The sequence below is a fragment of the Notothenia rossii genome (assembly GCF_949606895.1).
Source record: "Notothenia rossii genome assembly, chromosome: 1".
Classification (NCBI taxonomy): Eukaryota; Metazoa; Chordata; class Actinopteri; order Perciformes; family Nototheniidae; genus Notothenia; species Notothenia rossii.
This window is the reverse complement of record NC_136912.1, coordinates 18,983,287-19,103,137: the sequence shown is the minus strand read 5'-3', so window position 1 is coordinate 19,103,137 and position 119,851 is coordinate 18,983,287. Positions and strand designations below refer to the sequence as shown.

Genomic DNA, 119,851 nt, shown 5'->3' with positions numbered 1-119,851 from the left:
ACACACCAGCTTAGGCCTGCACCACTGCTCCTAGTACTAGGATGGGTTAATGCAGAGGTCAAATGTCACTGTCTGTGTGCATGTACAGTGGGGCAAACAAGTTTTTAGTCAGCCACCAATTGTGCAAGTTCTCCCACTTAAAAAGATGAGAGAGGCCTGTAATTTTCATCCTAGGTATACCTCAACTATGAGAGACAAAATGAGAAGAAAAAAGAAAAATCCAGAAAATCACATTGTCTGATCTTTAAAGAATTTATTTGCAAATTATGGTGGAAAATAAGTATTTGGTCAATAACAAAAGTTCATCTCAATACTTTGTTATATACCCTTTGTTGGCAATGACAGAGGTCAAACGTTTTCTGTAAGTCTTCACAAGGTTTTCACACACTGTTGTTGGTATTTTGGCCCATTCCTCCATGCAGATCTCCTCTAGAGCAGTGATGTTTTGGGGCTGTCGCTGGGCAACACGGACTTTCAACTCCCTCCAAAGATTTTCTATGGGGTTGAGATCTGGAGACTGGCTAGGCCACTCCAGGACCTTGAAATGCTTCTTACGAAGCCACTCCTTCGTTGCCCAGGCGGTGTGTTTGGGTTCATTGTCATGCTGAAATACCCAGCCACGTTTCATCTTCAATGCCCTTGCTGATGGAAGGAGGTTGTCACTCAAAATATCACGATACATGGCCGCATTCATTCTTTCCTTTACACGGATCAGTCGTCCTGGTCCCTTTGCAGAAAAACAGCCCCAAAGCATGATGTTTCCACCCCCATGTTTCACAGTAGGTATGGTGTTCTTTGGATGCAACTCAGCATTCTTTCTCCTCCAAACACGTCTAGTTGAGTTTTTATCAAAAAGTTCTATTTTGGTTTCATCTGACCATATGACATTCTCCCAATCCTCTTCTGGATCATCTAAATGCTCTCTATCAAATTTCAGACGGGCCTGGACATGTACTGGCTTAAGCAGGGGGACACGTCTGGCACTGCAGGATTTGAGTCCCTGGCAGCGTAGTGTGTTACTGATGGTAGCCTTTGTTACTTTGGTCCCAGCTCTCTGCAGGTCATTGACTAGGTCCCCCCGTGTGGTTCTGGGATTTTTGCTCACCGTTCTTGTGATCATTTTGACCCCACGGGGTGAGATCTTGCGTGGAGCCCCAGGTCGAGAGAGATTATCAGTTGTCTTGTATGTCTTCCATTTTATAATAATTGCTCCCACAGTTGATTTCTTCACACCAAGCTGCTTACCTATTGCAGATTCAGTCTTCCCAGCCTGGTGCAGGTCTACAATTTTGTTTCTGGTGTCCTTTGACAGCCCTTTGGTCTTGGCCATAGTGGAGTTTGGAGTGTGACGGTTTGAGGTTGTGGACAGGTATCTTTTATACTGATAACGAGTTCAAACAGGTGCCATTAATACAGTTAACGAGTGGAGGACAGAGGAGGCTCTTAAAGAAGAAGTTACAGGTCTGTGAGAGCCAGAAATCTTGTTTGTTTGTAGCTGACCAAATACTTATTTTACCGGGGAATTTACCAATTAATTCTTTAAAAATCAGACAATGTGATTTTCTGGATTTTTTTTCTCATTTTGTCTCTCATAGTTGAGGTATACCTAGGATGAAAATTACAGGCCTCTCTCATCTTTTTAAGTGGGAGAACTTGCACAATTGGTGTCTGACTAAATACTTTTTTGCCCCACTGTATGTGTGACAATAAAAGAGGGTTTCATCCTTCGATTCTAAGCCAATTCTAATCCAACCAATCAGACGGACTGGGCTCTGGTTTCAGACAGAGGGTGAAAAGAGGCAGTAATAAAGGCATTTTTGAACATTATAGCATGTAAACATGTCACAGAGGCACACAATAATATTATTGTCCTAAAGATAAGCACAATATGTCCTTTGACAGTGGTGGAAAGTAGGTAACCAAGGGCTCCACCTAGTGATAATTGTTCAACTATTAATTAAAGCTGCTTAAAAATATATTTTAATGGATTGAAAGTGAAAATGCAAAAGAGATCACTTATTGTGAACATACATAGAATAATCCCCTGAATCTGCTCCTGCCCCTGGCTTAACTGAGCTGTACAGAGAGTTTCAGCTCATTACTAAGCTGTCCCACCTGTTTGTTCATTCATATCACTCTAATTTTTGGCCACAGCGGGCAGCTATTCAGCAAAAGCATCTCTAAAACCCAACTAGCTGATCTGCACCAAACAGCAGAGAGAGAGAGAGAGAGAAAGAGAGAGAGAGAGAGAGATTAAATGGTGCATCATTCAGCAGCTAAAGAGAAAATAAATGTCACTTGTGTATCGCTGCTATAAAAAGGATTATAACAGGTTTATCATAGCAATAATACTCTAATTCATTTGTTAATCATGTCTATTGAATGTCAGAAAATAGTAAACGTCTTTGCTTCATTAAAAAACTAAACTACAGTCTTAAGGTGAAAAATATTCAGTTAATTAAATATAAAAGCAGCAAATTATAACATTAATGATGTTATGTTTATGCATGGGGTTTTTGTTATTGTGTTTTTTCTCGTTGTTTGCTCCTTTTACCCCTCACTACTCTGTCTCTCCATCTCTGCAGGGCTGGTGTGTGACAGGGGGCGTGGCTGCTATTCTCCTGCAGATGATGAGGCACACCTGTTCCTATTCACATAATCAACCTGCTCTTTAAGAGCCTGGCCCTCACCTCACTTCTCTGCCAGAGAATTAACTGCTGTTCATAAATGCTGTTTGACGATCCTGGGTGCCTTTCTGCAGCCTGGAGTCTAGTTTTCTTTCTTTGCAGTTTTTGAGGAACTCTTGAGTTTCTGTCGGGGACATTTTTCCCTCTGCTTTGTTTTGGACCTTACTGCAGCCAGCCAGCTCCCTGTCTTTGGTACCTGCCGTGGACTTGTTTTCTTTATTAAACACATTGAACTTTATTTTGTGTCCATCTCTGCTTTGGGGTCCTAAGTCAAATCCAAACGCCACAAATGAAGCTCTAATTCACCTTTTGAGCAGTTGTTCGATTAAGCTTTTACATTTTTGAACTGTAGATAAGCACAATTTACTGGTATTTCTTCTTCACTTCTGTTTTATGCTCATTCAAAATGACGCTCCTCTTCTTTAAATAGTTATATATTCTAATCTCTTAACTCCCCTACATTTATCTGATAAAGTCTGGTTTGTGATTTGATGAAGAAACAACTTATTAATTTCAGTAAATATACTGAATATAAATATATATAACATACAAAACTATTTTAGAGACTTTCCTAGAGTAAGATGTATAATCTTTCTTTTAATCAAGCATTTTAAAATGTGTTTACTGAAGTCAATACTCATAAATAATACATTTTTTTTATTTGTTGTGTTGGAAAATGAAACACATGTACAGAAGGCAGAAAGTAACCCTTGTGCAAAAAAATTAAATACAAAGAATGTCAGTTCAGTTGTATACCTTGGCATCATATTCCCAAATCACTAAACCCCTCAAGTTGTATGTCAATGATAACAATTGTATTTAATCACTCTTTCCACACACACACACACACATACACACACACACACACACACACACACACACACACACACACACACATACACACACACACACACACACACACACACACACACACACACACACACACACACACACACACACACACACACACACACACACACACACACACACACACACACACACACACATTTCTTCCCATCAAATGTAGTAAAATTGCATATAAAAACATCTTCAAGCAACATTTTCAAAAAGATGCATGTTAAAACAGTAGTGCTCAGTTTGGCAGAGTAAACCGAGTGTGTATGTGGGCCCATGCAGATTGAGCCAGTCAGAAAAAAAGATATAAACATTTATTCTGCAATACAGACATGGTGTCCCTATTTATCCTATTTTTCATTTCAGCATTGACCCCTCATATAACTGTTTATCTTCTGCTTTGTGATTGTTTTTCAATGATAACCTGCTACTTCTGAATGGAAGACATGTTGATCTTTAGATGTATACTACATGTATTTTGTAGCTTTCAAAACATTTACTAAAATGATGGGAATGGTGTATAAGGTTGTGTAATGCTCTAATCCAGGGGTTCCCAAACCTTTTCTGTCAGGGCCCCCCCTTTGGAGAAAAAAATAAGTCGGGCCCCCCCAACACAAATAGTCAGGCTCAGTGGCGGCGCCAGATATTTATTTTGGGGTGGTGCGGGGTAGCTTGACGTTTCATAGAGGGTGCTCAAACATTTAGGGTTTCCCATTAATGAACCAGGCACTACAGTGGAAATTTCTACTGCAACAATCCCCACGCAAATACACATTGTGACGGTTACAATGAAGGCTCGAGGCCTATAGGTGTAAGCAGGGGTAAAGTGCTATTTTTATAGGTGGTGTGTGGACCTCACATAGGGGGGTCTGGGGGCAAGCTCCTCCGGGAAGATTTATTTTTAAATATTGAAGTTAAAAGCATCAATCTGGTGCACTTTGAGAGCAAAAAAAAGAGATCTATGGATACATCTCTCAACACCCATATGAAACAAACTGTAAACATATTTACTTTTTTCTATGGATATTTTACAAATCACCCTTTTAATAGTATTTCATACCCGTTTTTAATTTATTCTCTTATTTTTTTATAACTATAATGATCATATAAACGTGTGCCTCGGAAGTAATTGTTTACATTAATGGTGACCAAAACGTTTGATATCCACTGAGATAACTTAGACTAAAGTTAACTACCTAAACACTCAGAGAGTCCTTTAGTTCACTGAGCCTCTCAGTCTGACAGGTGAGGACTCTCCTCCACTTTGTTGTTGAAAAAACTCTTTATATCCGTTAGCGTAGCTCGCTAGCACCAGAAGCTAACAACTACGATCTCCGGTACCGGTGCGCTCTCTCTCTCTCTCTCTCTCTCTCGCTCGTGCACGCACACAAAATGGCTCATTCCACACACACACAGAGCAGAGCTTTAATGAAACACAGAGACCCAGACGCAATAGTACTGTATCATATTATTTTCGAATCAATAATTTTACCAATTATGATTTATTTATATCTTTTTTTTTTTTAATAACCATTTTTCCTCCTGGTCTCTCGCAACCCCCCTGACATGCCTCTGCCCCCCCCAGGGGGGGCGCGCCCCACGCTTTGGGAACCACTGCTCTAATCAATATATATTTTCTATTCTAACATTAGCAGTGACTCTTTAGCTGAAAAGACTATTCCCCAGGTTTGAAACTGAACTTTTTCATTTATTTTCTGTCAAATGTCTTTTTTTTGTGTCTTTCTTTCTACCTTTCTTGAAAATTTGAATGAGAAGGAGTATGGGCAACCCCGCACGGCAGATTTTAAACAGACATATAATTGTGTTCAATATGAAGCCACAGCTGTCATTTCGTCCCTGTAAGTTGAGGAGAGTCGGCTAGTAAGAGCGAACTACAGCGTGAATATTTAGCAACTGCCTTTTCTTTCGAAATGTTTTTGATTGACAGTGGCCGCTTTTTTATTCTTTTTACAAGGTTTGGTAATTCCATGCAAATAGCAGCTGTATTTAAAAGAAAGCCACCGTCAACCCAACATGATGTTTCAAAGTTCAAACTAAACACCTGACTTTGATTTATTAGTGTTTTCGAAAACATTTGCTGCGGTGCTCGACTTCTTTAACCTTTCGTGCCTGTGAGAAACAACTTAAGGATCAACATAAATTAATAAGACATTCCACAATTATTGCTTCCTCACTTGAGGCTGCATCAAAGCATTTGTATTTACCGCTTACTGAAGGTGTTTGTGAAAGTCATTTAGTAAATGTTGTGAGTGAGTCAACTGATCCAGAGGCTTAACACTTCATGCATTTTTCTGAAGCTGAAGTGCCACTTTTCCAATTTATTTGTTGCGGAAAGAGAATTTTCTGAACACTCAACCTGTGTGGGACTAACGCCTCCACAAAGAGGAATTACTTGTCAACATGACCTTTCAGGCTTTGGATTAATTGGTGGTATTTCAAGTCTTTGCTCACCGTGTATTTCAAAGATACACTATGACAGCAGCAATTAATCATGTTCAATCAATTCATAACATTTCCAAGGCTAAAAATAAGCAGGAGGAAATCAGAGAATGCAGACCATTGCCAAAAGCCCCATTTTTCAGTGGTAATGAAAGTGAAACATATATGTGTATCTCCCAATGAATTACTGCTGGAGTTCACATCTGAACAACATCTGGAATAAGGAATTGAATGTGTCACATGTATATGTATATGAAGGTATACTGCTTATTAGTCTTATTTTTAGCAGCTTGTGTCACAACAAGTGTTGAGTCACATGTTTGACATGTTCAACAAGCTACATTAATGATCTGCATTATAGAAAACGTCTGCTTCTCCTTTTTAAATTTGAATAAAACATTAAATGCTTCCCAATAAAAAGGAAAGGCTTCTTTATTTTCATGTAGGATAATGATGGGTTCTCCAACATGTTGGCATATGATCAATGTGACAAGCTTAAATACAGCTTTTGTTTTTTAGTCTTTGGTGATTTCTAAGGGTGATGTGATGCATTTGAAATTAGAATAAAGAAGCCTGAGCCTTTCATTAGCAAATGTTACTAATACTTGTATAAATCAGATGTTAAATAAATCAGATGTTCAATTACACAGCCTTCATCCACTACTCTCTCCTTTCAAACAAAAGAGTGTGTTGCAGTTTCTAATGTGGGTTGACACATAATTACAAATGTTTCAGTTAGAGTATAAAAAGATTTTGACAATTGCACAGAATATGATCTCCTGTAGTTCTAATAGTCACTGTAATTTGGTCATTTAGAAATACGTTAGATATGGTCGATACTGGGCAAATAGTGTTGGTTGAGAGATTGGAACCGAAATTACGGTTACAACACTAAACAATAAAATACTGTTGATTATGTGCTTCTCTCAGTCTTTTCAGTATTGTGCAATTATCAAAGAATTGCCTCATGGGATAATTCATGTGCACATACGCGTCAGAAAATCAATGCAGCAGAAAAGAAGGATCGATCCTCACTTGATACAACATACGACCAGAATTTGAAGCAGACATGAGACTAGAAAGTCACCCTTTTTTTAAATGGAGGGGCTGGGGATACCAGGTCAAGGATAAAGAGATCAATGCGCTGCTTTTCTCTACAGGTTTTTCAATGGATGTGAGAGAGGAGTTTCTGAAACGGTACAGTGGCCAAAGGGAAGTTGTTCTACATAAAAATATACAAATTAAATGCGAAGCACATAGTGGGTAAAATATGTAGCAAGGTAAAAGTATACAAAAATTAAACAGTTTACACTAAATAAATTAAATATGCTTTCATGTGTCCCAATAATGTGCAACATAAACCCAAATCACGCTCACATTACATGCTTACGTCATCCTTTTTTGATCACAAAGGCGGTGAAAGGCGAAAGGCACCAGATATCCTTCATCATGCCGAACATTACATTTGAGTTCCAGCTGATTCATGTGGGAGATTTAAGATGTCTATATTAAAATAAAGAAAACTGAAAATATACATTGTCATTCACATATTTGTGTTTGCAATGTTTGAAATAAAAGGGTGTGTAAAAAACAAAAATCGAATTTTTGTTTTTGATAACTGCATGAATTATTTCTTTATCACGAGATGAATGAATGTCATGATATGTTTTTCTTCCAATTTTCGTGATAAGGTGAAGGGGAAGTTTGATTGTATGCATGGTTCATATCAGAAAGGAAAACATTAAATTGTTCAATTTAGTCTGCAGTTTTCTAATAATGCATTTCATTTAACTTTTTTCATTTTGTTTTAATTGGGTCATTTTAAACCTTCTATAAGATTGTTAATACTATAATGATTAAAATATATGAAACAAATTAAAGGTATAATTAGAGGAAAAAACATCATCCTAAAACGCTGACCCTCTTTACTCTATACTTTGTGGAGTATTTGACTTTCTGATAACTGGCCAGTCTGGTTAAGGTTTGGGCGTAATATTTCTACGGTGAAGATGACAGTGAATATCAGATTAGGGTGAACATTCTTCGTAATCAAAAGGAGCAGGTTTTTCAGGCAGCTCCAACTAAAGCTTCAATAAAACAGCATGTGTTACTGTTGCATTAATTTTGAGTAGGGGGAGGATATTGATAAAAACATTCACCCACTATGGTCACCTTCACAAACACAAATCATAAAACAACAAATTAAAGTGGTTACACAAAAAACTACAATATTAAAAGAACAAACCCAATGGAATACATTTTATATAAAAGGATTGACACATATCCAAAGGGTCGATATTGCATGAATATAAATAAATCGTTATTGGCTCTGTTAGGGATTTAATTTCTTAGCCGAATAATGATTGTGTGACCCAAGTCAGAGATTCTACAGAATACCAATCCTACCCAGTGGGATATCACTGATAAAGGTCTTTGTTGTGCAGGGTCAACACTGCAGTCTGGGTCACACAGGGACAAGCTTATGCTTATGCTTCGTGTTTAAAGCCATCGTGTATTTTGAAAACTTTAAACAAGGGATTACAGATGGATAATAAATGTTAAGCAGAATCTGAAGCCTCAAAACACCACCGTTAATGAAGTTACATTCTTATGAAGGAACACATTCAGTGCGTCCAGATTGTAATCAAACAACCATGAGAATTCAGAATGGAGTGAGGAATTCCAGCACTCCAACTACAGCGATAAGACACGAATGTGGATTATACTAATTATGTCTGTCTGTCTGTGTGTGTGTGTGTGTGTGTGTGTGTGTGTGTGTGTGTGTGTGTGTGTGTGTGTGTGTGTGTGTCAATTAGTGCTTCCAGTGCTAAACAGACTAACTCATCGGTTCTTAACTGCATAATATACATTTATCAGGCACTTGTTTTAAGTCATAACAAAACACCAAATATAATGGACTCTCTTAAATTTGATGGACAGGTCCAATGATTTTATTCTGCTCTCATTCTCCCAGCATTTAGCTACCCTATATATGCTCTGAGCCTCTCAACTCCGTTGTGCATTCCACATCATGCTGTTCATTTTCTAAGGACAAAGAGGGGCACCACTTGGAATTGCTCTCTATTGCTTTGATCTTAGAGATTGGAAGTCACTCTCCTTATGACAAATACAAGGCTTTGTGTGTGTGTGGCTGAGTTGATGATCTGTGTGTCAGAAGCTGGACTCGGGGACTGTCCTTTTGCGTCCAAGCGAGGTTGTGCTGTATCGAGTCCTCTGCAGGGTGCCGTACGACGGTTTGTCTGTTGCCAGGCTGCGTGATGGGGCTGTAGACATCCCGTTGCGATGCAGGGAAGCTGTCCTTCGTATGCTCTGCTCCGCTTTGATGGGGATGTTGGAGGAGCTCTGGGAGCGCTTGATATCCGCCGTTGTCCGTCCCACCTTCCCGTTTGCCAGCTCGTCGCCCCGGTGGCCCGAGCCATTAGACTTGCCTACTTCCGGTTCAGTTGCTCCTCCTGCTGCTGCTGCTCCATTTGACAGCGACGACTTAGAGAGTGTCCTTCTGCCTCCTTCCTCACCTGCTCCTCTTCCTGATTCACCCTCCTTTGACTTCCTTGAGTCCCTATCCTTCTTCAGGAAACTGCCTTTAAAGAAGGAGAGCAGTCCTTCATGGTTCCTAGGCACTTCTTCTTTCTTAGTCTTAGAGTTTCCTTCGTATGCACCTTGTTGTTCCCTATCAGCCCTGTCCCCTTTTTGTCTTCTTAGGGTCCCGTCCTGAAGGCTAGGAGTGCTGTAGCTGGACTGAACACCAGCACTGGAACTCCTTTTTGTCTCAGTATCCTGGCAAGCTTTGGAGGAGCTTTCCTTCTTGTCATCTTTCCTCCTGGTGAGAGTGTTACTGCTAGAGCTACTGCTGATATTTGTCATCCTGTCGTCTCTTGGCTGGCTCCCCTTACTGCGTCTCAAGCTTGCTGTCTTATCTGACGGCCTCCTCTGGCCCTCAGGTACCTTTGTAGACTCAAGCGGCAGCCCATCTCCTGCCTTATTTAAACAACTTAAACTTCCAACACTGGAAGATCGAACATTAGCGGAAGCCCGGCCCTCAGAAGCTTCCTTTGCGTTGCGTGACTCGCTCATCAACGTTGCTATTGGATCTTTTGTGCACCGGGGCCGCCGGCCAGACTCCAAGTACTGTACCAGCTCCACAGGGGCAGGGTCTTGGACAGCCGGGGGCACTGGGTCAGGTTTCCGTCTGTCCTTTGAACCGAAGGACCAGCGCAGGGGGAACACTTTGCTCAGTGTTTCCCTGGTCTTGCTGGGTGCTCTCATGCTCACACTCCTTCCCTGAAGACCTCTGATAAAAGGCCTGCTCTCGAAACCCCCTAACAATTATGAAGAGAGGGGAAATGTTTTAGTTTTTCACTTTAAATGTGACATCTTTAACTAAACCATACAAACTATTTGCAATATGTGCAATATATATATATATATATGCCATTAAAAACTGTGCAATATATACCTGGCTGCTAAATATCAGAACTGTTACAGGATGTGTATTTTGTAAAATGTGTAACTTTTTTAATTATATTTTCTTTTTTTTTATCCTTAGTAATTTTTAATGCATGCTTAGGTAACATTAAGCTGTCTTTGGCTCTTTTCTCTTTTTCTGCTGTAACAATGTAAATGTCCCCTCTGTGGGACTAATACAGTTATTCTGATTCTAAACAACCAATAAGGTAGTGAACTAATTAGGGCAAATACTGACAAATACCTCTTTCTTCTTTTGAACCGTTTTCAAAGAAGACCGGAGACTCGGGTGAGTCAGGTAAGGAGGATGGGCAGGTGGTGGAGGATCGAGAGACCATACTGCCTCTCTGACTGTCCCCTGTCAGCCGTATCAGCCAGTGGTCTGACATTGATGAACTTGTGGATCCTGTAAGACACACAGAATGAAAAAAAGGGAGAACATAAAACATAAACGGTGACCATTTCGGGATTGTATCACACACAGTCCCAATATAGGGCTTATGACTAAAAGCAGGCAAGCAAATGACCTTTTGATCATCCTTTCACCACTTTCCTATCCCTACACGTCCCCATCCTTCCTCCACACCTACATTTAAACTGCGCTCATTTGGACTACACATCTGTACAGTTTTGCGATTGTATCAGGCCCAGTAGCTATTGTAACAGACAGACAGTACTTGAGTTCCTCAGTGGTAGCTGCAGGGGGTTTCTCCAGGACCACATGTTGCCATGATGACACAGGCTGAAACTAACAAGATATAAACAATACCTGCATTGCTGTGGGTTAAGAGTATTCCACCAAGTGAGCATTGCACTATATTGTTGGACTCATTTATAAAACATATACCACCAACAGTTTGTTTGGAGATTTTAATGTGGTCAAATTGCAGCTTTTCATGTAGCCTCAAGCTGCTAACCTTAACCAGAAATGAGGAATAGAGCGATGTGGTAAGCTTATTGTTTTTGAGTCCTGCACACCTACAGGATTTTGTCATTTGCAAAGCTTTGTTTGGAGCCACAACCGGCTTATACAACTTTATTTATTAACACATGCAGCAGCCGAACTCCCTAATAGTGGACACTACGTTTAATGTGTTATTTAATGTTATGTGTGTAGTTTACATCCAAGCAGTTCATTCCAAAGGGAAAGTTTTGGTTTAAAGTCAAAGAAAGTTTGTATCAAACAAAAATCAACTCTAGATCCATTATTCCGGCAGCGGTGGTGGAGTAATTGTTAAAATCCTTTACTTAACTTAATGAAGTAACACCACAATGTCAACACACTCTTTCCTTGTATTACAAGTCTAGGATTCAAAGTAGTTGATGGAACATACTGGGGAACAGGTTGGTTTCTACCACATATCCACCAACACATATTAAAGCCTTTTAGTCAAAGTTTTGTATTGCTAGAGAATTTGTGCTGAAAGTAGAGAGGGAAACAACTCTTTGTGTGGGCTGTTTTGGGTCAGCCTAATTGAGCAGAATGTGCCGTGTTGTTAGCAAACCATGAATCATTGAAATGTAAAAGAAACAATGTTTTTTTTGTTTCTTTTATTTCTGCCTCCTGCCTTATTACCATATGTTCTCCAGCTTGTAAAAAGAAAATAGATGGACGGCTGCCATCATTGAGATGTTCCAATCCCTTAATGAAGCATATCTGTCTCTCCTCCAGATGCAGAGGAAGTCAGGACTAAGCCACAAACCACTATGGGCAACAAATATAGTGCAAGATCTAGATGCCAGGGGATGTACAAACATAACATTTGGTGAAGAAACAACTGTCAACGACTGTTACCTGCGACTCAATTACTCAGTAAAAGAAAAAGTATTACACACTGCAACTGTGTTTTTCTATAATCTGATTATATATATTATATTATATCAATATTTTGATTGGTGGACAGTGCCTCATGCTCAGAGTGGCTCAGTGGCTCAGTCTGTAGGGACATGGTATTGGAATTGAAGGGTCGCCGGTTCACGTCCCGATCGGACCAAAAATAAATATGGAGTGAGCTGGTAGCTGGAGAGGTGCCAGTTCACCTCCAAGACCACTGCAGAGGCACCCAACCTCAAAACTGCTCTGTTGGCACCAGGTTCCTGGCATGCCTCTCTGCTATCTGCATGTGGTTGTGTGTGTGCATGTATATCCTCCCCTGTGTGTGTGAAACACAACAGAGTGGGGAAAGACATAATAAAGTATGTCTTCCTCTTCTCCAAACGTACACAAATAATGCTGTTTTTTCATCAACACAATGCTTATCACAATATTCCCCACACAGAGACTTTGACAACAACCATATATAACATTCTTCAGAGACTAACTTAATTGCTAATATAATATAATTGTTGAGTATTGATTGATTAAGGTGTAATAAATAATTTTGTTATGCGAGTGTCATTTAGCCTAGCTTCAAATCAAAAAAGGACTGATTAGGTTTTTATAAGCTGTTTATTGTGCATGCATGGGCACACTGCAGGACTCAAATAGCCCGATTTAAAAAGACAAAATGTATATTATTGTCAACCTTTTAATGTTTTGTTGTTTGTAGTATATTATAAAACTAACTATTATGAAGAAATGCAGTTTTCCAGAGTGTCCAGAGAGGAGGAGACTAAACAAACTGTTGTCCATCATGGATACCCCCCCCCCCCCCCCCTTGTTGACTAAATAATCAACAATCAAAGTAGGAAAAGTATCCTTTTATATTATTATACAGCGAATGTTTAACACAGAAGAACTCAGCAGTCACCACATTTAGATGCAACTAAACTGTGAGAACAGCAATGAAAAATGAATATCTTGTGCTCATGTTGGAACCTATTGCTCACAATGCAAGAGTCTGTGATGTTGTGCTTGGATGTAACTCATCTTTAATGTTAATACGAGGGTTGAGGTTGAGAAATACAAGATGGCACAAAGAATTGTTCAGTTTCAAGAGGAAATGTTCCGAGCCTTTACCTGAGGAAACACGTGTTCAACTCAAAGCTGTTTAGTGTTTCTTTGTTCAGGAAGGACAAACTTATCTAGGGAGAGTACATTATATGAAGAAAATATGTGCCCTTTAAATGCAGGGGCTAAAAATAGGGCTCTCTCGGACATGCGCTATATAGTGGAACACAGACAGTTCATAATGATAAAGGTAAAACCTAACAAATAAGAGGCCTTCTGACATTTGTGGTCTCTATATGGGCTTGCCCTCCGCTGAGCAGCCATGGCCGGTTAATAATGTTACAAATCTGCTGACATTTATTATCATGTACTGTCTTACCAGAGAACGAAAAAAAAATTCTCCAGATTACCCTGACCTTAAAGATCACCTGAATGTGTCCTCTATATGCCGGCCTGCATTTTGTCTGATATTTAAGTCATTTCTGAGTGCAATTTTTTTGAAGCACAGCACACCGCTTTGGCCAGATGCACCGTGAACAAAATGGATTTAAAAACAATTGTAAGTATGCGCTGTAAGGGTCTTATATGTTTGATATTTGCCGTGGTTAAAGTGATTATTTTTTAATTATCACTGGAATAATTGTTTCGCTATTGGAGCCAAATTTCAATTACTGAAATGTCAGGGCGAAGGGCACCATCTGCCCTGTGGAACAGAAACCTATACCAGCTACTGAGCTACAAGTATTGTTAAATTGTACAATTGTGTAAGTAGGACTATATTTTCTTTATGAGGCTAGGTTATATATTTCTTTCAGTCTAAATAATTGCTTTAAACTATGGAGAACACCTTTTACTGTTCCTACTGTGTTCCTTTTAAATGTTCTGTTTTTGAATAATTAATCCACAACAATTTAGTGACTCTTTTTGTTTCCTAAAGTGTTTCACAGAAATAGACAAATGTCAAACCACTAGTCAACGCTTTGCATTATGTGCACTAATCAGTGGGTTTAGCACTGCAGTAAGAAAGCATTGCTAATGAAGATGACATTCTCAAAACCGTTTTTGAATAGCTTCTTTTGAGCAATCAGTTTCTTTGTTGTGCCATGTTAAATGAATATAATTGAAGGTATATAGAAATGGACAGACTCATGAAATACCTGCAAGAAAGCAGTCGTATTGTTAATCGAGCTCAGAATATTGAGATAATATTAAGATTTAAGATGTCTATATTAAAACAATTTTACAACCATCCAGGATTATTTCTATTTCACTAAGTGGTTTTAGTTTAAGATCAAAGCTTGTTTAAACATTTTCTCAAAGCCAATCGAAGACTCCGCTATTTTCCCGCCTAAATTAGTTAAATCTTTACTTGTAGTATTGAGATCTTTTGATAAGAATTGATCAATGTTATTGGGTTAAACAATTATAATTGATAGTTGATTAATCAATTATTAGACTACTTTTTCAAATACAGCATTCATGAAAGCCCTACTATACGGTATGTGTTGATGGATCACATCTGTGAAGATGTATATTCTTCCTGCCTTCCAGTTCTGAACAGCTTGTTCCTCCTTATGCATAGGAAAAATGCATTTACTTTGCAAACAAAATTGGTGAATGTTTCTTCTGCTTATTTGTTCGGCATTTTCCATCAGAATCTGTCAGACAGATCTCTTATCTGCAACTCTCGGAAAGCTCAGGGATAATATGAGAAGTGTGTGAAGTGAAGACATTAAAGCTCCCCTATTATACTGTTTTTCATCGATATATTATAGGTCTCAGATATATACAAAACATGTCTCTGAAGTGTTTGGCTCGAAATACCAAACAGATCATTGTGGCATCCCATAATCCCCTCTGTTTCAGCCCTGTTTCAAAAGTGCTGATTCTCTGTCTGTTACTTCAGATGAAAATAAGGAGCCTCTCCCCACGCCCCTCTGAGAGAGATTTGGTTAAAAAGAACACAATGGTGCTCTAGGAGGAGATTCAGGTGATAAGGTGGGGGGTGTTACCTTGGTTGGTGATTGGCTAATGGTTACACAAGCCAACCAATTTTGATGACATCATAAAGTGGCCAAAATCTGATCAGCTCATTTTCAGACAGGTTTTTATATAAATGGATCAGGACAAAAAGTGAGTGAATCTTTTTTCCTGAAACTTTCAGAATCTCTTTACACAGAGGTGACACATGTTTATGTATAAAATACATGAACAAGTGGATTTTGCATAATAGGTCCCCTTTAATTTAAATATTTTTCCTTAAACTAACGACACCATTTTTTACCCAGTATCTCCTGTTTGCTAGTAGTTTGATGACGTACCTCTGACAGAGCAACTGGCCGACCACGGAGGAATGAGGTTGCGTCTCTGGTAGAAAAGAATGTACGCTCCTCTGGTGCAAACCTCTTCCTCAGGCACCAAGTCTACGCTGCTGTCATCGTAGCTGTACCACTGTCCGTCCACTGAGTTCCTACAGTAGGCTGGAAGAGGAAATGACAACAAATATGAACAAAGGGTACCGGAACATACTGTATGTAGCCATTATGACAAAGTGATCGCATCTGGTATCATGTATAATACTTTAAAGAAATTCAAAGATGGTTTCATCATCAGATTTGTTCAACTCTGCTATTTTGTGAGAAAGAGTCTTTGATCTTTGATATCACAATATTCTATATACATAAGAGACAGGAAATGTTCCAATAACCACACACACAACTCATACAGCAGGTGAGACTTCAGAGTGGAACATTGCTGCTGTCTGTTTGTTATCCGTCAACCTGTCAGCCAATAGCAGATGGACACACTATCATTTCTATACTTAACTTTTATTTCAGTGAGATCATGCATCCCCCCCACTGTGTCCGCGATGTTATCGTTCCTCCAACCTCTCTTTCGAGATGCATGCAACTGTCAGGCAAGCTGTCATGGAGACGGTTGCTCCACTGGCTCATCTCTTGCTGTTTCCAATACTTCGAAATCTCTAGCCTCATCACTGTGTGTCTCTCTTCACTATCTACCCCCTTCAGTTACAGAGCATCTCGCCTTTAGTTTGTGTCAAGTTCCCATCTTAACAGTCACCTACAGTGGCCATTGCCAAACACTGAAGAAATGTAGAACTAGACTAGAGACGGAAATGACTTTGCCTAAGAATGTGGCCGTGTTTTATTTTGTAGTCATTGTAATAAATTGTTCTATTATTATTGTAAGTATAGATGTACATTGAATTGAATGGTATGAAGTAACAAAGTGTAATATGAGATAATAAAATATATCACCTAAGGAAAGCAAAGGGTTTGTTTAATACATTTTATTTTGTCTGAGCACCTTCCACATATTGTACTGTACATTTCACTAATCTAAAAATGTACTCAAGCTTAATATACTATGTGTTTGCTCCGCACTTTATTTCAAGGAGGTCTGCTAACATTTTTCACAGGATCCATGTTAAAGTCATGAAACAGAACATATAACGTGATCCCACTTGGTGAGCAAAAAGAACAATTGGGAGGGACTGCTTTTCAAGAGCATTTTTTTCAGGCATTTCGCTTTTATCTTTGACAGGTGACAGTGTACACATAAAGAAGAGTGAAGGGTAGGGACATGCAATAAAGGTCTCAAAACTGGAATCAAACAGGGGTGTTTCAGCTCAAAGAGTTACAGCAACAGCAGATGTGGCGGCCCATTCATTATCTCTCCTTTTAGGCAGAGATCAAATCAATTATTTAGGCATTAGTTTCCCCCGCAGGCTGTCAGAGCTATTTGGACTCACCTTCACTCCTATTTAAAAAAGAAAAATGGCAACCTCCTCCACTGAATACTACCAACGCTTATGGGCAGAAAAAGCCACCTTTAAATGTCCTATAATAACCTATACTTTGTATAACTCTATATCCACATTCAACGGAAAAAACAAGACCCTTTGAATCAAACCAGCCAGCTCTACATAAAAACAAAACAAACAAAAACACTTTAAGCTCGACATTTTTCACACCAGTCCCCGGCAAATCAGCTCCAGTAGGAATCTAAAAAAGATCCCTCCCAATCAAGCAGATATTACATGATTAGAAATAAAACTAAAGTTTGTAAACACATTCAGATTTTCAGTTTCTCAGCCCTATCAAAAGCCACAGTTTAATCAAAAACATTTACATAGCAGAAACTGAGGATAAGCCTAATAGATAATCCACAACACAAACTCCACTTTGGTACCATGGAATTATACACCCATCTGCCACAATCTTGATGTTATAAGTAACAACAACCCCATTTATATCTGAAGGACAAAAAGAAAAGAAAACATCCTGTCTTCATCCCCCCATCTGGTCAAGAAGTAAAGAATTTTTTTTTAATCCTCCATTCAAACAAAATATAACATGATGCACCAAGACCAACAATCTTTCACTCTCAACTTCAGGGTTCATTAACATATTTTAAAACTCCTCTGCAACATGGAGTCAACATGAGTTCTTTTTAATTTAGGCTTAAAACCTTTAATTTATCAATGCTTTTCCAGAGGTCATTAAACAACATTTGTTAGTATACCTTTGCCCCTCTTGAAGAGTCAGATGTATTTAAAATGCTGATTTCTAACTACCTTCATTGTCTTTCATAATTAAAGCACTTTGAATGGCCTTTATGTATAAAATATGCTATGTAAATAAACTAACCTTAACAGAGAATATTATTACAGTCTGAACAAACTGTACCGGTTCTATAAATGAAATTGGAATCAGACCTACTGTATCTATCACTCATGATACTGACATCTGGAAAATGTTCAACACTTTCTTTAATATGACTAAAAATGCCAACATATTGTGCAACTCATACAGTAGATACTCAACGTTATGTACCTGACAAAAAAGTGTATACATGGGATTCTTATCAAAACCAACGGTTCACAAACCAATTATTGGATATGCAACATTTGTATTCAATTAGACAAAGACAAAATGGAGGTAAATGTTTTCAGAGCCAGGGGGAGTGTATAAAAGTCAGCACTCATCTTCAATCGGCAATGTTTAAAAGCACGGGCCAGGCAACAAATGTATGTGCAGTCATGTACTCAGACCTGATTTATGGCAAGTCAACGTTTATCTTTAGTATACTCAATTACTTATTTCATTTGTAAAGGTCTTTTCACCAGATGTTTTTTTTGCAGATATTAATAGAATATAAATGCATTTTCTGTTAACAATACAACTCATAGATGAATTAGATGGCAAATAAAATCCTTAACAGACTGAGTTACTGCATGGTCAATGATGTATTATAGCACTAAAATCCCTACCAGTGTAGTGTCCCCCATGCATTCCTCCATGATGGTTACACACAGCGTAGAGGTCGTACAGAGCGTCCTGGGGGAGGGTCAGGTCAGGTTGGTGTTGGCCTGAGGACTGCTTCCAAGGAGGAGGCCAGGCCCCCAAGTTCAGGTTCTTCATACTCTGACTCCTCTTCACCACATGGGGGGCCATGTCCAAACCAGTGAGGGGGAAACGGATCAGGGTGGACAGCTTGTTCCTCCGCTCGCCTACCTGTTCCAACAATACATATAAAGTATGTGTATGTGCAGGCATGAGACATAAAACACTGTTTATTGTGATAATCCAAGAACAGCGGGTTTAACAATTATCCCGGTATTAATTAAAAAGCTGTCAAATTAATTAAGCAGGATATTATTTAAGACTCTAATTAAAATGACGCAGTGATGAATCACATTTGCATGGGGAAGAAAAACTAGAGGAGTGTATAGTAACCTTCCAGCACGTATATGTCCTTTGGATTACTACCCAATCAGTGATGTTGCAGCAATTGCATTAAACAAAGATTTAAAAAAAATCAGCTTGAGACTTTTTGCACTTCTGGGTGTGATTACTACAAATTAGAGAGAGATTGGAAGCCACTGAAGCCCTCAAAACCATGAAATGACCTACTGTAGTCGTTGCCCTTGAGGTGCTGTATGTGAAAAGTTTAGACTTTACCTTGGCACAAAGATATCCACATAACCTACTAAACTGGATCCATTCCAACAAATCCCATAAGATAGGTGACTTTGGGCCACGTTTATCATAACCTTTTTACTGCTTGGCAGTAATTGTCAACATTGCTCATGAAATACTTTATCAATCTTTCATTTTTTGCCATGAAGTGAGCCTTCCTGTTAGAGTGCTTCCCCTCCTTTGTACAAACGATCATATATTATTTATCGCCAAGAAATGTAAATTTCTCCCATTGAAATGACTATTCACTGTAAAAGCCTCGGTCCCCCTCCTGGGATTGGCACATTTTCTCCTGATTGAAGGCTGTGATTGAAGGTTATGCATACAACCTCAGTTTGTTAAGTCTCCAGGGCAGAACTGGGCCTTGGCACAGAGTCAAAAGCTGGGAAAAAATAACAATGGTCAAAGTAGCAATGGCCATGACTGAGTAATGGCTGAACATAGGGCCACCTGCTTATTTGCTGAGGGCGAGGGATGCCAATCAAGCACTGGACAACGCTGGAGGCAAAGCTAGGACTTAACCTTGGCAGCAAAACTGGAGTTTGGTAGATGTAATGTCAAAGTGTCTCAACTTCTGTGGGATTGGAGCGGCTAGTGCCAGCTGTGAAATGAAACACCATGTGGGTGTTCCTCATGTCAGGTGTGTGCAGCTATTGGAAAACTAGAATCTCATGTGCCAGATGCTTTGGTACACAAAACGATCGGGGAAGCTGGGAAGTAAATAATAATTCCCATAAACAGAAACATAAAAAACATGAGACGATATGCTTCAATGTTTGGAAATGTACATATTGTGTTTCTATGGGAGGCTGGAGAGAGGATTTGCAGTCAAATATGTAGACAAAATGTAATACTAACTGAGCGAAAGTTTGCCTTGCAATATCAATACTACTTAACTGTCTTTCATGCATCTTACTTTTATAACTCTAACACTTATCTAACCCCTGCCTGATATCCTCTCAGTCAGTCACAGCCTGTATCTGTACTACTTTCAGAATATTGGATGTAACAATTACCAGGAGAACATTTTGTTTACTTACGTTAAAGAAACACAATATTGATTTATTATTATCATATTAAGGTGTTCAGGGAAATGTGTTTACAAACAATTACGTTCACATATATCCATCGATCCCAGAAAACATTAGCATTCAGTGTTTGTTTTTTCTCTTAGCCAAGTGATACATGTTTGCTATTCTATTAGCTATTTTGTGTTCTACACCACAAGGGAAATATCTGGCTATCAAGCTGATAAAAGTAACAATAACTGGTAGCTAAGGTTTTTAGATGTTTGATGCTGGTGAGAGCACAAAGTGGAATTTCTTGTTTCCTTTGTGCTGAAAATAAGTTGAACCGAAACGGTGAGGGGGAACTGCAGTTCATGGTTCTCTCTGGGTTTGTCCATTAGAGTGTCCCTTTTCACAGTGAACAGTAATTTAGTCAATTGTTAATTGATATATGTCAATAGGATCAACTTCAAGGCTTAAATGATTCAATTCAAGCTGAACTCCTTCTTTCCCGTGAACTGTTTTCCCCACTTTAAGGCTCACATACCTGTCGAAAGCGCTTGAGGTGGAGGATCAGTATGTCAGGAAGAGTCCAGAGGCTCATCTTCACCATGCCCTGCTGAAGCTGCTTACAGTGGGGACACTTCCAGGCGTCATCCGGGGCAAGCTGTCAACACATCAACAACATGGTTATACATAATACATCATTTGCTAGTTAAAGTGTTGTAGTTAATATGTTCTTTATCTGTGGTCATTTCCTTTAATCATTTTCCCTTACATGGAAGTAGGGGTTATATATTGATTAAACTCTGCAATGTTCAAACCCATGTATTTTTTCAAGTAATCAGTGCCTGAAAATGTTCACTTTCCGATCGTTGTGTGAATGAAGTGTGTTCTATTATAAACTTCAAGTGGACGTAGTCACCGTGACGTGACCCTTGAGTATGTTGACTACTGTTTTGAAGCCTTGAGTTGGGCAATTTATCTGTCACAATCTTTTTTTGTTTTCCTCTTTGCAGGGATATTTTCTCTTCGACTTCTATACAAAATGACTTATTTTTGTAACCTGTGAAGTTGCATTGTGGCTTTCAGAGAGAGTGTGAGGTTATGCGTAGGGCTCACAGACCCAGATGTTCTGCTGGGTTTTGCTTCACCATATATGAAGGCATCACAAATAATCTTTTATATATGCGCTACACAGTTGGATACTCCAGTCCCCTTGATTGTGAACCTTTTTTCTGATGAGATCCACAGGGATTGAGCTGGCCGCTATAGGCGTCATCAGCATTGTGGGAACTTGTTTGGAAAGGGCTTATTATGTAAAGGAAGCTCATTTATATGTAGAAACTGCAGCTTGGACCTAAGATACTGTTGAACAGCTGTCAAGAATTGAAGGATGCTTCCAAGTACTTTGAGCACTATGCGCAATAAAAATATAAATGACTGGCTTTTGTTCGCAGCAGTTCAAGACCATAGACTGTATAAAGTTCAAGACTATGACCTTCATTGTTGATTCTAGTAACTGCAGAGCTTTTTCCTCTTGCGAATAGCAAGGATTTGATTGACGTAAATGAAACTGGATGCAAGAGGAAAAGCAATTTTCTGCAATTTTGAAAAGCGGCTGGGTTCAAGCAAACACACAATGCATAATTCTGCAGGTTTGGATGCTTGCTGACTTTAACACAGTTCCCCTGAAGCTAAGTCATCAGTACAAAAAATAGAAAAAGAATGATCCTGCTGAGATTCCATTTCAGAAGTATAATAAAAAAAAACATCCCAATATGTTTTAAATATATGACATCCTACTTTCAAACTGACACAGACATCATTTCACTAAATCAACCTGGAGGAGGGATGTCATTTATCAAATCCGTCAGCAATGCCTCATTCTTTTCTAAGGCTAATTTTTCTTCCAAATCATATAATAAAAATGATAGATTCTTTCCAGAGTGCTACGTTTTTTACAGTGCCGCTCCCATTACTGTTAAAACTGCTAAACCGGCTCATTTCAGTTAGTCATTTGTGACGTTTTTCAGTCCTAAAACTCACTGTGAGCAGCTGTGATTAAACACTGTAGCCGACACAAAGCTAATGTGATGTTGCTCCATGTCCTGTTCTTCTTCTTCAAGGTGGGAGGCTGCTAATGTCTTATCCTCAAAGGCACTTGATCTTTTGTTTGTATTGGGTGCTATAATAAATCTTGTCTGGTATATCCTGACATGTTGTTTTTTCCTATTACCAAAACTATGTTATCTTGTGAACCTCAAACACTACTTTAATTAGTCTACTCTAGGCATGATTAATGAATGTCATCTGAACTGTGATTGTGATAAATGTAGGGTTTATTGGTAAAAATAACGCGCTTTTTTTTCATTTTACAATGTAAAAATTACATGTCTCACTTAAATGACTCCCTACTCATCAAATTGGGTACAGTATAAAATGCAAGAATATTGGGAAAATATAATAAAATTCATTAATTCTGTTTTTTAAAGCAAACTCAATTGCAAATGTGTTATTTCCTTGATCTTTCGGTCAAAAATAATAATATAAGACGTTCTTCAAGGCGACTTTGGTGAATAAACGTGAACTTACAGTATGTATTTTCCATTGCCGTCAGTTTCTCAAGTAAATTCCTTTAGTGTTCATCTACTGCACACAAATTTGGGAGGCATGAAGGACTTGCATAAACTTCCAAAGGGTTTACTTCATTGCTAAAGGACTGCTGTAGGTTGTTATCCCATACCTCTTCCCTAAAAAGGAAATACAAGTCTGAAATCTATATATTTTTTCAGCTTTTGGCAACTGAATTTATTTGTATTGTATTTTTCCATTTTATGTAAGGATTTCTTGACTTTGTGTTTTACGTATTTTCTCGTATTATGTAAAACATAATTGTTTTACTGCAATGCACCACAACAACGAATAATACTTGACAATTCACCTGAACCTCAGTCAGAATGGGCTCCAGAAACACTAACACCCCCACACTGCACCATAATACGTAGCTTTTAGAGCAATTTCTGTCCATTTGTGGCCATCTCAATTCCCCCCCCCCCATTCACTCTGGCTGAGAATAGGAATTATCTACTTGGGTAAGTGTGTGGGGAAAGCACAGCGACTGGGACGCTTCATATGGACACTGAAAAGGTCACTGTCAATCACAGGAGGGCAGAATACTGTTACCTATAACTGGGACATTTTAATCTGGCTTGCCTTGTATAGTCATAGTATGTTCACAGTGCGCAGGTGAGGTTAACTCCAGGGTGTAAAATATGCTCTCAGTTTGTTTTATTATAATGGTGATGGGTAATAGAGTTGCAATGGAAAGACATTTAGGACAGTAATCTTAAAAAAATGGTGTAATCATATTTTAACAAGGGTGTCATTTCTCACCTATTACACCAATTTAGCACTGCAACCTTTCATTATTGTTAGACTCACGGCCCGTCCACACAGCGGCGTGCGTTGAAGCTTCAACGCTTCTGCCCATTCACTTTGAATGGGGTGACGTCACGCTTCGCCGAACTGCATTGTTCGGCGGAAGCGTCAGCCAATTGAATCATATGCCAGTACAAGCTCTAGCCAATCAAACCGCGTGCTTGTGTATCCGGGGCGGGAGATTCATCTGATTGTTTGTTGGTCGAGTATTGGCCCCCCCCCCGCCGGCAAGCTTCAACGCACGCCGCTGTGTGGACGGGCCGTAACAGAACAATTTATATCATTTTTCATAATATTTCTTCAGCTAAAACCTGTCGCTTGCACACAATGCAATTTAACTAATGATGGTTAAGTTGGAAAATTGGGTGGGCTAATAGAGACTAAAGTAGCGAGGGACAGAGGCCTGATAAGTTCCCTTTGAAATCCAGCAGGTTTATCAGGATTATTTTAGTTTTAAAGTTATAGAAAAAAAATCTCCATAGCAACATGCAAAAAGATGATGAAAAACAGATGATGAACAGTCGTAGCTTCACCTGCTCTTCTTTGGTGTACAGCTGGAAGCACTCGTCTAAAGTGCAGCTGTGCTGCTGCAGATGCTGCTGCTTCTGGTTCCTCACACTCTCTGCATCCTTCACCACCTCCTCCTGGATGCTGCCAAAGAGACTGAAACCCACACACACACACACACACACACACACACACACACACACACACACACACACACACACACACACACACACACACACACACACACACACACACACACACACACACACACACACACACACACACACACACACACACACACACACACACACACACACACACACACACACACACACGTAAATCTATTTCCCTAAAAGCCTAATGTTTTCTAAGAGTGATCAAAAATATTATATAATGTTTTTTTATATAGAATTTTATTTTTGTGATCTGTAACATGATTACTATAATTTATTTCTTCAGGTTCATGGTATCTTGCAGAACAATTCCACACATTTACAGATATATCTGGGAATAAGAGAATCCCACAAGCTGAACAAGACAACAGTTAAATAAAACTGGTCAAAATGAATTTTTCGGATAAATATAAAGTTATCTGTTTTTACTTATCGATCTAACCAGGTGAGTAAGCCTATTCATGTGTAAGCCTACCTTTACAGACCTTTACTTAGCAAATGCATAAATACACTGAACTATGAGTCATACACACCTTTAGTTACTATCGGTGGCACACTCCCTCAGCCCTAGGGTCAATCTCATCATGTTCACATAGTGGCGAGGGATGTTTAATGACTTCAGAGATCATTTAAAAATGTTTAAATATCCGTAAAAGCCTTTATGTTCAGCGTTGTGAATTGAATGCCTCGAATACTTTTTAAGGATCTGCAGAAACTCTGGTATACTCTACTGGACGGTGAAATGTTTGTGCAGAACGCTCACCATTCTTTGATCTTGTTCTCCCACTCAATGACAACCTTAACATGGGGTGGTCCTCCGGGACCGCAGAACTTCAGAGCTCTACAAGACAGCAAAAAAAGGAAGTTTTCAAAACACACCATATGATCCTAGTATTGTAAGTGTTAGTAGAAACATTCTGCTTCGTCTTTAAAACCCTGAACCACAAACCTGTGGGAGGCGGAAACCTTATGTCCATCAGTGAGACTTTCTATGAATGTTTGTTTGTGCTTTTTTATTTAATTTCACCGTGACAAGCCGACAGACATGCACAAGTTTACAGATTGTCAACGGAGCGATTACACGGGGTGGTCGCCTGCAGGTGAGACATGGCTTGATATAATTTATTTCTATGCAAAGCTGTTGTGAGCCATTACATAACCAAAAAAGTTTCATGTTGGTTTTGCAGAGCTTTCCTTCACTGCTTTGATCTCAGCTGGACAGACTCAATCTGACTCAGCTGCCACACAGCGCCGAGGTAGATTTAACAATAGCTCAGGCACACAATATTTGTTTTTTCCTAGGAACAAGACGGATTGCTGATGGCATATGATATGAAGTTGAGACAAAATGTGTTTCATTTTGATTTTGTAAAGAACCTGCATTCAGAAAAGAGACAGTCTGCAGATTTCCAGCAGGGCCTGAATAATGAATCATTCTCAGTGAGAGTAGTTTTTCTCTAATTGAGTTAGAGTTCATGTTGTTCTCTTATTATTGTTTACTGTGTATGTTGATTGAATAAACATAGAGATTGTAACCACTAGATGTCAGGCTTATGTAACATGGCCAAGCATTCCAGAAATGTAAAATAACTCAAAAACAAATAACAACCTATTGACCGATAACATGTTTATCTCTCTAGGCTTGTGATTGTACATGTACTTGAGCTTGGCATGAGTGGTATAATAAAAACTGCCATTTAGTACAAAATGCAGGACAAAACCTCATTGTTCCCTATTCAAGAACTCATGCAGTTGTCATGGTGCTATGTGGCTTTGGGATTTTCAAGAAAAACTAAAAAAGTAATTAGTGAAATTGAATGCGCTTTGAAATGTGTGTATTGTTCTGTGACAACTGTGGAGTTGAACATACAGTCAATAAAAAGGCAAGTAACACAAACTATGAAGGCAGAAATGTGCTAATTGAACAAGTGTGGACTTTAACAATGTTTATCATAACTTATACCAATTTATATCAGAATAATTGAATTGCCAATAAATAACATGACCATTAAATTATGGGTCAGTCATTTAATTAAAACACTTTTTTCTAAGAACTTCTAAGTTATTTCATATAATAAGTTGTCTGCCTATCAGGCTTCATCTAAACATTAATTTTTCCTGATTGAACCTTTCCACTTCATCCCTTTAATTGGAACACAGCTCTGTTTGAGCAGGGTGCCACATAGAAATGAAATGAAACTCATGTCACAGAGCAGCAGCAGCTTTGATTAGCAGAGAGCTGCCAACACACAGCAGCACACTAATTAAATACTAAATTATACACATATTTTAGTGACACATTACTATTCCAGAACAACAACATGCACACAAACAACAATTACCTGGTAGCAAGGTGATTACACAGTAATATTACCAGGGCCGAAAAAAAAGAAAATATATATATAACTTATAATGAGACAGATTCTCGATATTCAGCCACAATCTTCAGGCTTGTGCAAGAGTGACAAGCACATCTTATCATATTTATGCCTGGTTTTTGTGCTTTGGGCAGCTGTATTTCCATAGAAACATGTTCTGAATGAAATCACATCACAGCCAGGTGTTCTAAATTCTGAAAAGCATTTAGAGCTGAAAACCAAATAACATTCACAACCATTTCATTGGGAGAAGCTGGCAGAAGAAGCGGTGGGGATCCGAAAACATTGGCAAATTGTTTCTAAACCATGCAGCATTTGAAACGACTGATATATGGGATATGGGATTTGTAAGAACTGACCCCTTAACTCATTAAATATTTAAAAAGTTGATAAAGAAATAAATAATTTCTCTAAATGAGGGATCATGTGGAAAAATGTGGATCATGCCTAGGATAGTTTTTAATTCAAGTTGAACGGCGTTTATATACAGATCTGTTGTGTTTTAGGGACCGACACTGCAAGTTCTCTTCAACTATAAATGATTGGGTTCATGTTACATACTTGTGCCAATACTAAACACACATACACATTCAACAAATAAATTAAAATCAGCTAAAGCCTTGAGCATCACAGTAATCCCCCTCCATTGCGTTTTGATTTGTTATTGGTCAGTTATTTTGATATTGATTCTATCCACAGGTGCTGTGTGATAAAGAGAGCAAAATGCCATTTGAAAGTTGTGCAAAGCAGAGCGAGCAGATAAAAAACGCACACAAATGAAAACACGCCACACACAGAGATAAATGCATGAATCGTAATACACACCTCTTGAATGACTTGTCTAATCTGGATGATAATCTCATTTCCTAACTCCTTTTTGAAAGGCCTGACCTTCACTGATGTTCAATACAACAGCAGAGACCCTCCAAGACCCTCTGCTGCATGCTCTTAATCACAGAAGAAATAAAGACCCCACACTGGGTAATGATGCGGTCCTTGTAATCCTCTTAAAGGTGTAATTTGTGGGTGCCTGGCAACAAGCTCCTAACATACTTTAATACTTAGCAGATGTGGAAGAAGTACTTAGATATTGTACTTAAGTACAAGTAGATGTACCAGAGTGAAGCAGTACTCTGTAACAAGTAAAAGTCCTGCAATTAAAAATGTTACTTAAGTAAAAGTAGAAAATTATTAGCATCAAAATATACTAAAAGTACTAATTTTGCAGAATGGCCAAATTCAGTATTATATAAATTACATTTTTTGAGTTTGATGCATTAAAGTTTTATCAAAGCTGGTTAAGGTTAATAACTTTGTATGCTGCAGGGTAGCTTGTGAATGTTACTCCAGATTTGACTTAAGTCTTATTTAAGTGTTTATGTATATCACCAAACAAAATCTGCAAAGTAACTAGGTATTAAATCAGTGTAACGGATTAACAGTACACAATTTAACTCTGAGTTGTAGTGGAATAGAAGTACAAAGTAACAAAAACATTGAAATACTCAAGTATAGTACAATTAAATACAGTACTTGAGTAAATGTACTTAGTTACTTTACCCCACTGATGTTTAGTTTATTAGATTAAATTCAAAGTGGCACTGCCCCTCCCAACATTACTTCCCTATTTCCAAACTCTCAAACCACTGAACATTTTTTATTTAATTTCACCAACTGGTTTAGCTAAAAGTTCTGCACCAGGGTTTAAATATGCCACAAAAAGTGAGATGGAAAACTAAGTTGACTGCTGTCACTACACTCAGTCTCATAATGTTCCGGCTGCTGAGTCAAATGTGGTATAACAATCTGGTGTCTGGTTTTATATCAAATCAGTTTGATTGACCCAAATCTCCTGGCAGCTGTCACGAAAAAACTGAAATATATCCTGTTTTATTTTTTCTTCTGATTTGGATGTATTCCATTAAACAACCTTGCGAATCATGGGACAGCGACTCCGTCCATGATTGAAAGTCCTCGGGGCAGCTCTACCTCTCTATGCTAGACCCTACAGTGACTCACCATATTCTCTGAAGGAAAAAGTGGTATCACGACACAGGACAGGCAGGAAATATCTCTGCAGAACATCTTTGACTAAACAAGGACACCCCTCCACATTCAGTTGATTATTTTTCTGACTGATACTGACCAAGTTCCACATTGCACCTTAAAGGGGTATTTGTTTCTGAAATAATGTGTGGCTTTTTGCCCAATGCAATAGAAAACATGTCTGTTATGTGTTCAAATATCAGCTAATGCAGTCATTTCCATCAAGCCTATAGTCTTGATAGGCTGATATGATTATATTTATGATTAAGAGTCATTCAATCGATCGACTTGACATGGTCGTTGAAAAAGCCTTTTTTTGTGGGACCATTGCATCTTTTTACCATAGTTGTACCACAAGATGTGTGTGTGTCTGTGCTTGTGTGTGTGTGTGTGTGTGCACTGTATAATGTGCTGTGCATCTGGTATAATGTGTGCATGCAGGGACTGTATATTTATGTCAGCATAAATGTGCTATCGGGCATACAAAGAAACGGTGTATAGTACTTAGGTACAGCAGGTTTTTCTTTGTGCGAGTCTACAATTTGGTGTGTTTGTGTGTTTGTTTTTTTGTGTGTGTGTGTCCTACCTGTCAACAGCAGTGTGGTAAAGTGGCCTGCTGTCCTGCGGGGACAGGTAGCTGTAGTTTGACGATCCTCCAACTACTCTAATCTTGAACAGCATGCCAGCATTCTGCAAAGGATGAAAACACTCATTAGTACAGCTAGGTCTTGAACTTGCACAATCTTTTTTCCAAATAAAACTTTAAACGCTGAGTTGAAATTCAGTGGTGATGAGATTATATGATTTAAAGGGAGGAAATGCAACCGTATATAATGTATATCCAGAAAATCTTGTTATGCTTTAATTACCTGACAAAAAAGGTATGACGTCTTCTTAATCAATACAGATGTAGCTTTTAAATGCTGTATGTCTAAAACTCTTCAAACAAGAATACAGTACAGAATCCCTCATTATTTCCCTAATGGTCGATATATTATGTGTGAGAGAACTTGGTTAAAGAAATGTTTTTCAGGGTCTTTAAATAAAGCATGGGCTGTGTTGTGTGGTTTTAATATCTTATTAATACTTAAATAAGTAAATCAAAAAGTTGGAGATGTCAATATGTACTGTATCATTCAAATTGGAGAAAAACAAGTATTACCTTGGCGTATTGTACATATTTTAATGGACTGTGTGGATGTTAATTGATCATTTAAAATGAAAGAAATCCATTTCTGCAATTGGACTGCATATTCAAGTGCTGTCTAGACAAAACCCTTCTCTGATTTGGGGCTGAAACCTAGGATATCAACATAACTTAAGCACAACAGTTAAAGCATGCAACCTCCCACATTTATATCTGAAGGCTAGTCATGCCGGGACCTCGCTGGCATAGAGAAAATGCATTTGCAGATGAACTTTGAATCCACTGATGCCTGAGCAGCAGAGACAAGAAGGCAGAGCTATTAGGGAGAAGGGAGCCCAACTGAGTTGCTAATGTTTTCATTCTAAGCCTGCCAACGTTGGATAACAGGAAGTGCAGCCTAGCATAAAATAAACAAATTGGTTGGTTAATAGGAGACTAACTCAGCATATTAAAAAAGCCATATTCTCTATTTTCAGTTTTAGAGGGCAGAGCAATCATAGATTGTCTATCTATTGGACTTTAATGAAGAAGAGCAGACACTTCATGCTAATGCGCAATCATACTTATACAACGTGGAGAGTTAAGGATTCGTGATCTGTCTTAAAGGAGAGCTGATAACTGAAGAGATTAATTGATTCGGGGACTTGACATTAAAACAAGGGGCTCTTTTGTGTGAGCACCTGATTATCTCAGCTGCCCAACACATAGCAAGTTGATTATAAGATTGAGTGTTAACTTAAAGGAAGGCAGGGGTCATTTACTGTAAGGAATCAGTTCTAGTTAGACCATGTGACCATAGGAAAAGAGTGATGATAATCTAAGCTTTTCAATAAAAGTGTAAACTGTTATGGGATATTTTAACATCAGTTCATACAAAATAGTAATTTAAAATACCTTCTAAAAATCTGATAAGCAAATTGGACTTTTCAACAACTATCAATAACTACTCAATTGTTTAAAAAAATCCTTCAGAAATTAGATTGATTCAGTATTCAGAAAAATAACTGTCTGGCCACGGTCTAGCACTTGATGCCAACACAACAACAAATAACCCTTATTTATCAGGGTTTGTACTTTATATGTTTTGCTTATAAGAGTACAAAACAAACTTTGTTGCATATATAATATATTTGAGTGGCCTTTAATACAAACATCTGCCGTGACAGATAAAGGTTTATTATGTCAAGGATCAAGATGGAAAACGAAATTGAGAGCCAAAGCAGCTAAAGCATTTAGTTCTCATTCTTTCAATCGGTTTATAGTAAAAGCATGAAGCATTAGCACTTGTGGTTGATTGTGATATTCTTTGTAGAGAACATCGGGGTGTGGAAAGATGAGCCGGTTTCTGACATGCAAGTCGGTAACAACTCAAGTTATGTTTTCCTTTTTTCATTCCATAAAGAGAAAGTTGTACCTTGCTGAAAAAACCCCTGGGTGGCGCACTAACCTCTCATAAAGAAGAAAGAGGGGAAATCAACTATTTTCAGCAAAGATCTCACACACTTTCTGCATGTCATTTTCTGCATTTAACTAAATATATAAAGTTTCTTCAATTTGTCCCCATTAACTGTGGGGTTTCTTTGGAAGTGTTTCCTTGTCCGATGTGAGGGTCGAGGACAAATGGTGTAAAGTCCACTGAGACAAATGTAACATTTTTTATATTGGGATATATAAATAAACATTGATAGCTTGATTGATTTATTGACTTTGTACCGCAGCTACTGTAACATGCTTTTTACATTTTACTTGTTATGAGAACAACAAATCAAAGCATACATTGAACATTTTACCCTTGGGATATTGGTGGCTTTTCCAGCAAAATACACATGTTCAATCTAAATCCAAAACACCCTGGTAGTTTTGTTAACTGAGAAAGATTTGGGTACTGAGGAAAAGTGAAGGTTTAACAAGCTTGTACTGTATCTGGCCAGACAGGCTTTTAATAGGTTACTGAGAAACTAAGATAATGATCAATAAATAACAGGCTGGTATTTTCCATCTTTCCTTGGAAAAGCTTAAAAGCTGCTTGCTCTGAATAAGGCCACCTCAAATATTGCTGATTACCATGGCGTTTCCCATGGTAACGCGATGGCCCACAGTGTGTGTGTGTGTGTGTGTGTGTGTGTGTGTGTGTGTGTGTGTGTGTGTGTGTGTGTGTGAGTGTCTGTATGTGTGTGTATATTTGAGAGCGGAGCAGTGGCTCCTGTTGAGCAGATCACTTGAGCTGTCCATTGAGCAACAGATGAAGTGGAGATGAGCTCGTCAGGGATCACTGTAAAAGCTCTCAGTACGTAACGAGTGGAGTAGACTGTGGATTTTAATATGCAAGACTGGCTGTCCAGAAAAAAAACGCACTTCAGATTCACCGGCTGTATTGTGTACATTTTAATTCAGGAATGTAGCAGTAATGTGTCCACTGTGGCGAAATCCAGTCCTTATCTTGAAGACGAGAATTTCTTGTATTTGCCTTTAAGTGGGCTGTGACATAATTGAATGTGTACTCAGCACATAAAACCATTATCACTCTCCCATAAATGGTGTGTTGTGTGTGTGTGTGTGTGTGTGTGTGTGTGTGTGTGTGTGTGTGTGTGTGTGTGTGTGTGTGTGTGTGTGTGTGTGTGTGTGTGTGTGTGTGTGTGTGTGTGTGTGTGTGTGTGTGTGTGTGTGCGTGTGTCCTGAGGTGTACTTTGCTTTTAATAAAAGATTTCATTTAATACGGGCATTTCCCATATTAGAATTTATATATTTGCCCTTACTCTGAATGAATAAAAAGAACACGAAGGATGACTTTCTATGAATAAAAAAAGAGAACCACAATAGATATTTAATAATGGGGAGACAATACAATACAGAAGTCTCTGAAAGCTATTCACTCAGCATGCTAAGCAGAAAATAAATGTTGTAGTATCAGCAGAGTTCCTATTAAATCATTTATAATCAGAAAAATGAAAAACAAACATCTGAAGGAGAACTTTTCTCAACTCGTTATTGTGGGGTTTAACGTTGGTCTTTATGTAGAGCTGAAAATGTGACTCAGGTAATTGTAAACAAACAATGCGTTAAATTGAATTCACTCACAGAACCCTACCAGGCAGGAACATTGATTAAACTTCAAACTAATCTCTGCTCTGCTATTTTTAATTTACTCCACTGGAGTGGAGAGGGTCCAGGAACCCCTGGGCTGAAGGGTAAGGGGTACAACAATTGATTGGATGAAGTTATTGCTTATTGGGGGTGTAGGCATTACCTGAGCCTGGGATCCGTTCAGCATCAGATAATACAGCTTGCTGAGGATGCTCTGCTGCAGCTGGTCCCAGGAGATGCTCCTGTCCTCACGCATGAGAAATGGAGGTCCAAACCTGACAGAAGAGAGGAGAGGGGAGGAGAGGAGAGGAGAGGAGAAAAGGGAAAGATTGACAGTCAATTTAAAAACATTGGTTCACTTTTGAAGTCACCAAAACTACAAAACAATATAAATTACATTTCTGAGAGAGTGCCTCCATTGAAGGTCATTTCAACTCGCTGTCATGTGTCAAGAGCATCAAGGCTTTACTGTCTGCTCCTTGTGCCCTGTACTGACAACGTGAAGGGACATTACGTGGGGTCAGCGGCCAAATAAAGTAAAGAACCCAGTCTCTATGTCATCAATGCCTTGTAATGGGTTCTCTGTCCCGAGGTTAACTCAAGGCTATATCAGAGACTTTTATATGCAAGGCTAATGAGAGAGTCAGTTGTATTTGTCAAGTATTTCAGGATCTCTCACGGATAAATTAGAGATAAAGAGCTGAATATTGAAGTTTCAAGGTTCAAAGCACATACAATCAATCGCCAGTGTATTACTGCAGGTACACCTAGTTCAAACTAAGGAGTTTAAAACAACACCTTTGCAATAAATCCTGCCTTCAAGAAAGGTAAGGAGCTTTTTGAGAGTTGTTGATTTAATGTTATGGTCATTTTGGAGGTTTTAGTTTGTTGGCTGTTGTTTGACTTCCGTATATTTTTTGCAAGAGTTTGTGTGCCCACACTATTCTTGCAAAAGTTGGTAGAAGTTGCTATACTGTTTCAAATAGCTACAGAAGCAAAATCTGTAATGCCAAAAGTGGTTCAACAGTGTAGGAACTGACCTTTAATTTTGGTGATGGATGTGTAAAAGTACAAAGACGGACTCACACATGTGTCTTGGGCCAAAAAAGTGCTCCTATGTCCAATTCTAACATAGTGAGTGAGTTTAAGGGAATCTGTTATCAGACATGATGACTGACACTTAACGACTGAAGGGAAATATGAAAACATCTTTAATGACTCAAGGAAATGTTAGATTTAATTGATCCCTGTAAAGAAATGTGAGCCATCCTCTTAAAAGAGCTTTGTTGGTGATGGAAAACATTTTATTTACACACAATAAGCCCCCTAGTGTCAGAATATTACTGAATGCTAATACAATCCTAACCAGGAAGTTATATGGATGGATGCTACCCTGACTTAAATGCATGTATTTATTTGAATGATGCTCTGTGTTACAAAAAGCACACAGTTTCTCATAGTAGGTTCTGAGGCATTACAATGAATTACATTAACTGCAGTCTGTCAAGGGGAGAACACTGAGGCATGAACTCAATTGCACGACTCAAAACTCAGACTCAGATAGCGTTTCAAAATAAAGACTTTACTGGAATTTGCACAGTAATAAAAACAAGGAAAACAAAACCACTCTTTCGAGGAAAACTATAATGCGATCTATAGCATAGGTCCGTGAAAGGTCCGTGAAAAGGTCCGTGAGGTAAGCCGATACGTGGTCTTCGTGAGACAACGAACTGACAATTAACAGGAGGGAGCTAACACAATATATACACAGGTAAAGGGGACACAGTTGGAAACAATCAGGGCGGGGAAAATAATCAAGGACGCAGGAGACAGAAAAGGGGCGGGGAGCGTGGAGGCCTGAAATGAGAGGAAGAAATAATTAAGGGTATAGACATAAAGCACAAGACAAAGGGACATGACAACTCTAACATAAAGAATAAACTTTCACAATAAGTTTCTTGGACATGACAGTACCCCCCCTTCTAGGGACGGCTCCTGACGGCCCAGGCTCCTCTGAGTTGAGGCGGTCAAAATCCTCAATGAGGCTTTTGTCCACGATGAAGCGGGAAGGAATCCATTGCCGCTCCTCAGGACCATAACCCTTCCAGTCAACCAGTAACTGTCGCCCTCTACCCCTTTTCCGACTAGCCAATAGTGACTTGACCGTGTAAACCGGACCTCCATCGATCATCCGGGGGGGCGGGGGGGGGGTTTGACGGTGGGAACCATAGCGCTCTCCTTCAATGGTTTTAATTTCCCTACATGGAAGGTGGGATGTACCTTCATGGCCCTGGGAAGCCGTAGTCTCACTGAGACTGGGTTTATGACCTTGGTGATGGGAAAAGGACCCACAAACCGGGGAGCCAGTTTTCGGGAGAGTACGTGGAGGGGAAGGTCTCGTGTAGAGAGCCAGACTTTTTGGCCTGGCTGGTATACAGGGGCTGGTCGGCGTTTTCGGTCTGCTGCTCTCTTAACCAGTTGTGAATTCCTGCAGAGTATCTTCCTAGCCGCAGCCCACACGCGCCGACAACGCCTGACCAGAGCGTGGGCAGACGGGACCGTGACCTCCCTCTCCGTGGCTGGGAACAGTGGCGGCTGGTAGCCATAAACAGTGAAACGGGGACAGGCCCGTGGCAGAAGTAGGGAGGATGTTGTGTGCATACTCAACCCAGGTGAGGTGCTCGCTCCAGGAGGATGGATTCTGGGACACCAGGCAGCGCAGGCAGGTCTCCAGTTCTTGATTTAGGCGCTCTGTCTGGCCGTTAGACTCCGGATGATATCCAGACGAGAGACTGACCGTGGCACCGATGAGGCTGCAGAACTCCTTCCAGAAGCGTGACACAAACTGGGGGCCCCGGTCGGAGACAATATCCTTAGGGAAACCATGAAGCCGAAACACATTCTGCATCATGACCTCCGCCGTTTCCTTAGCTGAGGGCATCTTTGGCAGAGCAATGAAATGTGTCATTTTGGAAAATCTGTCCACTACCGTGAGAACTGTGGTTTTACCTCTAGAGAGGGGCAGGCCAGTGACGAAGTCCATGGAGATCTCTGACCAGGGCCTGTTGGGAATAGGGAGTGGTTGTAATAACCCTATTCGCGACCTGGAAGAGGTCTTGTTTCGAGCGCAGATAGGGCACGCCTCCACATACTCCTTCACCTCCTTCTCCATGGATGTCCACCAGAAACGTTGTTTAACGATGAACATAGTTCTCTTGACTCCGGGGTGGCAGGTGAGCAGCGAAGTGTGAGCCCAGTGGATCACCTGTGGTCGCTCGGCCTCCTGAACAAAAATCCGGTTAGGCGGGCAACCCCTTGGTGCAGGAGCTCCAGCATTGGCACGTATTACCTCCTTTTCTACTGGCCAAGTCAGCGCTCCTACCACCCGGTTCAATGGGATGATGGGTTCCGGCTCCTTGGCTGCAGGCACAGAGTCAAACAGACGGGACAGAGCGTCAGGCTTGACATTCTGAGACCCCGGCCTGTAGGAAAGAACAAAGTCAAAACGGTTGAAAAACAAGGTCCACCTAGCCTGGCGGGAGTTCAGTCTTTTGGCCTTTCTGATGTACTCCAGGTTCTTGTGATCGGTCCAGACCACAAAAGGATGCTCGGCTCCCTCCAACCAATGCCTCCACTCTTCCAACGCTAACTTCACGGCCAGCAACTCACGGTTTCCCACGTCATAATTTCTCTCTGCCGGGGAGAGCTTCCTGGACAGGAAGGCGCAGGGGTGAAGTTTGTTGTCCTTCTGTTGTTGCTGGGAGAGGACCGCTCCCACCCCCTCGTTGGAGGCATCCACTTCCACCACGAACTGGCGAGTGGGATCCGGCATGGTAAGTATGGGGGCAGTGGTGAACATCTTTTTCAGCCGAGAAAAAGCCTCCTCAGCCTGAGGAGACCACACAAAAGGCACCTGAGGGGACGTGAGGACATGAAGAGGAGCTGCAATAGCGCTGAAGCTCCGCACAAAACGTCTGTAAAAATTAGCAAAGCCTAAAAACTGCTGCACTTTTTTGCGAGAGTCAGGGGTAGGCCAACAGGCTACTGCGCTAACCTTCTCTGGGTCCATCATAACCTGACCTGGGGAAATGATGAAGCCCAAAAAAGTGACTGTTTCCACATGAAATTCACACTTTTCAGCTTTGACAAACAACTTATTTTGGAGCAGTTTCTGTAGAACCAGGCGGACATGTTGTTTGTGGGTGTGAAGGTCAGGGGAGTAGATCAGAATGTCGTCCAGATAAACAAAAACGAAACGGTTCAGAAACTCCCTCAACACGTCGTTGATCATAGCCTGGAAGACTGCAGGAGCGTTTGACAATCCAAACGGCATGACCAGGTATTCATAATGTCCTGAAGGGGTGTTAAAACCCGTCTTCCATTCATCGCCCTCCCTGATCCTGACCAAATGATAGGCGTTCCGCAGGTCTAATTTGGTGAAAACCTTGGCTTCCTGAAGCTGCTCGAAAGCGGACGAGATGAGAGGGAGGGGGTACCGGTTTTTAACCGTAATGTCATTGAGAGGTGAGTAGTCGATACAGGGCCTAAGAGACCCATCCTTTTTGCCCACGAAAAAAAACCCCGCCCCTGCTGGGGATGAGGAATGACGAATAAGCCCTGTCTTGAGGGAGGCATCAATATAGTCCTTCATGGCCTCTTTCTCAGGTCCTGAAATTGCATAAAGTCGACCCTTAGGAATGGGAGACCCGGCAATCAAGTCAATAGCACAGTCATAGGAGCGGTGAGGAGGAAGAGCCAGAGCTTTGGACTTACTAAAAACTTCACTAAGGTCGTGGTAGCAGGAAGGAACTGAAAGTACATCCGGAAGATATATTTTTGGGACTGTATCCTGCCTAACACTCCCAGTGTTACATCCCCTGTCAATCTCTGCTACCTGCTTAAAACAGAGATCAATGCAATTCTTTCCCCACCCCTCCACCCTCCCAGATTGCCAATCTATGTGAGGGTTATGAAGTTTCAACCAGGGAAACCCCAAAATGAGTGGATGTTGGGCTGAGTTAAATAAGTGAAAAGACATTGTCTCATGGTGGTTATCATTACATCTTACTTCTAAAGGCTCCGTTTGGTGAGTCACTTTAAACAACAGCCGCCCATCGAGAGCACTCGCTTCAAGAGGCTGGGGTAGAGGTTTAGTTTTTATGTCCCATTTTTTAACTAAACCCCAATCCATAAGACTTTCGTCCGCCCCTGAGTCAATGATAACACCATGAGTAACTACATTGTCTCTGATTTTTACCTGGATCCGGGTCAGGGTGCGAGGAGGAAAGTCAGAGGAAGAGATCCGGCTCACCAACGTACTCCTCTTCATTGGTGAGCCTCCTCTTTTACCGGACAAGCCGCTTGTGGGTGTCCGCGCTGCCCGCAGTAGAAACACAGACCTTCCTTGAATCGACGCTGACGTTCTGCCAGCGACAGCTTGGCGCGGCCCAACTGCATTGGCTCCTCCACGGAGCCAGGGGGCGCTGTTGTCCGGAACGCAGGTGGTGAGGGGTGACGGGGCCTCCAAGAAGAAGTAATATCCAGCGGCGAGCGTCTCCTCTGGAGAGGTGGATCAACCGCATCCTTGGATTTATTCCTTCTCCTCTCCGTCAAACGATTGTCTATACGTAAAGCCATGGATATGACAGAGTCCAAATCAGCGGGCAGATCGAGAGGCGCCAGCTGGTCTTGTAAAGAATCCGAGAGACCGCTGACGAAAGCGTCAAACAATGCAGCGGAGTTCCAGCCGCTGTCGGCTGCCTTAGTCCGGAACTCGATGGCGTAGTCAGCCACACTCCGCTGATGTTGTCGCAGCTTGATCAGAGCCCGAGCTGCTTCCCTGCCCGGCGTGGTTTGATCGAAGGTCTTCCTCATAGTGTCTATGAAGTTTTCCAGAGACCCGCAGATAGGCGAGCCTCGGGACCATTCTGCCGTGGCCCACGCTGCTGCTCGGCCGGAGAGATGAGAGATCATAAAAGCCACTTTGGAAATGTCCGTGGGAAAAGCAGCCGGTTGGTGGTGATAGTGTAACTCACACTGCACGATGAACGGCCGGCAGCCTTCTGAGTCCCCGGAGTACCTTTCGGGTGGAGCCAGACGCATGGAAGCCCTGTGCGGCTCAGTAACCCGGTTGGGATCGAATCCGGTCACCGCTGGAACCGGAGGAGTCGTAGGAGGAGAAACAGCCTGCAGGTGAGTGAGCACACGCTGAACCTCTGCTGCCAGTAGATTAACTTGGGTCGTCAACGATGTTTGTAGTTCCCCCTGGCTGCTGGTTAGATCCTGCACTCCCTGCTGCATGGTGGCCATACGCTCCTCTTGTTGCCCAAGACGTTGGCCCTGAGAACGGATAGCGTTCTTAATCTGATCTGAGTCGGCTGAGTTCATTTTGATGGTCAGTTCGTACTGTCAAGGGGAGAACACTGAGGCATGAACTCAATTGCACGACTCAAAACTCAGACTCAGATAGCGTTTCAAAATAAAGACTTTACTGGAATTTGCACAGTAATAAAAACAAGGAAAACAAAACCACTCTTTCGAGGAAAACTATAATGCGATCTATAGCATAGGTCCGTGAAAGGTCCGTGAAAAGGTCCGTGAGGTAAGCCGATACGTGGTCTTCGTGAGACAACGAACTGACAATTAACAGGAGGGAGCTAACACAATATATACACAGGTAAAGGGGACACAGTTGGAAACAATCAGGGCGGGGAAAATAATCAAGGACGCAGGAGACAGAAAAGGGGCGGGGAGCGTGGAGGCCTGAAATGAGAGGAAGAAATAATTAAGGGTATAGACATAAAGCACAAGACAAAGGGACATGACAACTCTAACATAAAGAATAAACTTTCACAATAAGTTTCTTGGACATGACACAGTCCTTCAAACACACCTTGTGTTTTCAACATGAAAGTGCCTCCTCAAACCAAGCAGCAACAGAACCAGTCAGTGTGCACCTAAGATAGATGTTTTTAGCAGCTGACAAAATGTACGTTATTGAGGATGTTTCCTTAAGAGACAATGCCATAACTGTGAAGATGGATGTGATCATGACATGTCCTCTCTTATTTGCAATGCAATAAAGCCCCTCAGGGGCCTTTAACCTCAAACAAAACAACGCAGCTAATCTGTGGGTGGCATGCATAGAGCATTCATCCAGCTGTCTTGTTGGTGAACATCAGATCCATTCTAGTCAAAACTATTTACTGATGCTGCCTACACTTGTTAGAGTAACATATGGCAACCGTTCAATGGTAACTTTTACAGGTTAAGTGTTTCAGTTTGAGCTGCATTGTTGGACTCAGTCTCAGGTTTCAGCTTCTAGCCACAGCTGAATGGGGCTCAAGCTGCACAAGGTAAATAAAAGGAGCCCTGTCTATAGGCATTCATGCAATAGATATACAGGTCAAAGTCAAACAGAAGCTACATGTTTATATTGAGGCAGCTCTGGATGATGAAAGTCAAATGAATTAATCAGTCATTCTTTATACGACTGAATAGACACAGTGTCTTATTAAATAAATCTAAGTTTACTGACTTTTCTACTGTTTGATTAACACGATAACGGAACTTTTTTACAGTCAGCTTTCTTGCAACCAGAGGGGCTGACCATTAGATAAAATACACTCTCCTCTTTGGCTTCACTTTTCAGAACAAGTGGTTTCCCCTCCATGTAAGACCATAACAATAATTGATCCTGCAGCTCACCTGACCGCCTGCTGGCCAGATCCTGCTGTGTTACAGATGACAAGGAGAACCTTTGTGGAGCCGCCCTCGTTCAGGTATTCAGAGGAGAGGGTGCCAGAAGAAGGTAACCTCTGCCCGTCGGGTCCTGCATTGGAAGTGTAGGGGGAGGAGGGGAGGCTGTGGTGATACCCTGAGTGGAGCAGAGGGGGACACACACACACACACACACACTGTTTAACAAAGGATGACAAACAACCTGGCATTAGCTGGAACAAGTAGAACAGGTGTTTTGAACACTTTTAGTGAAGAACAACATTCCATCAGTACCAATTTGGACCACAGTTTACACCTACGTTGTGTATACAAACAGGAAGCGGTACAATGGACCAAATCTCATCTTTTAAAAACAAGTTGACTTTTATAATGTATACATATTTATGCAAATGAACAGTTTCCTATGAATGTGATGCCCAGACTAATCAGATCCATTATGTATATTTATACAAGGAAGAGTCTATATCACTAAGTTGAAGTGTAAGGGTTAATAAAAGGGTTTTAGTTGGCATAATTCATTGTTACACAGGTAGTGTTTTTCTTAAGATCTGGTAAGGTTAAAAATATAAATTCAGTCAAAAGAAATTGCTTGCAGAGAGCTGTAAATGTCACACGGTAAAAGCACTTGTTCTGTTCAAATGTGACTCATATCAAAAGCTTATTATATTCAGCTTGGAGGCAGGACTGAAATGGACCAAAGCTAGAAAACAGCTCTGTGTGTCAAAATGAGAAACTGCTATGCAAGGAGCAACATCTAATGTGACATGTTTACACTGTGATTCATAAAACATTTTCAGAAAATGTCCATTAATATCAAACCGCCCTTTGATTCTTATTCACCCCGAGGAGCTGTACGAAGAATTACACTTGATCCCTCTCACACACTTACACACACACATGCTGTGATTAGTGCATAATAGCTGTGGGGATACAGGAGGCCCCACCTCTTGTGTCCCAGTCAACATAAACGTTGACATTATCCGATTACATAATTAACCAATGCTTGTTCCACCCCTACTGTGCAATTAATCACTGTCACCTTCCAACCATACACACACACAGACATACACACACTGAAATAAAGATGCAATAAATCAAGTGTGAATAGATGTAAAGCTTAGATGTAACAGCGTCAGGAAAGCAGACAACACAAAACTTAGTTCTAGATGCTAGAAAAAAAAAGTTTGAGCTTAAACACTCGGACTTATTGTAATAAATAACATTTATGGTAAAAAAAATAATAATATATAAATAGAAAAATACAACTGGCTTTCAAACCATCACATGAAATTAAAAAGGAAGCTTTTTTGTTTTAGCTTTTTTTTTTTTTCATACATAACATCAATAGAACATACATGGAGATGCTTACATAACTGCAGCTGTTGTACACCAGGATTAATCATACATACCCTCCTTGGGCACCAAAAGGACATACAGTTTCTTAATGTTTTCAATTTCTATATTGTGTAAACATTATCAACATATTACAGATATTATCACTTCCCCTCATCGGAAACATAATCGCACAATACCTGAACCATTATGATAGTAAGAGCCAGTGCTTTACCATCCAGATGAAACAAGTACAAGTGCAGTGAATAAAATAAATGAAAAATAAATAAATAAAAAAGTAAAGAGGTGCAGCTAGAGATCTGGTGTTGCTTGTCTGGTGTCCATTTTTCTTCGAATTTGTCAGTTTTCAGCTGCAGTCTTGCTGCGATTTTCTCCATTAAATAAAAAATGTTTACCCTGTTTCTCCAGTGGACTATATTGGGGGACTGCGGGTTCAGCCACGAGACCGTTGTCATTTTTTTCGCAATTAGAAGAAGAATTCTTAGTAAGAAAGCTACATTTCTGTCCATATCACTGGGGGCAGTATACCCAATATATAAAGTGCTGGGTCCAAAGTAAAGGTAATGCCCAGCACCCGTTTAATCTCCTTTTGAACATCTTTCCAGAAACCCTGAATGGTTGGACAGTCCCAAAAAATATATGTGTGAAGTCTCCAACCTGTCCACAGCCCCTCCAGCACAAATTAGAGGTATTGCTAAATTTTGAAGTGATAGAAGGTGTTAAAATATCTCATTTTCACCTTCCAATCAAAAGGAAGCTTTGAGTAACGTTTTGTTCCAAACAGCTACACAGTGATGTTTTTCCTTCTCTGCAGACAGGAGCGACATGATGTGACATTTCATGCATATTGCCTTGCCCTTTAGATGGCCAATTCATCTCCTCACTCTTTCTCTCAGTCAACCCTCCCTCTACCCTCTCTGTCACCTTTACCTCTCAGTTTTTCAATTGGGAGGCTGAACAGTGAAAGACCATAAATGTTTAGTTTCAGCATTACTGTCTAACCATTAACACTCTAGTCTAACTAAACAATTATACAACTATAATTGAAATTTTTAATTTTAGACATTTATCTAATTATTGGTGTAAATAATCTGTCACTTTGTAATTATTTTTGTTTTTTTCTTAGTCTCTTAGTCTTTGTTTACTGACTTTGTGTCGGTTTGTGGTTATTTTGCCCCTTTTTATAGTCTTTGCAGCTGTTTGACATCTTTTATAGTTTTTGTCTATTTCTAAACTTTTTATTTATATCTATTTCTGTCTTTGAGTGACATTTTGCAGATGAAACATTATCATAAAACAACCCTGATTCCTTGATATCACGTTTATAATCAATGGATACTTTTTTAAATTGTTACTTTTTAAAGGAAAGTTAATTCCGACATAATTATGCCAGAACATAACCTTAAAAACACACATGGCATTAGCTCTTTAGTTGCTTTAAACCAATAACCTATATTGTCAGGCAATGCTTTGCAGTTAAGTTTACAACACATGTGAATCACCATTGAATCTTCCTATAGTTATATACAGCCAGGATAAAGGGTTGAACAGCAGTAAAAGGATCCAGCCCTATTATAACATCAGGAGGATACGTCCCCAGCTGAGCCAGGAAGCGACGCAGGTTCTGGTCCAGACTCTCGTCATCTCACCCCTAGACTACTGCAACTCCCTCCAGGCTGGTCTACCTGCATGTGCCATCCGACCTCTGCAGCTCATCCAGAATGCAGCAGCTCGTCTGGTCTTCAACCTTCCTAAATTCTCCCACACCACGCCGCTCCTCCGCTCCCTTCACTGGCTTCCGGTAACTGCTAGAATCCACTTCAAGACACTGGTACTTGCGTACCATGCTGCGAATGGATTTGGGGCCCTTCCTACATCCAGGACATGGTTAAACTGTACACCCCAGCATGTGCACTCCGCCGCTCTGCATCAGCCAAACGGCTTGCTGCACCCGCACTGCGAGGGGGACCCAAGTTCCCATCAGCAAAAACACGTGGGTTTGCTATCCTGGCTCCAAAATGGTGGAATGAGCTCCCCATTGAAATCAGGACAGCAGAAAGCTTACACATCTTCCGGCGCGGACTGAAAACACATCTCTTTTAACTCCACTTCGAGCGATAGACTTACTAACAAAGCACTTATATACTAATAAAGGACTGGCTTATCTAAAGATAGTTGAGTAGCACTTTAAATGTTTTAGCTCTATGAAACCTGATGTACTTATATGATTCTGTTTTCTTCAAGTTTGTATTTTGCTGGTCGAACGCACTTATTGTAAGTCGCTTTGGATAAAAGCGTCAACTAAATGCAATGTAATGTAAAAGCACCAGTATTTAGTGGCTGGAAGTGACAGAAAATAATAAGTCAGGATTGGCAAGGAGTGTGGTTCCTCCCACATGTCCCAGCGTCTGCTGGGAAATCCTCCTGCCAGGCTTTCATTCTCACCTCTCCTAACTCCCTCCCTGAGCCGGACAGAGGAGAGCCGCAGACAGAGGGAGGTGTTAGTGGGGTGGAACAAGGGAGAGTAGATTAAAAAGGAGAGACTGTGTGGAGGATTTCTCCCAGGACCAAAAGAAAGTTGCTCATTTAAAAAAGTAATTCCCAACAGTGAAGAACAAAATGTACAGAGACAAAGAAGAAGAGAAGCTGCATGTCCTTTCATAAACGTATTGATTTAAGGATCAATTAGCATGCAATTAAACCATTTGTTGTTGACGTGTTGGGACTGTCATGGTCGCAGTGGGGATCGCTTTATGATCTGCCATTTTTAATTAAAAGATAAACATGAAGACTGAAGTGAATGCAAGTGAACTGAGAGGGAGAGAGATACAGAAAAGGCTCTTGAGATTGGAGGTGGTTAGTAAGGCAGCATTAATTAAACAGCTTAGCCCTGAAAAAGACACTACACCTCCTCTGGCAATCACTCTCCTCTCTTGTCTTCCCTTGCCTTCCTTTTGCTTTATCTTACTCCCCTGTCTCCCTGGTACTCCATTCATCATTTCCACTATCTTCTTCCTCCCCACCGCCCCACTCTCCACGCTAACTGGCTGTTTGGGATGAATCAGCCCTGAGCCTCAAAGCAGTGGTCAGCTCTAAAAGACGATTTTTGAGTGCGTTTCAAATTCATGGGATGGGTGCTGGAAGGATGTGTGTGCCTGGGAGGACATAGTATGCTGTTGTAGACAGTATATTCTTATATCTAAACATAGTTAGGACTACAGTAAGTATTCACACAGACACATGCACAGCTTGCGTCTTTTCTATCTTCAGGACTTTTACAAATCAAAGACCCCTTAACTCCACACAGAATAACTGAATTATTGTGTGAAGTGTGGGCAAAGCATCTGCTGACTGAGGCTGAGGCACCAGTGGTTCAGTAGGACTTGAAGCTAATGATACAAAACTTTTTTAAAGATAGTGTTCACAATTAAGTTTCACGGTTAAAAACGCTAGACGTTGAGTTTCTGCCTCAGTTAGAACCTTCGTTCGTCCGGCATCAATCTTATTGTAAGTATAATAGTATTGTAGGAAAGGTAATTCAACACTGGTGTTATTTTACCAAACTGTTGTGTAATACATCGTTACATAGTTGTGTAACAAATAAAAAGTTAAAATCTCAAGAGAGGATTTTGGCTTTCTGAGAATCACAATCCTTTCAAGTGGCCCAAGACCAAATGGGTGACCCCTGTCTGTGCAAGCCACACACCAGGCTAAAAATACCCAGGGGGCTGTTGGGCTTTGCCCCGGATGAATCAGAGTTCCCGACAGCAAACAGCCATCCAACCACAAAGCTCTCTGTCGGCAGCAAAACACCTGAGCTTTCTGCCAACAGCCAAAATGACAGATTAGGGAGGTTGGGGAGGAACTCAAAACACCTGATGCCCTCTCTCCTTCTTCTTCTCTTTCTTTTTACCTCTCATATGTCTCTGGAATACACTGCATATCCCCTCTGCTCTTCTCTTTTTGTCATGAGAAGGCACAATATGCCAGCTGCTGAAGTTGCACCATTGACATTGTCCTTTGTATTTTGCACTTAGTTGAATCATGTCTTAAATATTAGTCCAGCAACACTACTGCAATGTTTTGTTGTTTATATCTGTGAAGAAACAAGATGAAACATGGCAGATATGCTTTGAGAGAATATATGTTGCAGCACGAAGATAAGTATGAACAGAAGAAAATGTCTATGTGTCCCAGCCTTGCTGCCTGTTGCTCTTAAACACAATTAAAGTTGTATCCCACTCATACTGCAGGTTTAAGTTTAACAGTGTTGTGGGCAGAGGAAGCGATTTAGTTGTCATTCACATAAGCGTTTATGCTTCGTTTGTGATGTTCTCCATGAGGCAGCTGAGCCTAGGGTTGCTGTTATTTCCCCGATGACTTGTAAACACGTTCCAGAGGCAGTGGTGGTGATCAGAGCCCCAAGTGTAGACTTTCTCTTCAGGTTATTTTCACTGATGAACCCTGCTGGAAGGCCTGTGAATGTTCCTGACATATTTCTGCTTTCCGCACTGGGTTTGCTTTAGGCAACCTGTAATGGCCTTAATGGAACTGCACAGGAGGTTTCCTTTGCGGGGTTTCATGTGCGTGTGTGATGTCTTTGTCTCAGTTGAAGACGATATATATAGGAAAGCATCAAGAGCTCACACATGATAAGTCCTTGAGCTTCCAATGTTATGTTTCCTGCTGCAAGACGGCACATGATCACTTAAGAGACCGGTTTTAATGTTTAAATTGGATTTTTTTTTTATATAATCCATAATGTATAGAATAAGAATGTGAAAAATATGCAACAGTGTGAAAGAGTCACTTAAAGAAATGATTCTAAAGAGAATTAGCACCTCAATCTACATCTCTGCTCAGCTTTATGGAACTTAGTGAGTTTTAGCTTAATGTTCAGCTTTGCTTTAGTTACATTTCAAAAAAGAAATCAAGCTACACTGTTGAGAACACTTTGCTATATTAACTTAAGAAAAATAAAAGCCTTGTTTTCTAAAGGTTTGACATGTAGACAGTGTGATTGTACGTATCACTTTCCTTCATTCCGCCAGAACATGTACAAATGTAATGTACAAAAGCCACAGAAAAGGAAACAAATTATATATATGAAATACATTCTATGTCCAATACTTTAACACGCTGGCATTATGAGGCTGTGGGAATTGATTTGTCTATCATAAATCACAATAGTGTGTGTATTTTTTCCCACAAAACTATTACCCGACTTTGAGTGGCTGATTGAATGATGTGACCACCCAGATAAACACCTCAGAGTAATCCCTGACTCTCCACCGGCACACAGCTCTCAGCAGATTGATGGGAATGACACAGTGGCTTACCCTCAACTCGAAGGTTTGTCTGAACAGTCAAGATCACTGATTGTGGAGCCGCACTGTAGTGTAAGTGTGTGTAAGTGAGAAGAAGGGGGGGGGGGGGGGAGACTTTGATAACTGCATCTATGTCACAATCCATGTAGATTATGTTTGTAATTTCCTAACAAATCCCTTTTTCTACCATCTTTCCCAGGAAATCTCTCTTTTCTAACATACTAACAGCACACACACAAATGTGCTCTTTTTGAAAGCCCAGTTGGCCTCTATCTGTTCGAGACTACCTCAATACACTCTTCTCAAATCATGTTGGACTTCTCTATTAATTCAATGTTTTACTTTTTAATTTCAAGGGCACTGAGTGAAAATTACACACAATTAAACAAGTTGGCACACTTAGCTTCCAAGAGCTACTATTTAGCAGGAAGTCCTTTTCTTTGTGCATAACTTTACAACTCTATTGCCAGGATTGTAGGGGGTGAAATGGGATGCTACTGTGGTGCTTGGGACCTAATTTATTTTTCAGTGCTTTCCATCATGAGACCTCCTGCTGCCATTTCCTCTAAAAGCAAAACCTCATTATTTTACCAAGTAGTGGAGCTTATTCAATATACCCAAAAACACTAGCTGATTGAAAACTGAAAGTAGGAGAAAAACAGCTCCCACACACGGAAATACACAGCAGGTTATGAGGAAAAGGAATTCTCTGCATTCATTAAACCATCCGTAGGATCACTGCCTACAAAGCATGACAGTGATTTTACACAAGCTAGACGTTTGCATAAATCGTGTTGCTCTACGAATGGCGTCTCATTATTCATTGATGCAAATCAACCCCTACCCGACCAAGAAAATTACATAAAAATCAGACTCCTACAACACTGTTTGGATAATTAATTACAGTAATAGAGGACAATAACTATAAATAATACATGGCTTAGTTGAATACTCAATTATGATTGATACATTATTTTCCATAGCATACCATTTCTAAGGATGCTCTGATCAAGGGACCATATGCATTCATATCAATCCAAAGAAGGAAGACCAGTCAATTTAAGGTTGTCCCTTTGGAACCTACATTTCTATATTTGTAAGGAGCACTAAACTTGTGATTCATAATTGCTAAATTGTCACTGGAAAAGAAAATATAAAGAGATCAAGAACAAGAAAACAGGGCAAAAGAAGGGAAGAGGTTTAAGACACAGAGAGCTGGATGAAAAAGACAAGGGAAGACAGACAGGAAGTGAACACTGAAGGGAACAAGGTACCGGCCCTGGCAGTGTTTAAAGAGTTATACAGTAAGAGTATACAGTTCAATTGTTGATAAAATGCAAACTATATGTGGCTACTTTTAAGCAAGCATAGAAAACAAAACATAGTTTTATTTCTTTTAAATAATACTTCAAATAATTGTACTTTAATGTAAATATTCATTTTTCATTCATGCCCTCTTTTATCATGGCAAAAATAACTACAGTAGTCTCTGTGGACTCTGTATACTATGATTTATTTAATATAGCTGTATAAGCTCTGTGATTCCGCGGAAGAAAACAAATATATAAAGAATTTCAGCAGCTCAACAGAATAATAAAAAGGCAGGAAATGAAGTAAGGTGCGTAGTGGGCTGTTGCGCTGTTGGTTTCATGATTAGTTTTTTTGGTAAAAGGTTTGTTCTCTCTGACAAAATATAACTTTCACCCAAATCACATTTTTCATGACATGATTTCTGTATAATTTGGGAAAACAAATCATTACCTGAGAATAATCTCAAGGTAATTTCAGATCTGAATATCACAAATTAAACCTCCATCAATATGTACATGGTGTATGTTTCATGTTATGCAATATGATCAAAGGGTTACCATTTAGATGTAATTAAAGCAATAGGAGAAGCAAACACAATTGAAGTCCTATCTCAACATCTATCACTGTAAACAGATTAAAAAAGAAAATAATACTAATCATTTTTCTACAACATTTATAAAACTAGAGTTTTGTGGATTTCAGGCTTGACCTCAATTTCTATTGATCTGTTTTTTATAGCTGCGAGAGAATAGATCACAGATTAATGATAGTCGCATCCATATATACATCTAAGTGCTTCAGTCCCTCCATGTTAGTCTTTGTTTTGAAATGCTGCACAATTAAAAGTGAGGATGAGACTGTACATCACGTTCCAGATACATACACTGACAATTCATCACTGAAGCTGAGTTTGATAAAGATAGAAATCTACATATGCCTTTGCCAGTGTAATAAAGCCAGTTCAGGTTAAATGATCCCTGTCATTAAAGGTTTTTGGAAGCACAAAAATCAAATGTATGAATATATGTTCATACATAGATCACCTACACATGAGTATGCAAAGACACTCACATTTAGTAACACTATAAATTAGACCTCTTCTGAAAAGTGGTGTTTTTCATTTTATTGTTGGTTCTACAGGCTTTCCATACAGTCATCCATCATGGCAGCAGGAGACTTTACTTTTTTCAAAGAGGCTGCAAAAAAAAACTTGAGTGATGGACAGCAGCAGTACTGTAGCTGAAGGGTTGTTTAGTCTGAGGAAGTGACCTCTGCACTACCTGACATACGTGACGAGGACCAGTCAAACAACCAGTCACCAAAATCTACAAACCATTGATCTGGCTTGTCTATCATTACGTACTCTACTGTATAAAATACTTACAGCAGGGTGAATGCACTGAACTGACAAAGTGAGGTCTCCTTAATCCCAGAGTAATCATGGTTTTACATAATCTCAGTCACCATAGTAATACTGCTACTGCTTCTAATTTATATGGGTGCTTCTTTTTGTCCATACTTTTTTGACTTCATGCCAGCCGTGGTCGCGGCCATTTTGTTTTTGGGTTGTGTATGCGTCTCTCCCATTCTCCTGAATGCAATATCTCAGGGATACCGATAGGAAATTACTTCAAAATTGGCAAAAGTGTTTACTGGGACAAAAAGCATGAAGTGATTATGATTTGGGGGTCACTGTGACTTTCAAAAACATGCACACTTTAAGAATGAATGCGCTTATTGTGACTTTTTGGATCCACATGGATATAAACTGTTGGCAGAGACAAACGATAAAAAGGTTTTAATTCTTCTTTAAATTTAGTTGAAAATATATTTATCTGGATTTAAATTTGATAATTTTAGAAAACAACTTTTATTAAGTGTATACCATTAAAACATAACAGTAAAATTAAAATAAATCAAAACAAGATCATTTTAAGATAAGAGAAAAGTACTTTCCCATTGTGATTTAGAACATAACATTGCATTGTGAAATCTAGAAACTTTCCGTGTGAATCTGTGTCTGCTGTCCATCATCTTTTACCTCGACGATGCAATGCTGCGCTCTGAGCCATAATGATTGTGGAAATTGACCATGTTACATTTTATAATACATGACATAAATCTCATTGAATAAACTTTTTATATCCTGCAATCTGGTCCGCTGTGATTGAAGTAAGGGCCATTCATCATTTTCGCCAGATTGCTCACAAGAAGGGAACTCATATTTCCCAGTGAGCACTTAAGTGTGATTCATTAAAACAAGTGCACATGTGTGTGTGTGACTGTGTGTGTGTGTGTGTGTGTGTGTGTGTGTGTGTGTGTGTGTGTGTGTGTGTGTGTGTGTGTGTGTGTGTGTGTGTGTGTGTGTGTGTGTGTGGCTATGTGTAGCTGTGTGTGTACTCTTTGTGAGGATTTCTCTTGATGGCCATGTATTTATAGGACTCTGAACGGTATTTCTAATGATTCATTACCCACTTGACTTGCAGATGGGTGTGTGTGTGTGTGTGTGTGTGTGTGTGTGTGTGTGTGTGTGTGTGTGTGTGTGTGTGTGTGTGTGTGTGTGTGTGTGTGTGTGTGTGTGTGTGTGTGTGTGTGTGTGTGTGTGTGTGTGTGTGTGTGTGTGTGTGTGTGTGTGTGTGTGTGTGTGTGTGTGTGTGTGTGTGTGTGTGTGTGTGTGTATATGTGATGAGCCTGCTGCCTGCCGCCTGTCTCAGTACTCTGGTTTACTTTGGGAAGTGACGATAGAGATGCCTCTTGTGGAGAAAGTGAAGAGCCTTTATTTTTCATGAGCACTTTCAGTAAGTCAATTATTCATGTCATTCATCTTTGGGGGGGGGAACAAAAAACATTAAGACTTCATTCAGCAGTACGTTGATGGACAAAGGCGAGACACAACTCCTCTAACTGGCAACCCACAGAAATGGCAATTACTGACATTACGATCAGATATATGACTTAATGAAGTCCCTTTCAGACAGGATTAAAGTACTTAATGTGTGAAAAAGAGATCTAAAAGCCCTGTTTCGGACACAATGCCAAAGAACAGGAGCGAGGGTAAAGGATTGCTATCAAGATAAAAGAGTGTTCACACTGGCGGCCTTAGAGATATATTTAGAAATAACACATTGCTGTTACGATGAAGGACATCTCTGCTTCATTAACTTCATTAGAAGTTTCCTTCCAGATCACTTTTCTCATAAATCTCATAACTTAATCAACGCGCATGTTTAACATCATACATAGTAACCAAGACGCTAACGTGAGGCCAACACTATAGAATGTTATTGGATGCTGCACAGTAAATGGATGCCAAAAAAGAAAGTTGAAAATGAATGCTTACTTGTCTGATTCACACTAAGAATATTACTCTACGGTAGTTAAAATGGTGTTGTTCACAGTGTTTTAAAGTTAAACACACATTTTCAAGACTTACGTATACTATTTAGAAATACAAAGCGCTACTTTAGGCAATAATACCTTCCAAAGCATAAAAGAATAAGGAAAAGCCAGTCGGGTTGATATGGCCCATGATCACATTTACTAACCTTTACCAACCTGGACAAAGATAAGGAATATTCTAAGAAATATATGTGAAACGTATTCAAAAGACACGCATTAAAAGGGCGACTACATATATTTAGTGTTACACTTTCCTAAAGTTAGGGAACCCACGAGAAACACATTTAAAAAGTCTGGTCAAACTCCAAGCAGCAGATTCTGCGTGATCCTTCCCATAATTCATCCAAAAATATATTAACGCCTGCCTGGTCAACACACATTCTTGTATGCTTTATATTCTAATTGTATTGTTGCATAACCCTGATGCCACATGTTACCTAGTTGTTATCTAGTTTTTCTTTATCCTACATACAGTATATAACATAAATTAAAGGTTTTCTGACTGATTTTCAAACATTTCTGTTCACATTCCTGAGAGAAATGCAGATCTCAAAGGGGATGCGTTAGCCAGCTTGCTTTATAAAGTAGCAAGAGGTGTATGTTTGTAATTTCTCTGTCAATATTGCATACGGCATGCCTTGCATTGATGAAAATGGTTTTTAAAGGCCATTGATGCTGCAAGGCTGTCTCAACCTCATATCGCTCTCAATTATTAGTTTAAGGACACACAACTCTGTTGCTGTTTCCCCCCATGAATGCAATTAAAGCCGGGGAGCAAGCAACTGAGAATATTCAAAAGAAAAAGAAAATGTTACCTTTGACAATTGGCGTTATCTTCTAAATAGTTTTTACTTGTCAAATCGGAAAACTTCATAATGTTTTAGAAAGATGAATTACTTGCTTACTTAAGTGTATTCAGGTCAGGATGTTGTGATGCACCAGGCTGGCATTCTGTTACCCTTAATTTAATTTGTTTGGATGCTCTCATGCATAAAAAACCTAATGGAAGGAGGAATACAAAACACATTGCAGGCCACTCCCCAGCAAAGTAAAAAGAATATCTGTAAAGAATACTTACGTATAGTGAAAAACTGTGAATTAGTGTGAATAAAAGTAAATCATGAGGGCAGCTGAAGGCTCAGGACATTGGGAATGATAAATAAGAACATATTTAACATCAGAAGTGAGTGTCGTCAGTGGAGATCTTATGACATGGTTACCTGAGTGTGGTGTGGAGCCTCCTCGACTATGGAGGGGCGGAGCCTGAAAGGCGTAGATAACGTCGCTATCAGCAATTACTGTCATGTCATCATCATCTGAAAAGGATCGTTGGAAACCTGTAGAGTACAACTCTGATAGGATGACCTGGAGAGAGACAGAAAGGTTCAAGGTTTTTATCGAGGTCATACGAACATAGCTACAGTGTAGTTATGACGACAGACAGTGTTAACATTTGTTCCTTAATTGATCCTCAAAGAGCTGAACCAGATATTGGGTTCTGTTTGTTGAAAACTACAAGGGAATACAAATTATAACTAAACATAAGTTTAAAATGTAACATATTTAAAATAAATGTCAATGACTAAATGTTGCTACTCAGAAATATATTACAAAAAGCAGCTTGTAAAAGACGAAAATAAATGTCTCAAACAAGCACACAACTTGAGATCAAAATGTGGCCATTGAAATACAAGATACAATTTAAAACATCTACAATGGGAATTATGTTAAGGACACGTTTCCTTTTAGTCTTTGAAAATATCTATTTCCTAGTTTTATGTTTAGGAGAAAAATCTAAAACATTGTATTCATTGCTCGTACGTTTTTGTGCAGAATGACACAATTTTTTAATTTATTTAAAAATTTGAGTTTCAAAACACTCATTTGTGATTAACTTAACTAACTTCCAGGTTTATATCTGTTATTAAAGACGCCTTCCCCTAAGGTACCCACGCAGAGGAACATTGATGCATCAACACTGACAAAGTGACAAAAAGAAGAATTGAACTTCCAAGCAAATTCGTAGCAGACACTGAGAGCCAGAGGGCGACCCACAGAGCAGCACTCATCTCATACCTTTCTCAGCAAAAAATATAATTACACCATGACAGTTACTTTACAGTGTATTTCAAAATAGATTCAACATAAATGTTTGTGTGGTTATTAACAATGAATAGAGGAACAATGCACTTATAAACCATGAACATGGTTATGATGGGGCATTGGATTCTTTGCATCCATTTCACTCTCCTGCTACTGTAGAAACTATAGATTACTTACGTAACCCCAGTTCTCAGAGTAACATGAAGTGAGATGTCTCACTATGGGATGCACCTCAACGCGTATGCAAACAGAAGCATCAATCTCATTACACCAATCCTGATTGGCTGGTGATCTTGACGTCTACGTCAGGGAATCCACCCACCCTATATGTAGCTTGCGCTACGACGCAGCGTCATTCCAAATAAGCACCTCTTCTCGCTTCGCCTTAGCAAGAAGGGCCGTCTGGTGAGACATCTCACTTCATGTTACTCTGAGAACTGGGGTTACGTAAGTAACCTATAGTTCTCATTCATAACACTCCGTTAGATGTCTCACTATGGGATATTGAAACTCCCGTATTGCGAGACATGCTTATCTCGAAAATCACCAAAACAACCAGAACTTAACAGGTAGAACCCTGTCTCAACACGGAGCCCAGCACTGCGCGGGCCAGACTTGGAGCAGAGACATCTAGCCTGTAAAAGCGGACAAAAGTGAGCGGTGAGGAACAGCTCGCTGCTGCACAAATGTCTTGGATGGAAACACCCTTGAACAAAGCCCAGGATGTAGCCAGTCCACGAGTAGAATGAGCGCGCAGGCCCGTTGGTGCCTGCAAACCCTGACTCGTATAAGCCAGAGCAATCGCTTCCACAATCCAGTGGGAGAGCCGTTGCCTTGTAACGGGCTTGCCCTTCTGAGGGTTAGCCCAGGATATAAAGAGTTGGTCATTGCAACAAAACTCTTTTGACCTGTCCATATAGGTGCGTAAAGCACGAACTGGACACAGCAAATTCGGACACTGTTCCTCAGAGGAACACAGCGGCGGAGGAAATGCCACAATGTCAATGGGGGCACATGAGCCAACCACCTGAGGTATAAAGGCAGGGTTGGGCTTCAGCAACAATCTCGTTTGCCCCGGGGCAAACTGAGTGCATGAAGGATGTACAGAGAGCGCATGAATGTCACTGACTCGCTTGGCAGATGCCAGAGCCAGTAACAGCACTGTCTTCAGTGACAGGTGTTTCATGTCAGCTTCTTCCAGGGGTTCAAATGGAGGTCGAGTGAGCCCATCTAAAACCACTGCCAAGTCCCATAAGGGCACCAGTGACCTGGAAACAGGGAGGAGCCTGCGAGCCCCTTTCATAAAACGGCAGACCAAAGGATGTTGGCTAGCCGTCTTTCCCTCAAAGCCCACATCACCCCGACAGGACATTGAGATGTTTCCTTTTTGAAGGCACCACTCCTCAAACACTCTCCACTTACAGTCATAGAGAGACCTGGTGGAGGAAGCTCTTGCACTCTGAATAATGTTTATCACCTTCTGAGGGAGCCCCACTGTATTCAGATTGTACCACTCACGGGCCAGGCCCATAGTGCCAAGCGCTCTGGGTGTGGGTGAAAGATCGTCCCCCCCGCCTGAGACAGTATGTCCCTGCGTAGTGGGAGCTGCCACGGCTGCCCGCACAGCAGCTGATATATCTCCGCCAGCCAGTACATTGCAGGCCAGTGCGGAGCTATCAGGATCAGTGTGTGGCATTGTTCTCTCACTCTGGCCAGAGTTGGGGTATCACAGCCAGGGGTAGGAACGCGTACAGAAGGACCGGAGGCCAAACGTGCGCGAGCGCGTCCACGCCTAACGGTGCGTTTAAATCGCGCATTGAAAAGAACAGCTGACATTGAGCATTTTCTTTTCATGCGAACAGATCCACCGCGGCTCGGCCGTAACGCACCCACAGCTGACTCACAATCATTGGATGTAGAGTCCAGTCTGCATATAGTGGTGCACCTCTGGACAGCAAGTCTGCACCGAGGTTCATCACTCCTGGTACGTGCGTCGCTCTCAGAGAGAGGAGACGTCCGCAGCTCCATAAGATCAGTTTGCGTGCCAGCATGTGTAACTGGAGAGAACGCAAACCCCCTTGGCGGTTTATATACGATATTGTGGTCGTGACTTCTGTCCTCACGACGACATGATGCTCCAGAGACCCCTCACAGGTCGACCTTCGTATATACCCCCCCAGCCCGTCAGACATGCGTCTGTGGTGACCACCTTCCGTGATAGGACAGCACCCATAGGCACGCCCCGTACTAGAAAAGTCGGTTGTAGCCAGTGGCGCAGTGCCATTACGCATTTCATAGTGACCATCACTCTCCGCGCGCCATGACGCGCGGGGTCCAGTCTGAGGGCGGCTACCCAGCGCTGAAACTCCCTCTTGTGTAAGCGTCCCAGTCGTACGACCAGGATGGCTCACGCCATGAGCCCCAGTAACCGCAGACATGATCTGAAGAGAACATATTTGCGTAGCCGGAATTGAGCGAGGCAAGCTCTGAAGGCTTTCACTTTCCCTGCTGAAAGGCGGGCTGTAAAGGGCACCGAATTCAGGTGTAGGCCCAGGAAGAGTACAGTCTGGGCTGGGGACAACATGCTCTTTTCTGTGTTTATTACGAAACCCAGATCGAGCAGGTGTTTTACGAGGACATTCGTCTGCGTAATAGCCTGTTGCTCCGACTGTGCAAGAAGCAGTCAGTCGTCGAGATAAGTTGCCAAGCGAATACCCTGTTTTCTTAACGGGGCTATCGCGGCTTCCGTACACCATACAAACAATCGCGGGCTGAGAGACAGACCGAAGGGAAGGACTCTGTACTCGTAACAGACACCCTGAAAGGCGAACCTCAGATATTTCCTGTGTGGGTAATATACTGGGATGTGGAAATACGCATCTTTCAGGTCGACTGATGTGAACCAGTCGTTCTGGCGCACGAGACGCAACAGAGATGTGTGAGTGAGCATTCTGAATTTGTATCTTTTGAGATATTTGTTCAGAGCTCTCAAATCTAGTATAGGCCGAATTCCGTTCCCTCCCCGTTTGGGAACGAGGAAATACTTGGAATAAAAGCCGCTCTGACTCTGTTCGGAGGGTATTATAGATATAGCCTTCTTTTCTAGTAGCGAGAAAATCTCTTGCTCCAGAATATGGGCCGACTCTCCCCGGGCTTGTGAATACAGAATGCCCGAGAAGCGAGGGGGGGTGACAGCGAATTGGAGCCTGTAGCCCCGTGTTACTGTCTTGAAAACGCAAGCAGAATCTGTGAGCATCTTCCACTTTTCGCTTCTTAAAGCGAGCGGAGATGTCACATCTCTGTCGTCTGCCCTCAGTGTCTTTATTGGTTGTGTTATGGGGCCCTCTAGTGTCTGAACACAATGGTACCCCAGGTTGAAAACCCCGGCCAACACTGCGCATGCGCGTGGCGGTGGTGCCTTCACAATCCCGTCTAATGTCCGCCTTTTGAGAGAGGCCGTAGCTGCTTTCAAAAGAAGGGTAGACGACAGACTGTTTATTGTTTTTATTGTTTTTCTTTTCATTTTTATTGACTGCGCCCTTGACTTCAAGCCTGGAAACGACAGTGGAAAATGATTTATTAGGAAACAATAATGATGACATGTATTTGTGTGACTTAAACAGGCAGCGGAACTTGCTGTCCTTGATGTTAAGTCCATTTCCCTTATGGCGAGAACTTGAGGATGACGTTCTGGCATCACTCGAGGCGGCGGGAAGATGGGGGCATGATGGCACCCCGAAAACACATGAGCATCTAACACTGGAACGTGTTCTGGAGCTGGGGAACAGGGAACTTCCAGCTCCCTCGTCTCGTCGAGTCGAGGAGAGGAGGCTGTCAGGCCGCCCGCTTCTTCTTCCTCACCTGGTGGCTGAAAACCTGGGTCGGCTGTGCCTGAGCGGCAGCTGCCGGAACCGGAGATCTTCTTGGCCAGCTCAGCCTCGCCTCGGGCCTGGGCTGGGGACCAGGGACGGGCTGTGGTCTCTGCTGCTTCGGTATCTTGGACCGGGCAGGACGTGAGGCAGCTTGAGTGAAGGCCTGCCGCGGGACCGTTGAAGGTGGCGGATGGACCCTTCGGGGGAGACAAAGCTGGAGAGCCTCGTCTTCCTTCTTTTTTGATTTGCATCTCAGCTGCATCGAAGCTAGAGCGGAGCCAAATATGCCCTCGGGAACAATAGGCATGTCAAGAACATCCTCTTTTTCCTGGTCTGGAAGGTTCGTCAGGTTGAGCCACCTGGCTCTCTCCTTTACCACCATAATTCCCAGTGCTTTGCCCGTGGCTTGGACTGCACAGCGCTGCACACGGAGGCAAATGTCCATGATCGCTGCGATCTCGTCCCACACGGCAGGCTCAGGTTTGCTCGACAAGTCTTCGCAGAGCTCCTGGTAGGCGGTCAGCAGCGAGGAGACGTTGAGTGCCCTGGTGGACAAAGCTGCGGCTTTATAGGCCCGTTCGGTCATCGCCGACTGAAAACGATCTGCCTTTGCCGGTAGCGTGGGGTTCCTGCTCGGTGTCGAAGCCAGCCTCGGTTGGAGGTGGGCTGCCACCAGCGGTTCCATGGGCGGCATGCGGAGCAGGCCGAGCCTCTCCATACCGTCACAGTCCAAAGAGGAGGCACCCTGGATTGGGGCTTTGTTGCTTAAAGGGCGGTCTCTCCACGAGACCGACACCTCGTCCAGCATCTCCGGAAAGACTGGAAGGAGCTGCCTCTTCGTCCTCGCTGCTTGGGGCAATTGCTTCCCCTCGTAGCGAGATCTGGAGGTCTCCTTGGCCACTTTAGGCCATGGGATGTCCAGCCTGGACGCAGCGTGTTGACACACGGCCTGCAAGTCCATACTTAGGCAGGGCGAAGCTGGTGTGCTTTCGCCCGGGGGAGCGGACATCACTCCCGGCTTTGCAGCCTGAACCGATGAAACGAAGATGTCATCCTCGTGCTCATCCGAGTCGGACAGGAGGAACTCAGAGGCATCCTCTTCTTCCTCCATATAGTCCAACTCCAGGACATCCTCCGCGGGTGGAACCACGGTGAGGTCCAGTTGGGAGCCCCAGCCTGACACAGCGCGGGGCTCAATCTCTGCGGCGGACGCCACCATGTCTTGATTGCCGGCCCGCGAATCAGCGGACATGAGGGGGTCCTGTCCCGACAAGCTAGCTTGGCGTACTAGCCGTCGGCGGAGGCTCTTAATGGTGAAGCGGGCACAAATGCCCGCACGAGCCGGGGTTATCGATAGCCTCCTGGGCGTGTTCCAGCCCGAGGCAGGACGAGCAGACCTGGTGTGAGTCTGTGCCTGAGATCTTAAACCCGCAGCCGCATAGCCGAGCCTCCGAGTCCCTGACTCCTCTGGTTTGAGGGAGAGAAGGGTCCATCTTTGTTCGCCGGGGTGTCGACGTGGAGTGGACACGCTAGTAACAGGTATGTTACTGAGAAAAAAAATCCAACCTGGTCGTTAATCCGAAAGGAAAAAGCGACGGTGTAGATTTTATTCTTTAAAGAATATTAACTGGTGTGTTAAGACCTTTATCTCTGTCTCCTCTGATGTGAGAGAGAAAAGAGAACGTCCTCGCTACCGTGGTGTCGGTGTGGAGGGAAGAAAAGCTAGCAACAGGTATGTTACTAGCTTGAAGAAAAAATCAAACCTTACCGTAATTTCGAAAGAAAGAAACGGCGAGGCAGTTTACAATATTAACTGGTGTGTTAATATTGTTCAGTCTTCTTGCAAAGCAAAAAAGTAACCGGCAAGCGCCCGTCGACCGAATGTTAGCTTGGGTTCAGTCTGTGGACCGTTAAGCTAGCCCGGCCACTGATAATTCGAGATGTGCTCTGAAGCGAGAAGAGGTGTTTGAATGACGCTACGTTGTAGCGCAAGCTACTTATAGGGTGGGTGGATTCCCTGACGTAGACGTCAAGATCACCAGCCAATCAGGATTGGCGTAATGAGATTGAGGCTTCTGTTTGCATACGCGTTGAGGCGCATCCCATAGTGAGACATCGAACGGAGTGTTATGAATGACAACAGGTTTATAAACCCCCCAAAAAATCCATCATTTGTTGCCGGGTAGGTGAAAGATTTATGAACACACGCCTCTGAAACCTTTTCCTCTACCCTTTATCTTCTTGGTGACATTTAGGCTCACTGTGTGCATGCACTCAAGTGTTACCCTTCTAGGAAATAGAATGTGAGTTCTAGGGAAAAAGTTAACAATATTTCTTGTCAAGAAAAACTGCATTCGATGACTTCCCGCCTAGCAATGGAGACATAAAGCCATCTACTGTCATCACATGTTGTTGTGCGTGTGCGTGTGCGTGTGTGTGTGTGTGTGTGTGTGTGTGTGTGTGTGTGTGTGTGTGTGTGTGTGTGTGTGTGTGTGTGTGTGTGTGTGTGTGTGTGTGTGTGTGTGTGTGTGTGTGTGTGTGTGTGTGTGTGTGTGTGTGTGGTGTGTGCTATACCTGGTCTGGGGAGATGTTGCCCTCCTGGGCCACCATTGATCTGAGGCAGGACAGGGAACCAAAGAGAGGTACAGCCAGTCCCACCCGCAGGTATCTCTGACCCTTCGTACTGAACACCAGTGTCACACACATCGACCTGTGGGGGCGAAGGGAGAGGGATTAAGGTATTGTGTGGGCATTGTGTGTGTGTGTGTGTGTGTGTGTGTGTGTGTGTGTGTGTGTGTGTGTGTGTGTGTGTCACTTCAGGGGACATTACATTGACTTACATGCATTTCCTGGAGACTTATCCTAACCTTAACCATAACCAACACATGCCTAACCCTAACCCTTACCCTAAACCTAACCAAGTCTTCACCCTAAAATTAATGATTCCCCTCATGGGGACCTCCATTATGTCCCCATAAGGGAGGTGAGTCGCCACACGTGACTGTGTAAACAGATGTAGGTCCCCACAAGTATAGTAATGCTAGGACACACACACACACACACACACACACACACACACACGCACACACACACACACACACACACACACACACACACACACACACACACACACAGGGGAAGAAAACTGTGCTGTCAGTTTGTTCAAAAGGTTATTAGCATTGAGTGTTGATGTATTTCAGCTATTAAACAGCAAAACAAAACATTTAATAAATGAGACTTTGAAATGCCTTGAGCTGTAAAATATTTCCTCTGACAATACTGTTGTACAAAGTCTCATTTCATGAGCATAAACAATTCAATTTGTCCGTGTCTGACTTAATATCTGGAGTGAATTAAATATTTTCAGATGTTTTCCTTTAGTGTTTCCTTTTCCTGTGTGTGTGTGTTTGCAAATGTATGCAAGAGTGGACATGTTGATCTACACCAGCAGATCAGAGGTGGTCCCGCAGGAAGCTGCTGTGACATGTCTGTCTCACAGAAATCTGAACAGCTCCTGTAAGGGACGCAGGGATGATGGATGGGAGGATGAGATAATATATTGTGTAGTGATGAAAAGAAGGGGAGACAGAGTAAGGTCACGCCTTCACATTTGGGAAAAAGACGGTATAATTGCTGACATCTCCACTTCCTGTTCCCATCATAAATTATTCAGGTAAGTAGTGTGTTAGCAGTGGGCGGGCTGACAGGGCAGACGGTGGAGGATCTGAGCAGATGTTTTGTTTACGTTGTTAGATGTTTCGAGATGAGACACCGAGGGGTGCAATAAAATGGGATGAGAGGTGTGGGATGGCACTCGAAATAGAGATGTTATTTTATGAAGTAGTTTTTGCAACAGTTGCACCCTGCTGGATTAGAGCGAGATAAACTCAGCTAAACAGCAACCTCACGTATGTTTCCGCCTGCAGCACCGAGAGTGCACTACATTAGGCTTTTCAAGTTCAAAACATTCAGAAATGTTTTTAAAAACGTTGAGCCGGTATCATATTCACATTGTTTACAGATGTATCAACCATGGAAATATTTTTGCATGATTTACATGAATTACAACACATCATGTTTACTTCACATTTCTGCCAGCTGCTTTTCTGAGATTTCAGTTTTGTTGCTATGTTTTTCGGCTTTACAGGAATCCATTTGTTCCAGTAGATATCGTAAGCATGAACAAGTATACGGCAGTAAAATACAATTTGAAATATTTTAACTAGTGAAATATTTTATAATGATTGTCTTCATTTTGTGGTAGTAGGGGGAGCTGATTTGAATAACTGTGTTCAGGTGTCCGTGAAAAACTGCAAGAATTGGAATAATTAGATGGTGTTCTTTTTTTTGAAAATCAAACAATCAGCAAACATTAGTGTCATAAAAGTGTTTTCTTTCTTGTAGTAAAAAACTTTGGAGTTAGGACATTCAAATCTGGCATAATTACTCCCACAATTTAGCATATCACAGTCTGACTCTCATTCATCTTCTTGTCGAAACCTGCCATCTATATGATTTACAATAAAAATTGACTCTTTCAAAAAATACGTTTGTTAAGAATTATGCTAAGACTACATGAGCAGAAAAACACTCAGAGATACAGCCGTCCTCCTTTTCTCTCTGCCACACCGCCATTATCTGCAGCGCCCAGACCTCAGAGCCCAGTTGCCAGCCAGAGCCTGCTGGGTCTCTGGGGGCCGCACACTTATCCAGCATTCTGCTGGGATACTGCTGCAGCAGTGAGGCCATTGTGCGTGTCTGTGTGTATGTGTGGTGGGTTGTACTGTGCGTGTGGGTCAGGTCAGTGTGGGGGGCCAGCAGTGAGTCTAAACCGAACTTGAATGAATTTCCCTCTGTGCTGGGCTCAGGCAGAAACAGACCACACACTGTCAGAGAACTCGCGCTGTTAAACTGAGGGTCAGCACAGTGCAGAGAGGATGCAGAGCAGCAGTGTCTGCATGTGTGAAGATAGAAGGATTCACTGAATATAGGCAACATTTAAAAACGTGTGAGTAAAATTAAATGGACATTTGTTGCTTTTCTCTCTTTTTAAGATATCTTATGCCTGCCTGGACACATGGGCAGAGAGTGAAAGGGGATAAGATAAGCCAAGGCCTACTATGTTGAGGTTACCCGCTAAGCACAAAGGTAAACTGATGGTTTTGGTTTTCCATATTGGGGACAACGCAGAAACAATCTCACATAAATGAAAAAGCTGTCTTGCTTGATATCATGGTAGCAAGAGAAGAGAGGGCCTTTTTTGTTTTTACAAATGATCTTAAAAGAAACACCTGAATACAAATACAAATACAAACCTTTGTTTAATTGTTTGTTATTCTTTTGAAGGATTTTTTTTTTACATAACAAACAATTAGATCTGTGTCCCATCTTTAGATCTGTGTCCCATCTTTGATACATTTTTTTTTTACGTGATTCCAGTTTGTTTTGATGCCAGTTTAAGAGCAGTTAAAGCACATTTACTAATGATTATCAGTATGATTGTGTAATAAACAATTGCTTTGTCCAGGATAACCGTGACATGAAATCCCATAATGTCCCATGCAGAGCCACGAAGTCTTACATTTATCATTCTCTCTCTCTCTATTTACATCTCTATTGTCCTTGGGGAAACAGGAGACCTGTGTGTATTCCCTCCTCTTCCCTTCCCTTTCTCTGTATTTCTTTCTTTATATGTCAAAGGCGTACTCCCTTACAGCTGGACCTTGCTGACATGCAGCTTCTGGTACGGTTCAAAATGGGAACACAGAAAGTGGTTGGTAGGGGACTTTTGATGGGCAACATTTATCACTCTGATATGACCATGGCCAGCAGCTGTTGGTGTGTAAATCATATTTGTGTAAATGTGTGTCTACGCATATTTATCCAAATTCCTTTTTTAATGTAAGCCCTTACAGAGCATCTATTATGGTACATGTCCTTTTCTATTTCTTCATTAAATCACCCTTAAGTTACTCCTCGTAACAATTACCAAACAACTTTTATTTTTTAAATAACAAATGAATACACTAACACGGGCTGAGTAATAGATAAAAATAAATATCATTCAGGGAATGCAGAATCATTATGACTTTAGCACAGTTCAGAAAAACATGCCAGGACATGATCAAATGATATTCTCTTGGTTCTTTCTTATTGTCGTGTAAGTTATACATTACCTGGTTTGTCGCAGTGTGATAGGAAGGGAGATACATAAAAATGGGTCGAAGGTGTTGCTCTGCTTAAGGCAATGAGGGCACGTCAAAGAAGATCTGGAGACAAACAGAGAGACAGAAAGCATTATGTATACAAAGAAATATTGCAAAAAAAATGTCACAACCTGTTTTACTCAGTTTTATTCTGCTTCATTCAATTATTGGTCCTCATCAAAGAGCCACATCGTCACACTTCCTCTTAAGGGAGGATTACATGTGCAGTAAAGAATGACTGTTTATGTGACGCATGCAGTTAAAACCCCCATAGTGATGAAATGTGAATATTCCATGTGGACAGTGGTGAATTTAAAGAACTGGATCAGGCCATCTGGACTCTATCGGCTGTTAAGAAGGAAACCAACAGAGGTGGCAGCAGTTCAGAATTCAGCACGAAAAACACTTTTAGGAAGGTGAGATATTGCTGTCATTGGAAAAAGCTGTACAAAAGTACATACTGAGTTAGGGAGAAGAAGAGGAATATTGTGGTAAGAGAAGAGAGGAAAGGAAAAATGATGAAAGGTTGAAAGGATATTAAAGGCAGAGGGGATATTTAAGAGAAAGTATTGAGCTGAAAGATGATAAAATGAAGGGCACCAGACACAGCGGAGGTTGATAGGCAGAGGAAACAAAAGTGAAGAGCAAGGAGACAGAGATGACAAGGAACACAACAAAGTGCAAGGACTGTCAAGAAGAAAGACACAGACAGGACCCGTCAAGGTCTTTGAGACTACGGCATAGAGCTAGTCAGAGTGGAGGAATGACATGAGGCTGGAGAATCTCAACCTGTGGGCTACTATCAAAAAAAATTGCACGTTTAAAAAAATACATAATAGTACTGAGCCACCTTAAAATGATCTAGAGAAAATAACTGTAAAAAGCATTAGTGAGCTTTTGATTTGCTAGTCGGTGGATTTGTTACCTCTGAGCCAGATTAGCTATTTCACAGAATGTCTAGTCTTTCTTGCCCCCCAAAGCTTTTTGGCTGATGAGTTTATATTTAATGAGTAAAAATAAAAGTAAGTGAAGTGGAATGAACGACGATGATTCCTAAAATGATAACTTAATTTAAAGACAAACAGCACAACCCAATGCTAAAGCTAATCTATGTCGCTCTCTTTGTTCTTTTGTATTATATTTGATTAACACCATGTGTTCGTATCAGCCTGTCCTCCTCCAAAAAACAACCAAATAGGTTGATTCTTCAGCAGCTTATTACGACCTATAGTCCCGTTTTAAAGTTTAGCATCTCTAGTGGTCGCGTAAGAAACAACAATTTGTAGCAATTGCAAACGCTCCGGAGGGTCGTATATTCACAAATAACCCTCTCTGGAAAATCCTAAACATTTAAAACCTATAATTAATAAATGGGTGAACATTGCTTGTGCCCATAATGGGCAGCATTAACATATACACACATGACAGCTAAGGTCAGAAGAGCTTTATTTAATAGCTGGGCTTATGTTTGTGTTTTGTTTATATTTGAAAGTAAGTGTGGATATAGCTGAATATGTGTTTTTAATGTCACCTTTGTTGCATCAAAACTGTGAAGCAGTTTCTTGAAACCTAAGATGATAATTATTTTTTGGGAAATGATTGCAATGTCGATGCTCTCTTAAAATTGAGTGATTTTGAAGTGTGTTCACCTTCAAGTGTGTGTTTTTTCTGCCAGATGCTCAATTTGTTTTCTGATGTCTACCTATCAAAGTCTGCCAGTTGATCTGTATCCAAGTTTGGGCCAACTCAAACATGTCAAATATGCTGGAAATAATATAACAATGTTCAAACTCCACATTTCCCCGCTGTCAGTATTGTAACCATTGCGGCGTGGCAGCCAGTCACAGGCTCGCTAATGATGCCAGTTTGCATTCGGAAAAGTGGAGTGACGGGCTGTATTTACACACCGACACACAACAATGTGCACAGCCAAAACTCTGTAATAATTTAGCCTGAAATTCACACGTGAGTGCAAGAACATCCGCACGTACAGAAAAACTAAGCATCACTTAAAAGGCCTGTGTTGAAGCTGACAGTGTTTCCAGTCTGGTGGAGAATATGAGATAAGAATTCCTCCTCTGTGTGTGTGTGTGTGTGTGTGTGTGTGTGTGTGTGTGTGTGTGTGTGTGTGTGTGTGTGTGTGTGTGTGTGTGTGTGTGTGTGTGTGTGTGTGTGTGTGTGTGTGTGTGTGTGTGTGCGTGTGTGTGTGTGTGTGTGTGTGTGTGTTTGTGTGCGTGCGTGCATGCATGCGTGTGTGTGAAAGTTGTTGATAGACAGAAAGCAGGGCTCGTATTGTGTGTTCAATGTTCAGTTGTCAAACCCAAACACTGCAATCCTTTATTTTGGACCTGATACCTGGAGCAGTAACACATCCACCCACCAGCAGACGCATGCACAACAGCAGCTGCTGCTCTTATTTATCATGAGAAAGTAGAGCTGCTCAGCATCCCTACAAACTGCTCTGAGCTAAATAAATAACACTCCACCGGCAGCATCTTAAACGCTATGCAGTATCACGATTCCTGAGTCCAGCATTTTGTATTAAGATATTTAGCACCATATAGGTCAGCATGTTGTTATATAATATGATATAAATGTTATATGATCTCTCAGTTTTGGTGTGAGGGGTGAGCTGACACTCACAGCCAACTTTTAAATTCTTATTCCATACACTGACATATACTGTACATGTTACTCTTTTACTTTAGATTTTTATCAAATAACTGTTTTGTATTTGTATTAATTGTATGTTTTCTTCAATACCTGCTGCTGCTTTGACAAAGTCATTTCCACATTTGGTATCATAAACTATCCATCTTGGATACGTTTAATACGCTTGGTTTTCATGATGCATTCCGATCTAAAATACACAGTAATAGGACAGATTAAGGTATTGGCTGTGTAGTGGTATACATGTCAGATCCTAAGTATATCTGCTAGCTTTCATTTCAACAAAGTTTTTTAACTTTAGAAGAGGCTATGCAGTGAATAACAAACACGCTCATAACTTTTGAGTGCCTGTAAATGTTCCTTTGTCCTCCTTCTCTCTTTTAGTTAAGGTCCAATGCACTGACAAGTTTTGAGAATATCAACTCTTATAAAACCAGTTCTAGAGAATAATATGACACACAGACACACGTCTCACACACACACACACACACACACACACACACACACACACACACACACACACACACACACACACACACACACACACACACACACACACACACACACACACACACACACACACACACACACACACACACACACACACACACACACACACACACACACACACAGTGCTGGGGCAGGGTAGAGCTGGGAGAGTGTGGAGATGGGAGGTTGTGCCTGAATTTATTTTTCACTTTGGCAAGCTGGTGGGTCCCACTGCCAGTGTGCAGCAGCTTTAAAGAGCTCATACATTGTTTCCATGAAAAAACATTTTTTTCTTTATCTCTAAGCAGCTCTAAGGTGCTAGGGGATAAAAAATCGAACAAGACAGGGGCAAAAAAACTGAAAGTCTACGCAAGCACACAAGCTTTATGGACAGTGCATATAGTGAGAACAATACTGAGCTGTTAAATCTAATCTGACCTCCACAAACACACAAGCCCGGGTTGCAACTGCTCATCATAGCCTTCGTTCAAGCTGAGCTCACATTTCCCTTTCCCCACAATGCAATCATTTAGTAAAAGTAGCAATTGTTATATATAAGCCCTATAATGAAACCCCTCCTCGATGTATATGCTTTCACAATGTATTGTTAAGGGCTACAGCAGTGTGCTCATGAGGAGAGGGGGGAGCAGACCCAGCAAGTGTGCTTGAATGATCACATCAGGAGTGGCCTAACTATTGGGACTGGACTGTAAAAGTGTGCTGTTCACACTGCATTAGGGCTGCACAGTTAATGTTTTAACTTGTTGTGATATGTGATATTTTTTAAATGTTTGTACCTTGTGTGAATCTGTATTGTCCTGTTTTTCATCCTAACTCTGTTGCTGATTTAACTCCGTCATAAATAAAGGTCAATTTGATTTTATCTGAATCTCTATGGAAAACAATTTCATCCGACTGGATTACACCACATGATGAAATGTACAAGCAGAGCGAGCTGAAATATAACACTTGATGTGTGAAACAGAATAATCTGATCATTTAGGAATATGTGGGATATTTATTGTTTCCCATGTTTTAATGTTTCAGTTATGACAAAATATCCTAATATTGCTGCAAGGGATAAATTAGTAATTCATTTGACGATTATATATAGTAACGTTGATTAATTGTTTGATCTATGAAACATCTGAAAATATTTACAAATGCCCGTCACAATGTCCAAGCACAAGGCGATTTAATAAAATCCCAAAAGTCCCCAACAAAAAATCTCCATCTAACTATCATGTAAAACACTGAAGAGCAGCAGATTATAAAAGATTGACCGTAAAAAAGAGGTCATTTTAGACTCCTGGGCTCTACGTTAGTGCTGGGTCTTACTGTAAACTCGTGTTTTACTAAGAGTAAATAGCTGTGCAGATAACTTTTTGCTAAGTGAAAAAGAGATCAGAGAATTATTTCCATTTTGTAATGCCCGGTTCCATCTGGCTAGCACTTCAAAGCGTGGTACTAGAGGGAGCTGGGTGGTATCAGCGGGAAAGAGAGTGGTGCGTGAGTCTGGGCTCAGAGAAAGCACCGTGGGTGGTGAAAGCCACAAAATCAAAGTAAGCAAGGTCAACGTCTGGCCATATTTTCCGCAGCCACTCAGCAATGCGAGGAATGACCAGATGATGCCTCAGAGAGGGTCAACGTCAGCACTACCAGCCTGGGTGAAAAGTGGAGCCCCTGCAGTCCATCTTTTGAAGATGAGAGAACGTGTGCACTCTTTATGAGGCACTGAGGCTTCAAAGAGTCCAGCATATCTGTATATGATTGACGGAGAAAATGTCTCGTACTAGACAGATATTAGTTTGTAGGGATGCACCGAATATTCGGCCACAGAAAATTACCGGCCGAAAATGGTTAAAAAGGCCCTTTCGGCCGAAAGGGTTTTAGCACCGAAAAAATATCACCGAATGTCAGAGAACAGGGTTACGTTGATCATACTCCGCATATTTGTCCGGGTGTTTTGATTTCAAGTGGTGGAGTAATCCCGAAGTGGTGAAAGTCTTTGCAGTTACACCCCCTCGAGAAATGTCAGCTGAACACGTTTTACAAATCGCAATCCGCGCCCCTCTCTCTGATATTTTTAAATATCTCCAAGCGGCAGACATGTTGGCTGTGAGCCAGCTGCGAGCATGGTCGCGCGCCGTGCTTGTCGCCGCGTTTTGATTACGTCATCACAACAAAACGTTAGGTTACCAAACTTATAGGTGCATTTGTTGTTGAAGGCCTGGCTGTTACAGTCTTTATTTACACTATTTTGTTGTAGGCCTACTGGCCTAGATGTTTATGCAGTTTTAAAGCACCTTGGCTTTGTTCTGAATGCACTTTGTTGTAGTTATCCTATAGAGAAAAGAAAATGCACTTGACTTGGAATTAATGTACTGTATGCATTCAAAAGTGCTGAATAAATGTTTTATGGACCCATAATAGTGATTATTATTTAAGTTAAGTTTTGCAATAATCATGTCTTTTTCCATAATCAGGTAGCTGAACCACATTGGTAAAAAATGTATACATTATATATATATTTCTATTAATCATTTTCGGCCTTTCGGCATTCGGTTTTCGGGCAAATCTTTCCTATTTTCGGTATCGGTTTCGGCCAAGAATTTCCCATTCGGTGCACCCCTATTAGTTTGTTTTGTTGCACAAGTGATTCTTAAAAGTGTTTACTTTGGGAAACATTCATTCTTCATGGCTCTCTGCTTTTTAAGGACTGTATGTATTTTTCAGTTTACATTTTTCATAGCTCTGTTAACCTGGAAATCATAACAATTGGAGTTTGTCTGTTACTACATGTATTATGCAAACTGTATTATACCCATATCACATCAAATATCCATCCAAATAAAAGCCTCTCTGATAAGAAGTAAAGTTACCATCCTCAACTATCCTGTTTGTCAAGAATGAGAGAGAGGCTGGGGTTTTCCGCTAGACTCCCAGGCCATTAAAAATAAATGCCACAAACTGAGAGCGACAGACAGAGGAGGAGGGGAGGGGCTCTTTGACAAAGACTCATTTAAACACCGCGGCACGAGTGACTTGAGCACATCGCAGCCCAAATCACAAGACAGCCCCGGCTCTAATCGCAAACATTTATTCAGATCAGACATCTCCACTGAATGCCTCTGCGGAGCATCTCTGTGAGATATAAAAAGAATCAGGAAGGAAGAGGAGGGAAGAAAAAGAGATCAACGAAGTGATGGAGACGGAAAGAAAGAAAGGCCAGTGAGAGACAAAGACAGAGGAAAGCCAGAAACAGAGAAACACAAATAAGATGCTGCAAAATTGAGAGGAAGAGATTGTTCTTTTGTTAGAGTGCATTTAGAGCCAAGTGACCCGGTGATTACGCATAGGGAGGAAGAGGAGGAGGAGTAGGAGGAGGAGGAGGAGGAGGAGGAGGAGGAGGAGGAGGAGGAGGAGGAGGAGGAGGAGGAGGAGGAGAGTAAAGCAAGGGATAGGTCTCCGACTGCAACCAGCCCAGACTGAGACAGACTAACGCGATGAGAATACCAATGAATACAGAGCATATTTACACTGAAGAAGGCCTGATGAAACCCAGACTAGAAAAGCAATTTCCAACCAATCCAGCCATCCTTGTCTATTCATTTATTAAACAAGATTGAGTCACCAGGGATAATGCCGCCTCAGAGTTTGTAAACACTCATTGGTTTTAATTAAAGCATAACTCGAGTATGTGATGAGTTTGTAGCAAAGTAGTGAGCACTTCATTAAGGTTATGGAGTGAGAAAGGTCTTTTCTTTATTTGTATTTCTACATGAGAGATAACGTGGGATGATGTAAAAATAATTTATATATTTGTTCACCATATAAAACTAAGTTGCGGCAACAAATAAACAATCAATCAATCATTTGTTATTCGACAAAAGTTGTCTGTCAAGAAAAAAGTCTGAGATTATTCTTTATAACGTAAATGTGATAATTGGCACACTAAGCAACAATTAAAATAATGATGGAGCCCACAAAACTGTTAATGTGTATTTATTGAAAAGACTGTAATTTTTGCAAGTAATGTCAAAACAGAAAAAAGGAATGCATGATAGTGAAATATCACATCTGCATGCCTTATTTTTATTTTCCTCTTTCTATATTTATAAGCATCTTACTCAAAACCCCTCAGGTGACACCCACACTACTGCATTTGGATTTTTTTCAGTTTCATGATAAGCTAGTTGTTGTGACTCATTGACACACCAGGAGAAAACAGTTGTAAAAACAAGATGCTACTGCAAAGAGTGTGAGTGTGAGTAAAGATGAAAGCCATTATCCATTTTGTTATTATTTGTATTCTATATATACGAATAAAGTTACTTTTTAATAAAAATAAAAAAAATGCACTGACTCTTTGAAACGTGTCATACTATTAAGATCCAGTGTTTCTATGCAATTATTGAGGTTACAAAATACACATTTTAATTACGTAAATGATTGAATTTCAGTTTTCAATGAAACCATTTTCAAAATATATCAACATTTTCACAGCTTGAATCTCTTTTTGTTACCAGTTTAATAAGTGCATGGACCACTATTAGCTCTGTGAAGCAACTGTAATCTGCATGGAACCATTTTAAATTGGTTCTGGTCTATAATTGTCATTTACGTATGCATGGGTTACCCAAGAGTCCTGCAGGCCCAGAGGGGTCACATCATCATTTTGACTATTATATATTTTTTCTAATAGCTGCCAATGCATTTCCCTGCCATACAAAATAAAATAACAGCTGTGTTATAAAGCAATGTGACATTTAATAACCAGTTTTATCTTAAAGTAAATGAAAAACATCCCCATATTTTGAACAACATAAAATCTAGACTAGAACAGTTCAAGCAAACTTATTTAAATGCTTTCCCCCTGATTAATAAAAATCAAACAAAGTATCTCTTTTGAGACACGACTCTAGTTTAGTGCTACTTAAGATTTTAAATACCAAACAAAAATAACATTTGAAATGTGCATTTATTGAAGCTGAAGGTGTTTCAGTGGGCCTTACTGACCCAGATCAGCAACATGTGCCCGGTCGGGATTTAGAAGAACTTTGGGAACCATCCCTCGCTCTTTTGGGGGATATGGCTCTCAGCGTCCTCGTCCGGCGACTTCATGGCGCTCTCAGCTTTCTGACAGTCCTGCTCCTTCTCCTTCTCTTGCAGAGTCCTCTGGAGGCTTTCTGTGGTCTGAAGGAGGGTTGACCTGTCGACCTGCCACTGGACGCGATTCCACTCCAACTTCTGCTCAGCCTCTCTTAGGGCGTCCACCAGCTTGAAGTTGGCCTGTTTTTGCTCCCTGAGCAGAGGCATGTAGGAGGTCTTTCTTTCCTCGGCCTCCGTCAGCAGGGAGGCTTTCTCCTCCTGCCAAAGGAAGAGTTGATTTCCAAGCTTATCTTCGGCTTGTTTCAGGAGCACTGCCATTTTCGTTTCCTGCATCTGCAGCTCGGAAAGATGGGTGCGATGGGCTCCCTTCAGCTGTGAAGTGAGGCACGTTTTCTCCTTGCGCCACTGGCGATTTAGGCTCTTAAGCTCCTGCTGAGTCTGTCTCAGTGCAGACTTAAGCTTTGTTTCTTTTACCAGTTGAGCGTCAAGTGCAGCTGTTGATTTTTGGAGGCTTTCTGTGGCCTGAAGGAGAGTTGACCTGTCGTCTTTCGACTTGATGCTATCACGCTCCAACTTCTGCTGAGCCTTTGTTAGTATCTCACGGAGCCGAGTCACATAGGAGGTTTTTCTTTCCTGGAACTCTGTCAGCAGGGATGCTTTTTCCTCCTGCCAAAGGAGAAGGGCAGCTGAGGATTCTTCTGCCTCATGGAGAAGGCTTCTGGAGAGGCTCTGAGCTTTCTGCAAATCCTGCTCTTTCTCCTGCAGAGTCTTCTGGAGGTTTTGTGTGGCCTGAAGGAGGGTTGACCTGTTGTTCCTCGACTTGATGCGATCACGCTCCAACTTCTGCTCAGCCTTGGTTAGTATCTCACTGAGCTGAGTTGCATGAGAGGTTTTTCTTTGCTGGAACTCTGTCAGCAGGGATGCTTTTTCCTCCTGACAAAGGAGAAGGGCCGCTGATGATTTTTCGGCCTGCTCCTGGAGAGTGGTTTTCTCCAGCTCCAAGCGGCGGCACTGCGTCTGTGAGACACATTCTGCCTTTTCCAGGGCAACTTGGAGGTTCTTGTTCTCCTCTCTCTCTATTTGGAGATAGCTCTCCAGGTCCACCTCCACATTGGTCTTTGACACTGCCAGAAAGTGTCTCTCAGCATGAAGCTTATTCTGAAGGGCCTCTTTCTCTTCCTTCATGTGCTCCAATGAAACGTTCTGGTCCTTGTTTGTGGAGGTCAGTTGCATGACATCTTTCTGGGCTTGGCGAAGCATGGGGCAGATCTTTAACAGCTGAGTTTTCAGATGCTCTAGCACACTGCTGCTTTCAGCCAGCTGGGCCTTCAGGCCACCAATCTCTTTCTGCATCTCTTCTTTCTCAGGGTAGCATTTGGTGACTTCCTGTCTTTCTCTTAGAAGATCAATGAAGTTGGCCAGTGAGTCCTCTTGTATTTCCAGAAGGACTCTGCCCTCAGATTTTCCTTGGGTGATCCTCGCTTCACTGTCCTGCAGTTTACTCTGGATTTCTTCTTCCAGGTAACTCAGGTAGAAGTTAATGGGAGGGTCAACCTCTGTTGAGTCGAAATCAATGATTTCCATTCTCCAGTTTAAGTTGTGAGAGTACATGTCTTCTCTGAAACAAGCTGTTTTCTGAGTGAAGTTTGAGTTTCTAGTCCTAGACTTAAAGGGTTCTAAAGTTCTAGAATCCTATATAATTCGGCTTTGATGATCAAGGATTCTATTCTTTCATCAACGTTCCGAGTGTCACATGATCATCAAAGAATTGATGTGTCCCTTAGAATGAAACATGAGCGGAACACACACAAACACCCTAACAACCAGAACAATTATTTCCCCAAAGGCTTGTTCCCCGGCGAGATAATAACAATGAATTAAATGTAGGTGGAAGATTTGATGATATACTTCTTAATGTAAACTATATAGAATTAAGCTTTATTTGGAAACAAAGAAAACTTAAAAAGTAAAAAACACTGATGTTGTTACGGCTGCCGCCTCCCCGGTCGTGTTAACTCTTGTTGGTCTGCTTTGACTCTGTTTTATGTAAATGAGCTGTGCAGTTGCCCCAAGCCCCCAGGAAGTGCGCCGGACTCTGATGAAAATATTCGTTGTGGCCAAACGGCGGTACTACACTTCCGTTTGGTTGCCAGGCCCGGAAACACTTTTTCCCATTGACTTACATTGGGAAAGAGTGGTGTGTAAATCGTTGGATAATTGTTTTTAAACTACCCAGTATGAACGTTTGTATAGCCCTTATTAAAAACATTCAGTCCTCAAGTTGTAAAATATGCTAATAACGTTATTCTGAGAGTTATTTCCCTCTGCATTATGAACGTGCATCTACTGTATATTAAATAAAGTTAATATTACTGACGTAGATTAACGTCCCTGTAGCTTCTTATTGCACTGTATATACTGTATATGTATGTATGTATATATATATGTATGTATATATGTGCATGTACTGTATGTATATATACAGACATATACATATGTATATATTAGGGCTGTCAAACGATTACAATTTTTAATCAGATTAATCACAGCTTAAAAATTAATTAATCATGATTAATCACCATTCGAATTATGTCGAAAATATGCCATTTCTTTATGTATATTGTTGTGGGAATGGAAAGATAAATGAAAGAAGGCGGATATATCCATTTAACATATAGTATGTATGTTTATTATAAAAAAATTATGTGTGTCAAAAATAAAAGACAGCCCACACACCTATCAATCATCAAATTATTGGGGTCTTAATACATTATTTGTTGATTTCTATCAACGGGGGAGTACTTCAGGAACGTCGAGTCGAGTTAGGAGTACTTTGTGACCACAGAGTGTGAACGTTGTGATCAGCTGTTTTAGCGCAGTTCTCCAGTGAAGGGGGGGAGTCTCCCTCCGCAGCCGGTTGGCGTAGTTTTGGCACAATTCCGTGGTACAGACCGACGTTAACAGCAGCCCTGTCTGTGCACACGGAGACCGACTCTGTCGTCCGGTGATCTAACCGCCTTCTGGAAAAGCTTCACGCAAATGTATGCGCTTTGTGACACAAGTGACGGTACGCATTTCAGATTACGCACATAACCTGCCTACCAGTTATGTGCACCCCTGTAGGCTACTACAGCAAAAGTAGCGCCATATAGAGAGAAGCAGAGCAAAATGATTCTCCGTCGGGACTTCCTGGAACAACACCACGCTGTTATCTTGATTCTGATTGGCCAGAAGACATTATCAAAAATGTTCTATTGAGAAGACGATCACTACGTGACAAAAGTTTTCAAAACCGTTTCTGGTCTTCGGTATTTCCAGACAAGTTGCTACTGAAATCAATCTTACTAACTGCTGTCTGTGCAATTCTCGGCGCGAGTTGGCGGACTTTATTTAGCTTACTTTAACATCATTGTTCATGGTGGGGCTAAGCCATTTCTTGGTATGGGTGTAGCCTACCCCAGCCATACCCTGGCGCTGCCACTAGTGGGATGTATGGGCGGGCCATTCTGCACATGCGTTAAATGGGTTAAATATTTTAACGCAATTAATTCAAAAAATTAATTACCGCCGTTAATGCGATAATTTTAACAGCATTAGTATATATTAGACCCTCCAGAAAAACGCGATTCTGTGATCGCAGAATTTACCGCATAATCAGCAAAATGGCGCAGATTTTTAAAAGGCCGCATATTTATCAAAAGGCTTCATAATACCCGCATTTTTCCACACAAAGTTGAGGGGGAAAAAAGTTAACTCGTCTTGACATGACGTCATCAGCTCGCGCATCACAGAATGTAAACAACACTGTATAGAGTGAACGTGTGGAGCTCACACGATAGAGAAAACACCAAGATGAAAAAATCTAATCCATCTCATTTACCGACGAACATTTCTACTAAAGACCGGGCAAAAAGTGGGGTGAAACTATTCTGCACCCCGTGCAACTGTGTGTTGGAGCATAAGAGAAAATCGACGGTGACGACCCACTTTGATTCATTCAAACATTCGAAAATGCTTTCTGCTGCTGCGGACAAGAAAGCCAAACAACTCTCGTTCACCGAGGCATCAACCTCCAAAACCCTTTCGAGGGCTACAAGAAACGAAGTGAGTAGCCTACAAGATTGAAGCTGGTCAGATAACGAACGAGTAAATGAAAACAGAATGAGGCGGAGAAGTGTGTGTGGGTAGTAGTGAATACACTAGATTTTCAAAAAAATATACAGAAATATACACTACAGTGACATCTGGCGTCGTTTTTGTAAGAAACGTTCAGTTCCGCATAAAAAAGCCTCGGCACGTGACCTCCCGCGTGTGACGTAACATGGGGAAAACAAGGGGGAGAGCGGCCGGTGTAACGTATTAATAAACATGGATCCCAATGCTAGTTTTGACACAGAAGACACAGAAGAAGTTGAACATGAATATTCGAATGCATATGACGGACCACCACCTTATAATTATGAGCCTGCTAGGCTTCCAAGAGACCAGGAGCAGCCAAGGATTAGAAGAAATAACGGCCATCGGAGAGAAATTGAGCTGTGGTGTGAGGAGAACCAGTGGAAAACTGGGCAGCTATCTTGGTGAGTGACATCACAACATTGTGAAGTTAGCTATCATATATCAGGCTATAACTAAAGTAGCATTGATAATAGAGTAACGTTACTGGCAGGACTGTTGATACTGATCCATAACAGAAACTAATGTGCAAGTATCAGCCGTATCTCGCGTTACCTAATGCAACTCCACACTACGGTGCTGTGTACCGGAGGGGAGACGCAAGATACGGCTGATACTTGGCGATCTGGCGGAGAAAGGTTGTGGAGCCTCCGTTGATATGCCGTTGTAAATGGCTTGATGGAAAGCAGGTGTGTAATCGGGGAGGGTGCACAGCTGATTGCAGCAGGTGAGTGTTGGGCTGAGCCGGGAGCCAGGAGTGACAGGCACCACGCACACACAAACAACACAGACAGGGGGAAACAAACAAACACAAAGGAGACTGCTGGAGCAGTACAGCCACCACAGCGTTACCTAATGCAACTCCACACTACGTCTTACGGTGCCGTGTACCGGGGAGGAGAGAGAGAGAGAGAGCAGCGAAGGGGTGGGGGAGATAGATGTAATATGGTTTCCTGATAAAGCTGTGGAGAGTATGTGCTGCAGGGAGGTGGATGCACAACGCACCCAGGAACGAACGCTAGCTCCGGTCCTTTTTACTGTGGACTCTATGTCCTGACAGGCTGGTATTTGTGCAACCTGCACAAACACAATACTGCATCATGATTACAAATGGTGAAATACAATGTAAAACTACCGAAAAATACCAGCTCACTAAAACCCAACCGCTCAACTCAACGCAACTATTAACTATACCTGCGGTCAGAGAGCGGAGATGTGTCCCCTTTGTGATGTAATATGACGCGTTTGACGCATGACCTTAAAAAAAGCCATTTTTAAGAGCAGAGCTCAAAATAGTTCCTTTCCCTCTGAATTCCTGTCCTTATGTTTCGTAAAACATATCAAATCCTACATTCACTTTTTTAATTGTAATTTTCAAGCAAGTTTAAGCACGGGCCGAATATTCGCAGCTGATTACTACCGAATATCCGGAGCCCATTTGACTCACACAGACCCTGTGTTGTGCGTCTGTATCGAGACGACAGTGCCACTGCCCAAGCGTCAGTATTTAATGCCCTGGGAGTGAGACCTGTCTGCAACAGTCCAGCAGAATAGGAACATTATCTAAATTGAGACCTCCCTCGTTAATAGTCAACATGAAATGCTTTCCATACAGAACAGGCATCAGCGACCTGTTCTGCCTGCACAGTGGCCTTGCTGCATCCATTAGCACATGGAAAACTCTAGGCCTAAAGAGAAGTCGTAATGAGATGAGGCCCATTACAAAAGTTTGCAAAGACAAACATTATGTATCTTTCCTGCTATTCCCCAGTCAGTCCTTTGAAATAATCAGATTTTCCAATCAACACATTCAAGTTCAAAATAGAATTCTCCTTACCCTCTTATTTCATGGTTATTTTGTTAAGGAATCAAGTGGAAAGCGAAAGTAAGAAGGAAAGTAGATGAACGCAGTCAAGTGTGCAGTGACAAGGTTACAGAAAGGTCTAGAGTCAATTCCATTAGAGGGTCTATTAAAGTAGATAACTTCAATGTCAGACTTTACTCTGTGAATGAGGCAAAGAGAGCCAGGAGGTAGTACTAGAGATGAATGCCTTAAATTCCTTCAAAGGTCTCTCTGACCCATTTCCCCAAACTAATGATTCTTATCCCAGGGGAGAACATATTCTCACCTGTGCTGAATACCCCTTCTCTTTAATGGTATGTTTTGCACTCTGTTTATTCAAACACAACCTCAGGACATTAGATATAGTGCCTGGTGGGACCCAGCCTGCCTTCTGCATAATTGATAAGGGACTTAATATACTCTCCAAAATGTGGTCTTGTCCTACTTTTTACTAAAAGCTTTGAATATGCTTTGACTGATGGCCAATGTATTGTATCAGGATCAACCAAACACATACAATTAAAAAACAAAATAGAAAAAAAACTATTTAAAGCCCAAACTAAATAAACAAAACACTAATACAACAAAAAAAGAGGCAATCTAGTCGAAAACAGAAACAGAAAAGAGCCACAACCTTAGGATGGACACTAACATAAGAGAAATGATCGAAGTATAGATTAACAGTCAACCATAACATTACTGAAAACATATGCACATTTTTTAATGTTGCACTCTAAAACTTGAACTCCTCAAGTATTTAATGTCCACTGAATATTGCATAAAGTCATGAATTATTCAAATTTGATACAGCATGTCAGTCTTCATCTTTTGGATGGCATACCATCAAGTGGGATCTTTCTTTAAATTAACTACAGCTAAACTAAAGTTTCTTCTAAACTATTTTATCAGTCATTTATGCAATTAAGGATTTGATGAAAGTCCTTGTCTATGGTTGGTTCGGTCCTGCTGTGACCATCTTTAAAACTTGAAGAGGGACGGAGACTTAAAGGAAGGCTACTGAAAGATAATAAGCGACAATACATTTAGAGCAAAGCTTTTGGAATGTCTTCTCACCTGTACTGAGCCTGGAAGTGTTCCTGGACAAAACTGTGTCGATCCCGGGGCTGCTGGGTGCCGACTGAACTGGGACTGGAAGGATGCTCAGATGAACTGGGTCCCTGCAGACAGAGAAAAATACTTATGTTAGTGGACTTGGTATACTCATATTTTAATACATTCTTTGCTGGCATCTTCAAAATGGATGCTTTTACTTTGTAATCTCATAAAGCCTATTGATATGAATTTATTGAATGATAATAAAAATCAAAACATCTCATACATGCCATCTTATACATTAATTTAAACCGCGATAAGCAACATTGTTCTTATAAATAGGTTGTCATCAGTCTAAATAAAAAATACATATTATGAAAACAAATTGACTTTGTGCTTAACCTGTAGTTGAAGGAACATTCACATACCATGTACTGTAACAAAATGAAATCTAAAGGAATGATATGTGATGGAGTAAGATGGGTAAATCATAATTTTTTGCTAAACAAAAAGCACAAGATGATCAAACATAGCGATGTAGAAGAAGGAGAAACATACAAGACAATTAACTTGAAAATCTGATTCAGACATTTTTTTAATTGCAGGGAGGGATTTCGTCTGTCTTGAAGAGATGAAAAGTCCTTCAGTCAACACAGATAGGAGTCGCACAACAAATATTTGACTAAATGACTGTGATACCCTCCATTCAGTGTCAGAATCAACAGGATGGCAGAGAGACTTCACAGATAAATATAAGGTTAAAAGGAATGAAGGCATTGAATAAAAGATGGATAACTGTGACGTGCGGAAATAGAGCAACAGATGACTGAATCTCTCTCTTGTACAGTTGATATTGAAGCCGTCAGTGAACAGCGGGTGGTAATGACTGATTCATCACCCAGCCACACACTCACATGTGCAGTTCATTCGAGGTCTGCTCCTATGTAGAGGCTGCTTTGGATTCATGCATCATGGTGCAAGTGTTTTAACCTTTGATTACTATTTATAATTTCCAAAATGAAAGATGTGAAGTTACTTCATGTGGTTTTGTATTGATCCTGCTCCTATTCTGTATTATTGTAGCACCATTTAAAAAAGAGCTGGGTTAACAGAAGAGCAACAATGCACCAGCATGGAATATAAACGTGTATGTTTTCATTCACAGGATCCAGTCAGGTTAACAACAGGTAACGGGCTGTTTGTCCAACATTACAATCAGACAGAAAACTCATAATGAAAAGTATTACAGGAGCAAAGATATTTTACAGAGTTTTGTGTGCTGAAAATGGTTGCATCAAACCATATACTTGGATAAACCACACTGCTTTTCATCCAGATGTAAATATTAAACACTGTAATTTGTTCTTTTTTTTCAGGATGATGTTTCAAACTTTGGAAAAGGGAACTGACTTAGGGGACACAATATTCAGGGTGCCACTCTTGTGTGAGACCCATTAGGAGCAAACCAAGTCAAAGTGCACTGAAATACCAAAGTCTGCGGTCATCTCCCAATTGTTTCTTCCCAAGAAATGACTGTCCATCTTTGATGAAGCTTTGCTATTTTTCAACAAAATCCAATCAATGCTGCATTCACTTTTAACAATGTGCTGCATTAAGGCATCTTAGAAAACCTCTCCAAGAAAATAAAATGAGGAAAAAGCACAAAGTCAGAAAAGCACATGTAATTATTTTTTAAGTCCACCTCTGCCTTTCTTCAGACTTAGCCCCGTCTTAACTACAATGTTTATCTCGACTAAGTTGATAAAAACATAACATGAAAGCCCATTATCACTCAAAATGCACTAGTAATAATAACTATATCCTTTGTTGCAATGTGAAACCACAAGACAAGATGTTCGATTAGTGCAACAGTGTCTGGCATCAAGAGTAACACAATGGAGAGTAGAAAACACAGATCAGCTGCAGCTGCCGTTTCTTTCCACATGCTCACATCTCAAACATATTGCATATCCATTTTGACAATGTGTGGGATATAAGCAGAATTAAGGTAAGAAATTAGAGAGTGAGGGGAAAACAAAACAGAAGCTTCTGTTACAGCGCAGCATATCACTTGTAATGGACGGTTTAGAGTGCCTGTGTGATCTGTCGAGACTGAAAAAGTAATCCATGGGCACCTGGGCAACATGTGGTGCAGCAGGGGCAATGTGAAGTTAACTTCAGTTCCCAGTTTGTGATGGGGAGAATCAGTTTAACTTAGGGTGTCAGAAGGAATAGTTTATTTCGGCAAGCTTGACATCCAGAGCCTCTGAATCTTAGAGACACTGCATAACATTATTTGGTTGGGTTCTCAAAATCTCTGGCAATCATACAGCCCCAATTCTGCTCAATTTAAATATATTTTCGGTTAATCATATGAGATTACCTTTTTTTTCTGCATATAACATGTGAACACGTCACAGGCACAAAACAACAACACTCCAATTGTTTTACCTAAATAAAAATAAACTGTATTTCACTTGTTTACAACATCTCATCTCATTGTATAACACATGCCGAGCTGTGGCTGAGTCTTTCTCTCAAATACGCCCTCTTTTCTCCATCTCTTCTCTAGAGGACAATGGACACCAGTCCTCCGACCCTCAGAGACAGGCTAGGTTACAATCGTCACCATGGAAACCATGGCCTCATTCCCTGCAATCCACATATTGGAACACGGAACTTTTTCGTCGGTCACAGCGTGGCCAAAAAATACAGAAAGAGGCTAATCAACAGAGCCCTCCATGTTTGTCTAAAGCATTTTGCATGCTTTTTCTTTGAAGCACCCTGCCATGTGCATGGAGAACAAAGAAAAACAGCTCTCAAATACTTTTACTTACCTGTAATTGGAGGAGATGTTCCAAGAACTGAAACATCTATTTTCATGGAATTACAAGGACAAGAGCATGGCAAATATATTCACTATGTCTGAAAGCATGTTTTCAGAGATAGTGCGCTGTCCAAAAGCAGACTGAACATGTTTCAGAGCTAAAAGGGACTGTCATTCACTGTTGAACATTGCAGCTACATAAAAGGTGCCATTGTACAATGAATTGTGTTCAATTAAAAATATTGTAACTTAATGATGTTTAGAACATGTGGTGGTTTTTATTATATCTGCACACTGAAAATAAATGTTTTTTTATCAATTCCGGTAAGGTAATTCAAAGTTCGTTTTGATCACTTAAGTAACAGTAAATACAACATTAGATTTTTGCGGTTCAGCCAACCTGTGATTTTCATTTTTTATTCTTTCTCATACACATCAATTTAGCTGAGGACACAGAGTTATAAAAACGTATTAAGAGGGGAATAAATGTGGGAGACAAAGACATCCTTTGATGCTTAATTCTCTTGTAAAAATCTAAAACAGCGGTTTCACTGCACGTACGTTGGGAAGGTCATCAACGATACTTCAAAAGATAAACAGACAACTGCATTGAGCAATAAATAGAGTAATAGATAGTGACGAAGACTGCATATGTGCATATCTATCAACGACAGATACACTGTATACTGCAGATACAAACTGTCAAAACCCAGGGTGAGGCAGGGAGAGAGAAAGAGCACTGAGTGTACTCTGCCTCTTTATTTAGCACCCAGGGAATAATGAATACCACCACAGCTCTGCTATCGTGTGCCAAAAATAGATGCGGGGGCCGGCCTCAGCAATAACAAGTGAATACTAATATTCAGAAGTACTAAGCTGTTCAATTGTCACACTGGGTGAGATCCAAGAAACGGAATGCTAACAGATCTAGGCCACATGCAACTGCCTCCTGTTGCTTTGGGACAACATTGAACTGTAATTGATTTTTCAATATGAACTTATCGGCCGTGTTTCAGAGCTTAGTATGCTCAAATAATTTCATTTGCCTTTATTGTCTTAATGACTGTAGAAGATGAGCTGTTTTAGGAAATGGACAGTAGACAAATGAGAGAGGGTAAAAAGCGTGACAACTACAGGAGAAAACTGAAAGAGACGAAGAATTATTCAAGAGCTAAAAATAAAAAGGTACTTTTGTATCCTTTTTTTGCAGTCAGGCATAGTTGCATTTTGCTCATGCTTTTGTGTCAAGAGCCAGATTTATTTATTTATTTTTCCGAAACAGCCAGGTGTTAGTCTAGCAGCCTAAAGCCTAACGGTCTTATACTATAAGACTTAAAGCAATGAGTTCTGGGATTTCGACAAACATACCTCCGTCAATAAGAACTGAATTATTTGTGATGAGCGCTCATAGGCTCGAGCCTGTTTCTATTATTAAAGTGGAGCGCAAAATTTAGCTACTTTTCTTTCGAAATCATTCCCATCATATTGAGAACGTTTTCTAACCTTGTCAAGGGTGTAAAAAGAGCAGGGTCAAATTGAAGGGACATTGTTTCCCCTAACTCCTTTTGGTCTCCCATTTCTGTTGACTTGATAAGAGGTCAAACGGGTACATATCACCGCCATCAGCAGAGCTCGGCAGCATCGCATCAGAGGAGCATCAAGGACTCATGGGTATTGTGTATCACTGAGAACGTTGCGCTTTCTGCACACACTCATACAAAGCCTGTGCTCACAAACACACCAAAGGGCACACACATAAAGTGCAAGGGCGAACAACAACGTCATTGTGGTAGAAGATAGAAGACATTCTGGCTCTTCACTCAGCTCTACATAGTACTGAATGTACCGGGGATGTTCAAGGAAACAAAACCGGCGCTTAGTTTATCACACAGTTAATAATAACTTATTATATCAGGGTGTTTTACTTCATAAATCAAACAAGGGCAGTGCAGTAACCATTTACGTGTAAATGGCAATTAATCAACCTCCCTTCACTGCTGCTTCATCCTAGGGAACTAGCCAGGTAATGGTGTGTGTGTGTGTTTGCGTGCGTGCATGCGTCCGTGCGTGCGTGCGTTCAGCACTACAGTATATGCACAGAGCTAAGCTAAAAACAAGAGCAGATTCTTTCTCTGGATGTCTTGGGATATTGCGTAGCTGCATTATTCCAACCTTCTTCTTCGACTCCTTCCTGCCTGTCTCTCTAACAATGGCATCTGTTCAGGGCATCATATCATGCAAGAATTGGTAAAACAACCAATACACACCAACGTGACACCAACTGTCAAAAAAAAAAGTGCGCATTACACTCTTCAAGAAAAGATACAAAATGTGGGGCATATACAACATCCTTATCCTGTGAAGGCTCGCCAACAGCACAGCGAGAGACAAGATTACAATGCCCCTGTGAAGACATACTGCAATTCAAAAGAATCCCAATGCTCCTTACTAGTTCCCAGTATGGCAGTGACTTTGGATGTAACAGAAATAAAGTATGTATAATAACAGGGACTTCACTGTGACCCGAGGTATTTTCTTCTGCTCCTCAGAAACGTCACCTTGGTTTGGGACTCAGTTGTGTGTGTGATCAGTGAAACCTTTCTCCAGTGCAGCCACTGTAAATCTCGTTGGCTCTGTGCCTCTGGCAAAGGCACTGCCTCCCTCCAGAGATATCCACACTCTTATCCCTACATGAAAACATGCGTTGATGTCAAATCCCAACTGTGATTCCTCATGGCAAGCATTCATGCGAGACGTTTTCTGAGGAGCTCCTCTCCAGCGTTCTGGGGAGTGAGTGGGAGTTTGGGTTTGCTGTGGTTGTATCTTTGAAGGTGAGTGTAAGTGTGTGAGAAAAATAACATAAATCCCTTTACCAATCGAAAAGAGTGGGTGTTTTCGGTGTGTGCATGGGCAGGTTGTTTTGGCTGCAGAAAATGAGAACAGCAAACCAGGAGGGGCAGGTTCGCCTGGAGGTACAGAGACTAAAAGTCTGCAGATCATAGCTGACACAGCCGTTTATTTTTGCTCCAAAGGAAACACTGTGATTATAATGATTAATCACCAGAAAGGTCCAGTTTGCAATTTGAATCAGCAACCAATGAATGCCCTAATGGCTCAAATATAAGTTTACAAAGGATTGCCCTATGCCACTTAGCATGGTTGAAATGTGTATCAAAATGACAAATAAAAACATTCAAATAATAATGAAAAATAACTTTGGTACTGTAACTCCTTTTGCTCAGTGGGTTTCTCACTTAAACTAAGGGCTGGGTGAGCAATATGCAGATAACCAAATATCCAATATATCTGACTAAATATTATGTTTTTTGTAATGTGGATATAATGACTGAGTGGGTAAACGCAATAATACACAAAATAAAAGACAATGCCATATTGCAATTTCCAAAATCTAAGATGATCTCTGACATAATTCTCCAGCTGTACTTACATTTTGTCAAAATATGGCTAAAAGCCTTTTCTAAATTAGGTTATTCTTAACCAAGCTTCACCAAGAGGCCCTGCTATACCATTAGTCAGGAGGACCAGTCCGTCATGGCTTATTCAATTCAGCACACTGGTATACATATTCAACATCAGCCTAGCCAATGAGAATGCCCGTGTAGATTGTTTGACCAGTAGCAGATCAAAAAGCTTTCCTAAAAGGTGGGATCATATGAATATGTCATAAAAAAATGTCTTGCGCCAAAAAAAGGATGTGATGATACAATGTATAAATGTATAGATATGGGGCAGCTCAGTGATCCATTTCCAGGTTTGAGGGTTGAGGATTGAGACAAAAGTATTCTTATTTTGATGTAAATGTGAATGTTTTAATTTAAATCTACTGAGAATATAGACTGTTGTAAGTTGCAGCCGGAATGATGGCTTCTGGAGTACATTATAAACATTAATCTCTGTGATGAAGGAAACCAAAAGGCCTTTTACAACCACAACAGGTTTATATTTCTTAACTGAAGAGATTTGCCTGGAGTATCATTTTTAACATACCGTATGCTTTCACTTGTTTACTTTTTAAGTGTTAAAATTAATATTTTAACACTTAACACTGACAAATTCACATTTCACTTTTGCTGAAGTGACCTTAAGGCACTTCTGTAAAGGGACATTATCATTTTTAATAATGCTACTGTGTCAGTGTGCTGAGCAACCTAAGCTGCAGTTGGGGTGAAAAACACCTATTTTATTGAGAAAAATAAATTGTGTCTGTAAGGGGAAAGAAGCTGATTCAGTTATTCTTTCAAACCATATTTGTAATCAGCTATCTGGCACAAGAGACTCAACGCATTCACCTTCAGCTGCCAGCTGTTACTTAAAAAACAATGATTTATTTGAAGATTTTCAGTCTGGCTTTAGAACACATCATAGCACAGAGACAGCTCTGGTTAAAGTCACAAATGACCTTCTCATGTTTACATTATATATGCTTCCGCTAGGCAATATTAGGGAATTAAGGAATCATTCTGTACATTTCCATTGTTATGCGGATGAAACTCAACTATATTTATCCATCAAGCCTGATGAATCCAATCATCTAAATAAAATTCAAGACTGCCTCAAGGACTTAAAAACGTGGATGACCTTAAAACATTTTATGTTAAACACGGCCAAAACTGAAGTTATTGTACTCGGCCCAAAGAAACTACGAAACAAACTATCTAAAGATATATATATATATAAAGTACAATGGGAGCCAGAGCCTTTTCTTATCAAGCTCCACTTTTGCGGAATCAGCTTCCAGTTTGTGTTCGGGCGGCAGACAGCCTAACCGTTTTTAAGAGTATGCTTAAGACCTTCCTTTTTGATAAAGCTTATAGTTGATAAAATAATCTAATAAGGGTGCATTGACATAGACACGTTGTGCCTCTTCACCTATACATCTTAGTTCTTACTCTTTTTCCTTACTGATGGTATAGACGTAATTTGGTTGTGTGTGTGTAGACGGTGGAAGCAGGGAGAAGCATATACCCAGCTAGAAATGTTTGGTTCTAAAAACATTCTGAGAGTGTTACAGTCATTGTTCTAGGAAGGTTTTCAGTGGGAAGTTTTTGTTTGGTTCCCAGAACGTTCTTCTGAAAGGTAGGATAACGTTCTCTAAAAACATTCTTAAAATGTTTGGTGATAACATTGTTAGAACATTATGCCCTCCTATTCTTAAAACGTTTTCAGCGGGAAGTTTTTGTTTGGTTCCCAGAATGTTCTTCTGAAAGGAAGGATAACGCTCTCTAAAAACATTCTTAAAATGTTTGGTGATAACCTTCTTAAAATGTTTTTGAAAACATTGTTAGAACATTATGCCCTACTGTTCTTAAAACATTTTCGCCAGAAGCTTTTATTTTGGTTCCCAGAATGTTCTTCTGAAAGGTAGGATAACGTTCTCTAAAAACATTCTTAAAATGTTTTTGATAACATTGTTAGAACATTATGCCCTGCTGTTCTTAAAACATTTCCAGCTGCAAGTTAGATTTTGTATGTTGCCAGAATGTTATTATTTTAGAGAAGGATAACATGGTTTATGTTAAAGAAATTATGCAAATGTTCTACGGTAACAATTTACTAAAATATGTTAAAATTATTAGAACATAAAGACATAATATTCCTGTAATTGTTCAACTCAAAATTCCTGGGTACATGTAAGTGGACTGACCACTGTGGTCATTAGGATGATTATGATAGTTTACTTAACTATTGGAATTTGACTATTAACACATGTAAAAGGATGACACAGAATCAGCTGGTGAAAGTAACATTTGTTTATTAGAAAAGGGGAGCTGGGAGTGGAGGTTGGTTATGGCGGCAGTGGGAAACAGTTGTTCCAGGGTGGGTAGAGAGGCCTGGCTGGTCTTGGGAGTGTGGATTCCTCCTGGGAGAGACACAAAAATCAGTGTGAGGCAAAAGCAGGCAAAAGCAGGCAAAGTTGTCAAAGAATATGCTGGTAAAAAGCTAGAGCGGCACGCAACAAACCGGCAGGGAATGAGTGCAGGCTGCAGGTTTTCATAGTGTGGCTGACGAGCAGGTTGCAGGTTTGGTTGATTGGAGATTGCTCCCAGCCGTGTAGAGCAGACCAGCAGGCAGAGAGAGAGACACACAGTAGAAACAAACACAAACACTAACAGGGGTTTCAGGGACGGGCAGTGATAGTCGGTCCGTTCTTCTATATGTCTGTTTTTGGTTTTCTAAGTGTTATTCGATCCATATGACAATAGAGATATGTGCATAAACAACAAAAACACTTGGGGTATAATGTTCAAACAATGTTATCACCAAACATTTTAAGAATGTTTTTAGAGAACGTTATCCTACCTTTCAGAAGTACATTCTAGGAACCAAAATAAAACTTCTCGATGAAACCATTCCTAGAACAATGAATGGTAACATTCTCAAAATGTTTTTAGAACCAACAATGTCTAGCTGGGAACTCAGACATGCCTACGCAAACATGCAATATCATGAATTACGTGCTTGTTTTTTTCTAAAAAGGAAAATGTGGTGACATCAGATTTCTTTTAAACATCCTTTTCAAACAAATGCAACAACTTCGTTTTTTAAAGCGCACTACAAATAAATCTGACGTTGACCATGACCATGTTAATATTTCGCATCACAGGAACATTTTATAAAAAAATAATAACCTCCTGAAAACATTATCCAAATGTTGCTTTCAAAATGTTCTTCTTTGGTTATCATGTAACATTGAGGGAATGTTCTATAAATGAACATCTTTAATGTGTTACCCCAACACCGTCCAAAACACATCCTTAGAATGTTGGAGGCAAAACGTTCCACCTTTGTTGACTTATCACATTAACGGAACATTTTATAAAAAAACGTTCTGTCATCTCAGGCCTCAATAACATCCTCAAAACATCCTCTGAATGTTGCAGTTAAAACGTTATGTCTTAGTTAACCTTAAACCTTATAGGAACATTATTTGAAATAATAAACATCCTAAAAGGTTATGTGAACATCAGATTAAAACGCTTATTTAAAACCTTATTAGAACCTATAGGTAACGTTAGCCAAAGTTGTGAGAACGTTCCCCGCTAGCTTGGATGTATTTTTTTTTATAAACGTTAGTCCTTAACATCTATCACTGTGTATATCACCATTCAAACATATTTTAAAAGTTGAACAAACCCCACACAGCTCTGTGAAATGTTGACTTTATTTAATCATTTCAGTCAAAACTAACGTTCATATTTCTCTTTTTGATTATAATACTGATGAACGTTCAAAACAAAGCACTTTGGCAACTTACCACATACCTTTTAAAATGCTTAATAAGCACCGTAACTTTCATGATATAATTTCTCCGTCATAATCGGTTGTTGCTGTGAACGGCCGACTGTTGTGTTATGGCAAATGCTGCGGCTGCAAGGCATTGTGGGGCAGCATTTTCTCCTCTCCTTTCGGTGAGGGAGGTCCAGTGGTTCCTAAGCTAAAGGAAGTTATAAAGGAAGTTTGAAACCTCCATTCCTATCATGTAGAGAATTCGAACGGCACTTATTATTAAGATGTATGCGCTCATACATCTTAAGAAAGTTATCACCAAAAATGTTAAGAATGTTTTTAGAGAACGTTATCCTACCTTTCAGAAGAACATTCTGGGAACCCAAATAAAGTGTCCCGCTGAAAACATTCCTAGAACAACGAATGGTAACAAACATTTCTAGCTGGCAACTCACACATGCCACCGCAAACATGCAATATCTGGTGACAGCTTATCATGAATTACGTGCTTGTTTGTTTTTTTCAAAAGGAAAATATGGTGACATCAGATTTTTTTTAAAACATCCTTTTCAAACAAATGCAACAAGTTGTTTTTTTTAAAGCGCTCTAGAAATAAATCTGACATTGACCATGACCGTGTTCATATTTGCCATAACAGGAACTTTTTATAAAAAAAGAATAATGTGTTACCCAACAACGTCCAAAACACGTCCTTAGAATGTTGCAGGCAAAACGTTCCACCTTTGTTAACATATCACATAACAGGAACGTTTTATAAAAAAACTTTCTGTCATCTCAGGCCTTAATAACATCCTCAAAACATCCTCTGAATGTTGCAGTTAAAACGTTATTTCTTAGTTAACCTTAAACCTTATAGGAACATTATTTGAACAAATAAACATCCTAAAAAGGTTCTTTGAACATCAGATTAAAACGTTTATTTAAAACCTTGTTAGAACCAATAGGTAACGTTAGCCAAAGTTGTGAGAACGTTCCCCGCTAGCTGGGGTGTCGTATTGTCATACTGGTATTCTGTATAAACTGTGAAGTCCACTGAGACAAATGTAACATTTTTGATATTGGGCTATATAAATAAACATTGATTGATTGAGCTATTGCTCTGAGTCACCCCTAAACAATCACACATACAAGCATTAACACACCATCACATATGACCTCATATGCACCTACACACTGTCACCTCAATTCCTTTTCATTTTCTCGCTCACAACCACCGACACGCAGCTCCAACAGGCAGCCTCATAACACTGCATATTTCTCGCAATAAGGCATTATTAAATGGTCTTTGTCTCGTTGTCATGAGTCAAGAGTGGCAACATTCACTGTGGCGATAAAGCGAAACTGTGACAGCAGAGCATGACAGAAACCTGAATGGGTGGGAATGACTTTGAATGCTGCCATGGTTCTTCCCCGAAATGTGTTTTTCACCAAGGTGAGACAAAGTACTGTGATCCCAAAGAGCCACAATTCAACCAGAGCTATACCAGACATGTCATCACATGCAGCCATACCCCCTGGCTCAAATGATGAAGGTTTGGAGACATTTGGATGATAAATGCTGGGAATGGAGTCCTGAGCTGAGCCAAAATCAGCAGTGACTGTGTACAGTCTCTGAGACTCAAAAACCTTTAGTGTATGAACATTAAGCTTGGACATGTGCCTACATTTTTTATTTGTGCCTGAAAAACATTGGAATCGCAAAAACCGACAACCGTTTTCCATACCAGAAGGTACAGAGGCAGAAATTTAAAATGAAATTCAGGAGAAAAATGTATAAAAAAGCAAGACTTAACAAGGATATAAAAGGAGAAGAGGAATGAGTAATAGTATCTTAAATGTAGCAGGAGGAACTGTTCCAGTTCATCGAGTCCATCACACATATAGACACACTTTGAGCACTTGCTCAGGAGGCAGAGTGGACTTCCACAAATTGAAGGGTTGGAGGTTCAAACCCCAGCCCCTGCATGTCAAAGTTTTCATGAGCAAGATACTTTACTTCAATTGCTCCCAATGGCACAGCCAATGATGTGTGAATGTTAGTTTCCTGGAGCAGGTGGCACCTTGTATGGCATCCTCTGCCTCTGTATGAACGTGTTTAAATGGTCGAATGCTGACTTGTACACGTAAAATTGCTTTGATTGCTGGTTAAGGTTGTGTTACCACTAACTTGCATCACAAGGTCACCAAGTATCATCAACGTACAATCACACACACAAGCATATTTAAATAATTGGATATAATTAGTTGACTCTACTATACGAAAGGGCGCTTTTCCCTACTTTGTTAGCTTTCTTGTGTTTTTGAAATGAAGTAGCACACACTTTAAGCGACTGTTATCAGCTTGATGTTTGCGCTCTCCTGCAGGAAGAGATGGCGTCTCCCACTGAGCGTGCGAATTAGGCAAGCCAATGTTGACAGAGCTGTTGGCTGCTTCTGGAGACACCCAGATCCACTCTGGTTTTATTATAAAGTGCCTGCCACCAAAGCATTTGTTGAATTATATTCATATCATTCCGAGCCAGGTTTTAACAGAAGTGAGCATGTGCGTGTCTTACACCTGAGAGTTTGGCAAAACTGTCTGAGGCTGGGGATTTCTAAATGTCAGCTAACTTTCTAATTAAACAGCTTCTAATAGCTAATCAAGCTGTGATAGAAGACTTTAATATTCTCTTCTCAAATGAACAATGTTGAGAAGCGACATGGGGAAGGTTGAATGAGGTCAACAAGACAAGATGGAGAAGATAGAGAAAAAATAAATACACAAAAGACAGATCATAGAAATATAATTATTGTTCAAGTCAGAGATTAGAAGATAAGTGACAGGAACACATTGTTGTTAACAGCGTTTGCTTAATTTCCTAATTAGAAAAAGGTCTAGAGTCCTTCATGAGGCTGCCCCTCTGTAATGATATAAAGATCAGCCTGGTGGTGGCAGTAGAGGCCTCAACTTGTCAGGCTCAGCTGCAGGGCTAACTAAGAATGATCAGCTGTTCAGCTTCATGATCAGATGTACTTGCCAAGTCTTTAAGCTTAAAAATACAAAAGTGCAGGTCATGATTAACACTGGAATGTTAACAGTGTATGTATTCTAAAACTAGTAAAAACAACTACTTCATAATAGCTTGAAAGATCCTTAAGTACATCTAAGGCTGAAAAAAAACAGCTCAGAAGAAGGCTGAGCCGAATCGGCTAGAGCTCAGTCTGAAAAATGTCATAAATTGACCATGGCGAAACAAAAAATGTAGCACTTTATCATTCACTTCCTGAAACCCATGGTAACAAGTTTAAATTAAGTTTTCTGTTGAATTAACACTTGCAAAAACAGCTAAAAACGTCATTATATAATCCAAGTAAAACTAACAAGGTAGTGACTTTTTTTTTTGCATTTAGCAGACAGTGTGAACAGCAGGATCCAGTAGCCTATCATGTTTTTAAAGAAAAAGTAACATTTTCTTTTAGAAACAATTGAAACTGATGCAACAAACTCTGAAGTCAGGCAGGATTTCGGCCTGTTAACTTTTAGTGTAAACCTTAGAACAGAGGATGGGCAGAAAGACAGTGGGAGAACAGAGGTCCAGAGGGGAGGCATGAAAGAAACGCTGTCCGCGCAATAAAGCGGCTGACTCACCGCTATTCTTTCAGCTGCGGACGGCTGCCGCTAATTCGGCCCATTCAAAGCTGGCTTACAGTAACAAGGCAGTAGGGGAGATAACAGATGAAACCACAGGCCTTCTAACACACAACTACCCCCCCACCCTTCTAACTTTCATCCTCTGCTCTCTCCACACCATCATACACCTTCTCCACTGTCACCTCCCCTCTACAAAAGCTCTGCTTTGTGCATTAACTCTGACTCTGAAAAGCACCAAAAGATGTGTCGGCATGTGCTTTCTTTTGACAAACCTTTCCTTTTACTCACTGGCATTCGTTTTGTGGCACTTGCTGTGAAGACCAAAGGCAAATACCTTCACTTGAACGTCCTCTGATCTTAGGCCTATCTGAAGAGCACTACATGCACCCACTCCATTTCATGCAGCGTCGAGTGCAGCCAGACTTGCCATTCTCTGGCTGTTACTATGGAGATGCCAGTCGGCCCAAAACAAAGGCAGACCAGAAAACAAGCAGCCTCAGACAAGAGACCCTGGCAGAGCTCTGGCAGCCAAATCTGGCTTGGCAGCAGTAGCTATAGAGCCATCTCCCTCTCTTTCTGTTTCTATCTGTGTCTCTCAATCTGTCTGTCACCTGCAAACTGGAAGTGCAAATATTGATTCAGAGGGATAAATGAATTGACATGACTTATCAAGATGAAGGGTGGAGAATGAATTAGTATCTAAAGAAGATGGGTTCTGTAGGGGTGTTTTCGCTCGCTTTGAGGTGGCCAGTGCCAGAGGCCGTGGTCGTCACAGAAAAGAAGAAGCATTGTTCATCTGTACTTGGCATTCTGGGAAAGACAGGGAGAGACCTCATACCAGAGGAAAATGTGATGACTCGTGAGACTTGTTAATGTCCTCATTGCCACTGAAAGTCCCAACAGTTCACTTTAGTGGAGGGATCAGGTCTGGCTTTTGATGATTATTTAGAAACCTTTCAACTAAGGCCACTTAAACCTGGTGTGAGGAGTCTGTAGAGTAATATAATTGAAAAATATTACATTTGAAAAACATCAGTTATGAAAAGGTGATCTATCATCTCCCTCTGTTTCTATTAAAGCCTTTTTAAAGCATTAGTTGGTCCCTCTGAGCTGGGTCCAACTAAGGCTTCTGTTAAGAACAGCACACAAAGACTGTGTATGTTTTTTAAACCCTTTATCCTTCTGCAAATCTGCCATACTGGCACATTAACACTTAAGCCTCTCTAAAACCAAAGGAAAAACAATCACTAAAGTTGATCTGAAGTGTCACACTGCTAATAAGCTTAAGTTTTGCCAAGCTTTGGCTTTTATGACTAAATAATAACCTAAAATACTTGAGCGAGATATAAAAAACCAATTTATTTCAGTTTAGGCTACTGAGGGCAATGAATAGCAATAGAGAAGAGGTGACAGGAACAGGTCAGACTGGTACTGCTATTCAGCTACCAGTCATGATACTGTATACAGGAAGACACAACCATTGAAGGAGAAAACCTTGTCAAGGTGGGTGTGGTGGAAGTTACACTGAACAATAAACCTGCATGACAGACTGTGTTTACAAGAGTTAGACCAACACATTGCAAGTCTACAACTCCTTTCAGTTTCCACCAGGCAGCAGACTCCGGAGTGGGCAGTGAGCCAAAAAATGAAGTTCATCGAATGGTCAGTTGAAACTGGCTCCAAAAGGAAGCAATCTCCATAGACCCTCATGATAACATTTCAAACTTTATAGCAGAGAAAATGGCTTTCCCTATTACTTCCATCAAGTTCTAGTCCTCAATTCACCCTACTCTTCATTATAGGAACTAACTGCTGTCCACTCTTCCTGACTGTCTCTTTTATTCCCCCTCTCTCACTCATAGGCAAAAGTATATCTATCAAATGTTCTTGAACTATTTAAAAGGAGGACTTCTTTTGAAACATTAATGTATTTAATGAAATGTTACCAAAGAAATGTTGTGTGTGTGTGTGTGTGTGTGTGTGTGTGTGTGTGTGTGTGTGTGTGTGTGTGTGTGTGGTGTGTGGTGTGTGGTGTGTGTGTGTGTGTGTGTGTGTGTGTGTGTGTGTGTGTGTGTGTGTGTGTGTGTGTGTGTGTGTGTTTGCACTGGCAGGCGAGCTTACAGAAGAATGGAGAAACAGTAGATAAAACACACTCTTGACCTAAAAGAGGATCACTTTTGGGTAGAAAGGGAAGCAAAAATGGTAGAAAGAGAGAGCAAGTGAGGGCATCTCTGTCTGCTCATGTCAAACATGCAAGAGAGGGTTTTAAAAGCTCATCCTGAAAACTCTTCCATCCGCTGTCACACATGAACACACGCACAGAAAGGAATCCAGCAGTAGCTGGGGAAAAGGATGTGCAGAGGACAGGAGGTGGTCAGAAGGATGCACCCACTGACATCTCCTGAGCACGAATCAATCGCTGTGCTAATATTGCTGCCACTTATGGATCTCCTCTGTGTGCAAATGTTTATCCCCCTGAATGGCGTATTTAATATTTCATAACAGCAGCATGGCATTTCAGCCCAAGCTCTATTCTGTATAAGGCCGATTTAAGGCCAGGTGGGGGGTCCCCATTTCAGATTCCTCTACTGGTAAAAATCTGGCGACTCTGGTTTCTACTTGCTACTTTGCTACAAAGTTCTTTGTACAGAAATGCAACGCATGATTACTGTGATTTCTGTTGCGGAACCAAACTGTTTTATCCAGATTCTTAGCAGTCATTCACATGACGGTCAACATTTACTCAGTAGAGCTGGTTCTTTGTCAGCTGTGTGGCCCTTATAACTTATTATAAGTTGTTTAAAAGCACATAATACAATATTTAGAGCTGATACTGAAACATAAGTGAATTGTGGGAACCATATGATTCAGGCAATTTTTTTACTGAAAATAATGTCCGCCAACTTTGGTTTATGTTCACTTTATTGCAATTGTATAATGATGCTTGACTGTGTAGTAGTTACACTCAATGCTGTAATAATCGCAATATTCATAACAAACCAAAATCTACTACCAGACTATTGGCAGTCAAGTTGCATCGTGGGTAATGTTTCGAGAAGGAAGAAGAGTGCAAGAAAAATTATATCCGTGTCACTGCTGCATTGTTTTCGATTGTCCCCTCAATTGTACAGGAGTTAAAAGCTAAACCAGCAAATATAAATAATTTAGCTAATGAATTTGCTTAACTAATGCCTCAGAAAAAAACCCGTTTGGAAGAGACATTAATGTTTGAAACACACACACACACACACACACACACACACACACACACACACACACACACACACACACACACACACACACACACACACACACACACACACACACACACACACACACACACACACACACACACACACACACACACACACACACACACACACACACACACACACACACACATACACACACACACACACACACACACACACACACACACACACACACACACACACACACACATTCAGACACACATTATGTCTCTGAAGGATCTGTCTTCCGGTCTCCAAGTAACCTTTCACAGAAAATCCTAACTTCTAACTATAACTACTCTCAAATTGATTATAATGACGTCGTCTGGCCTTTCTTTCTTCCTTGCTTCAAATTCAGGTACTTGTTGTTCTCATGTTGTTACTGATGTCTCTGAAGTGAGATAGTGGGGGAGTGCATCTATGCAATGGATGTGCTCAGGCATATTGATAGATAGCCAACCCGCCTTCACCCTCACTCTCTCATTTGCTTCAATCTATTCTAAAGACAATGAGGTTTGGAGACTTAAATCAAGGTTAGACAGTGACAAGGGTGTCTCAATTTCCAAGTTTCAAGCAAGCAGGAGCTTTTTCCACAAGCGTATGGGCAGAATGACTACTCAGTCATTCAACCCTCACTAGCTGATAGATCGAGACATTACGTTGAGAAAGAGGCTTAAAAAAAGACACTTGAACAATCTAAATGAATTATGGATAAGGCAGTGGCTAGAAAGAGAGGCTGAAATATGTTGAGAAATATTTCAAAAAAGTTTCTTTCTCCCCCCTCCAGTGTAAATCCTATTAAAATGAAAGAATAGCACAGGGGGATTAGCTGACCCCAACCATTCTGTCGGCAGTTTTTCTCCCTGATAAAATATAGAAACTCTCAGAATCACTCCTATAATTGACATCCCACATAGATGTTTAAGTCATGAACCAAGTGTTGACAGGCGCTTCAGCATTGTGAAGTCCTTCTCTTTTAAACACAAGTCACAACAGAAAAAAACGTTATGATTTATTTTCCAGCATGAAACATGTTCCCCCTTTCCTGCAACTGTTAACCTCTTTGAGAAACGCTTCAAAAGAATGGCTGCTCACAAACAAAAACCTGTAGGTCGTCTCTTTCAAGAAGCCGCGCACCCCCTCTCTGTCAGGAAGAATTTGTGGCATCTCAGAAATGTCACTTGCAGTTAATAAATTGGGTTGCTGTCCGAGCACTGGGCAGCTGGGGTGGGGGTTACGCTGCTTTGATGTCACCTTTATGAGATGGAGAGATGGAGGAGCTGAGCAGGAGAGGGTGTGGAAGAGCAGAGGGTGGCTGAAGAGCTTCACAACAGAACTGGGATGGGACACAAACACCAGGGGAGAACAGGAAATGGTGTATTGTAGTCACTGTTTGACTTAATCAGTCGCCTTTATTTAGTTTAATCAACTCTCCACAGCCTCATCATGGACATTTGGAGGAAATCATTTCATACAGAGTTGTGGTGTCTCTCATGTGAAACACTTAAATCTGATATCACAAAGTCAGAAAGAAGGCTTAATCTATCCCAAATGTCCAAAAATATGTGTTTAGTGAAAACCTGGCTGTAGTTGGTCTGTGGGTTATCAGTCAAATAGTAGCTCTACTGATAATATAGCCCGTAGTATCTCGGAAATAAAGTTTGTTCGCATGTTCTACATTTTGAATGAGTTTAAGACTTGTTTTTAAATCTGATCAAGGCTAAGCTTCATGTGTAAAATATGACTGCTTCTGAACCCTCTCAACAACCAAACCCATTGAGGTAAACAAAGTTATTTAATTGCCTATTTAACCTGAAATATTCATAGAAAGTTAGCATTTTATGTGTGTCACTGTTTTTCTGTAACAGTAGTGTTATAGTTATTCAACTTTTTGCAGTTTTAATGTAGTGCTATAACATCTCTTCATAGTTCTATAGTCACTGTTAAGGACACTCTGTCAGTACATGTTCCTCCATCTGTCATAGTTTTTGTAAGAAGAAGCAGCATCAATGTGTTATTTATACATAAACAAAACACATTGATGTTTTGGACCAAGCAGGTGGATATGATATCAGAGCATAATGTCCTGATGACAGACACATAAAGAGCAAAAACCAGATTAAGATACACCTCTCCCTGCCACTACCCCTGTCAGCTGATTCAGCTTATTTATCTCATTCATCAACGTTTAAACATGAGGCAAAATCGCAAAGAGTTATCAAACTCACTCTTTTTCTGTCCCTGCCAATAAAAGCCCTTTCTCGATTTACCGCATCCACTGACCACATTTCAAATGCAGTTGGCTCCAGGGCTAGGGGATTTTTTTTATCTCTTTCTCCCTTCACAGATGACCCTCTCGGGGCAGAAAGGCCGACCGCTATCGACATTTAAAATGGAATAATGCATACATAATGCGTTGGCACTGGTGTTGCATTGGCAAACCTTGTGTCCCACTACTGTCCATAGGGGGAGACGGATGAGGTTTGAAATGAACTCGCTCTAAATCCCACTCATGGAGGGCCTGAGGCAAAATGTAGCTGCGCTCCATGTGTTCACTCGGTGAACACTGGGAAATATATAACACTCTCTGATAACACTAAACTTGGGTCGGTAGGTTTTTTATTATCAAGATAGTATAACCAACCTTCTCATATTTTGAAACTGTTAAGGCCTAAAGGTTTAATATAATGCATGTGTGATTCTTCCCCATGTTATTTGTGTGGCTCATAGCTTCTGGACACTGAGATAAAAAAAAGCCTCCTTCCCTTAATACGCTATTCCTCCCTCTTTTCTAACACTTGCTTGAAGATAAAAGCAGCATTATTGTCATGTGAGCCAATGTTTTTATTATATTTCTAAAGAGAACAATGTGTATCGGGAGAAATTAAACATCATTTGAGAAATCACTGTGTACAACAGGTATGATTTCAATGTGGGCTAGGCTGCTTTTGTTAGCAAATGAGGAATGCTGCTGATTCGGTTCCAGTGAGGCGAGAGGGAAACCAAGGGAGTTGAGCGAGCGCCCTTTGGAAGGAGGATTAACATTACTGAGCTGCCTTCTTGTGTGTTCACCGTCCTGTGTTACGTCATGTTACTTGGGCGAAGCTGCTGGACTGGTCACACTGCTTGTATAGCAGGTGTGCTACACAAACAAGTTGTTTGTTCTAATATATACTGCATATTGCTTGTACACTGATTTACTCATTTGTTTGGTACACATGGTTTGTCCACACAATTAATTTAACATACATGGCAAGCTGTGTGAAGCAGCCTCTTTGAGTCTTGATAATGGGAATCAAAATAATATTATCATTTATAGTTTCCTGTTCACCTAACATACTTTTAAACCTGTGTGAGGAAACACCTAACACAGACACATGTCCTGAATCAATAAATATATATAGCAGGATATATCCATACTGTTTCATTATCAGGTTAAGTTAGATTGCAGGTCACAGAGGAATGTGCCTTCAACACACTCAAGGAAACATGTGACTTGACTCAGGTTCCCGGCTCATATTTGTTCTGATCTGTGGGAATCTATGTTTGCTTTTGAAGCAATCGGCCTACCGTAAAACAATAGGCCTACATATCGTCATCCAATCATCTAAGCCACATTTTGTCCCACTGTGTTAACAACCCTAACACACCTCAGTAGGACAAAGATTCACATCCGTCTTCACAAGGAAACAACATATGCAGAAAAACATATTTGTTTTGTTTTGCCCTGATAATCAATAGCGTGAGCTGTGACTAAAATAGTGAAACACAACTTGTTTTAAGGGAACTCATTACAGATGTGTTCATGAGATTTTCAACACACCTCGAGAGAATAAATCCTGACAGGATTAATAATGAGACCAATGAAATGTCACCGAGGCTGTCAAAAATGCAGTTACGACGTACGAGCTGTTCCGCTTACACAAATTGTTAGCAGATTATTTATTTGACAGGCATGGTGTTGTTTAGGTTACCTAAGCAATCACAGACTAATACAATTAACAAACTCATCATGTTTGATTACAAATGTAAAAGCGGCCTAGGAAAAAAACGCAGGTTAAACCACAGAATGAAGTTAAACAACAGTCTCAGATTGGAGACAGTTTGTATGTTGCATCCATGTAGACATTTATTACACAAATAATATTTCAATTTAAGTTTAGTCGATTTAAAAATACAAGATGCGTAAGTAACAAATCTGAAGTCTATGTGTGGGTCAGGAGAAGAGTGAGGATGAACTGCAGGACGAGGTGCTAACCACTAAATGTGAAAACAACAGGGACATTGTTGACACTGTTAAGTTTCTGTCAGCTCAGCATGACCTGTATAATCCTAGATGCCCGTTTCCCAGGCTCCGGTGACAGACAAAGCAGTCAAAGTCACTTTCCCCTCTGGACTGCTCAACTCAGTCACCACTTCATCTAACCGTCTGTCAGTTCTTCTGCCCTGTCAACAGACTTCTATAATCATTCCACTTGTAATGCTTCTGTGTGAGAAACTGAAATTGTCTTTCTCTCTCCTAATTCATCTTACCGTATACAGGTGAATGAACATTGGCAAAACTATTGTTGGCAAAGTGCAAACTCCTTGATGCCTTATATATAATTGTTTAAATGTCACTGAGAGTCCTGGACTTTAATTATTCAAAACCACATTGGAGACTGAATGAATCTCCAAGTTTCAAAGTTTCAAATTAGATCAGCAGTATAAGCGTGAGCACATTGTGCAGCATAACTGGAATCAATTTACGGAGAAGGAGGATGAGAATTTGATTCTAGAAAAGTAGACATTTTCCCTCGTCGTGTGAAAAATCCAGTGATTTTCCTCTTCTGTGCCTCACAGCATAGCGCAGGAAAGCCGGCTTTATGATACCATGATTCACTGGCAGCCTAATGAGAGCCGCGGCCGTAAGCTCTTTATGTGGCATAAAGGCTGCCTCTATTAGCGCTGCTGTCATAGCGGGAGAGCTGGCCATTGGGTGGCAGCGCAGCGACAGTTCAGCTCATAACAGTATTCATTTACTGACAGTGCTGGAGGATCGTCTGCTGGCAGGCAAAACCAGCTGCGCTGCCGCTAAACTCTAGGCCAACACAAGCACACTCAAATAATTTAACATTTAATTACACACTGTACTATAAGTATATAAAGGTTTAACAGCCAGTCTAACTGAAAGGTCAATTAAATCTGAATTACTGCCCCCGCTACTCCTTCACTAGATCAGTTGGACTATAATTACTAAGGGAGCTGAATCTCAATAGGCAGATGATACATTTCAGGATTCAAAACAATATATAATGTGGTCTGTTTACCATATTTCTTGAGAACTTTATACGGCCAAGAGCTGGAATATATAATAGTTGTAATATAATATATAATAGTTGTTATGTTGTAGAATATGTGCAAGCAAAACCAAAATTATTTCAAAGCTGTTTAGCATCAGAGACGTAATGAATAAACTGGAGCAGATTGAGTATATCATTTAAAAATGTTCTCATAGACAATACTTCTTCACCACTGCAGTGCTTACAGTTTCAACTTTCAGCTTCAATAACTAAACTATTGTGTGGACCGAGTGTAACAGGCAGCCAGTAATAGTCCTGTTTAAAAGCATTTGATTGACATAATGGCCAGGAAGAATGAAGGTTAAACAGAGGGAACAAAATAGAAGAACAGGACAAGATTGGATTGCTATATCTGGTTAAGTCTGGTTGTTTTGGTATTATTATATATCTGTTTGTGTCTTTGTTAATTTCTGAGAAATCTCACAAAAGTGCACTTTAGTCGACTCTACACCAATAAATATACTGACCAAAGACAACATTTAACTGGATTTTGGTGCTTGGCTACTCTAGTCATGCTAAAAAGTAATCAGCTCAGACATGATGTGTCTGCCCTTCATTCTCTCTCACCGGTCAGGTCCAGTCCCAGATCATTTCCAAGTGCAAGGTTGCAAAGAGAATGTCCCACATCCGAAACAAAAACACAGACAGAGACAGATGCCTGCCACTTCAACGGTTTCTCCTCTTACATCACACAGGAAAGCGCACACAAAGAATCATTTCAGCTCAAGGCCAGTGAGTTTCAACCCAACTGCAGGTGGAAGAAACACATCGGCACTCTGAGCACTGTAACAATGACACTTTACCTCTCCACAGAGAGCTACATCCAGAGAACTTTTCCATTTACTAAAGAGGACTGGACATTCGTTTTATATTTTGTTAATGGTATTTATTTCACCCTCGTCACTTCCTTGGAACCTCAGCAATACAATCACTGAGTATAAATTCAGTAATTTAACAGCTCTTGAGACATACTTAGGAGAGTATTACATACATGCTCTGTCCTAGGCAATCAGACAGACACCATTATCCACATGTCCCCCAAATCTAGTTGCAATAGCACAAAGTGCCCAGTAGATATGACATGTTCTATAATACAAGCCCTGCCAACACCATTTGAACCAGCTATAGCTAAACTGTATCAATCATCACAGCTGGTTTTTTTCTAGATATGTCCTGTACCCAATTTGGTGAAGTTGCTAAATACTTGCTGAGGGAAATAGCAGAAAGATCTAGATGTTAATTCAATTATAGATTTAAAGTTCAAAAGAACCAGGCCAAAGCATAATGTTCATTGTTATAGTGCCACCATTTGGCCCAATCGCACTACATTCGCCAATGCACTCTCTTGGATCACCACATAGTGTGACGTTTTTTGGATGAACGATTTTTGAGATGTTGACACTCAAACGCACAGACAAAATGTCCTAGCTTTAAAACTTTGATGAGTGAAATAACTTCTTCAAATAAAATTCAAGAAAACAGGGACAAAGCAATTGAGTAGATTAATGATTATCTGCCATCGTGAGCTAGATGACAAGGTCAGCATTATTTTTGAACTGTACCAATCAAACAATGCCCTCAGTGTTACATGCAACATGATCCTGCACCTGAGCTTGGATCATTGTAGCGCTCTGCAGTCTACAAAAACACATGTGACCGAATTTCATGAAACTTGAATGTGCCAGGTGGAGCAGCATTTTTCAGTTTTTGCTGCCCGTGAAATCATTTGTGCAGTGCAGGAAAAAGACAGACTCTAAACTGAGAGTGGAGAAAAAGACTAGCAAGGAAAATCCAACCAAGAAGAATATCAAACATTTCCCTCTTGGTTCCTTCTTGGGCTTTACTGGCTAGAGCTGACCTTCCTCTTTGTAAAGCCCACAAAGAAAAATGCTTGAGGTCACTGTGATGTCTGGGACGGCTCAAGGATTCAGTCAAATTGAGTCTATGACCTGCTTATATTCAATGAGCAGTGAGAGTCTGCACTGACTTGTCTCCAACAGGGAGAAGGTATAAAAACAAGCTAGCAACAGCAGGACCTGCATGATAAGTCACACAATCACATTTAGCATATTCAGCCACATTAAGGCAACAGCGGCAGTGACAAAGACCAGCTCGATGTTGCAGAGCCTGTGGCTGTATGATGAAGTGGACTCACCTTGGCGTTGGCTTTGGTCTTGCTGCTGTTTGTGTTGTTGTTGTTGTTGGGGCTTTCATTGGCATCTTCATGAACTCTGTCCAAAAGCCAGAGGAGGAACTCAAGTGCATCGTGCTGAGAGTTTCCCCGAAACTGAGAGCCGTACTTTGCCACTATGCTCTGAGAAGAGAAGAAACATCATAATTAATACCTTTGGTGATTTCAAGTTATTACATACTGACATCCTTCCTGACAAAATGAGGCCACGATCACAGAAACTCATCATTTGTGAGCCACAGTTGGTTCAGCTTTGAGTACATTTCTTCTCTTATCGTCCTTTAGTGCAGACTCATTCAAGTTCATCTGCCAGACAGTGTTTGGCTAAGATATCATCCTGTAATAAATTCATTCACAATTCCCTTTGGATGTTGCACTTTGGGAAACATTTTTGAAAATTGAAGGCACAGAGCAATTCATTACATGTATAACACTTGCAAAGTTGCATGCAACGAATCAAGCCATCTGCTTAAAACCTTTCAACAATGTTCACTGTAGTTTAATAAAGGGCTGAACATTATTATTATCTTTTTAATTCGATTTATAATTTGGTCTAAGAGTGTCAGAAAAAAGTGGAAAATGCCTGATGTCCTTTAGTACAGCACAAGTTGTTATCATCTAATGTGTTGATCTCTTTGACCAACAGCCCAAGATATATACGTTTATATCATGCATGCCAAAGAGAAAATACAATTCTAATATTCAAGAAGTTAGAACCAACGAATGACAAAAGCAGTGATCTAATGTTACTCGGCAAATAAGTAAAGCTGAGACATTTGTTAGAATTGGTTTTTTAATTGTTTATCTTTGCATACCTTTGTGTGTGCAGGTGTGTGTTCAGAGAAAGAGTGAAAGAGAAATTATACATCTGTGTTTTCTCGAAACCTCAATGTCATTATTAAAATGAATGATACAATTACACAGAAACACAAACCTCATTGCAACTGCTCCGCCAAATTTCACAATGTCAAGCTAATGGCTGCATGGTATAAGAATACCCAGAAACGTCACCAATGTTTAGAGACTGACATTCAGTTTAATATGGTCTTCTTCCTTTGCATAGAACCAAGTCAAACTACTACATAATTTTTTCCTAAAACATTAAGACTATGTTTGGCAGCATAGCACAATAAGACAGTCTTCATAAGCAATTAGTGGTGCCTAATAATATTTAAAGAAAGTGTTCCCCAAACGCTTGCCTACGAAACGATGAATCACAAAGGGAAATCCAAGACAGTTGTTACTAGAAAATAAAAGCCAAATTATGGGGAACGAGTTGTGACTTTATGCGTCAGACAGATAAATTGACATGCAAAACCAACGACAGCATTAATAGTACACCTATGGCTATAATCTCTCTGTTGCTCTCCTTCTCTGTGTGAGACTGACAGGATCTATCCTCTGCTCCAGGCCTCATTATAAACATTATACCTGCAGTATCCCAGTATCTAAATATAAACAGGGGAGGGAGAACCCCCTCTCTACCTGACGGAGACAGCCTGCTAATGAGCTTCATCGCTATGAGGGAGCACTGACAGGCGATGGAGGGTTGACGGACAGATAGAGAGATGGGGCGGCAGAGAAAAAGGGAGGAGAGGGAAGGACGCTGGCTGAGTTTCAACAGAACTGCAAGTGTTGTTTTGTCTCCTTATCAAAAAAGGACGAAACTGACTGGCCGCGGGATGACAAGTGAGAAATAGAAGGCAGCACAGTCTCTCAAAGCTACACACAAAATAGTGCAAGTCAAAACAGTTTCCAAGGTTACAGTGACTCTAGGCACAGAAGTATGATGACATCAAGAGGTTAAGACTTCCTTTCGACGAGGGTAAGACCCCTCCATAAGCCTTATCTGCTGGTTTTGGTGTGTGTACTGTACGTCTGTGAGTTTGCTGAGATCATAATTTCACTCATCTTTTTGATATCTGTTTAAAGTGCCGTCTCTCAGATTGTCTCTGGGGACATGTGCCACAAAGACTCAAAGGAACTTAAGCAGATTTGGCAGGATTGTATTCCCAAGCATCAAGTCATTTTTTATTGAAATCTTGTAAAAGGGAGGGAAAAAAGAAAGAAGACAGTAAGAAATGCGGGGAGACAAAGAAACAAATTGCAGGTTATTCAAAATGTTAAGTTCCTCTGTAAACACTAGCAGTGTTCGAGCTGACCTCAGCAGAGCACTGGTTGCATCTCACTTGTTTGTTAAACAAACATTTCATAGCTCTTCAAAGATAAAGATGGATTCAAGGGTCAACTTAAAGTTAAAGCCTTTTATTGTCATTACACACAGAGTATAACGAGATTCAGAGTGCAAGTCTGTCCCGGTGAGCAAAAAATACAAACACATACATAACACTAAAAAACAAGGCAATAGGACAGACAACATAAACAATCATACGGGGGAATAAATAGTTACAAATTGATATAGAAATAGTAAATAAAGTGCATTAAAAGTGTGCGTATGTGTGAGAATGGTTAGGGTTATTGCATTATGTGTGGTGGTTGAGCAGCCTGACGGCCCAGGGGTGGAAACTGTTTTTGAGTCTGTTTGTCCGTGACTTGAAGCTCCTGTGTCTCCTCCCAGAAGGCAGGAGAGAGAACAGTCTGTGACCTGGGTGAGAGCTGTCCTTTATTATTTTGTTAGCTCTGCTGCGGCAGTGGGAGGTGGAGATGTGTTCCAGAGAGGGAAGGGGGCAGCCGATGGTTTTCTCTGCCATCCTGATTACTCTCTGCAGGGCTTTCTTGTCCGCAGCTGAACATCCTGCATACCCCCTCGAGATGGAGTATGACAGCACGCTCTCGATGGTCGCCCGGTAGAATGACACCAGCAGCTTCTTGTTCAGTCGGTTTATCCGAAGCACCCTCAGGAAGTGTAGTCGCTGCTGGGCCTTAACTTGAGGTAGGATACAGTTTTTTGTAAGAAATATTGATCAGTCTACTCTAGACCAAGGATCTTACTCAACCCACCTACCCCTGATAGAGCTGATCAGACAACCTGCGCCCTGAAAAATTAAACCAGTGCAGAAGTTCTTTAAACTTGCATTCTTCCTAATAGCCAGGTTGGGTTGTAAATACGTTTATGAGAAAATGACCTTACTTCTCACTTGATTCAATACGTCAGTGAACAAGTGAGTTCCTTGTCTCAATAGCTAGTTGTAAGTCTTCTTCAATACAGCATGATTTCCATTTTCTTAATTTTCTGAAGTTAATTGTAACATGTTTGTATTTTTGTATGTTCTGTACTTTGTTAAACCCTTTTCCCCCTTTGTCACTTCTGGTTGCAACAGAACATGTCATAAACATATTTAGGACAAGTCTAACAAAGGTACAAATGATTCAAGAGTTCAGCATTGGTTGCCTGGCAATGTCTTTTGTGTATTTTCTGTCTTTGCACAAATCAAGGACTACCAGCTTTTCTCAAAACAAAAAAAAGCTACAAAAACAAGAAAGCCTACAAGAGAGATAAAAGAGAGATAGCCATAAAGTTGTTGTTCTCCGCAGCGGGGGTCATGACCTCTCCGCGGTCAGCAGAGGCTGCACTCTGGCAACAGTCCCTGCTTCCAACACCCAGATGTCTGTTTTGATGTCCCGGCCTGCTACCTTTGCTTCACCTCACACCATTACCCCCTCATGCCCTCACCACATCCATCTTCCTCCTCTGTAAACAATGACGGATCAGAGTGCTGGCTAGACAGGAATGTACTTTAAACATACATCAGACAAATGTCCCCTACTCTCTCTCCCTAAAAGAAACATTTACAACACCTATCCTCATCATGGTCGAGCCTGCCAAACAGACCTTGATAGATTTCTGGCTGACGGACAGTGAATGTTACCGATTCATTAAGATAAGGCTTAACATTAAGAAGACCACACTTCTTTACCACACACACATGTGCACTAACCACCACCATACAGGCTGGAATGAGGCTGGATAGAATCAGTCATTACTGGCTGCTCCATTTGCTGTTTCATTTTTCAGCGGCCTGGTGTTGTTGGCTCACCTCTGGACGCAGGACAGTCATCACTTACAGCCTCGACTTTTACCACTCTCTCTTCCATCATGCTGTGTTCCATCTTTCCTTTTTCTTCCTTATACACACAACAACACACACACAAACTTTGTTTTCTCCTTAATTTCTATTATGCCTCTTCTCTATCCTCTCTATCATATTCGAACCAATCCCTCCTCTAATCAGTCCCAGATGAGATTGGGCCAACATACACACACACACACACACACACACACACACACACACACACACACACACACACACACACACACACACACACACACACACACACACACACACACACACACACACACACACACACACACACACACACACACACACACACACACACACACACACACACACACACACACACACACACACACACACACACACACACACACACACACACACACACACACACACACACACACACACACACACACACACACACACACACACACACACACACACACAGAAATGGGCCTCTCTTTGCAGCATAACACCTGTCCTTTCCTGCCTCTTCCTCCAGCCATCATTTGAAATCTACTCGGCTACTGCTGCAAGTAAAATTCCAAAGTTGTCAACAACTAAACTGATTAAATTGGCAACTATTTTGATAATGGATTATCAATGAGTAATTTCTAAGGAAGACATTTCCAAATTATTGATCACAGCTTCTTAAATATGGATTCTTTTCTGATTTGTTCTCTAAGAGTAAAGTTAATATTTTTTTTTATTTTATTTAACCAGATAAAAGCATTGACATAAAATCTAAATTTCGCAATGCTGACCTGGCCAAGAAGGCAGCAACGTTACACATAACACATACATATAAAATAAAGAGAACATAACTAAGAAAACAAAAGACGAAAAAGCAGTCACTACATTGTGCACATTAGGACAGTAAGAAAGGTAAACTACTTATTACTGCAATAGCAGCTGGTGGTAAGGACTTCAGACAACTTCAATTTAAAACATGCTATTGAGAAAAGTGCCGTCAGTTTGAGGCCTGATTGAAGGTCATTCCAAGACCAAGGACCATAATAAAAAAGACTCCTTTCTCCAGCCTCAATCCGCACGGCAGGAACCTGGAACCGTATCCAGGCACTGGATCCGAGGTTGTAAGAGTCACAAACTGAAGCAAATCTGGCACATATGTACAGTGGAAGCTTACCTAAAATGGCTTTATACATTAATAAAAACCAATGCTGCATCCTACGCATAGTAAGTGAGGACCATCCAGTTAGGCTATACAGTTTGGAATGATGAGTCCTATAGGGTGCATTTGATATATAACGCAGTGCAGCATGGTAGAGTGGGTCAAGTTTGGCCAAAACAGTGGGACAGGCAAATCTATAAATGGTATCACCGTAGTCCAGCTGGGACAGGAATAAGCCAGAGACCAACCTTTTACGGGATGAAGTTGAAAAACAATATTTAAGTCTTTAAAGGAAGCCAAGAGTGAATTTCAATTTCTTTGTTAGAACTTCAATATGGTGTTTGAAGTTCAGATTACTGTCCAACCAAAAGCCAAGATATTTTTAGGTATCGACAAACTCAACAGAGACGCCATCAAGGGTGTCAACAGAGACGCCATCAAGGGTGTCAATGGAGGGGCAAGAGGACGCTGACTTGGAAGTAAAAAGCATTGCTTTGGTTTTCTTACTGTTCAAAAGCAGTTTGGAACCAAGAAGTGCATGCTGCAGCGTGATAAAATCTGATTTTAAATTGGAAACGGCCGTATCCAGAGAAGGAGCACATGAGTATACAATAGTGTCATCAGCATACATATGATAGGTAGAAAATTGCATCTGATTACAAATATTGTTTACATATAATAAAAAGAGCAAAGGCCCCAAAATAGAGCCCTGTGGAACTCCTTCTCCAAGGTGACAGGGTCGGAGACAGTGCTACCCAACCTGACGCATTGAGTATGGTCGGTTAGATAACTCTGAAACCAGCAAATGGCATTATGACCGAAACGAGACATCAACATAACATTAGACATAATGTGGTGATCTACAGTGTCAAATGCTTTGGCTCGGTCAATAAACAATGCAACACAAACAGATTTGTTATACAAAGCAGCCTTAATATCGTCTAAGACTTTCAGACTGGCAGTCACAGTACTGTGCTTTGATCTGAGTCCAGATTGCATAGGGTTAAGGATGTTGTGTGAATTTAAAAAAGGTTTTAGCTGAGTAGAAACTAGGGACTCAAGAATCTTTGATAACACAGAAAGATTTGAGATAGGACGATAGTTATTCAACTCCGTGGGATAACCAGCTTTCAAGAGGGGCGATACCAGAGCTTGCTTCCACACAGCTGGCAGTGTGTGAGTGGACAGGGAGAGATTACAAATATCAGTTACTAGTTGTGCTATAATCTGAGCTGCAATTTTTAAAAAGAACTGCACTGCAAAGAATATATTTGAGATAAGGTCAAAACATCACATTTGAACATGTGTTATTGGGCTTTGGGAAGCAATGATCAAAGTGTTTCACTAAAAAGCAAATCAATAATTGAGAAAATAATATAGATTAATTATTAATGTAATAATGATAGGTTGCAGGCCTCAACTATACTTCCTGTGTCTTATTAGGCCTCATTGGATTCACCTCTAGACCAAAAGAGAACAGGCAGGTATTTTTAAAGTAACTCTAAATGGAGACAGACGTATATTTCCTCCGCTGTGCTAAGAAGCATTCGATAAAGGTGCCAGTGAGTCAAGACTGAACAAAGCCTTCTTGTCTGCAGAAGTCCTCGGCATGGGATTTACAGGCGATCAGAAAGAAATAAGGAGGGATGAGATGCGATGGAAATAATCGCCTCTGAATGGTTTACAGCCCAGGAAAAGGCTCCCTGGGCTCTGCTGAAACTGAGAGATTGATACTCTGAGGATTCACAGCCGATGCTGTAAATATGTGAGCCCAACTGAGAGTCTGCAAGCTGTATCTGTCATGCCATCAAGGGCCGTATGAATGTATGCCATTTTCATATGCTCCCCTATCACTGAGATAAAGTATGAAAGTCATGCTCAACTCCATGATTCGGTGATCGCAGTATCATATCTCATTATACTAAAGATTGATTTATTCCCATGGCTTCCTACACCGTGTGCGTCTTTCAAGCTTGGTACATAAATCATGGGAGGGATAATAAACCTGGAGTAAAATGGTCTCATATTATAGTGCTTACACAGATACAGCGCAGACACATTTCTCCTTGTGTTCTTTTATTGCCTTTTGTCGTCACAGCGGTGTAGGTATAATGGAGTGAGGCTCACTGAGTCGTGGGAAAGCATGCTGCTCCCAAACAGCATATGGTGGCTCTGTTACAGTACTTGTAAGTCGTCTATCTTGAGATGAGGTGTTTGAAGCGTTACCACTTCCCTACTTACTTTAACAGCTAAGACATGGATCCCCCTGTATATCAGTGGTGAAACGTGAAAACCCCTGATTATTATATGTTCCTAAAAACCGCATATAAAATATTCTAGCCGCACACTGCTAAAAACTCCCAAAAAAGTGTCCCCATCTGTTTCCCTGAAAGACTGCCACTAACAAACTAAAATGAGAGGCTGCCCCGCTGTGCCTGCTCAGCACAGTCCAGGTGGTGCATATATCCTCACAGCAATGTATGTGTCTCTTTCCATAAACAATGTATACACCTTCAGCACTAAGAATACGAACAAGAGTGGTCTTTGAAGAGACGCAGCAGAGACAAGAAAAGACAAACAAACCATCAGTCTCGCTGTCCTGCCTCTCTGTCACACACTGCTTGCACTCCCAGAACAAACAAGACTGCTTAAAACACCAGGCCTCATCTCCACGGCTGAGCTCCTCTGGCTTCACGGAGCAGCATCCTGTCAAGCGTAAAAAAGATGAACCCTGGCTCCTATGCTACAACTTCTCAAAGTAGTTACAGTGTTGTTAAATCCTTTAAGTCAGGAGTGTAATGCTCGAGTCACTTTGTCGTCCAGTTAAATTGATGTAGACTACTTTTGGAGTGTCCGAAAAAGGACACTTCATGTCTCCAGATTTCATTAACATCAAATGTGAAGCAAGAAAGTTTTGGCAAAGTTTGAACTATTTAGGTTTAAATACAGCACATCCATGATTCATATCAGTCGGACTCAAAGTGTATGACTTATAGGAATCTAATGAGTGTGTGCAGCTTCTACCAATCTTCTAATAATGACTCCCATGAGAAGCTTCTTTTCTCTCATCATTCACTCTGTCCAGTGAGGAATCAATGAACATGTCTGAGGTTTAAAGACTCACTTTTTTATAAAATGCCACAACCATCACCTAACCATTCTAGTCAATCACACAATTCAACTTTTTACACTCTGAAATGGATTGTAATTTTGGACAAAGACCGACTTTACATGGTTCATAAATAACAATCTAAATGTTTTCAGCTGAGCAAAACAGTGGCATTTTGGGTTATGACAGCCAGCCAAGAAATGAAAACAAAACTATCTCCAACTTTTTTCCACAGAGTGCCTCCAGCATTTAAATGTTGACTTAACTCCCTGCTAATAAGCCTAAGGTCTTTCTTCAGTTTATATAATGGTATTTGTCATGAGAAGCTCATGACTCCTAATCATCGCAACACAGATCCCAATACAAAAGAAGTTGTAAAACTTTCTGCAAAACTTTCTTTTTGCAGGCCAGTGCATCTCTTTAAGTGTGAACAGATTTGTTAATGACCATCAGTTGTCAAAGTTGCCTGTCCCTTTTTCTAAGTAGAGCCTAAAGTGGTCTTATGACAGTCACAGGAGGGGCGATATAGTTTTGTTTACCAGTGATGTCTCTCCCTCCCACTTTCTCTGTCTGTCTCCCTCTGAGTGCACACCAATGGAGGCTTCTCAGCGGGGGGCATTCTGCTTTCCAGGCTGGAAGCACTCGCTACAGTAAACATCCTCTCTTCTGCTTCACCCTGGGATGAGCAGACACACAAATCCCTGTGTCCATGCGATGGGGCGAGTCAAGAAAAAGGGTAGTGACGTACATTCTCTTTTTTGCAGACCAATATGATGAGAAGTAATAGAGCAAAGAAGAGAATAGAGCGACTAAAGAGAAGCGCATTCAGACATTAGGTTCAAGGGCTAATATACCGTGTTTCCTTCCAGCAGGTGGCCTACTCAGGGACTTTTATCAAGCACCATTTTTAACCAATAATATTCCAGGCCTAGAGGAATCAATCTCGTCCTGTAGCCACTTCAAAGAGGTCAAGTTTTGAATATACTGTAATACCTACTTTTTACATTCATTAATGACCAACAAATATAAAGTTATATGGAGGCCTAAGTCGTTGGAGTTTAAAATAAGCTCTTTCAATTGCACACGTGCAGACACTGAGCCTTTAAGATCCATAACACCATGCCTCCTTACTTTTATCAGATAAAAACAGCAGCTTCTTCTTTGTTAATACCTTTCCCTTACAGCTTTTTATTAAAACTGCACTCTCTCCAGTACACATTATTCATTTATCACTAACCTGTGGTTAATAAAAAAGTAACTGTCATGAATATCAATCTTTTCCATTATAAATCTCACTAATTTATCCCTATGTGTGTTTTTGTGCACATATTTCCCTACAACTTCCCCCAGGCTGTCTGTTGATGCAACAGAGCAGTCATCACTCAGGAAGCAAATACTGGTTGAGTGTCGTCTGAGGCCAGAAGGGAACCCGGAAGCCCTGGCTCACAACAGCCATAAGCGACTGCAACAGAAAGAAAGCCCTCTGTGTGTACGTGCTATCCACTTGTTGATCTATTCTCTGGTTATATCTCATTATATTTTGTCAAGTGATGTTGCAACTCCTATGACATGCATTTAAAAGTGTATGCAAGTATAAGACAGGAATGCTTAAGTCCCTGCACTCCACATGACAGACGGGGAATGCAGACGAACCTCATGAAGTGTTGGATTGTAGGGCAGGTGAGTCAAGAGGAGACTTTGCAGCCGGTGTGTAATCAGTAACTACATTGCATGCACACACACACACAACTACCACTATAGGTCAACAATAGTCAAATGTAGAAACTAAGAGGCAAAGTGGCGACACAACCCCTTTGTCTCTTTACTTCACGGAAATGGGACATGCCCTTTGACCCACAGTCAATCACCCGACGTGTTCTTTTAAACATGTGTGTTACCAATATAGTCTGTGATATGTATACTACTTACAAATCCTACAAAACCCTCTTGACATATTCCCATTGTGCTGTTGGGCTGGCTTCACAGGACAGAGGATTTGTCTGTCTGTGAGGGAAGTTTGGGTATTATCTGGGGGGCTTCCATGTGGGAAGAATGCATATACGTAATCCTACCTGAAGATAATGACATCTCTTGATTGCTGGGGTAGCTCTCAGTGGGGCCCTGGGACACAAATATCCGGTCTATCTTCATTCATTCTTCATTCTCTGTGTATGACTTCTCCAAGTACTCATTGAGTGCCCTACACACAGCAGACAACTCAAGTCAATTTAATTATATTTTGCCCAGAGACCCAGAAAACCATCAGCACTCCTGAGATGTGAAACTACCTTGCTGCAGGTTTGCTGCGTGTCAATTAGTTTGTGATGATTTGATTTAAAATGCCTTAAGGCCCTTTGATGTTGGTTTTATTGTGCTGTAAGGGCACATTCACAGACAAATGTCCTGTTAATAAAATAGTCACAAAGCAATTGAAACACAGTGGTTTAACTTGGGGGCCCATGAAGGCATGCTTTGGTCAGAGAGAAAGGTGGCTATTATTCACTTTGTTGAAAACATTGCAGCTATATTTCAATTGTAAATAGGCTATGTTATAAAGAGATAAGTTGTCTATGAACTATTTCCTCAATGGCATACGGGAATCAAGCATTTTTTCCACTGAGATGATTGGAATTAAGACATAACTAAGAGTAAGACACACACTACTAATAACAACACAAAGCATTAACATCAACAGCATGCTATATCACCCAGTGCATTCCCGGTCCTCACCTTGAACTCCACTGACAGCTGAGGTGTGTACTCCAGGGTCCACAAGCCTCGGACCAGCGTCGCCAGCTGCTCGGTCACCTCTCCCCTGGCGGGAAGCGGCTCCTCGCCCCTCACGTCCCCGTTCACCCTCCTCTGGTACAAATCCAACTTATACTGCTCCAGCCCGAGGTACTCGGCCAGCAGGTCCGTGTTGTTGAGGCACTGAACCACGGCGTTCATGAAACAGGTGTTTCCATGGTTCTTCAGCCCCAGCACGCCGGGGGTCTTGTCGCCGAAGCACCACGACAGCCTGTCTTTCACCGAGCCGTGAGTGGAGGACACCGTGGAACTCTTCTTCACGGTTCCCTCCCTGGAGGTCTGCCCACTGTCGTCTCTGAAACCCCCAGAAGCGGTTCGCCCGAACCCGCCGTCGTCCTCCTCCGCGTCCGGCGTTTCCGCGTCGCCAAAGTGCGCAAAAGTGCCCAAAGTTTTAAGAATCCTTCCCATGAAATTCCCAAAAGATCGCAGCGATTTCCTCCTAGCAAATCTTCCGGTTTTATATTTCTTCTCCTTTCGCTTTGTCGTCTTGGGTTTCATAGCTTTTCTTACCTTGTTTTCCTTGCGGGTATCCATGGCTCTAGTACTTAGAAGGACAGAGAATGAAACAGATTGTGGAGTCGCACCTGTCTGCAAGCCGGTCTGTCTACCCCTCCTCCTCTTCCTCTTCTCTCCTCAAACCTTACCGCTGAGGTGGCTCACACTCGGTGCCCGTAAAGCACATGGTCACTGATATGAATCCCCTGACAACCCGGTAATTCCATGCACTAGGTGTTCACCAGCCTGCGCGTGTTTGTAGGTGACACTCTCTCTCTCTCTCTCTCTCTCTCTCTCTCTCTCTCTCTCTCTCTCTCTCTCTCTCTCTCTCTCTCTCTCTCTCTCTCTCTCTCTCTCTCTCTCTCTCTCTCTCTCTCTCTCCAGGAACTACAGAGATGAGACTTGTTCCTCCCTGCACTGCACAGGTTCTCACACACTTCCTCATCTCAGCGCAGGATCGTACGCTGGCAGTCTACTCTCTCTCTCCCCACCACTATTCCTCCCTCCCTCCTGTCCTGTCAAAGGGATTTAACAATGAACATGTTTCTATTTGGAGAATCACGTATAATGCCCGCCCCTTAGACATTAATTAAAATGTCCTGAAATACACTTATCAATAGAAAATGTTCAAACAATGAGCAGGAAATCATTTTTCGTACAGCTTCAAATTGTTCCTGGAATGGCAAAAAGTATAAAACTCAACATGTCTTGGTTGTTGCACAAGGAACAGGGAAGTTGATTTATTTAATTATGATGTTAAGCACTGCTCTTAAACTGCCCCCTGTAGGAGCCATTACAACATCACCTGGTTTAACCTCTTCAGAAGGTTTGAAGAAATCTTTGGCATTAGTTGAATGGAATGCACTAAAGGTGCCTCTATAAGCACAGACACCTAAATAACACTCAGTTCTTAATAAGAACAAGAGCCACAGATTCATCGAGATATATTTGTAGTTGTTTTGCATCTTTGGTCACTTGTGTGTCCAGGTTTTGTAGACTTTGTTGTCTGTTGGTGGTCTTTTTACAGGTCTTTGGTTATTTTATGTATTTGGGTAATTCTACAGATCTTTGTGGCAGTTTTGCATCTTTTGTGGTTGTTTTGTGTCTCTTTGTGGTTCTTTTTGGTCTGTTTTGTGTGTCCTTGTGGTTGCTTTGTCTCTTGCTGTGGTCATTGAACGTCTCTGTGGTAGTTTTGCATGTCTTTGTGGTCATTTTAAAGGCCTCATGTCATGGCCATTTCTACTGATCATAATTCCATTGTTGAGGTCTACTAGAATAGATTTACATTGTCCAATGTTCCAAAATCACATTGGTTTTCTCATACAGCATCTCTGTATAGCATGTGTATTCACTCTCTGTCCTAAACGGCTTGTTGGAGCTCCTGGTTGTTTCCTGGTTGCTGCATGGGGTCTGCGAGACAGCGAGACAGTACGTGGCAAACCGGAGATCAGCGGAGCCGCGGCTGAGAAAAGACAAGGCTGAGTGAGTGTGTGTGAGGAGCTCTGCGGATTGGTCCATTTGGACCTGGGTATCGTTATGTCACTAGGAAGAAAAAAATGGAAAAAGAGAAATCTCCAACGAGGCGTTCTGGGGCAGCATCGACAGGTCTTTTCTGTGTTAGAGTTTTACTTGCTACAGGGTGTACTTCGAGGGTTTGTGACTTTGCTGAGACTCTGGCACATAATCAGTAACTGGTACAAGGCTGTTGTTTACATTAATCTTACGCTTCAACCGGACCATATGTTAAACCTCTAGCCTACAACAAAGACATATCAGCTACTGAAATCCTTATGGTGGTGCATTATCATCACTTGATACTAATAGTTTGCACTCATTAAAATAGAGTGAGATCTTACAATGTAGAAATTGAAAGGTATGTTTATATGTCTGATAGTAAAATACTGTTCAAAAATGTTATTTCCTTGCTTGACCCTGTCTTTGAGATGCGTTGTATATAACAGGACAACATTCACAGACACATCTAAAGCATCCTATAAATAGCCTGGCTGCTGCCTCGACACACATCCATGATGCTGCTGCTGTTCACCCTGGAAGCTCCACAAATAAAATAAAAAAAGAAGCTTTCTCTTTCCATGCACCCTTGGCATGGAATTAGTTTCAAATGATCATTACCTTTCTTATTTCTGTGAACATCTTTAAATGTCTCCTCAAACTGCCCAAAGGAAACATGTAACGGTTTAACATAAGCCTTGACTCAGGTGGATATTGCTGGTATTTCCTGAAGTTTTCTCTTCTTTTACTCGTATTTCAAAAGAACTGTCCTGACTAAATCTAAGTAGTCTATATAATGATGGAAAAATATGTCATTGTAAAATAAAGAACCACTCGAAAAGATGGGGATTTTTGTGCTATATTCAGATTCTAATCACCCTGAAGCCTAATTTCACAGCTCAGCAGTACTAAAGATTGAAAATAGTGGGCCAGATGTGCAGATTTATTGAAATAGATAGTCTAGGCCCCATCCAATATCTCCATAATTTCCCCCAATGCCATTATTCCAGCAATGGAAGAAAAAGGCTCATGTAGTACACCATAGTAACAAATAAACGAATTATGTGTCAAACTCCTAGACTGTAAAGGTCAAACTGCATCTTCCTTACAGAAAAGGACACACACTTGTCCTCTATTCATTGCTAACAGGGAGACTTTTTTTTTTACTGACTATACTGAAGGTTTGCCATTTGACTTTTTTTAGGGAAGCAGGGGTGAGTTATTCATTATTTAGATTATCCATTTTAAACAATGGTGAGTAGAGTGGTTTCAGATCAGAGGCAGACAGAGAGGCTTTCTGCTGTCTAAACCAGAATCCTTCAGGGATCACTGTTGATAGATAAGCTGACAGCAGCTCTGTGCTTAGCCAACAATCTCAGCCTCCTCCTTTTCTCTACAGAAACAGACTGAAGAACCATAACTATAAGTAAATGCAATGTGCTGTATTATACATTCTTGTTTTTACATATTCTGGTTTGATCATTGACAGTCTGTAGAATGGCATTCATTCTGTTGTTCTTAATACGCTAAAGAAGCATAATACAGACACTTTGATGTGAAGAATAAGTTATTGTGCCTTGAAGTGTAATTTTAAATACAAGTAAAGTGTCGCTCTGTGAATTCCAACCCATATTCGGCTCCTGCTGGGAACTACCATTTAAGAGACCTGACTGCTCAGAGAGTGTAATGTTTTCACTTCTTTAAATATCATCCTTTCTCTACTCTAAGATAAAATAAGAGTCACTGATGCTAAATCAAATTACCTTTATTTCCTTTGGTCTGGGTTTAAACCTTTTCTGAAATGTTAATGTCAGAACTCTCCTAGAAATATTTGCCAAGAGGAACAATAATGGGAAAATGTCGGATCATATGAGTACGAGTGTTCCTGGAATCAAAGTAGAACACGTAGTTTCCAGGACTCCACATGTCACATTAAGAGGAAGCAGGGTGAGGGAACCTCCATCTCAGAATGGCTCCGTCTGCGCTGGTGCTGACCAGGGTGCGGTTGTTGGAGCAGACCTTGATGCTGGTGATGCTGCCACTGTGAGCTATTCCTACATGGGTTACCGTACCTTCCATGTAGTCCCACACCTTCACCAGCTTGTCATCTCCACCTGTCATGAGAAGATTCAAAATATGTCAATGACCTGAGAGAAGTTTCAGCAGAGTAGTGTCAGTACAGGAGATGTAGACAAAGACTTCAAAAAGTGAGAACAAACTCTCATTAGTATTTGCAAGTAAATCAAACATATGGAAAATGAACACAGGAATACCAGGGTCAATACAAATCAAACTCTTAGTTAAACTGTTTTTAACTAAAAGACACCATCTGAAATTACACACAGAAAATGCTGATCACGCTTTTATCTGAACATTTTCAGCAATGAACAAGTGTACAATTATAATCATCTAAATATTGAGTGCCCATTAA

General features: G+C 40.9%; 2 protein-coding genes across 2 annotated transcripts in view; both read right to left on the bottom strand.

The window, feature by feature from the left end:
* Positions 1-3,329: 3,329 nt before the first annotated feature.
* usp43a (ubiquitin specific peptidase 43a) lies at positions 3,330-116,381 on the bottom strand. The gene is made up of 16 exons (XM_079656909.1): positions 115,336-116,381; positions 104,292-104,450; positions 79,838-79,941; positions 64,444-64,536; positions 60,842-60,977; positions 53,513-53,657; positions 40,870-41,038; positions 33,326-33,437; positions 29,518-29,621; positions 25,271-25,348; positions 24,361-24,490; positions 20,934-21,053; positions 18,671-18,914; positions 15,699-15,857; positions 10,732-10,893; positions 3,330-10,342 (listed from the first exon to the last, which is right to left on the bottom strand). The coding sequence occupies exons 1-16, from the start codon at positions 115,945-115,947 to the stop codon at positions 9,174-9,176; spliced, it is 3,696 nt and encodes a 1,231-aa protein (XP_079513035.1). The 5' UTR covers positions 115,948-116,381; the 3' UTR covers positions 3,330-9,173.
* Positions 116,382-119,169: 2,788 nt separating this feature from the next.
* Positions 119,170-119,851, bottom strand: part of cfap52 (cilia and flagella associated protein 52) — a 14,889-nt gene continuing 14,207 nt past the window's right edge. The window contains 1 exon segment of the mRNA XM_079680402.1: positions 119,170-119,534. Coding sequence (XP_079536528.1) covers positions 119,353-119,534 — 182 coding nt within the window. The 3' untranslated portion in view covers positions 119,170-119,352.

Excerpts from the sequence above, each read along its gene's own strand:
- usp43a (XM_079656909.1), bottom strand. The coding sequence starts at position 115,947 with ATGGATACCCGCAAGGAAAACAAGGTAAGAAAAGCTATGAAACCCAAG. Across the intron at positions 53,658-60,841 it reads GCAACATCTCCCCAGACCAG|GTCATCCTATCAGAGTTGTA; the intron begins GTATAGCACACA and ends GTCTCTCTCCAG. Across the intron at positions 41,039-53,512 it reads AGGCTCCACACCACACTCAG|GGTATCACCACAGCCTCCCC; the intron begins GTAACCATGTCA and ends TGCTCCACTCAG.